The sequence below is a fragment of the Lepidochelys olivacea genome (assembly GCF_965140295.1).
Source record: "Lepidochelys olivacea isolate rLepOli2 genome assembly, chromosome: 2".
NCBI lineage: Eukaryota > Metazoa > Chordata > Testudines > Cheloniidae > Lepidochelys > Lepidochelys olivacea.
This window is the reverse complement of record NC_140412.1, coordinates 260,472,068-260,614,678: the sequence shown is the minus strand read 5'-3', so window position 1 is coordinate 260,614,678 and position 142,611 is coordinate 260,472,068. Positions and strand designations below refer to the sequence as shown.

At 41.4% G+C, this 142,611-nt stretch overlaps 1 protein-coding gene across 2 annotated transcripts; it reads right to left on the bottom strand.

Moving 5' to 3' along the window:
• Window positions 1-45,013: 45,013 nt before the first annotated feature.
• On the bottom strand, window positions 45,014-136,130 carry MINDY4 (MINDY lysine 48 deubiquitinase 4). Of its 2 annotated transcripts, none has more exons than XM_084618342.1 (18): window positions 135,932-136,130; window positions 132,722-132,841; window positions 130,889-131,109; window positions 124,049-124,307; window positions 122,450-122,910; window positions 98,471-98,529; window positions 97,865-97,974; window positions 95,901-96,017; window positions 94,130-94,218; window positions 85,772-85,873; window positions 85,053-85,116; window positions 82,521-82,586; window positions 82,182-82,249; window positions 71,360-71,423; window positions 68,500-68,661; window positions 56,537-56,717; window positions 53,417-53,489; window positions 45,014-47,047 (listed from the first exon to the last, which is right to left on the bottom strand). In XM_084618342.1, the coding sequence occupies exons 1-18, from the start codon at window positions 136,007-136,009 to the stop codon at window positions 46,999-47,001; spliced, it is 2,343 nt and encodes a 780-aa protein (XP_084474468.1). In that variant the 5' UTR covers window positions 136,010-136,130; the 3' UTR covers window positions 45,014-46,998. The 2 variants fall into 2 exon arrangements, with proteins under 2 accessions (XP_084474468.1, XP_084474469.1); XM_084618343.1 differs by having other exon boundaries at window positions 132,722-132,829.
• Window positions 136,131-142,611: the final 6,481 nt, after the last annotated feature.

Below are 142,611 nucleotides of genomic sequence, written 5' to 3'. Positions count from 1 at the left end.
CCTTAATTGGGGCTGGGCTAACAGGGGCCTGGCTCAGAACCTCCTGGCCAGCACCCTGATACACGCCTCCCCACTTAAGAACCGCAAGGTCCGGCCAACCTCGGCCCTTTCGCCTTCTACCCGGGGTGGGGGATCCTTCTGGCGAAAGCTCCCTGCTCCTGGCCGGGCAATCCCCAGTCACCTCTGCTGGTGTTTTCTCCATCCCCCTCCCACAGAGCATACACTGCTCAGGAAGTGGCTGCCCCCATAATTCCGCCTCAGCCCGCAGGTCGTCACACCAGTCACAGTTCGGCGGGCACCCCATCCCCTGCTCCTCCTGTACCTCTGGTCGGGAGTCAGAATTTATCCCACCATCTGGCGGGGCTTTCTGCGCCTCAGTTTCCCCTGCACTGCCCTGTGGGTTCGGGGTATCATCCATGGGGAGCGATGTTATGGGATGCTCCCCTGGACCCATCCCTTCTTCTGAAGGGCTCAGGCTGGCCAGCTCCCCCATATACCCTTCCCGAGGGTTCACCTGCTCTGGGCTTTGTTGTCTAGGAGTTTCTTCATTACCGACGGGACTTTGCCTGTCCCAGGATCCTCAGGCTTGGGATATTCGCCCCCGCTCTCGGAGCACCCCACCGCTTCCTTCCAGGTAGCAGGCCTCAGTCTCTGCCTAACGCCACTGGGTACGGTAGCCTCTCCAGCACCTCCACCCGCTTCCATCTGAAGCGGCCTCTCACTTCCAGGGGTACCTGAGCCACCGGGCAGGACTTCTTGTCCCCATGGATGCACCCAAGGGCTATCCTTGCCCCTGCGATGAGCCAGTGTGGCTTCACCAGTGCCTTCTGTACTAGTGTACAGCCTGATGTGATGTCTACCAGGCCCATGCGGGGTTTTCTCCCAACCCTCACGGGGATGGTGGACAGGTTCGGCCCCCGTTTTTGCCCCTCAATCTGAGTCCATCCACAAAATTCTGCCCATCCGCACTCCATATCCAGGCAGTCCCGTTTTGTGTGACCCGGTCTCCCACACTGCCAACAAGTTAGCCTGGCGGGCCTTTCGAGCGCACCTCAGGGGAGCCCTTCTTCTCTTGGCCTCTCCCGGAAAAAGGTTCTATCTGCCTCTTCCCCGGCTCCCTGCCCTGCCGTAGCCGGTCCTCCCTCGGCCTCAATGTACTCCTCCGTCAGTCTGACGGCCACTTTGACGGTGCCGGGCTGATGACGCCTCACCCACACGCGTATGGTCTCAGGGAAGCCCTGCAGTATTTGTTCGAGGACTAGAGGGTCCATGATTTCCCCTACAGTACGCGCCTCTGGCCTCAGCCAGCGGGTGGCCCAGTCCATCAGCCGCTGGGCATACGCCCAGGGCCACGCTGCCGCCGCCCACTGAGCCATCTGGAACCTCTGATGGTACCACTCGGCCGAAAGGCCCACCCGATCCAGAATGGAGGCTCTCACTGCCTCATGATTCTGGGCTTGTTCCTCGCTCAAGGCCATAAAGACCACTTGAGCCTCGCCCGTCAAATACGGAGCCAGATGGAGGGCCCATGTTGTCCTCTCCCATCCGGCGCACGTGGCTACCCACTCAAAGGTCCCCAGGAAGGCATCTGCTGGGCTCATTTTACATAGTCCCAAGACCGGCAGCCAGGCGCCCTCCCCTCCCACAGGACTCACCACGGGTTTCAGGAGCCGCTCCTATACGCCGGTCTGCTCCCAGATAAACTCCTGCAGGTTCCACTGTTGTTCAGCCTGCCAGGTCAGTAAGGCCTGTCTCTCAGCCTGGTGGGACTGCTGGAAACCTTGCAGGGCCTGCTGCATCTGTTCCTGCTGCTTTACCAGCCATTGTAGGATCTCCTCCATGTCCAGGTCACCAACCACATTTGCTGGCTTCCAATCCCAGACAAGCCCCCACGTGTAACAGAGCCCTTCGCTGCTCATGCCACAAATCAGTCAGAGATCACTTAGCATGCCAGCACCAGTGTCCTTTTATTCAGTGTCAGTTCCCACCTCCGTTTATATACAGTCCACTCCACGCAGCTCCCTGGGGGATGCTAGCTTCTTCAGGAGCCACAGGCTCCTCCCTTTCCAGTTTCCCACCTTAGCTTCCTTTCTGCCAGCTTTATATAGCCCCTGTCTGATAAGGCCAGCAGGTGTTTCTGCTGAAGCCCTTAGGCCAGCCATACCCAGCCAGCACCAATGAATACCCCTTAATGGGGGCTGGGCTAACAGGGGCCTGGCTCAGAACCTCCTAGCCAGCACCCTGTTACAGCTACCTCAGAGTGTCTAGTGAGAATGGTAGAGAGGTTCATTTTCTCTTACTCTTCCCTGACTCATGGAGCAAAGCAAAAGAAGCAGAAAGAGGCAAGCAGGGGGTGTAGTCAGTGTTGCTGCTTAGAACTATAACCACAGGATGAAGCTTGTACTAGTAGTAAAAAAAAAATAGTGAAAATCTAATGTACAGACGCTTTGTGCATGAGGGTTCTCTTTCCTCCTAGAAAGGAAGGTAGGTGATGCAGTTCTTGCTCCCACTTCAGCTATTAGAACCCGGGGCCAGATGGCACAAAGGTGCTAAGTAATAATCCTTCATCTTCATTGCGAGAGGGCTGCTGTGTTTTTCCCATTTCCATCCGTTGGTCCGGCCCCAGGGCTTCTGCATTCTTCTCTGTCGCTTTTATATAATACAAATGCCAGGTAATAAGTTCAAAAGGCTAGATGCTGGGTTAGTTCATCTCTCTGGTTTATTAGGCTAGCCCTGACTAACAAGGTTGTTTTAGCTTGGGGCAGCATGGAGGGAAAGGGAACATTATTTCTCACACCTTGTGCTTACTGCACTATTCAACAGCCAAGAGAAGCAGCCAGCAGGGCTCTCACTACACTATAAAAAAGAAAGACACAATTCCTCTTCCTTTTTTTTTAAGTACATGCTAATATGGCTTTGTGGAACAATAGTAAAACAGTAGCAAATTCCACATGTAATGGCAGCAGAGTTCTAAGGCCTGTGTTATGCAGGGGGCCAGACTAGATCATGTAATGGTCCCCTTTGGACTTAAAATTGATGACATATTATGAAATTTGAGTGACGTTCTTGAAATTCTTCAGATAAACTGAGCAAGGACCATCCTTCAATCACTTGCTCTGTCTCATGAGATCACTCACAAGGGGGTCCATTTTAACATGATAATTCCTGTAAATTAGACACCTTTGTGTTACCAATTAGGCTGAGACTCTTCCTTCATTTTATAGGAAATCAAACAGTCCATTCGTTTGCTGAAAATCTGGGCCTGATTTCAAATGATGGCCTACAGCTGAAGCCCTCCATATCCTGTCCCTAATCTCCATGGCCATCCGGACCCCTGAAGCATAAATATTTTAACTACATGAAGATAAAGTTCCATGCCACAGGGCTTCCTCTTCTTGCACATCAGTGATGTCTGTGATACTCCAACCAACCCATGTGGCAAAAAGAGAATCTGGGTTTTTTTCAGCATCTTTTCTTGAAAGTGAAGTGCAGCTGTATGGATTTCATTTTGTTAGCCCCCTCTGAGGCTGGAAACCATTGGCATCTCCTCTATCCTATAGTCTCTTTTCAGCACCAGTAGAGCTCCACTTTCACTGGCTAGGAGGAGGATCGTAAAAGATTCCAGGTCCTCAGAAGCGTGAAGCACCCTCTTATATTGGGTGTAAACTCAGTACCAATGTGTGAAAAGAAATAATTAGAAAGGACTGTTTTACACTTGAAAAGACTTCAAAAGCCTGTGGAAGTGAATTCAGCACAAATGAGAGGCTATCCGTTTATCTATCCTGCCCGTTGCTGAAGTATCTAAGTGCTCATGTGATGCGCTTTGTATGAAGGAAGTTATACCTGATGAAACCCTTTACTAAGCCCAGGGACGGTGGTATGCCCATGCTTTTTACTTGCGTGGGGGAGGGATAGTTCAGTCGTTTGAGTATTGGCTTGCTGAACCCAGGGTTGTGAGTTCAATTCTTGAGGGGGCCATTTAGGGATCTGGGCCAAAAACTGGGGATTAGTCCTGCTTTGAGCAGGGGGTTAGACTAGATGACCTCCTGAGGTCCCTTCTAACCCTGATATTCTATAAACATGTTTCAGATAATGCAATGATGAAAATATAAGAACCTCCTCCAGCCGGGTCAGCTCTGGAGGCTTCTTTCCTTACCACTCAGACTTGGAATGGAGTTTCTGTTATATTCTCTTTGTCTACTGGGCATTACCTTAGGAATGGCATCGAAGAGTCAAACACTCCATCACTGCCAAAGACTTTTAACTGTTTAACCAAAACAAGTGTTTTCTAGCCATAAGAGCAGGGGTTTTGGAGTCAGCATCAAGCAATCCAGCAACTTTAAATCAAATCAAACCCTCCATGTACAAGTTATTGTTTCTCAGCTCAGCAACCAAACCAGCCTTCCAAGCTCCCCTCACTCCAAAGCATTCAGGGTTCATATCACTAAGCAAATGGATCAGAACATTGTGACACACTGAAGGAATGGTTGTCTGTGGGGATGTAGATGACCCATCCATCAGAAGGGAGGAGGGATTTCCCCTGGCTGGTGAGACACAGAAAGCAGCTATGGAAGAACTGCTGGGGAAAGGTGAATCCAAATGAAAATAGACACTCTTAGCCCAGAGAGCAGAGATCACAACTCTCTAGAAGAAGAGTGTGGGGAAGGTCCCAATGCTGAGAGTGGGGATCACACAGTAACCCCAAGAAGGGAGATGGATTTTTTGCATCTGTACAGTTCGAGGGTTGGGAGACAGCTCAACAGAGGGCCAGCCAATATGCAGGATCTCCCTGAACCATTATCTCACCAGACCCTGTGGTGCCAGAATCCCAAATGTAGGATTAGATTGAGAACACAGGCAGAAAAGAACACTGGAGGAAAAGAAAAGCCAGTAACTGATTACATGCAAAGGTTCAGGAAGGAGATAAATGACACAATGAGTAATTAACAACCAACCTCAAACCCAGGCTGATTAAACCGAAGGCGTAGTATAGTAAAAATACTTGGAAACGCCTACCCATGGTGAAAGATTTGCTGTTACAGTTAAACCTTGTAATAAGGATTTTGATACTGATGTTAAACCCCGTGATAAGATACAGTGTGCACAATTTTTGGGAAGAGCCTTTGAGCATACTAGGAATGATAATTGGGAACACCTGGAATGATAAGAAACCTCATGATAATGCTGCTGCTCAGCTATTATCTGTAAACACACTTAAAGTTTGTCACTGCAGAGAAACCATAATAAACCTGGTTTGCTGTATGGAAGGGGAAACTGAGGCATACCGCCTCATGGCTTTGATGGCTGGATGCCAAAAGAACCCTAACACACATTGCATTTGAGTTAGTCAGTGACTAACTATCTTACAGTGAACTAAGGGGGGAGGTGAGACACACTGTACCTCAAAAGGGCACCCTGTAACCCCCATAGTCATCATTCACATATAGTTGTGATACCTCATACAAAGCATGCCGTGTAAGATATCATATGAAAGGTCATGATCTACTGAAACCCATTGTTCTGTCCAAATATGTATATCATTAGTATGTCTGAAGTTATGAAATTTTGCTGTATGGTTGTTACTGAAATATGCTGTAAGCTTGCTAGTGACATACAAAGGATCCCCGCCCAGGATGGTGTTCAACGACCATTGATCAGCAGGGGAGTTGTAACTGAGGGATTTAGAAGTCAGTGACAGCTGCCCAAGCACCACACAATGGGGCCTACTCAGCTCTATGACTCAGTTGCACAAGACCACACCAAGGGATTGGTCAGCACAGTGATTCAGCAAAGCCCACCAGGACATTTCTGGGCAAGTGTCTTCAGGGCACATGGACGAAGGATATAAAATAGGAAACAGAGGCAGCCTGCTTTTGCCTTTCTCCTCCCCCACCCACTCTGGAAGCTGCCGGAAGGCTGAGAATATGACAATTTCGCCGCAGGAGACTGGTCCAGGCGTAAGGGGAAGTCTGTGCATTAAGAACTGCAACATCCCGTGAGGTAAGATATTGCTGCTCTAAATACTGCTTAATGTAATAAGGTTTAAGATTTAGATTGTGTGTTTTTCTTTTATTTTCTTTGGTAACTTTCTCTGATCTTTTATGTCTACCACTTATAGTCACTTAAAAGCTATCTTTCTGTGGTTAATAAATCTGTTTTATGCTTTACCTAAAGCAGTGTATTTTGGTTGAAATGCTTGGGAAATCTCAGCTCAGTTACACAGGCTTGTGTATCTCCTCTCCACATAGAGGGAGGGATGGACTGGGTAATAAACTTACACTGGTCAGGCTTCTGATCAGGACAAGATGGTACAGCTCTAGGGTGTAAGATTGCGAAGCTGGTGGGAATTGGCTGGAACCTCTCTATTGTTGGTTTATGAGTGGGTGAGAGAAGCATTCATATAATTCAGCTGGGTGTGTCCCTGCCTGTGGATGTCTGTGTAAGTGCCGTACCTGCCAAAGGTTTGCAGAGTGTCACAGTACTACACTGTGAGAAGGAGCCCAGGTTGGTGGGACAGAGGGCTCAGCAGTATCCCAGTTCTAGGTTGCACCCCAGGGATCCCATCACAAACATAGACGCATTTCATAAGCACATACCAGGGCAGATCCTCGGCTGAGGTAAATTGTCATAGCTCTGTTGACTCCAATGGAGCTCATAGAATCATAGAAGATTAGGGTTGGAAGAGACCTCAGGAGGTCATCTAGTCCAACCCCCGATCAAAGCAGGACCAATCCCCAACTAAATCATCCCAGCCAAGGCTTTGTTAAGCCAGGCCTTAAAAACTTCTAAGGATGGAGATTCCACCACCTCCCTAGGTAACCCATTCCAGTGCTTCACCACCCTCCTAGTGAAATAGTGTTTCCTAATATCCAACCTAGACCTCCCCCACTGCAACTTGAGACCATTGCTTCTTGTTCTATCACCTGCCACCACTGAGAACAGCCGAGCTCCATCCTCTTTGGAACCCCCCTTCAGGTAGTTGAAGGCTGCTATCAAATCCCCCCTCACTCTTCTCTTCTGCAGACTAAATAACCGCAGTTCCCTCAGCCTCTCCTCATAAGTCATATGCCCCAGCCCCCTAATCATTTTCGTTGCCCTCCGCTGGACTCTCTCCAATTTGTCCACATCCTTTCTGTAGTGAGGGGACCAAAACTGGATACAGTACTCCAGATGTGGCCTCACCAGTGCCGAATAGAGAGGAATAATCACTTCCCTCAATCTGCTGGCAATGCTCCTACTAATACAGCCCAATATGCTGTTGGCCTTCTTGGCAACGAGGGCACACTGCTGACTCATATCCAGCTTCTCGTCCACTGTAATCCCCAGGTCCTTTTCTGCAATCATCCGGGACTTCCCCCGATTGCCATGAGTTTTCAAAGATAATGGTCAATTGCTCTGCAATCACATCAGCCAACTCCCTCAGCACCCTCAGATGCATTGCATCTGCCCCATAGACTTGTGCATGTCCAGCTTTTCTACATAGTCCTTAACTTGTTCTTTCACCACTGAGGGCTACTCACCTCCTCCCCATACTGTGCTGCCCAGTGCAGCAGTCTGGGAGCTGACCTTGTCTGTGAAGACCGAGGCAAAAAAAGCATTGAGTACTTCAGCTTTTTCCACATCATCTGTCACTAGGTTGCCTTCCCCATTCAGTAAGGGGCCCACACTTTCCCTGGCCTTCTTCTTGTTGCTAATATACCTGTAGAAACCCTTCTTGTTACCCTTCACATCTGTTGCTAGCTGCACTCCAGTTGTGCCTTGGCCTTCCTGATTACACCCCTGCATGCTCAAACAGTATTTTTATACTACTCCCTAGTCATCTGTCCAAGTTTCCACTTCTTGTAAGCTTCCTTTTTGTGTTTAAGCTCACCGAAGATTTCTCTGTTAAGCCAAGCTGGTCATCTGCCATATTTGCTATTCTTTCTGCACATTGGGATGCTTTGTTCCTGTGCCCTCAATAAGTCTTCTTTAAAATAAAGCCAGCTCTTCTGGATTCCTTTTCCCCTCATATTAACCTCCCAGGGGATCCTGCCCATCAGTTCCCTAAGCAGTCAAAGTCTGCTGTTCTGAAGTCCAGGGTCCGTATTCTGCTCTCCTTTCTTCCTTTTGTCAGGATACTGAACTCGACCATTTCATGGTCACTGCTGCGCAGGTTGCCACCCACTTCTACTTCCCCTACCAATTCTTCCCTGTTTGTGAGCGGCAGGTCAAGAGGAGCATGGCCCCTAGTTTTACTATTAGTTGTACTACATGGTCCCTAATTGTACATACCAGTGAGTTTCTTCTAAAATGTAAGTTATTGGCCGATGCTGGAATTCATACCAATATCAAAATTTAATTGATGCCACAAAATTAAGCCCTTGGTTTCCATTTTCCAGCGCAACTCTTGTGTGGTACTAGAATGTGGCAGCATTCTTTGAATCTCAGTTTGACATGGCAGATACATGGAGGAACACGGCCCCTAGTTGTACTAGGAAGTTGTCCCCAACACTCTCCAAAAACTTCCTGGATTGTCTGTGCACGGCTGTATTGCTCTCCCAGCAGATGTCAGGGTGATTGAAGTCCCCCATGAGTACCAAGGCCTGTGATCTGGAAACTTCTTTTAGTTGTCCGAAAAAAGCCTTGTCTACCTCCTCCTTCTGGTCTGGTGGTCTATAGCAGACGCCCACCACGACATCACCCTTGTTGCTCTCGCCTCTAAACGTAACCCAAAGACTCTCTACAGCAATGGTTCTCAAAGCCGGTCTGCCGCTTGTTCAGGGAAAGCCCCGGGCGGGCCAGGCCGGTTTGTTTACCTGCCGCGTCCACAGGTTCGGCCGATCGCGGCTCTCACTGGCCGCGATTCACCGCTCCAAGCCAATGTGGACTGCAGGAAGGGCGGCCAGCACATCCCTCGGCCCGCACCGCTTTCTGCAGCCCCCATGGACCTGGAGCGGCAAACCGGAGCCAGTGGGAGCCACGATCAGCCAAACCTGCAGATGCGGCAGGTAAACATACTGGCCCGGCCCACCAGGGGCTTTCCCTGAATAGGCGGCAGACCGGCTTTGAGAACCACTGCTCTACAGGCTTTTCTCCAGTTTCATTCTGTAGCTCTGAGTAATCATACTTCTCTCTTACATACAATGCAACTCCTCCACCTTTTCTCCACTGCCAGTCCTTCCTGAGTCACGACAACTTATGCCAGATGAGAATCTGCCCTATCATATTTTCACTGGGACCATTGGATGAGCACATCAGTAACAGGGACTGGAGTGTTTCCTTTATCCAAAAGAGATGCAATAAATGAAGATGGAAAACCTTTATTCCTCTTCAGACCCTTTCCATACATCTCACCAACAGCTGGCGAATGCTGCTGAGCAAAGGCCCACTGGACTGAAAGATTTGGGAAGGAGGAGCAAATGGCGGCATGTGAATGTGATGGCATTCAGAGGAGATGCTGATCTGGGAAATGTTGCAAAGATTCCTGGGAAAGGAGATGTATTTCAAAAGGAATCTACTACAAGGGGGTTAGAAGTATGGACAGGAAGAAACAACATGATGTTCAAGCTGAAAAAATGCCTGCCAAAACATAGCGGGGGAAATAACCCAACACACATATGAAAACGGGAAAGACGGACACTGAAAGCAGCGGTGCTGGAAGAAATGGCAGCAAGCAGCACTGATAATATGCTGGAACAAAAAGCCATGTGAGGCTTGTCTCAGAAGAGGGAGACGCTAGGCTCTCTCTGTGGGCCTGATCCTGCAAGCTGGGAGTCATAAGTTCACAACACTGCGCAGAAGGCATTCAGCACCGGCCAGGATCTAATCCTACATGAGTCTAGTGAGACAGTGCTTACAGCAAGGCTGTTTTGAAGAGGTGCTCTGCGGCAGTGCCCCAAGAAAGGGGACTGAGTTTTCCATTTCAGTGCCTTGGCTCTGCTGTGGGACTGGTGACACGAGAAATATATTGTTGCCCCCCCCCCCCCGCTAAGCTGCGCAGTTTGCACTCCTCTATACCAGGAAGATATTGACAAATGAGAAGCCATTCAGAACTCATATAAAAGATTTAAGACACTGATGGGACTTCATCTAATCAATCTGTCAGAGTTGCTGGATGCTCAGTGCTTTGGAGAATCAGCCCACTTATTTACATACGGAGGCAGGAGCCTAAGATTAGGTACCTACATTTCAAACAATGCTGACCCGGGTTCCCATCTCTAGTCAGCAAAAATGAATTGTAGAACATATGGGTTATTGTCCTGCAGGTCCTTATGTGAAAAGGCAAAGGGCAAAGACGTTGTGCTCCAGCAGAAGCTTCCACTCTGAATGGCAATAAACACCAAGGTCATCTCTGCGCTCTGAGTAGTTCAAGGCAATACAGGGATCAGGTGTGGACAGAGGACGGTCATGTCTGAGGAGGCATGCACTTAAGTGCAATCCTCACCTTACAAATGAGGCATTTAGCTGGGCATTCCCCACATAGATTTCATTTCACTGCTGCTATTAGGCAGGACTAACTTTGAAACTTCACAGGATCAATCTTTTTAATGCCGGATCAGGTTCACCTGTGCTCGCTTTCCAGCTTCTGTGTCTATGCACTACACTCTGCCCCAAGCTGCACAAGATCGATTCCTTCATGTTTCTCACCTGCAGTGTAAAAAAGGGAGCAATCTTCCATTGGCAGCGAGTTGAACTGGATGATCTAACAGGTCTGTTCCATCTCTAGAGCATGTGATTCTACAAAAGTCGCCATGCACCAAATTTCCCCCAGGTTCCTATTGGCCTGGATATTGGTCAGAATTGTGAGAACAAACACTGAACTCTTCCAGTAGTTCAAGCAATAGCTGGAGTGTCCCTGAGCAGGTTAGAATGGGAGATCACGTCAGACTCAATGAAACCAGCCCTCTTCTCAAATCACAGTTCTGACAGCCTTATTCATGTCTCCTCTCTGATTCATTGGTGGGGGATCCCCAGCGACTTTACCTAGTAAGTAATCTGATATGGATGCTAAGTGAAAAACTCTCCTTGGTTTACCAAAATACGGTGTCCACATCATCAGTCCCATCCCATGGCATGAAGGAGAAACCCAGGAGCAAAAAAGACAGCGGTGAGAAATAAAAACAGCATTTCTTATTTTGTCCAGGCTCTTTCTCAAATGGATCCAGCACTGCTTCTAGCAAACAACTGGTCTGTGGCATGTTCTACAGCTGTCCAAGGAGCAGCAGCAGCACGGCTGTTCATACAGGGGCGTGTGCAAGCTGGCACCCTCTTCAGTTTTCCTTGTGAATCATCTTCTGGCGTTTCAGTTCATTTCAGTACATGCATTAAAAAGAAACATTCCGAGACTGGAACAAATGTCAGAAGGGAGATGCCCTGATATAAGAAGCTATAATTACATACCAAACTGCTTCTGGATTCATCACTGTGAGGAAACTGCACAGAAGGTATATTTTTAAGCATTAACATATCATAAAATAGCAGCAATTTCCACAGAACGTGTGTTTCAGACCTGGCAATCCTGCAGGAAAGCTCAGACAAACCTGTCCAAAATTAGTTCTAGCTGTTAGTGAGCTGTGAGACGTAAAGATTTGGGGTGCTGACATCAGTGCCAATTTTTTTATGTGAAATAAATGCCTTCCCAGTGCTTAGCTCCAAGCTGCTAATGGGGAAGGACCTAGTCATCATTCAACATTGTCACTTGCCTCTAGAGGCCAGTCTAGCTCCTGTTAAAGCCAATGAAAAGTCTCCAGTTGGGTTCAAAAAGGGCTGGATGGGGCTCCAGGCCAGCACGGATTGGAATTGTTATTGAAGGAGCAGACATGAAGAGGGCTGGACCTCTGAGGCAGAAATACCTTATGGCCCATTAAAGAGAGAGAAGTTATTTTGCTCAGGTGCGGGGTCTATGTGCAGAAGAGCAAATAGGGCAAGACAAATGGGGATCCCAGAAACCCATCACAATAGCACCAGCTGCACTGGGCATAGGGTGCACTTCACCCTTCTCTAATGCTTCCTCTCCCTCTATACCACAGCCAAAGACTCTGCTTCGTGGTTGAGACCGCATCAGCCACAGCTCCTTCCAGAGCCTGTACAGCCTGGCCTCATGCATTTACCAGAAGGAGTTACTCCAGGCAGACAGAAAAGGAGGACTTGTGGCACCTTAGAGACTAACCAATTTATTAGAGCATAAGCTTTCGTGAGCTACAGCTCACTTAGAGGCATGATGCGCCTTTACCCCATCCCTGTTGGTGATGACAAAGTGCTTAATTTAGGGATGAGGAAATCTCACTTAAAGTTGCGCTAAATGACTTTGACCTAAATGTGGGTTCATACAGCAGTAGAAGATGGGGCGGGGTGGGTTTATACAGCATTTCAGGGTTAGAGATCTTTGAACAGTCTCAACCAGCATCCAGCAGCATAGATCCAAATTCAGTGCAGGTGCGAGCTGGTGAACTGACTTCAATGGGAGTTACACCCACTTCTGCCAAGGCTAGAGTTGGTCCATAAAGCCTAATGGTGCTGATGTGGAGCTATGTATGCCACAGTCCCCAGCGGCTGAACATGGTGTCTCCACTGTAGCCTGGACACACGTGGACCTGGGAAATTCTAGGTAATGAACCCAAATGGTGCTGCTGCCCCAAGACTTGGCAGTGTTGGCCCGGGTGCTATGTTTTATGGAGCCTTTTTGCAATGTTTGCACCAAGTTCCGAGTAATGTAAGAAATAAGTCAAAGCTCAGGGAAGACAGACGAACTTTTGCTGCACTATCGTGTGTGTGTGTGTGAGAGAGAGAGAGAGAGAGGCATGTGGTCAGCTCACACAGATGCAGCCACAAGATCAAACCGCACCCAGAAGCCTCTCAGATACACAGACCAAGACATGCTAAAGAAAACAAATCCCTTTTCATTCCACATCATTTCTGCAATTTCCTTTTAGCCAACTCATCCTGATCCAGTCTTCCCGAATGATCCAAAACAAGAGACAAAAGGAAAAAAAGCAGTGCCCAAAACACACAAAAAGGTGGGGATTCATTGCTCTAATGTGAATAACATTTGCTATCTGCTCACTTTCCAGAGTCATCATTTCTCATTCTATTTCCTTTTCATTGCATTTTTCATACAAAACGAACTGGCAGGCAACAAAAGAGCCGAACTATTAAAGATATTCTAGACACCGGGCTAGGCCATCATTAAGATTCTTCCATAACGGCACCACAACCACAGAAGGAGAGTTTACAAAGACCATTTAAGGCATCAGAGATTAAGTCCCAGTGCTTAGGACTGCACTTTCCAAGTCAGGGAATTCTCATCATGGCTAGACTAGTAATAGCTGGTAATAGCTACCACAGCTCCTAATGGATACCACCTAGTCCATTCATTGCTCTTAATCTACTCGTACAGTTCTCAACATTTGCTTAATCTCCCTAAAGGCTTGACGCTACATCACTGAAATCAATAATATTTTGCCATTCACTTCCATGGAACTAGGATCCAGCTGCTGCCACCATTTTTAAGCATTTAAATAACAGTAGGTCTGATTTTCAGAAGTGCTGACCACCAGCAGCTCCCACTGACAGCACTTCTGGTACTCTGGCTGTTGGCTGTGGATTTAGGAGCCTAACTTTAGGTTTGAAAAGTTAGGTGGTAATTGTTAGACGCAACCTAATTTCTATGGGAGAATGATCCTTAAACATAGAATGTTTTTTTCAGAAAAGGAATGTGGCTTATGCTCAGGAATTGGAGTCAAAAGCTTATCATTATTATTCGTAGTAAGCCTACACCCCAGTCAAGGATCATTGTGCGAGCGGCTGTACACACAGGTCACAAAGGACATTACAGTTCGTGTGCCAGAGAGGATGCAATCGGAGGACAAAACAGACAAATCAGGTGGGGAAGGGAAGATATAAATAACAAAATGAACAGTTTTGCAGAGACATGGAGATTCATACATTATTAGATTCCAAGGCCAGAAGGGACCATTGTTATCTTCTAATTTGAACTTCTGTGTAACAGACCAGAGAATTTCTGCAAAATAATTGCTAGAGCAGACCGGCTAGAAGAACATCCCATCTTGATTTTAAAAATTGTCAGTGAAGGAGAATCCACCGCAGCCCTGGGTAAATTGTTCCAATAGTCTATTACTCTCATTGTTAAAAGTGTGTGCCTTATTTCCAGTCTGAATTTAGCTAGCTTCAGCTTCAATTAGTTGGATCACGTCATATCTTTCGCTGCTAGTTCGAAGATCCCATTATTCAATACTATTTCCCTATGTACGTGTGACAAAGTGGGGATTTTCCCTTTTTATGTTATATGTGAGTCTCACTGTTTTGCATGAATGCTGTGTGTGTCTCAGTTTCCCTGAGTATTGCACCAATGTCTAGGTGGTGGGAATAAGGGGGTGTGACTTTTGCGGAGGTTGCCCCAACTGCCTGCACTGATGCTATAGCCTCCCCTTCGTAACCTGAGACACAGGAGGGGGATGCAGCCAGGTGACTCTTGGCCCAGGAAGGGAGACAAAGGCCAGAGGAGGCGCTACGGACAGGGCAGGGGCCATTCAGCTGGAAGCAAGTCAGTCTTGACTGTCTTGGGGCTGAGGGGGAAGACCAGAGCCCTGGCTCTGGGCTCCCTTCCCCACAAGATGGACTTGGCTGAAAGTCACTGATTTCTGTGCTAACAAGTTCTGTTCTATGCTGTGTTCCTGTCGACGAATAAACCTTCTGTTTATCGGCAGGCTGAGAGTCATGTCTAACTGTGGAGCTGGGGTGCAGACTCGCAGAGGGAAGCGCATGGTATGGAAGGGGATGCTGAATGCTCCGAGGTCAGACTCAGGAAGGTCAAAGCTGTGTAAGCTTCTTGCCCTGGAGACAGTATGCTCAGAGAGAGGAGGCATGCTCCCCCAGAGTCCTGACTGACTTTGTATGGAGTAGTTTCAGAGCATTGAAACTGTCGGGCTCAACGGGTAGTGATCAATGGCTCCATCTCTAGTTGGCAGCCAGTATCAAGTGGAGTACCCCAAGGGTCGGTCCTGGGGCCAGTTTTGTTCAATATCTTCATAAATGATCTGGAGGACAGTGTGGATTGCACTCTCAGCAAATTTGCGGATGATACTAAACTGGGAGGAGTGGTAGATACGCTGGAGGGGAGGGATAGGATACAGAAAGACCTAGACAAATTGGAGGATTGGGCCAAAAGAAATCTGATGAGGTTCAATAAGGATAAGTGCAGGGTCCTGCACTTAGGACGGAAGAACCCAATGCACAGCTACAGACTAGGGACCGAATGGCTAGGCAGCAGTTCTGTGGAAAAGGACCTAGGGGTGACAGTGGACGAGAAGCTGGATATGAGTCAGCAGTGTGCCCTTGTTGCCAAGAAGGCCAATGGCATTTTGGGATGTATAAGTAGGGGCATAGCGAGCAGATCGAGGGACGTGATCGTTCCCCTCTATTCGACATTGGTGAGGCCTCATCTGGAGTACTGTGTCCAGTTTTGGGCCCCACACTTCAAGAAGGATGTGGATAAATTGGAGAGAGTCCAGCGAAGGGCAACAAAAATGATTAGGGGACTGGAACACATGAGTTATGAGGAGAGGCTGAGGGAGCTGGGATTGTTTAGCCTGCAGAAGAGAAGAATGAGGGGGGATTTGATAGCTGCTTTCAACTACCTGAAAGGGGGTTTCCAAAGAGGATGGCTCTAGACTGTTCTCAATGGTAGCAGATGACAGAACGAGGAGTAATGGTCTCAAGTTGCAGTGGGGGAGGTTTAGATTGGATATTAGGAAAAACTTTTTCACTAAGAGGGTGGTGAAACACTGGAATGCGTTACCTAGGGAGATGGTAGAATCTCCTTCCTTAGAGGTTTTTAAGGTCAGGCTTGACAAAGCCCTGGCTGGGATGATTTAACTGGGAATTGGTCCTGCTTTGAGCAGGGGGTTGGACTAGATGACCTTCTGGGGTCCCTTCCAACCCTGATATTCTATGATTCTATGATTGACCCAGTGACTCTGTAACAGTAGCAAGTCACCAGGACCAGATGGCATTCACCCAAGTGTTCTGAAAGAACTCAAATGTGAAATTACAGAACTATTAACTAGGGTTTGTAACCTGTCCTTTAAATCAGCTACTGTACCCAATGACTGGAAGATAGCTAATGTAACACCAATATTTAAGAAGGACTCTAAAGGTGATCCTGGCAATTACGGGCTAACGTCAGTACTGGGCAAATTAGTTGAAACAATTGTAAAGAATAAAATTGTGAGACACATAGAAGAACATAAATTGTTGCACAAAACATGGTTTCTGTAAAGGGAGATCATGTCTAACTAATCTGTTAGAGTTCTTTGAGGGGGTCAACAAACATGTGGACAAGGGGGATCCAGTGGACACAGTGTACTTAGATTTCCAGAAAGCCTTTGACAAGGTCCCTCACTAAAGGCTCTTATGTAAATTAAGTTGCCATGGGATAAGAGGGAAGATCCTTTCATGGACTGAGAACTGGTTAAAAGACAGGGAACAAAGGGTAGGAATAAATGGAGAGGGGTAACTAGTGGTGTTCCCCAAGGGTCAGTCCTAGGATCAATACTATTCAACTTATTCAAAATGATCTGGAGAAAGGGGTAAACAGTGAGGTGGCAAAGTTTGCAGATGATACTAAATGGCTCAAGATAGTTAAGACCAAAGCAGACTGTGAAGAACTTCAAAAAGATCTCACAAAACTAAGTGATTGGGCAACAAAATGAAATTTAATGTGGATAAATGTACAGTAATGCACATTGGAAAAAATAACCCCAACGATACATACAATATGATGGGGGCTAATTTAGCTACAACTAATCATGAGAAAGATATTGGAGCCATCGTGGATAGTTCTCTGAAGACGTCTACGCAGTGTGCAGCAGCAGTCAAAAAAGCAAACGGGATGTTAGGAATCATTAAAAAAGAGATAGAGAATAGCATGGAGAATATCTTATTGCCCTTATATAAATCCATGGTACGCCTACTTCCTGAATACTGCATACAGATGTGGTCCCCTCATCTCAAAAAAGATATACTGGCATTAGAAAAGGTTCAGAAAAGGGCAACTAAAATGATTAGGGGTTTGGAATGGGTCCCATCTGAGGAGAGATTAAAGAGGCTAGGACTTTTCAGTTTGGAAAAGAGGAGACTAAGGGGGGATATGATCGAGGCATATAAAATCATGAGTAGTGTGGAGAAAGTGAATAAGGAAAAGTTATTTACTTGTTCCCACAATATAAGAACTAGGGGCCACCATATGAAATTAATTGGTAGCAGGTTTAAAACAAATAAAAGGAAGTTCTTCTTCACTCAGCACACAGTCAACCTGTGGAACTCCTTGCCTGAGGAGGTTGTGAAGGCTAGGGACTATAACAGGGTTTAAAAGAGAACTGGATAAATTCATAGAGGTTAAGTCCATTAATGGCTATTAGCCAGGATGGGTAAGGAATGGTGTCCCTAGCCTCTGTTTGTCAGAGGGTGGAGATGGATGGCAGGAGAGAGATCACTTGATCATTACCTGTTAAGTTCACTCCCTCTGGGGCACCTGGCATTGGCCACTGTTGACAGACAGGTTACTGGGCTGGATGGACCTTTGGTCTGACCCAGTATGGACGTTCTTCTGTTCTTACGTTCATGCTTCAACTTCCCTGCGCAACGGGGAAAATACTACTTAAAGTAATGTAGCAAAGATCCATTCATGCATGTCTGTAAAATGTTTGGAGAATCTTGGATGGATTGAAATAAGAATGTGCAAAATATTATTATTTTTAATAGTGCTCAGTATTTCCATCTGTGGATGAAAGGTGACTTTACCATCATCAAATGCCTTATTAAAGGCTGCATATATTCTAGCCACCCTGATTCTCTTGTTCACCAATTTTGGTAATTCTGCCAACAAAACCGTGTGGTCCAGGAAAGGATTGTGCTGGAAAACTGATGTGTGGTAGAGAATGTTTGCACTGCCATTGCCCAGACTGAGGGTGGAGCGAAGACTTACATTCACACCTGTGCTCTCAGTTCGGCCCTGCATTGCATTCACTTTGACAAGAGAATCCTGACCCTAAACCTCACATATGAAGGGCTCTAAACTTTGTGATTCCAGCTCATCTCTCTGTATGGTGGAGGGGGGCGGCAAACTGTACCTCTCCCCCCAGTATGGTCCTGACATCAGAGCACAAGTAAGCTTTGGAGCCTTCTGACTGTCCTTGACTACAATGACTATTCTAAGTCAAAGATACCTGTTCAACCTGGCTTTTTTGACAAATAAGTAAGATGCTTCTAAATGGCAAGATATAAGCAATTATACACTGCTGTTCGATTTGTTTGCTCTAAACATTTTATGGTTAGCATGTTAATACTGTAGCAAGGACTGTGGTTAAAGCATTTTTTACTTACGTAGATCAACATGTTGATGCAGACTTCTTTTTACTAAAATGTGTTGACATAATCACAACTGAATGCATGGCTTCCATCATACGGGGTTTACAGTTTTGTTCAATAGCTTTCAGCACTCCAATAATAAAAAGTTTCCCAGTGCCCCAACCAGGCTCAGTGCAAGCAGGAGTTCATCCTGTATCCATGTGTTTAACCAATGAGGGACATTCCTGAGATATCTCGCTATCCATGAGTCTTCCCAGCTGCTTGAAAACTCTTTGTGACATAATGTATACCTGTTGTATATGCCTTTCATATCCCCCCCTTGAAGGCTTGCATAAGAATGATAAGTTCCAAGCTTGCTGAAATCAAAGCCACTGTGCTGGTGACACAAAGCAAAGATACAGAATATTATTATACGGCATGCTGGCTGGGAACAAAGTGTTCCCCTTTCTGAAGCCAGGTTGACATTTTTACCGTGATTTAGGATCTCAGGGTGTAATTAGGATGGGAGATGAGTGTCCAGGACAGGGTCAAACAGCTGAAGGGGAGATGTCTTGGCCAGGGATCCCTCAGCCTGGATGCTCACTGCAAACAACTCTCATGCACATCCCAATAAGGTCAACACCCAGCACTTGATTTACAATGTGCTATATCAATGTTGTTGGTTTTTAATCTGCTGCATTGAAAGAGGAATTATTTTGGGGACTTTCCATGGCCTGTGTTGTACAGGAGATCAGACTTGATGAACAGAAGGGTCACTTCTGACCTTGGAATCTGTGAATTTGTGTGGGACAGCAGCAACGAAGGCAGGATTTGTTAAGTCTGTAAACTTACTGTTCTGTGCCACCCTCATAGTTTATATTCTTTGTGTTTTCCCTGCCACAGGGCTCAGAGGCTAGGGAGATTGAAGAATCACAACACACCGCTTTGGATCGCCTTAACAATGTTGTGAAATTTTATTCAGCAAAATAGTTTCCCAAGGAGCGCTAGAAATCAAAAGAGAAATCTAACTAGCTGTCAAAAACCATCAGACTTTTCCAGCAGCTTCCAGTATGGACTTTGTTTCCAGGCTAATTACATGAATGCGAGTGCAGAGTAGAACATTAATTGTAACAATGTATCCTCGTGTTCTCTCAGATACTTTTAGTCAATAAAAATACAGCAATTTACATGGATTGCCATTTATAGCATGTGCATTCAACCCCATATTTTCCATGCACAATACCCAATGCACATGGTCAAGCTGAGTTTGCACCCTACTGCCCATTTTACATACTTGCCTTGGGCATTTTGCCAGCAAAGAACAAAAAGTGCGTGAGCAAATTAGAAAAGTCAGCTCACATGGTTAAATGTTTAACTCTTTAGTTACTTGGACCACACTGCAAAACAAATATCTAACTGATAAGGAGGGGGATCATGGGCAATGCTTTTAGAGTAAGCCAATTTCTTCTTCCTTTAAGAGAGCTGCACAAACCAATTTACCAAATTACTTGAATGTAGGCCCAGATGGGATGGGAAACAATTCTATCTGAAACGTCCAGCACAGAGTCCCTGGTGGTGGTGGCATGTTTCTTTAGAGGCTTCCTACGCCATTCGCCCTCACGCAGTAGGAGAACACCAGCCAGAAGACTCACTCAACTCAGCCTTGTGTTTATAGAAACAACCCGCTCCCTTGTGACTGTTTCATCGTATGGAGCATAACTTTCCCAAACACCTCACAGGGCTAATTTTAAAAACACAAAAGCTTTTTAGAAAGCTTGGGTAGGGGAAATTTGTTGCAGAAGGAAAGAGATGGCAGAAATAGACTCCTTCCTTTTTCCTTTCTCTTGTTTGAGATAAGGAAACATCACACGCTAAAAGCAATTTAAAAACAACATGAAAGATGGATAAATATAGTCATGAGCATTCCATTGGGTGCAGAGTGCTTCAGCGATAGAGAATGAGGGTGACTCTTTGGCCATGGCAGTTTTTAAGAAAAGCCACAAAGTGGTCATTGTGGAAAAAGTAAAAGCAACACTTATATAGGACCAGGTTGTGAAGCCCCTACTCAGTGGAGGAAGGATGGCCCAATGGTTAGGGTATTAGACTAGGACTTAGAATCATAGAAGATTAGGGTTGGAAGAGACCTCAGGAGGTCATCTAGTGCAACCCCCTGCTCAAAGGAGGACCAACACTTGGACTTGGAGAGCTTGGGTTCACTTTCCTGCTCTACTGCAGACTTCCTATGGCACCTTGAGCAAGTGACTTACTCCCTTTGTGCCTAAGCTTTCTATCTGTGTAATGGGGATAATAGCACTGCCCCAGCCCACAGGTGTGTGACAAGGGTAAATACATTAAGGATTGTGAGGTGCTCAGGTAATGGGGGGCACATAAGTACCTACGAGAGAGAGAGTCTGATGAGGAGCTACTCAGGTGAATAGTCCCATGGGTGTCAATAGGTTAGTCATGTGAATGTGGTCTGTAGTCTCTTTTAGTTTCAAAACAGTTGATAGTCATTGGCTGTCTTATTCTCACAGCACCCCTAGGAAATCAGTCAGTGGGATAAGAGGGAAGGTTCTTTCATGGATCAGTAACTGGTTAAAAGATAGGAAACAAGGGATAGGAATAAATGGTCAGTTCTCAGAATGGAGAGCGGTAAATAGTGGTGTCCCTAAGGGTCTCCTGGGAACAACATATTCATATTCTGTACTGTTCAACATACTCATAAATGATCTGGGAAAAGGGGTAAGCAGTGAGGTGGCAAAATTTGCAGCTGATACAAAATACTCAAGATAGTTAAATCCAAAGCAGACTGTGAAGAATTACAAAGGAATCTTACAAAACTGGGAAACTGGGAAACAAAATGGCAGAGTAAATTCTCTATTGATAAATGCGAGGTAATGAACATTGGAAAACATAATCCCAACTATACATATAAAATAATAAGTACTTATCTGACCTCCATTATTACCTAAGCACCTCAGATAAAATTAGCTGTTACCACTCAAGAAAAAGGTCTTGGAGTCATTGTGGATAGTTCTCTGAAAACATCTACTCAATGTTCAGTGGCAGTCGAAAAGCTAACAAAATTTTGGGAATCATGAAGAAAAGGATAAATAATAAGACAGAAAATATCATATTGTCTTTGTATAAGTCCATGGTACACCCATATCTTGAATACTGCATGCAGATTTGGTCGCCCCATCTCAAAAAAGATATATTTCAGTTGGAAAAGGTGCAGAAAAGGGCAACAAAAATTGTTAGGGATATGGAGAGATTAATAAGACTGGGACTTTTCACCTTGGAAAAGAGACAACTAAGGGGGGATATGATGGAGGGCTATAAAATCATGACTGGTGCGGAGAAACTAAATAAGGAAGTGTTATTTACTCTTTCTCATAACACAAGAGCCAAGGGTCACCAAATGAAATTAATAGGCAGCAGGTTTAAAACCAACAAAAGGGAGTATTTCTTCACACAACACACAGTCAACCTGTGGAACTCTTTGCCAGAGGATGTTGTGAAGTCCAAGACTGTAACAGGCTTCAAAAAAGAACTAGATATATTCATGGAGGATAGGTCCATCAATGGCTATTAGCCAGGATGGGCAGGGATGGTGTCTCTAGCCTCTCTTTGCCAGAAGCTGGGAATGAGCGACAGGGCATGGATCACTTGATGATTACTTGTTCTGTCCATTCCCTCTGAAGTACCTGGCATTGGCCACTGTCAGAAGGCAGGATACTGGGCTAGATGGACCTTTGGTCTGACCCAGTATGCCCGTTCTTATGTTCATGTTATTATCCCCTTTTTACAGAGGGAGAAACTGTGACACAGAAAGGTTAAAGTGTGGGGCTCTGTTATGAAGAGCTAACGCATATAAATGGCATTGGAGGGTCCCTCATTGTTTTTCTCTCAATGACTCCCAGGTCAAACGGGCTCTGTTTTCATCTCACTGCCAGCCCTTTAAATGTGATGGCCACCCTCTTGGCCAACATACTGAGGATTTAACCAGGGACCTCCTGAGCTATGAGCATGAGCTGCTCCAGCTTGAGCAAAAGAACCAAGTGTCCTTAGCTGGGACTCTACTAGACATATACCATCAATAAACTGGGCACATCAGGAGATCTGTAACACACACTGTCCAGTGGGTTACCCAAATCAGCCTGGACCTGGACAGCAAAGTTGAGGTCTTCCCATCCATCCTGAGCATCATCACTAGTATTACAGGTTACACAAGCCAAGTTAGACCATCACTACCTCTGTGCAACACCACTGTTTTCCAGTTATGTCCTCTCTGCAATCCTGTAATAGTCAGTGGATTTGCACGGGTGACATTAATTGCAACTTAGTAAATAGTTGTGTTGATGGTGCACCGGAAGGAATAGAATCCAGTTCACCATTCCATAGCAGTTTTGGCTCCTGCAGAGCTAAGAGCAGTGAAAACCGCGCACACACATTTTACCACTAAAGTCAGTAGATACAACTTTGAAAGAACAACAATAACAATTCTGTTGAATAAAAAAATCTCATTTTTTTACATTCTTCTTCATCTTTCATCCTGGAGCATCTTTGCAGACATGGGCAACAGTATAGTATTGCCATTTATTCCTGTCCAGGCCTTGTTCCTCCAATAAGCCGAGCCTAGTCATGTCCCTACGTACAATGTCCTGCCATCCAGTCAGTGGTTGGTCTCTAGGTTGGACTGACCTTGGTTGTGTTTGCATTATTTTCTTTGGCATTCTATCATCCATTTATCTTTTGCAGTGTCCCCACCATTGCAATCTCTTCAACTGTAACCAATCCCACACCTTGATCTCACATCCTGCTCCTTCTACCCTCTTTATTTGTCTTAACAATCATTCCACTTTGCACCTGCTGTCCTTCAAAGAACTTTCACCTCTGCTGCCTCCAACCTTCTGATTAGTTTGGAAAAGAGGAGATTAAGGGGGAGACATGATAACAGTCTTCAAATATTTTAAAGGTTGTCATTCAAAAGGATGGAGAAAAATTGTCCTCTCTTGCCACAGAGGGCAGGACAGGAGGCAATGGGTTCAAACTACAGCATAGCTGATTTAGATTAAATTTCAGTAAAAAAAATTCCTAACTTAAGAACAGTAGGACAATGGAACAGACTGCCTAGGAAAATCATGGAATCTTCTTCACTGGAGGTTTCCAAAAAGAGGCTGGATAGCCCTCTGTCTTGGATGGTGTAGACACAACAAATGCTTCTTCTTGGCGAGGGTACACTAGATGACCCTTTGTGCCCCTTCTCACCCTATGATCCTATGTCTGTTTTGTTCAGTGCAGCTGCTTCCAGACCACAGAGTAATACTGTTAGTACATTGGTTTTAAAATTTTTAACTTTGGCACCAAACGTAATGTTTTTATCGGTTCATAATTTCAACAACTTCAGTGCAGCTCTTGAGGCTAAGGCATTTTAACATCATCACTACTCATAGATGAACCCTCAGGCCAAAATTCTCACACCTGGTTGAATAAATGTAGGTATCTATGTGCTTTGACACTTACTTAAATGGTCTGATTGTCAGCGAGCAAGAGGGGGGTGGTCATGCCCAATGGTTAGAGCAGGAGTCAGCACCCAAGGTCAGAGCCGGTGCCAGAGGCCGGACGCCAAAGCCAGAAATCAGAGCTGAGGGTCACAGACAATTTACCTGGAGTGAGGCAAGGCAGCCGTGAAGCACTGTTTTGAGCAGCTGGTGCACTGTTGCTGCCTCTGGGTTTAAGAGCCAGTCTGCTGTCTCTGATGACCAATCAGAGGCTGTAGCCAATCAGGCAGCCTACTACAGGTGCTCGTTTGGTTGCCTGGAGGCTGGCTTTGCTGGCCCTGCTTCCTGACATTGATCTTCCTAGGTGCTAAGCACCTATATCTCCCGCTGAGAGAACGCTTATGGGGCAGAGCTCCACACTCAAAGACACAGGACTGGGATGAACCCCAGGATGAAGGAAGGTTGTCCTTGGCTTTAGGCTCAGACTCCGGTGATCTGGATTCAGTCCTTGTCTCTGCCACAGACTCCTTGTGTGACCTTGGTTAATCACTTAATCGCTCTGTACCCTCTGTAAAGTCAAGTTCCCTTTCTCCCCCCTTTCGTCCAACTTTTCTATTTAGATTGTACGTGCTTCAAGGCAGGGACTATCAATTTAATATGATTGTGCAACACCTACCACAATGAAGCCCTGATCTCGGCTGCGGCCAGGAATTACCATAATGATAAGCTTGGGGAACTTTTCTGATGCTCTTTTTTGGCTTTGTTTCATTTTCTAGGTATGAACATTATCCACTGAGGAAAAACCCTTGCTTATCGCCTCTATGTTTTGTCCCTACTGAATCATTTCAGCGGCATCCATTCCCACAGCAGTCAGGTGAATAGCCCAGTTATTTTTCTCCAGCAGAGAAAATGAATACAATACGTTAGCCCAATGCTTGAAAAGGAAAATGTCGTTAGTGGCCCTGACTCTCCTGGCACAATATTGGAAGTGAAATTATATGCAGTGGTTTGACTGGCTGCAGTGCATTGCAGGAGCACGTGTGAAACATACAATTGTGACAGCAGCATCAGTCAACCTCTGCTGCCTCGCAGCTCAGGGAAAGAACTATTGGTACCCCAGGCACAAAGGAGAGATGTGAATTCCTATTTGCTGATTATTTTTTTAAAATGTAAACCGCTCATCAGAGTTAACCATGTTTGCGCCACACACAGTCTCCAGGAATAATAATTGTGCAGGTATTCTGAATGGAATGAGATGCATCTTCAAGGATCAAGAAGGGCAAACAGGTGATGACAGAAAGTTATTTTGTTTGATATGAGTGCATGAGGTCTTGGTATACACTTTACTGAGAGGAACCTAAAGAGTCTCGATCCTGCTGCCAATGAAGTTAAAGGGATTTTTGCTCCCAACATAATTGGAAACAGGATGCAGCCCAGAATATATTAATTAAAATACACTTTTATTCAAAAAAGGGTCATTAACAACCCTTTCACATATGTAGTATGGTGAGTGGAACTGGAGAAAGAGGTTCAAGTTTCAGGAGGGACCTAGTTGAGTACGACAAAAGGGGGCTCAGGAATGCAAGCAGAGGCCAATGTGGTTTTCCTCAAACTGTAGAGCTCAGCATGTAACAATGACCACTATGCATTCTTAATAAAGATCTCTTTCCTACACCTCTGCAAGGCTGCCTGCCACATCAATGATTACTAATGAAACAACTTGAACCCCTTTAACTTAAAGTGCCTTTTATAGACAAACCCACTTCTCTGCAGGACAAACCCAGATACCTGAGTCCCCAGATGTGGTCTGGTTTTGACAGACACCTGAGTCAGCTGGCTAAGAGTTGTGATCTTAAGTGATGGACTCGGGCATTTGTTCATAACAAAGTATTGAATGTGCCTTGGCAGCAGTTACAACACATTTAATTACAGAGCACTTGGGAGAGTCTTTGGTCATAGAAACGGTCTGTCTGAATGCTTGAATACGGAACTGGGCACAAGAGTTCTGTTGGGTTACATCTATATCTGAGTCTTTTAAACTGCCTTTTACTTTATCCACCTATTCCCCCCACCCCCCATTGTTTACTCTACTACATAAAGGAGTGGCCATCATAAACTCCTAGCATTTTGAAAACCTCCTAATAATACATTTATATATAAACAGATTCCAGCAATTATCCCCAGATTTTACCAACATGAATATAGTGAAAACGTAATAAACCCCACTGACAAAACCATCACTGGAGTCCCTCCCCAACCCATTCAAGAGTCTATATAAATAATATATTTATAAGCAGTATCATAAATTATACTGTTTGTGTGTTAACTGATTTTTCTCGAAAGAAGGAACATAACCTAGTTCTGGAGTCCAGACATTCCTGGTCTCTATTAGACTGGAACACAACATTTGATTCTCTTTTAAATCAGATATGAAATGACAGGGAACTTTATATTCCCAAGACATGCATTCAGACTGGGAGTTGTGGGGGGAGTGTATCTGCAAATATAGCAAGTAGAGGTGAACAAGCTACTTTTGATAAAACATAAATGTCACCTTTAACTTTTCTGAGGGTCAGAAAAAAATGGTTAACTTTTTTGATGTGTTTTTTTTTTTCATATTTACTGCCTTGCTACATCCTAGATTTGGCTAGGAGTGGAAGTGAATCTGCCAGAATTTAGTCAAAGGTGTTTTCCTTATGATAGTTCCAATTCAGCCAGCACCATGAATACAGCCCTTTTCTCTTTTGGTTTCATATAATATGCCAATCTCTCCAGTGAATGCGGACCAGAAAGCTCAAGCTAGAATTTTTTCTCATGAGTGTTCCAGACTGGCTTCCAGATGAAGGAGTTCAGATAAGTACACATGGATTTTTGCATAATTATCTGGATTGAACCTCTGAGAATGTGAGACTCGCCTATCATGAATAGTCAGACATTTCTTCCAGAAGAGATTAGTTACCAGAAGTTAACAGAGACTTTACAAGCCAGCAGTCTGCTACATCACTGCTACAAACCTGATCCACGAACTTTGCAATGATTGTATGAATATGACTTCCTTACCCATTTTAATTCACTCCTCTTCTTTTCTCTTATAAATAAAGCTTTAGATATTAGATACTAAAGGATTGGCAACAGCGTGATTATTTGGTAAGATCTGAATTATAGACCTGCCTATGTGGCTGATCTTTTGGGATTAGAAGGACCCTTTGTTTGATTAAATTGGTTTTAAATAACCACTCATCATAAAATCCAGTGTCTGGGTGGTGAAATGAGTGCTGGAATGTCTAAGGAGACTGCAGTTTGGACTTCTTGTTAACCAGTGCGGTGAGACGGAAGTTTACTTTTGTTTCTGACTTGGTATATCTGATGATAGAATAACCACCAGTTCTGGGGTGATTCTGCCTCATTTCTCAGCAGTTTGACCTGAATCTGGTATTCTCAGCTGTGACCCACTGAGGCATGGTGACACAGGGTCAGGATACCAGGGGGTCAGGGTCCAGAACAGGCCAAAGTGCAAACCAGGAGTGAGATTATCAGGAGATCAGGAACAATGGAAGCAATCGGAATCTAGTTGCATGTATAACTTCCTGTTCCTGTGCTTGGATTAAATAAGAGCTGGGAATCAGTCAGGACCCCCCCTGTTCCACCAGCTGGATCCCAGGATTTGAGTCCTCCGTCAGAGGTCAGCTTCTACGCTGGCAGCTGTTAGGAGGTTAATGGGTGGCAGCTCAGAAGTGCCTAGCCCCTAAATGTTTTCTAGATAAGGGGTTCTCAACCTTTTTCTGCATATAAGAGCCAGGGCCAGCGTTAGGGGGCAGCAAGCAGGGCAATTGTCCAGGCCCCATGCCACTGGGGGCCCTGTGAAGCTAAGTTGCTCAGGCTTTGGCTTCAGTCCAGGGTGGCAGGGCTTGGAGTTCTGGGTTTCAGCCCCAGGCGGTGGGGCTTCGGCTTTCTGCCCTGGGCCCCAGCAAGTCTAATGCCAGCCCTGCTTGGTGGACCCACTGAAACCAGCTCGTGGCTCACGAGGAGCCCCCGGATAACTGGTTGAGAACTACTGCTGTAGATCAGGTTTCAAGACAGGATGCCAACATATGTCCTGGGTTTGCTGTTTTATAGACTCTCACAGGGTTTTCTTTAGCCACAACTTCATGATTTGACCTACTGTTTACATTTTAAAATGTTAAGGAAATTTAAGTCAACATTTTCATACGTGTGTGTTTAATATGAGGTGCTGAAATCCATATTCAGGAAACTCATTATAGTCACTCAACACCTCTTAAAACCAAGTCATCAGTGTCCTACCCAGTGGGCTCTGGCATATTCTGATGTGGGTCTCCCTCAATCGCTCCTATTGCAGTTGTTCCACTTTAATTCAATAATTGAATAGTTAAATAATTACTGGGCCAGGGAGAAAGTGAGAATGACTCTACAGTCCAGTGGTTATAGCACATACCTGAGGAGGTGGCAATCCCTGCTTTCCTCATGAGGTAGAGGGGGACTCAAACCTGTGGTTTCCTACAGTATGGGTGAGTGCTCTAACCACTGGGGTAAAGGTTACAAAGAAGGTCTGCTGGTACACACATCCCCAGCTGTTTTGAGTGAACTGCCTTCCCCAGTTAGCAAATCACTCAGGGCTTAGGCGGGAAATGGGCATCCAGACACCCAGAGTGAGGCAGCCAGGCACGTGCACAGAGGTAGAAGCATAGGCATTTAGGGAAACTTTCCTGAAGAAATGTAGGCACTAAGGGAATGCAGGCACCAATAGGGTTAGGCAGTAGCCAAACAGGGGTTTTGTCAATCGCAGTTGTTCCTAAAAAAGGGACTTAGGTGCCTAAATACCTTTGTGAATCCCACCCTAATTCCATTAATTGCTAGCAGTAGCAGGCTCTTATCCTCTGTGTGGTCCAGGCTGGAGAGCGAGAGAACCCACTTTACTAGTGTATTAAAAATAAGGATTTCAGACTAAATGAACATATGCAAAATTTATCACTGATGGGTGAATGGGTGTAACCCAAGTTGATGTCAATGGATTTGCACCCATTTCACTGAGTGCTAAATTTTACCCTTCGTGTCTTTTGCAAACATTAATGTTTCTAGCAATGAAGGCAACATATACAGCGGGGGAGTTGTATCATTATGAAACCAGATCCAATCTCTTTGATTATCTTGATAGCTGTAAAATGCTGAACAGCCTTCAGAGTTGTTATTAATTTTCCTGGAAAACTGTCAGGTTCTAATGTGTTTTCTTCTGCCTCCAAAGCTCTCAGGCAAAAATGAATATGACCAGGAATTCTTTGTGCCTGGTTTATATTCTGTGCTTCTCACAGTTCATCCTAACACAGTACTATTACAGAATAGGCTGCGAGAAGCAGGTCATTCAAATAAAGCAGATGCAAAATTATGACTCTTGTTCCTTGGCTTCAAAATGCCAGAGAATTATCCAGTCCACCTGGATAAAAGGAACCAGGGTAGTCTATGAATTGCTCCCCTGGGAACTCTAACAGTGAGCAGTTATCTAATAATGACTCTCTCGGGTCTTGTTGTGTAGGAAAAGGTCCCACTTGTTCTGGCCTGTTCTAATTTTTCAACTGCTCAGCTTTGGTAATGGCCTTTTTGTCACTCCCCTATTTTCTTTTCAAACAGTGGGTTGATTGTTTTGGTTCCAGATTTCTCCATTTCTTTTCTTCTTTTGACTATGACCATTTGGTAAATAATTCTGTTGTTTCGTACTCTGTAGTTAGGACATGACTAATCACTTTCACAAAAAGAACCAGACTTCTTCTTGACAATCGCTTGCATCTGTCCAGGATTTCCCCGTCTCCAATAAAAACAGCAGGGACTCAATTACCAGTTTATTCACAAATCCAACAGTTTAAAAATGTATCCATCAAATGAACTTCAACTGTTGTTCAATAAACGGGACTGATTATGGAAGAAATTAACAGAACAGAATCAATTTTCTTATATTTTGGCTAAGAACCTCTACGCTCGTGGCAATATATCATACAGTGTGGTCTTAAAATATATATCGAAGGATCCAGATGTGATAGCTGTGATGATAGATACCAGCTCCACTTCCGTGGGTTTGATACAATAAGAATCCACTCCATAGGTCTGATTGTGAGGTTGGGGCCTCAGAGCGTAAGCTCTTTGGAGCAGAGAACATGGGACAAATTTGGAGGTAAACTTAAAGGGGTCTAAAGTGTCGTAATGTACACCTTCTTACAATCCTATCAGTATTAGACTCCCTTGGATTCACTTTGACCTGCTTAAGTGGAGTTATACTCACTTGGATTCATACATCTCAAAATGTAGCTTGCACCCCTCTATCCCTCTGTATTTGGCTCTGATTGTCCATCCTTACTGATCTCTAAATGCTCATTCTGTGTGGTGCCTAAATGCCATATAATGGGGGAAGTTCTTAAATGCAGAGTTTTATCAGTGATTCTAAATATCCAACAGTAAATTCTCCAGGTGAAATTCTGTCCCTATTGAAGTCGACGATAAAACTCTCATTTTATCAGGATTTCACTCAAGCCATATCATTAATAGTCTTTTGAACATATTTAAGGTGCTAGTTTTCTTCATTTCATGGTGCAATACAATTTCGTCTGGAAGCATATGGGAGATAACACAATCAGCAAGAATGGAAACTTACTGTATCTGAGCTGATATAAGTCTATAGTGCAAATACCAGTACTAGCTTAGATAATTTTTACAAGGCATGTTATTTACAGTAGGGACACATGGAATTCAAGTATGGTGCGCTGATCATAAAAATGCATATATTTCCCAATCTTGCAAAATCTACACAAACTCTCAGAAGTCTGGTTTTCCTGAACTTTTTGTGGGTGTAGATTAGACAGAAAAAAATGTATAACTTCTTTGATTTTGATGAGTCTGAGTCTTTTTAAAACTATTTTATGGAACAAAAGAAGAAATGAAATAATTCAATGGTGATAATGTGATTTGTGTTCACATTCTATTCTCCCTGAGTTTCATTTTGCTTCCCAGCTGTCATCTGTACTGCTGTCCTTACTATAAAAATTGTCTCTTTTTCACACTAAATGAAGACTGAGCAGATGGTTTTGGTTGTTTGACTTTGTAATTTTAAAAAACAAACACACTGTGAGTCGGATTCTCAAAAGTGCTCAGTGTTGGGAAGGGAAGTCAAGGGAAATGTTACCCTTGGTTTCAGTGTGAACAGAATTAGGCCACTACTGGGTGTGTTTGAAAATCACATCCTTTTCCAAAATGTTGAGGACATTTGATACATTACTGTGAAACTGTTTCTTTCTCTTTGTGCAGTAGCTCTGCAGTTGAGATCAGCACAGGCGCCCTAACTAGAGCCTCCTTAATATAAATGAGTTGAGGCTGCAGGGAGACCATTCTCCGGGCTGGAACGTTGGAACTTGCTACCTCCTTTGATGCACCAGACCCTCAGATTTGTTACAGTGAGGACACAGGCCATAGGACTGGAAAGGACCTCATGAATCAAATCCAGATCCCTGTTTGCTAATGCAGCCAACCCATTATATAATCCCATTCATGAATTTATTAAGCTCCATCTCAAAACTAGTGAACCTTCCAGACATCTTAAAAAAGATCATCATCTCTCCAGGGCTTTTAGGGATGGGATGGGTTAAAATTTAAAGGGGTTTATTATGTGTGTTTATTGTATTATTGGAACTGCTGGTGGGTAATTATTTATGGCACTCAGGTGGGATGTTTTAATTTCAGATTCCCTAGCATGTTTCCTTTCAAAGTGGGTTCAAAAGCAGCAGAACCTATTCAGTGTATATCAGGAATGCGTTAATAACACATCATGATGGAGTTTACCCTTTAGAGGGACACACTCCTAACACAGGGCCAGCACACACAGTCCCTGCTGGATAAAGAAGTGATTTAATAATTTGGGGGGTGGGAAATTTTAGGAGCATTCAAATTCCACATGCCTTGTTCACAAAGAGGGGAACTGGAATGAGGCTTAGTTTTATTTATTATGGTAGTAGTTCTCTTGGCACATTCCAGCGCTGCCATTGAAAGCAGAATAATGTCACCAGAGGCCGTTTCCTACACACTGCACTGGAAGTGCTCAAAAATCTCAGCTGGAAGGCAACTTATTGAGGCCTGAGATCATAATGTGTTTCTCCTGCCTAATTGACACTTGTCCCGATGCTGGAACAAGCAGTTACCAATGCTTTGTGGACACAGAACAGAAAGCAGAAAAAGTCTGCAAAGCAAGATTTGAATGTTGCCATTATTTTCCTGGGTAGGTTTATTATCTGTGCACAGGTATCATTGGCTGACCCTACATTAAAGCTTCAGAGCTGTCACAGCGGCTGCACGCAGGGCTTCCTCTTGAGAAGCCTTTGTCTTTCCAGCTATTTGTCCAATGCCGAGGAAAACATTAGCCAACAGCTAAGGACCTCGGGATGTCTGAGTAAGAAAAGAATATAGTCAGAACTATTCACATGCGGAAAGGTTGGCAAGAGACGTCCTTTGGATAAGAGACACAAGAAGAAAATTGTATAGGGCCAAAGGGTGCCACCTTGCACTAGCTTGCATTTGGGACAGTGTGGAGCCAGTCCACCCAGAGCATGATCCGTCCCCATGCTGTTTACAGGGGCTACAAAAGCAGCACTGTACTTCAAGTACTCTACAGGCTGGTGTGGAGGAAAGGGTGAGGCCATGGTTTGCTCTCCTCCCTGTAGTATATTGTGGTACCGTCTTTGTAAAATTAGTCAGAGGGCTTCCCCTTGTGAGGGGTCGCTCACAGGATGCAGGCAGAGTCAGGATCTGCTTGCTTGGAGTTTGTAGGAGCCATCTCAGCATGTATCCAACAAAGAGAATTGGGGTTTAAACTGTGTATTCCTGGTCTCAATGTGGGTTCCTGAAATGCAGAGACTGCAGCATAATCACAAGCAAGATACTCCCAGATGCCTGACTGTGGTAAAAAGCAAGACACTTCCTGCCCCCTTAGGGCATTGTGCATCCCAGGATGGGGAGAGGTAGAGACAAGGAGACCAAGGAGAGAGAGTCCAAGTGAGGACCAAGGGATGGTCCAGGGACTTAGCAGTAGGAATGGACAAGATGCTCTTGTCTTGTATAAGTAGCTGAGCATGCCCAGCATTAGGCTTTATTCCGACCAATGATCTAAGCTAATCAGCTGTGTAGTAAGGCATGACTCACCGGTACGGCGCCTCCTGTTGGTCATCCTGGGAATTAGCTCTCCAGCCTCCAGAGCACCCTCTGCAGGCCGGTGTACCACTTGCCTCAGGCCCCCGGGTCCATCCCGGACTCCATGCCCCTTCCTTCGGGGTTCTGCCCTCTGCAGTCCCCCTGCAGTCTCTGGGTCTCCCCACCCCACGGAACCGCCAACCCTCTATCCCCACCTCGCTTCAGTGGCTACTGCCAGTCATCATCTAGCCCCCTCTCTCTGGGGCAGACTGCAGTGTAATGGCCACTCATCATCAGCAAGGGGGTTTGGACCTGCTGCCTTTGCCTACCCCTGGGCTGCCCCTCTGCAACCCCAGTACTTTTCCCAGCCTTTAGTAAGGCCTGCAGCCTGGGGGTTTTCCAGCCTGGAGCTCCCCAGCTTCTCTGGCCTTTCCCCAGCCCTGCTCCACTCTAGGTACCCTGCTCAGCTCCCAGACAGCCAGGCCCGTCTCTCTCCACAGCTAGAGAGAGAGTACCTGAGCTCCTGGCTCATAGCCTTTTATATGGCCAGCTTCCCCATCAGCTGAGCCTTTGACTCCCCTGGGGCAGCCCTTTCCCTGGGCTGTTTTAACCCCGTCAGGGCTGGAGCGGGTGACCACCCCGCTACAAGCTGCATAACATGTGTGAAATGCAGAACGTGTCTCTTCCCCCGAATTTCACTCCCCATTCATGAATTTGCCCTGAGATGTTATCACTGGGAAGGCATGCTCCTTTGAAAGCGGGCCCAATCAGAGGATGAGTAGATGCTGCGATAAATACAATATGCTTCTGCAGCTACCCAAAGAGAGATTCGTTGAAAAATATAGCATTAGTCGCTTCATTGCTTGGACCACATAAGAATGTCTTTGATGCTGTTTACTCTGGTGCTTAGAGACAAATTAAGGCACAGAGAGGTTAAGCGATTTGCTGTGGGTCACAGATGGCATTAGTGTCAGAGCCACAATTAGAACTCAGGAGAGCCTGGTCCCGTCTCCTGTACTCAGAGCACTAAACAGTTGGGGTACACTGTAATCAGAGCTGTGATTGCAGCCCATGTAGATGTGCCTCAGCTAGGCTTTACTCTAGCTCGTTCAGTTACCGATAGTAGTGAAGCCGTAGCAGCCCTGGTTAGCACATGGGCTAGCTAGCTGAGTAATTACCCCGGCTCCCTGATAGGCTTGTACTCAAGTGGCGAGCCTGAGCTAGCTAAATTAAAACTAGCTGGAGTACGTCTACACAAGCTACAATGACCCCTCTGACTGCAGTGTTGTCTTACCCTTCGTTTCTCTAGAAAGCAGGTAACAGGACATGTTCATATGTGACAGACACAAAATTAAAAGAGAGAAAATACAAGCAAGATGTATATAGTTTAGGCCCAGCACCTTCCCCTGATGCATTAACACCCATGACTAGCATCAGGGCCGGCTCCAGGCACCAGCGAACCAAGCTGGTGCCTGGGGCGGCAAATGTAAAGGGGCGGCAGGACGTCGGGCTCTGGGGCAGCAATCCACCCTCGGCGGGGGCGGGAATTCAGCGGCCGCTCCGTCACAGTGCGTTTCGCGGTCGGCGGCAATTCGGCAACAGGGACGCAACTCTTGTTCGGTCGCCGGCGGCAATTCGGTGGCCGCACCATCACTCCGCCTCTGTGTTTGGCCACAAGGTTTTGTTTCTTGGGGTTTTTTTTACGCTGGGGGATGGCAAAAACGCTGGAGCCGGCCCTGACTAGCATCAAACAATATGACCAAGAATTTCAAAAATTGGGGAATTGTAATGATTATGCGTGCCTCAGTGTTTGGCCACAGGTTTCAGAGGGGTAATCATGTTAGTCTGTATCAGAAAAAACAACAAGGAGTTCTTGTGGCACCTTGGAGACTAACAAAAAATGTGTTAGTCTCTAAGGTGCCACAAGGACTCCTCATCATTTCTAGTGTTCGGTCAATTTATTTCTTAAGCTGCGCACCCAAAATCACTCAGCATTTGTTAAAATCTTGGTTGCTTTCTCCATCCTGGTTTTGTCTATCCACCTCTATTCTGGGTGCAAAATGTTACATTCAGCATACATACAGCCTTTGGTTTCAGATCCTTCCTTGGAAATCATGGTTAGTAGCTTTTTGCTCCACAACATCAACACCCTTTAATTTCAAAATCCTTAGCAACAAACTGCAAAGCCCAAACCTGAGTGAGTGAGGAATAAAGGTGATAAACAGCAGGAGGAAACATCGAAGCAGAAACCATGAAAAATACAAAACTAAAGGAGCTGTATAATTACAATAAGGTAACGGACAATTGTTTTGCTTAGGTGTTTGATCACAGGGCTCTATTCAGCCATGGCATAATGTCTATTGTCTTCAGTATCTATCTAGTTTGTAAGCTCTTTAGGGCAGGAACAATTTTTTTTTTAACTACATGTGTGTAGCTCACTAAAACCCTGATCTGTGACAGGGCTTTTACCTGCTGAAATACAAACACTGATAATAATCAGTAATAAAGGCCTAATGTAGACCCTTTCATTTTACCTTCATTTTGGACTAGATGTTTAAAACTAGAGATGAACACAAAAACATATGAGAAATGTGGTGCCATATTGACAACCTTATTGAAGAAAAATGTTCTAGCAATTTAGGAGGTACATGGCAGAAAGTGACAGCTCTGATCCAGGGAATTTGTCTGTACAGAGAGGATGGGAAGAGAACTTGATCATTATTCTTTAGGAAGCAGGAATTTAAGGGGTGACCTCATGAAGGTGCTGCATATCCAATTCCAATGGGATTAGAGACTGCACATCTCCATTTGAGTTTTTGGCACATGTAAGAATCTGGGATCCGGGCTGAAGGGTAAGAGGAATGAAATCCTGAATCCAGGAGTATTCACATGAATTCCATATAGGCCAGTAGCCTTCAACAAGAGCTGTGTGTTCATAGATTCCAAGGCCAGGAGGAACCATTCTGATCATCTAGTCCAGCCTCTATGATATAGGCCAGAAGTTCTCCAAAATAATTCCTTTTGAACTAGAGCAGATCTTTTAGAAAAAATCCAATCTTCTTTTAAAAATTGCCAGTGTTGGAGAATCGACCCACAGCCCTAGGTAAGTTGTTCCAGTGGTTAATTACACTCACTGTTAAAAATTCACACCTTATTTCCAGGCTAAATTTGTCTAGCTTCAACTTCCAGCCATTGCATTCTGTTATACCTTTGTCCACTAGTTTGAAGAGATTATTATCAACTATTTGTTCCCCATGTAGGAATTTATACACTGTGATGAAGTGATCCCTTAGCCTTCTCTTTGTTAAGCTAAATAGACTGAGTGCCTCTAGTCTATCATTATAAGGCATGTTTCCTAATATTTTAATCGTTCTCATGACTCTTCTCTGAACCTTCTCCAGTTTTTCAACATCCTTCTTGAATACTGGGCACCAGAACTTCACACAGTATTCCAGCAGTGGTCACGCCAGTGCCAAATACAGAGGTAAAAATACAGAGGCATTGGGTTTTACCTCTATACTCCTACTCCAGATTCCTGTTTATGCATTCCAGGATCACTTAAGCCCTTTTGGCCACAGTGTTGTACTGGGAGCTCATGTCTAGCTGATTTTCCATCATGATGCCTATGCAGGAGCAAGTCCCAGTTCTAGAGACTGAGAGCACAGACAGGTTAAAGCCAACAGCAGCTGTTGGGTATAGCAGCTAACAAAGTTCCTCCCTGGCAAAAACCCAGCTCTTCCTTTCTGTTTCAACAGTTAAAAAGTTTGTCCAAACCCTGTTGATCTCCTCCTTCTTTCTGGCCTCCCCTTCTGTCCATCTAAAAGGCAACAGCTAATATGATTCTACTCCCCTGTCAGTCTGAGCACATCACTTCCCCTCTGAAAATGGTTTCACTGGGTTCCCCTCACTCAATTTATGTCAAGTATAAACATCCAGGCACTGCAGATTTCTGCCCAACTTATGTGTCAGATCTAATTTCTTATTGTGTTCTCCTCCCCGTAGCCTCTTCCCTCCACTGGTGAAGCCAACTTCACTGCCCAATTACCTTCTCGCTCACTCCTGTCTCTAAGTCTTCTTGTGTGCTGCACCAATGCCCTCTCTTTACTCAGATCCCTCCTAAAGACTCTCTTTGGTTGCAAGGCTCACTAGCCCCATCAATGAAATGTCTTCTCTACCCCATTGTTTGATAAGAGGGGAAGATCAAATTGGTGGGGGAATTAACAATTATTAATAAATAATAATGCCCCTCTGCTGAGTCCAGGGCCTTGTAGGTTAGTTTCCCAGTGGAAGAGAAATCAGTGATGCAGAACCTGGGTATATTCTAAGTGTAACCTACTTGAGTTACACATATACACCTGTCCTGGAACAGAGGTGTTCACAAACAACATACAGGGCAATCCCATCTCTCAGGAATCTCAGCTAGCACCAATTCACAAGTATCAGGGAACAATTCTGTCTATCAAGGACTGAGCCCAATCAGAAACCAAGACAAAGCACAAATTCTCCTGCAGTTCACACAACTCCCTCTATGCAATACCTTGCTGTGGAGAATGTTAGGATATGTGTCACTTACCTATTATTCTAGGTATGAAGAATGTGGGAGGTGAAATATGTGGGTGGAAGTGAAATAATGGTTTGAAACCTACAGATTCTGTGAGGAAGCATTGGGTTTCTAGGAGCCTCCCAGAATGTCTGATTGAAAATCATCAGTGGGAAGAGGACTGTTGGAGGAGGGGGTGTGGACACTTGTCAGCTTGAGGCAATTGGGTTCAGACTGGATGAAATTGCCAATAAAGGTTTCTTCAGACTCCAGGGACTGGTCCATTAGGGTCCAGGTTGCTGAGTAGGTGGTGGTAAGACATGATAGGAGAGCATTGGACCCTGTGGCTTGTGAAAGAAAACCTGAACTGGGCATGAAATAAGACTTTTTGAGGCTTGAAAAAGGAAGTGGCTAGGATCAGTACCAGAATTCATTCGTAGGTTTTAATTGTAAATAACAAATTACAAATTACAAGTTCATTAATTCCATTTGGAGTAGAGCTGTGGTGACTGGGGATTTCTGCGGTGGCTTTTGAAGAATGCTTACCATACCTATCAGGGACCCCCACTGCTGGGAACAGGCTCCTCATAACATGGGATCAGAGGACTGGTGACCTGAGATAAGATTTCCAAATGAGAAGCTGGATGGTGATAGCCAGTAACTGAGACCGCGTAATAGAAAACCTGGGGTCGTGACACTTGCATAATGAAGGTTAAAAAAACCCCCAAAAACATAGCATGTCTTTCCAAGACTGAACATTTGCTTGCAAAATCAGACCTTAAAGAGAATGGCTTCCTGCACGTATCTGTTATTTTTACTTGCTATTACAAAATAAATACACTTTTATTCCGATGAATTTCTAGGCTCAAAGCAGTGGAGAATAATAACTTAGACAATCCAAACCCTATGGGGATTGTTAGGGATGTGTGCCATATCCTCAGTCGGTGTAAGTCAGTAAGTGGAGCCACACTGATTTACGCCAGCTGAGGATCTGCCCTCATGTTTTACCTTGGCCTTTCTTGCGTGCTCATTTAATGCAATCCAAGGCCACAAATTAAAATAAATAATAAAAAAAAGAACAATTCACAGCTGGTTACATTTGTGCTCACAACCTACGCCTGTCCGAACAGGAGTTAAGCAGGACAAAGCACAATGGACTTCCTTGCCTTTATTGCTTTCATTCACTTCATGTCATGCCAAGGAAGGTTGATTATAGGAAATTCTAATAATTAACTGTTGATGTTTTTAACTGCCGTTCCCAGGAGATTTAAAATAACCTGTAATGGTTGTTCTGTAGGATTGTCTTTCTGGAACAGTTGTAGATAATATATACCCTCCTCATGACTGTTTTTTGACGGACTGGACTTGATTTTGGTTTTGTTTGAAAGCAAAGAATGGTATTCCTTTAAACAACAGTCATCTGTTTCCTCCCTTCCCTTGTAAAACTTTCTGTTTGTATTAGGCACCTGCAGCAAATTTCCTTCTCAGAGTCCATGGAAGAAATACACTCGCTAAGTCACTGTAACCCTGAAGATATATGCTTTGCACAACATAATAAACCAGCAACTAAGGGGTTAAAATTAGTCTTGACATTTAGAACACAAGCGATTTAGAACACAGTGATTTCTTGTGTTCCTATTAATTTTATAGATCAAATGCACATAATATCAATTTTTTAAAAAACAACCACAAACAAATATAGCCAATTAATAGAATGTATGAATAGAGACATCTAGGATAAAAATGACAGACAGAGAGACAAAGAGACAGATAATCCTTTTATTAGCCAGGAAAAACAAAATTGTGTAAGGTCTTAATCTTCTAACTGAGCTACATATTTCCACACAGTGGAAACAGGCAGGCCTCAGTGGAATTATAGTGGGAACGAATTTGGCTTTAATTGTAGTAACCTCCTCATTTAACTTAGTTAATAGAACAAAGAGAGAAGCAAATGCAGGTGAAATGCCGTTTGTCACAGACTCAAAAAAAAGAGAGTGTTTATCATCGAGTCCATGTTTCACAATGTGCTGCATCTCTGGGATGAAACAATTTGTTCTAGTTTCACTGCCTGGTATGTAAGGTGGATTTTTTGTTTTTAACCCAAGATTCTTAAAAATCCTTTGCCATTGCATCTTTTTGCTCTCACCTATGGTGATACGTTTTTTATGGTCTAGCATTTGAACACCCTTCCCCCTGTCAAAACCCAGATGAATCATGTCAATAACAGTTCAATCCACGGCTCGGTTACTCCGATTTCCTCATTTGGGTTTACAACTTCTCTTTGAAAGTAACCTTGTGAAAAACCTAGCCACTCTCGGACAGATCATGCCCTGTACATCTGCACACGTGGACAGCTGGGACCACACTCCTCCCTACCAATAACCTAAAATGTTCCCTGTTCACTGCAGTATGTCATATCGATGGGACAAAATCCAGCGTCTGAAGAGCTTGGCTGTTAGCCACAACACTTACTAAACCAAATACATCTTAATGGAAAATCTGTTTGTCGAATATAGCTTTTTAACCTCGCACTCTTGGTGTACTGCACAAAGGAAAGACGAGTGGAATATGTTCTGCTGCACATTCTTTGCTAGTATTTCATTAACTAATAAATATTTGCTAAATACCAATGTGCTGAATTCCTGGCATATTTTTGCTGATGATTTGGATTTCCATGAAAAATGGATTCAAGATAATGATTAGGAAATAAACAGAACACACACATAAAAGAGAACTGCATCTTTGCTATATTAGTGGCCTTTGGGATTTTTACGCAGTCTTAGGGTGGTTAAACTCCCTCTGTGTCATCCTGCCTAGGACATGCCCCAAGACTCCCTCCACATCCCAACCTTGATAAACCTCCAGTTTCCTGATCTGAGCTATCTACCCTCATCACCAACCCAGTCCCACCACATTGGCAAATCTCCGAGCTGTCAAAAGCCTCCTGACTTCTTTTCATAAACCCCCTTGACTAACTCCTGAACTGACTGGGAGGTTTCTCGGGCTCATATATGGAAGGTGAATAAGGATATGGAAGACAGAGGTGGGAATGGCATACATACAAGGAGGATTCTACCACCCACCAAGATCCCTATTGATTTCACCAGTTATATGCATCTATCAACAACTGTACCATTCACAGAGTTTCCACAAGCAAGAGCGAAGCTAGTGCAGCAGGAAGCCACTTGAGCAGGTTGCTATATATAATATCCATTGCAGATGAGGTTTTCAGAAACAACTAATGATCATGGGTGCCTCAATTTTTGGATGCTCAACTTGAGACACCTTAAAGGCCCTTGATTTTCATAGGTGGGTGTTCAGCACTTTCCGAAATTCAAATCCCTTTGAGGTGCCTCAAGTGGGCACCAAAAGCATTGAAAATCATTGGTTGCTCTTGAAAATGTTGGCCTACACATAACTAGGTTCTGCTACATCAATGAACCGGATAACAATGTGGTGTGTTCATGGGCTACTTTGAGAGCTTAGGTGGTGTAAGGACATTCTGCAGGTCTTCTGCATAGTGCTGAATTCGACCGTTAATAACCAATACACTGCATACCCTTCATACCCAACTTTCATGAAGCATTACAGTTAAGCAAAACATATGAGTTATAATGTAGTGTTAGAATTAAAGATCATTGTGTCAAGTAAAATGAGGTTGGCAAATATATCTTGGAATCTTGGAATAGGTATCACTAAAGAACGACACATGCCATCTCTTACAGTTCTCTTTTTAATACAGCACTTGTTTCCGTGTTGATATAATTCATTTGGCAGCTCTTTGTTAACTTAGAACATCATTTAAATAAATTGTTTTCTACAATAGCTACAATCCCATTCCATGCTAGTTAAAATGACCAAAGAAAATATCTGAAGAGAAACCTTTTCACACCTCCCAGTTATAAATAAGGTTGCTAGAGAGAAAACAACTTCCTCAATTCAGAGCTCACAGTGGGGTTTATTATCTTCCAGCCAAAGAAAACAAATAAATAAAGAGTACTAATATATAGGAAGTCACTTTAATGGGAGCCTGCTGTGACTAGCTTCCACAGTTTACATAGCAAAGTGAACCAGACAGTGGGGCTAATTATTCTCTTGCTGTGGATTAACCTGTGTAGTTCTCAGACCTTACTAACATCAAACAAAAATAATAGCCACCAGTCATAACGGGGACTGGGATGCCTGCATCCCACTGAAAGTCAAGTAAGATTTAAGCACCTTAATTGCTTTGGCTTTTTTGAAAAGTATACATTTTGTTAGTTCAGAAATTAAGGCCAAGATTTGCTAAAGGGACTAGGGATTTTGGATGCCCAATTTGGGGGTTCCCAACCTGAGATATTTTATAGGGTCCCCCTTAATGGCTGCGTACCTGCCTCCTGAAAATCAGGCCTCCTTAAAGTGTCTCAGTTTGGTCAATCAAAACCTGAAGCACACTAGCTGCTTTTGAAAATGTTGGCCTAAGGCTGTATGATTTTACCAAGTTATATAGCTTCCCACTGCTTTCTACAGCGACCACCTCATGTCAGCTCAATTCCATTGAGCCCAGTATGTCATTTTAAAAAAATAGTTAATTTGAATGTCATGTTCATGGCCGATGCTGGTTTGACAACAAGTTGCCATTTTTGCATAGGACGGGGACAGCACAAATAACGTTAGGACAAGCTTCTCCATAGGTCCTGCCAGCGTACCTCAACCTGTTCCTAGATATGCCTGTCACCTTAGGGGTGGATCTACACTGGAAGAATTAATGCTCACATCACAGCAATAGAAACCAATGTTGTAGCTCCATTTGTACTAAACCACTAGCATAGACAGGACTCAAGCAATTTTACCAGGTTTTCAAGACATGAATGTAACACAAAGCAAGAGTCCTAGCAACACTAGCATTTACATTGCTACTAGCTCTAATGCAATAGCTGCACCATCAATGGAAGTTGCAGTCATTTTTCTAGTGTAGAAAGGCCTGCCTAGTGGTGAGAAAAAAATTTAGTATCCAGGCTAAAACTGTTAACAAGTGGCATCTTTTGTATTGTGGACACCTTTCTACTGGCAACAAGATAAAGGCCATCAAACTAATTTCATAGAGGACTCCAAATCACTCTGAGATGATAACAACTTTCATGGGTCAGCTAGTCCCATGAAATGTTCATTTTCAAATCTCTCCGTTTAATTTCCACTAACAAATTCATTATTCAAAAAGGGTGAGGGATCAAAGATGCTAATATTACGATTGGTTTGAAAGGTATATTTCCCACAAAGGTGACAAATTATATACAACAATTTACTCAATTTCTGATCAAATCCTCATCTGAGTATACAATATGTCACTTCTGTTGTCTACTAAGAGGTCTGTTTTCAGAAGAGGGTACATTTATTACACTATAGAAGGAATGAGCATGAAATTAAGATATACTGCAATTTATGAATATTACAGGTTTTAAATATTACAGGGGTTGCTGCTTTGTTAGTTTCAGGAAGTCACATTTGCAGGACAATGAAAACCAAAATGGGAAACAATCAAAAGGAAAATGTAGTTTAAAAAACAGAGTTTGCTGGAACAAGACGTGATTCTGCAGAGAATTGTGTTTCTATATTGCCACTGAACCCCTAGAGAAAACAAAGTCTGGGGGCCCTTTATGCTTGTCTGATCCAAAAAGAGATCTATACATTTGCAACCATCAGTGTTCACTTGTATTTTAAATGAAATAGAATCACTCAAGTGGGTTGATCATCAGGCCTGTGGATAGCGTGAACAGTGATAGTGTTGATGCTCTGTAATGTCAGGCAGAAGAATTAGATCTGAGTAAGGGTCCCAATACCTTGGTCTCAGGACCAAGATAAGCCCTCATCACCTTTGAGAGAAGGATTACCGAACATCTTTCATCAGTGATTCCTCTCACCTAGAGAGCTATCTCTGAGCTCTGAACATCAAACCCTTCAGTGCCCTTTAGTTAGGATGGTGGCTGTATTGTGAGCCCTGAAGGGGATGTAAGTATCTTAGCAATGTGCTGATTCTCAGGGCCCCAGCCAGGTCATGGAGAGCTATGCTGTAGGAGTGGAAGTTAATCGATATATACATACAGTGCTTTTGTGGAATTGTACTGAGCACATTTATTTCTGGCTTTCTGATATACAGGATTTGACTGTAACTTCTGTCTGGATGAAATGGAACTTGGATTTTATTCAGATAAAGAGATTTCAGATACACAGGGGACTTTTCAAAGCAAATGGTATGTGTGGGACGACATAACAATTATAGGTAACAGGTCTTCTTGGATCAGAGGTAGTTGGATCCATAGGATTCTGCGGTGATGAAAAACAACTTTCAGTGAAAATACTTGCCAGTCACAGAAGAGACTCAAAAGTCTTTACAGTCTGGTTTGGAGAAAGACTCAGACGTTCACATGCTTACCTAAACTCCCCATTTCCTCACTCCACTCCTCTACCTTCCTAGGCCTAACCAAAACATTCCCTCTTTCTCTGGTCCTATATTTCCTTTGTCTTAAGTCCCAACTTTCTGTCTCTTACACTCAGACGATTTCCTATATCTTCCTGACACTAAAAAGCTCCCTAAACGCCAACAGACCCTCTACCTTTGTTGATATTCCATATGGAAGATGTTCTTGGGATTGGCACTCTTTCTACAAGGGTCCAGCTAGGTGTTCTATTGACATCTTGCATGCACCTGGGTTTTTCCAGGCTAGAGGGCACACAAAGATATTTTCTCTCATTATATCTGACTCCAGGAATTCAATTTCCTTTGCTCTCCTATAGTACCTTCCAATTAGAATTCAAAAAATACCTTACAAACAGTAATTGATCAAGCCTCGCAACACACCTATGAGGTAGGTATTATTATCCCCATTTTGTAGATGAGGAAACCTAAGCACAGAGAGGTTAAGGGACTTGGCAAAGGTCATATATCTGTAGAAGAGCCAGGAATAGAAATCAGATCTGCCAGCTCCTGTTGATCTTTACTTTAATGGAAGGTTTGATCTCACAAGGTTTAAGTACAGTATCTGGCCTAGCTGACCTTGCCAGACTAGCAGAGACCCTGATGTGTGAAGGTAGAAGGCTTGCTGGGAACTGGAAGCAACAGAGGAGGAGGGTACATATCCAAAGACTTTTTAGGCTAAAAAAAGTTTCTGTTCAAGTTTGGTGTCCTGGCTCACATTCAGACAGGCTCATCAATCTATCCCTAGTGATAATTTCCCTCCGTGTATATATGTTTCTGTGTAGTTGGATGCTCTGCTATAACTTGTCTGAATATGTGCAGATGTAAAATTAAGTTTTAATCTGAAAATTCAGTCTGAAAAATTCTACTATTATTGATAGAAAAGTAGAAACTAAATATTAAATGATGACAAAGTGGACAACTGAAAAAAATGGATATTCCTAGGGTACCATTTTGAACATAAAAAACAGACATGAAAAATTCCTCATTAAAAGATATTTTATGATAGTTGCTCCCAAAGGCATAGGAATAAATTACAGATACACCACTTCTCTGTTGCCTTTCCATTAGTAAATAATATTGTTGGTTTGTTTCAAAGTTTTTGTTCCATTGTTCCTTTGATTGATCTGGCCCAGTTCTACACATTTCATTTGCAACATAACCCTCACACAGTTCATTCATGAACCCCTAGCTCTGGGTTTGGTAGCCTCTGGATTAATTGCAAGAATATGTTTTCACACATGCCTTTTATTTAACTGTCAGGCACATTACCTGTCACAGATATGTGCATCTTAAATGTAGAACATTATGGCTCCTCTGTTTTTTTACACTGCAAAGAGGCAAAGCATCTTAGACCTTGTCTACACACAAACATGATATGGCTTTAACTATGTCAGAATAGTTCATGTGGTACAACGCCCCTAGTGTGGATGCAGTTATACCAGTATAACAGTGCTTATAGTGGCATAGCTTATTCCAGCTACATCTACACTAGAACCGTTTACCTGTAAAGGAATGCCAGTATACTGTACAAGCAAAGTGCTCTGAGGCCTGGGCTACATTGAAAAGTTATATCTACATCGGTCTGTCAGGGGGTTGAAAAACCACACCCCCAATGGACCTAGCTATGCCGACATAATCCCCAGTGTAGACACAGTTATGTTGATGAAAGAGGGCTTCCACCAACATAGCTAACTGCTCAGGGAGGCGGTGTTCCTACACCAACAGAAAAACGTCTTCTGTCAGCATAGGCTGTATCTGCACCGTGTCTGGCGATGGTGGCATAGGTATGTTAGTAGCATAACTCAAGTCAACATAGCTTAGATCTACTTACCGCGGGGTCCACACTATGCTATGTCAATGGGCGACACTCTCCCGCTGACACGACTTCCACCGCTCCTTGAGGCGGAGTATGGAAATCGATGGGAGAGCGCTCTCCCATCGATTGAGCATGTCTTCACTAGACCCTCTAAATCAATGTTGCTGCATCAATTCCAGCAGCACCGATTTACCTCCAAAGTGAAGACAAGCCCATAGTCTCTGTACTGTAGTGATACCCCCTAGTGTGGATGCAGCTGTGCTAGCATAGCTGCACTCTGTCCCGATACAGTAAAACCACCCCCATGCGTGAAACAAGCTATATGAGTAAAAGCAAAGCTTTGCCAGGATTGCTGTATTCACTCTAGGGGCTTCTCCTGACACAGCTATGTTGGTCAGGGATTCCACCTCTTCATACCTCAGATTGACATAGCTATGGCTGCAGATGTTCATAATATAGACATAGCCTCCTGTATAGGAAGAGGAATAAATTCTACTGGTATAAATATCCTTATGTTGGTATAACTGGCTTCCACACTATGGCTTGTACCAATATAATATCAGTAAATATTATATCCCCACCTAGTTACACTAGTACAAAACCTGTGTGTAGATCAGGCCATACTGCAAGTGCCTACAGTGTTAATAACCAGTTCACTGGAAAGTGTGAAGTACAAAAACTAGTGAAAGAAGATAATTCTTTCTCTGGCAATGCTTCACATTTGTACCTTGGTTTCCTTGGGGTGAGGGAGGCTGTGAGGGGGAGGAAGGAAAACCCAGTATCAAAGAAATCTGGGTGCGGCCTGTTTAGTCTGATCTTTGGAGAAAACTTTGCAAGATGCAGAATGAATCCATCAATGGAACTCAAGTAGAAGTTGACAGCTTTACTGCTTTGTCCAAAAACTTATCTTGGCAGTGGAGGCTCTGTCTCCTTTCACACATTGTGCATAAAAGGAAGTGAAACAGTATTTACGGAAGTGATGTTTACATTATGGATGAAATATCTGAAGCGCAAGGTGAAATTCTTCCCGCCTGCATGCAGCATGTCACTCAGCTTCACCACAAATTGCAAGGGCAGCCAGGAGTTTCGCCCTTCTTCCTTACTGGTGAGAATAAGAACGTGCTGTTCTAGCAGGTTTCCTTCTATTTCAGTTCAGTCACAAGATGGGTTCTGTGCCATTCCAGTCAATAACTGCTCCTTGCCACCTAAGGACAAGAGAGATTGTTTTATTCTAATGGGTTAAGGTGCCAGTTGTGGTGATGCCCCTCCCTCCTAAAAAAATAGTGTAGGGTGTGTTTAATTGGGATGGACCCATTAATGTCAACCACACCCATTGTGAATTCAACAGGAATCCACCTCTCTGGAACCACTGCTTCAACTGGAACCCATTCGCACTCTGGATGGTACTCTCTGCAGAGGGGACCCCAAAACTGAATTGACCTGGAGACTGAGAGGTCTCTTATTAGGTTTCTGCCCTTAATATTCAAGGGTGAGACTTTCCAAGGCACTTGAGGAAGCTAGGTGTCCAACTCCCATTAGATTTCAATGGGATTTGGAGCTGCTCCCCGCTTAGACTCCTTTTCAAATCCCAGTTTAGAGCCTAAGTTCCAGGCTTCCTAATGTGTTTTCTGGGGATAATATTACTGATCTTATTTAAACTTTGTTAAGGTCAAGCATCAGATGAGAAATAAAGGGGGGACACACTTGAAAACTCCGTATCTTCCCCTTCCACTATAATCAGAGGCACACACTTAAAATCAAATAGTTGTTCCTATTATATACTGTCTTCTGCCTTAACGTCTCTCCCCACAAAAGATTTGACATATATTTCTTGTGGTCTCTTAGTGATCTCTATAAGGGTTAACCCTAAGCACCTACTACTGCTCTAAACTCTCAAATGCCACTAGGTAATTTGCACATTCCTAAATAGACGGGCCTCTGAATAGGCAATTTGTATTTGTGACCCTAAGCCTAGGAAAGTACATTTTGCTGCTGCTGCTAGTGTTTATTTCTTTCAAATGCTCAATAGACAAACGTCTACAGGAAAATTCTATATCTTCTCTTCTCTTCTCTGCCACTGCCCTGCCCTGGAAATAATGCTAAGATACATACTTAGGAGAACATTTTCAAATGGGCCTCTACATCTGTATTCATCAACATATTTATTCAGTAATTTGCAGTGGAAGCCAAAGTGTGATAGGCATTGTCAAACACAGAGAAAGAGACCGGGCTTGATCTAAAGCCCACTGAAGTCAATGGGAGTCTTGCCAATGACCTCACTGCGTTGAAGATCAGGCCCATGGAGAGTACAGCTGGGTATTTAGATGAAGCGTTACTTGAGCTACACATACAAACAGTTACTTGTACATGTAATATTTGCAAGCGCCTGTTTAGAAGCCTCTGAAAATGAGACACCTCTAGTCTAATACATTCCAACCACCAGTTACTTTGATCTGGCTTGAAGGTCTTGTGGACTTTCGAATTGGAATCACATTGGAATCACTGCAAAAAGTTCAGACGGTGATTCATAGATTCCAAGGTCAGAAGGGATCATTGTGATCATCTAGTCTGAACCGTATAACAGAGGCCATAGAACTTCCCCAAAATAATTCCTAGAGCAGAGCTTTTAGAAAAAGATCCCATCTTTATTTAAAAATTGTCAGTGATGAAGAATCTGCTATGACCCTTCGTAAATTGAAAAGGAGTACTTGTGGCACCTTAGCACCTGATAATGCTTGATTATCACTACAAAAGGTCGTCCCCCCTTCCCCCGCTCTCCTGCTGGTCATAGCTCACCTTAAGTGATCACTCTCATTACAGTGTGTATGGTAACACCTATTGTTTCATGTTCTGTGTGTATATAAATCTCCCCACTGTATTTTCCACTGAATGCATCCAATGAAGTGAGCTGTAGCTCACGAAAGCTTATGCTCAAATAAATTGGTTAGTCTCTAAGTCTCTAATTTATTCTCAAGTACTCCTTTTCTTTTTGCGAATACAGACTAACACGGCTGCTACTCTGAAACTTGGTAAATTGTTACTAGTTGTTAATAATTACCCTCACTGTTAAAAATTTACACTGGATAGTGTTATACCTCTCTCTGCTAGATGGAAGAGGCCATTATTAAATATTTGTTCCCCGTGTAGATACTTCTGGACTATAATCATATCACCCTTTAACTTTCTCTTTATTACGCTAAATAGATTGAACTCTTTGAGTCTGTCACTATAAGACAGGTTTTCTAATTCTTTAATCATTCTTGTGGCTCTTCTCTGAACCCTCTCCAATGTATCAACATCCTTCCTGATGTGACCAAAAAAGCAATAAAATGTGGCTAAGAAATATAACCCGCATCCTCTCCTGGCCTCTTTGGGAATGCTACAGAGCTCAGACACATCACCATTCATGCACACTCTGCCCACCACATCATCTTCCATCATCAGGAGCTGGTGGAATGATATGATACAACTGTCTGGATTGGCAAATGCAAAACCACACGGTAGAGAAAACACTCTAGTGAATGTGCTGTTATCAACTAAAGGATTGAGATACCATAGTTATAGCAGGCACCACTCTTCCTGTACACATTGAGACACATGTTAGTCATGTTACACTGATGATTTTTTTTGTCATTAAGTGTTTTGCAAAAACAAAAATAGAAAAAAATATTCTGTGGCAAAAATCAGGATGACTCCCATAACAACACTGATTTTCCTCACTGATTTACAAACCACTTCCCTTGAGCTATTTGTAGGCTGAAAAAAATCCCTTTGTTGTTCACCTCCCATAAAAGCCTGAGTTGAAGATGCTGGAATGTCAGTGTTTTTCTTTTCATGAACTCACACGAAGTGCTGAACTGTCAGGTGCTGGGCAAGTTCTTTCCTTATTGGCAGAACAGGTAGGGCATAGAGAGCGGCAGTTCGAGCTTTCCCCCCACGCAACCCTGCTGAAATATACCTCAACTCTACCCTGGCATTTTTGCTTCTGATTCAATTCTACTTTATCAGATTAACAATAAAAAGAAAATCTAATTCATGCCATTCACTTGAGGCCTCATCCAAAGCCCATTGAGGTTCATGGGAGTATTGTCATTGACTCCAAAGGAAGCTGCATTAAGCCCTTGCAGAGCATTCAGTCTAGAATAAAGTTCATAAAGCTGCTGCTGTGTTGATTATTTGGCTGTTGCATAATGTGTGAGTAATTTGGGGTGAAATGTACATTCAGTGCTGCCCTGCATATGGTACTTGGTACATCCCTGTTGTCCCAGTGGAGTGTGTCACTTCAAAGGACAACAGCAGTATTCTGCTACTGTATAGCCCGGAAACTGCAGAGGAAGGTAGAGGACGGGTTACTAAAATATATTGCCAAATTTAGATGATAAAGTAAGATCAAAGTTTTGCCTCCTCAGGCAGAGATGACAGATGTTATTTCCACCACTGAAGACAGAAAACAACTGAGGACGGGGACTATGATACAAGTGTGTTCTACTGAAGTCTGCACGGCATTGCCAAAACAAACCAAGGACGCACGTTCCAGGCATCTTTTGGTCAGAACCGAACTGTTTCCCCCAGATGTCTGGAACTGGGAGGCACAATGGAAGGGCAAGTGGTTGCTCTGACTCATTGGTTGGGAGTCTGCAGTTGGAAGCGACATCAGGTGGCAAAGTTTGGACTGTGTTGCCTCCTGCTGCAAATGCAAAGTGCACTTCTCCAACCTTGTCTTCTCAGAGCAACATGGACATTAAAACCTTCCCTCTCAAAAGAACAAACAAAAACCCTGCACTGCACACCCATTTCTCCCCCTAGGGGGAGGACGAGAGAAGAAACCAAAGTGACAGATGTTAGTCGAAACTGCTTTCTGTACTACTGGAAGGAGCTCAGTTACTGTGGTGATGGGCACGATGTAAGAACCTGTATAGAACAGAATAGCGGGAAAGAAAGGGGAAAATTGAGTTCTCTTGAAAATCCCAATCTAGGATTGGAGTCCTTGGCAAAACTTCTTGGTTCTGAGAATCTAGAGGGGCAAATAACAAACTTGCCCCAAATCTTGCAGCTATTCTTGCCTCCATAGTGAGAGTCTTATGGCAACAGGTATCAAGTAGGGACTAAGGATTGTTTTTGTTTAATACAAGGGGTTTTTTGAAGTATTTCCTCTGCTCTGCCTGTACCATATAAAGTATTTTTCCTTCTCTCTCTCTCTGCATGTATACTTCAGTGCCTGCTTTATAATAACCTTTGTTTCCGGAACATACTTAGCACATGGATTTTCAGTTACACATAAGAACACACAATATTTGTTTTTCATTTTCCCTCTGTGCCTTCTGGTGATTCTAAGGAACACAGTAATCAAATGGGGGTTGGGGGAAGGAGTGTAACATGACCACCCTCTAGACTTGCTACTCTTTGATTGGCTGCCTGCTGACAGTTCTCCAGTACAATGATTAGCAACTTATCAATAAGAGCACTAGACAGACAGACAGATCAATGAGACAACCTTTAGTCCTTAGAACTGATACATATAGATATGCTGAGAGTGGAATTCATTTTTAATTCCACCCTCTAAAAATTAATGCAGGGAAAAGTTAAAAAAAAAGCTGTGTAGAATTGTGTTGCAATATGGCAATCCGCAAAAGTCAGGAAACAAAGTGATTATAACAACAAATTTAACTTTGTCTGCATTGCCCATCCGGTGTATTCTTTGGGCATAGGTTTCATATTCTAAACTGTCATCTGTTAGGCTGTGTGTTTAGCCAGATCATGAGAATACCAAGCTGTGCTAATGTATCTGTTGTAATGTTATGTTGTGCCTTTTCTAACTTGTTGTGATGCTGACTGTGTAATATGAGCTTTGCATTGCAATGATGTTAGACAGTTAATGTCCCAGCTTGTTTTTTTAAAAGAAAACTGGGGGTGGGCGTGGAAGATGACAATAGGGAATTAAAAGATGTGGAGCTGTTTGTGTTGCTGATTTAACAAGTGCTACAGTCTTCACCTATGATGCACATATGTTTCTTGCTTCAGAGATACCCAGTTAAGGGATTTTCCAAGCTCTGCCAGTGGAGAGGATACATTTCTTTGTTTAGCTAGTTGCGCACATAATCCCCATCCCCCTCCATTGACACAATTGGGAATCTTCCCATCCACTTTAATGTATTAACTGGATTAAGCCCTTAAATAGCTGCACAACCATGACCACCACACTTATTTTTAAATACCAAAATCTGTCCTCTGATATGTGCATGAAATATCCATTGCAGTGGGAGTGGTGTCCATATTTGAGGGCAGAATTTGCCCTAAGAGCTTACCTAACAAAACAAAACCAATTTCTATTGTGCATGCTCAGTCCCATTTCTTCAAACAATCAGAACATTGTGTAAAAACATGGTCTTTTGCAATCTTGAGAAATCACATACTCCTCATAGACGCCTGTTAAAAAGCCAGGACTACAGTTTCAAATAGCAGTGGGGTTTTTTGTAGTTATCACAATAAAAGAAAGGGTGATCACAATTTTTTTTACTATGGAAATATTTGAGATTTTTTTTACCACCACCAGGGATAAAAAGGATTTTACTCAAACCTTCAATAAAAAAAAAATCAATCGATCAATAAAACACCATCAGGCTGACCCCAAGCATGGAATATTTTGGTTAAAAGGTTGAATGTTTCAGAGAGTTGTGAGCATGTGAAAAGAGAAAATTATAATAGAAACTGTTCTGTAGCCTTACCTATAATGGCCATCACCAGGATGACTTCTATACCATGAGTTGTTTGAGTTAATGCTATTATAACAGCATACCCCCTATATTTATGAGTATCCGTACACATACCTTATTCTGCCCCCGTGCTCATGTTTTATTTAAAGCATGCATGTTTATCTTACAAGTAGTGTTTGCTCTGTTAAGCTCACAGCATTGTCTGCCCTGTTACTGTTTTTTTCCCCATTCATGTCTAAATCCCATTCATATTACAGTTCCTTGTGCTTCCCTGTGCTTTGAATTTGGACATTTAAGAGGACAGGAAAAAAGGGCTTTTCTTCTCCTTTTCACTCCTTTTGGCAGAAGCTGGGAATGGGCGGCAGGGGTTGGATCACTTGATGATCACCTGTTCTGTTCATTCCCTCTGGGGCACCTGGCATTGGCCACTGTCAGAAGACAGGATGCTGAGCTAGATGGAACTTTGATCGGACCTAGTATGGCCATTCTTATGTTCATGCATTTTGTGCTCTTGTAACAAATTGCTTTCAGGGGCCCAATTTTGGTCCTATGGAAGTCAAGGAGAATTACTGTGACATGGTCAGCTCTTAGTGATTTACTGAAGGTTTCTTTAAGCACTAAATTGAACATCCCAGCCCATTAATGTGGTCATCATAACATCATACAGGAACAGAACCCTATTTCCGATATGTTCTGTTACCAACTCTGGCTCATTGAGGTCCTTTCTTTTTGTTAACCAACAACTCTTTACGACTAAGCTGAACATATTTATTTTATGGCAAGTCAAAACCTCATTTTGAGAAAAAAAGTTAGGGAACTGAAACTATCTGTGCTACAAAATTGTAGATGAGGGTTACTTACTTTGTCCTAATACAGTGCTCAAGTGGAGGAATAAGGTCATTTTCTTTATCTTCAGTGTAAGGCTGAACTGTATCTGCAGAGACATTTCAGATATTTATCATGACCATCATCATGTCTGGAAGTCAACATCATGGACCAGAGCCCCACTGTGTTAGGCACTGTACAAACACAGAACAAGAACATAGTTCCTGCCCCAAAGTGGTGACAATCTACGTGCTAAATCCTCTTTCCAAAACCTGCAAACAATATTGGCATGGAATGGCAGATCAAATATTATCATATAGAGCCGATTCCATTCAGGATGAGTCTGGTAATGTAATATGAGCAAAGGTGTAGTTTAAAGAAAAGTATGATAGTCTGAAAACCTCGTAAGTGGTACTTCTGTTATTTAAAAATGGTACCCTGCCATTCAGAACCACTTATGTTTTACCAATCATTTTTCCACAAAGCCTACAGTGGCACACACAAGACCTCTCTTCTTAAATATGGGACAAAACTCTTTTTAACGGGAAGTACAGCAATAAATATACATGCAATAGCTAATAGCCTCAATCAATTCCATTTCAATTAAGTCACTCAAACTATTTATTGTAACTTATGGCGGCTGCCTTGAAGTTGGGGGTGGTAAATGCACCTCTGGAGAAAATGCCACCTTCTAATAACTTCAACGACAGTTATATTTCCCCCAGCAATTTAGTAAATGACTATGCTCTTTAGAACCCCATTTTAAAGAGTACTGAGTTCAAAGGATGTTTGAATGGGGTAAGATACACAGATGGTCGTCATCTGTAATCATTATAAAGATCAGTGACATTTCTCCAGAAGTCCAAAAAACCTTTATTCTTTTCTGAAAGTTCTGTGTAAAATATATAATAAATATCCCCAAACCCATGGAGATTCTCTGAATGACTGACAAAGGCACATAGGTAAAACACGAGAGACATTTAAAGTTCTCATGGAGTGCATCGTTTCCTCCAAATAAATTAGCCTGTTTGCCTCCTATATTTGAGTAGGACTTTCTGTGTGGAAGAAGGCCCTTTTTGCCCTGTAAAGCAGAGTGAAGTTCTGCCACCCTGGATTTGCTCTATTTTTTGGAAAGAGATAACAGGTATCCTCTCTATCTTGCGGCAAATGGGTCCATATGAGTGAGCACCATAGATAAAATCTGCCCTTATGCAAACGGCTAGCATGAGACTGTACATCAGTTAAGTCCTACATAGATTATGTTCTGGTCCCCTACACAAGGGAAAATTTCACTCCGAATGAAGTTAATTCTGCTATCCACTTCTTCACTCTTTCTCTATTTTTGCAAAAGGCTTTACCAGGCTTTGATCCTGCCTTCTTGGTTACAAAGTACAGCTCTGGGTGAAGGTCATCATTTCAAGGAACACTACTTTTGCACATCTGGTCACAGAAAGCACAGCACCTAAGGACTCAGAAGACTCAGTTAAACTTTTTAGGAGATGTTAAAGAACCCCAACTTTTCTCTAGATCAAACAAAGTTTGTACTGAGCAGGATGGCTATCTCCAAAGACACACAACAAGCTCAGAGGAATCTTGGAGAGATTTTCTAGCCAGAATGGTGAAACTATTTGGCGTTAATGCAGTACTGCAAAATTCCAAAGATAAGAAAAGATTTAGTAGTACAAACTATTTATGGGTGTGATGCCTTAAATTTAAAACATACTTCTGAATCCAAGCCTAATTCCAGAGGAGAAATAAATTGGAGTGATAAGAGTTGGTTGAATGGTACAAAGAAACAATACACAAAATAATAATTAGCAATTTCTCATCCACAGATCTCAACGTGTGAGCAAGTATTATTATTCCTGTTCTACTGATGGATAAACTCAGACCAACAGAGGTGAAGTGACTTGCCCAAGTTGACACAGATGTTAGTAGCAGAGGTGTAAATAGAACCTAGGTCTCTACTGCTATGCTGACAAAGGACGTCCTTGCCACAAACTGAAACTCACCGCTGTTAGAAATAATTAATAAGTAAGGATTCTCCTTGACCATAGACAACTAATAAGACTGGCTTAAACCAAAAGGTATGTTGTTGCTCTTTAACAAAGCAAAACTGAAATGTTTTTTCTCAAACTTACAAAAACATTGGAAAAAATCACAGAAAAGGTCAGCCCAAGAGGCATACGTTTCAAAAAAAATTGGGGCATATGAAAAAAAAAATTAGTAGCTGTATGTAAGGATAGCAGGAGCTAGTTATAATAAATGTCCTCTCCTAGTGGCCCTTTGTACGATATATGTTAGTAAGTCTTCTCACTTCTGAAATAGACCACATATGGGTACCTGTTTATTTATGGAGATAACATACAACCATCATAATCATCCCAGTAGGGTGGGCTCTCGGTGAATTTGAGTAAGATGATACAAACTATGGTGCTGCTACAATTTCACTTACCAAAGACCAAATCTTGAAAGATTCTCCTGAGCCCCCACAACTCCTGACTGCAACTCTCAAGGGTTGGGCACATCAGCTCTGTTTAATGAGTGGCCAGATTGTCCATTTTACAACTAGCCATGACTAAAGGGCAGTGTGCAGATGTGCTGCCTCACGAGCAGTCCAAGGAAGGAATTGGACCGTATTAGCAGCAGCTTACTATATTCTCTGCACCAACTCAGCTGTCCCCGAAGGAGCATTAAGGTTCAAACTAAGGCTATAACCGTTCCCCACCCTCTCTGTCATTTCCAACCCATCCTGCAAGGGGAGGGGGAAATACTGAGACTGCGGGATCTACTCTGTCCCCTGCGCCTGCAGAGATGTGGAGCCTATCCAAAGTCACAACTGGTTTATGGCCCTGTGAGTCTGGACAGACCAGACCACAATCTAGCCCTTAGAAATCAGCTTTCTTTAAAGGTGTAGCAGCTTCTGGGAAACAGGGCACATTTTAAACTTTTAAACATTTAAGGACCCTTATCTTAACCTCAAAATTATCCTGCTGCAAACCACTATTTATTGTAACTCATAATGGAAACCTAGGAAGTGGGCACCAAACCTCTAATAGTTCGGCTAGATTTGGGTTATATTATCAGGACTCTTCTTTCAGGTATGATGCTGTTACTGTCACTGTGGAGGAAATGCAAAGGTTCTCCTATACATACCAACTGTTAACCGTATTTCCTCTTCCTGGTTGGCCAGGCCATCATAGTAATAGAGATCAAATCTCCGTTCCGTTTTCCAGTCACCTAGTAAGTCCTTTCTCAAGCAAAAAAGCACACTGAAATGGCTTTCACTGCATACGACCCAAATGGGATACCTAGGGGTCTTCAAATAGCAGCCAACCTGGAAGAAACAGAGATAGCATGAAAAACAAAACAGTTCATGGTGTACAATAATAAAAACAACAATAATTTTCACTTATGTATCGCCTTCAACATTAATTAATTAAGGCTCATAGTACACCTCTAAAGCCGGTACAGGTTATTTCCCCTATTTTTGCAGTTAGGTAATCTGAGGCACAATTAGGCTCAGTAACTTGCCCAAGGTTACACACAGATATGTTTTTCACTGCAACAAAGGTATGTTCTTATCTTGGGTTAATTAACAGGGGTTAAATTAGTAGTGAAGACACTGCAACTTGGCCTTTAACGCAGGTTAGCAGTTTGAGTTAAAGCCTACAGGGGAGCCTGGGGTTAAACTCAAGTTACTAACCTAAGTTAAAAGCCAATTTACTGTATCTTCACTGCTATTTCAACCTGAGTTAGCTAACCACAATTAAGAACACCCCTTTTTCACAGAGGGCAAAATCCTGGCCTGACTGAAGTCAGTGGCAGAACTCCCATTGGCGTCAATGGGCCCAGGATTCCATCCCTGGAATTCAGAAGTAAGGAGAATCCAGTTAGCTGCCGTAGCTACTAAACCACACTGAAAAGAGCAGAGTAATATGAAGATCATGATTTAGTTATTCCGAGGTGCCGTACAGACATATTGGAAGACTAAATCCCCGTTCTGAAGAGTTTACAATCTAATATAATCCCTGCATTTCAACACATTTTTTCATTGGCATTTCAAATTCAGGGGTTTGGGTTTTGTTTTGTTTTGAACGAGTCTAATAAAACAATAAAATCTTTTCACGTTGAACAACCTTTTCCATTGTTACTAAAACGGAAAGATTCTCAGAATCTCAGATGGAGTAAAATCAACACATTATTATTGGGCCGCCTTTGATGGACCTCAGTTCTTTCTTTTTAACCTTCAATTGTAAAGGCCTTATCATGCGCTTAAGTCACATGTGCAACTCCTGCTGACCTCATATGGAAGTTCTACTCTCAGACTAAAGGCACAACATAAGTATTCTTCGTGGGGGGAAAAAAGTGTACTTTACTTGAATAGCCATTATTTTTAAATCTCCCAACAGTTTGAAATATAAGTAAATACAGTATTATTGATATTTTTTGAATAATCACCTAATTTATCATCTAATCTAATCTAATCTATCTATCTATCTATCATAGGGTTTTATCCTGCTGCCCACCACTGTAGAATCTGACCACCTTCCACGTAAAATCAATAGCAATAGCAAAGTCCCTACTGGACTTCATAGAGACTCTGACACGTCTTCCTTTTTGGGGTAAAAACTCTTCTTGGGGTGCATGTTTTATATATATATTCTGGTGTTTACAACATACTGATAGGTAAATTATTTAGGCCATGCTCCTATATCCACTGAAGTCAATAAGAGATTTGAGATTTTCTTTTCCTGCCTTAATCTGTTCCATGATGAACACCATCCCCTTCCCTCCCCAAGTCCTGGGTTGCCCTTTTATGATGACACCCTCCTGAAATCAATGCAATGTCCGGAGGTATTGGTTCACAGTGAGCAACAGCAGATGTGTTCACTTACTGGGACCAGACTATCATGCAGCACATTTTACAGCAGGGAGCAAGTTCAGGATTTCAGCCCCTCTACTAACATGTAAATGGGTAAATATAGTAGCTAGATTGTTTAATGAATCAGGAACACCTTTCTTTTTTCTTCCTGTTGGGATTTTAGTTTTCAGCTATAAAGGATATTTAGTTATTTGCTATATTCCTGTAATTGAAATATGGCATCTTATCACAAAGCAGCTTTGTTTTTCCCATAGAACTGCTGACAGTTTTATCTTCCAGAAATTATTTAGGGAAACTAAAGACAAAAATAAAACTTCTATTTTAATAGAATAGCTTTTATTATTACTATAAGTATTTCTATTGAGGTAGTGCCTAGAGACCCCAATCCTATTGTGCTAGATGCTGTACAAATCTTAACTTTAGAACTGCTTAACATTAGAATAAACGAGGAGTACCTGTGGCACCTTCGAGACTAACAAATTTATTTGGGCATAAGCTTTCGTGGGCTAAAACCCACTTCATCAGATGCATGCACTGGAAAATACAGTAGGAAGATATATATACACAGAGAACATGAAAAAATGGGTGTTGCCATACCAACTGTAACGAGACTAATCAAATAAGGTGGGCTATTATCATCAGGAGAAAAAAAACTTTTGTAGTGATAATCAGGATGGTTCATTTCAAACAGTTGACAAGAAGGTGTGAGTAACAGCAGGGGAAAAATTAGCATGGGGAAATAATTTTTAATTTGTGTAATGACCCATCCACTCCCAGTCTTTATTCAAGCCTAATTTAATGGTGTCCAGTTTGCAAATTAATTCCAATTCTCCAGTTTCTCGTTGGAGTCTGTTTTTGAAGTTTTTTTGTTGCAGAATTGTGACTTTTAAGCCTGAAATTGAGTGACCAGGGAGGTTGAAGTGTTCTCCAACTGGTTTTTGAATGTTATAATTCTTGATGTTTGATTTGTGTCCATTTATTAGGTCCTATGATAGTGTCCCTTGAATACATATGTGGACAGAGTTGGCAATGGGCTTTGTTGCAAGGATAAGTTCCTGGGTTAGTGTTTTTGTTGTGTGGTGTGTGGTTGCTGGTATTTGCTTCAGGTTGGCGTGTCTGTAAACAAGGACTGGCCTGTCTCCCAAGGTCTGTGAGAGTGAGGGATCGTCCTTCAGGATAGGTTGTAGATCCTTGATGATGCATTGGAGAGGTTTTAGTTGGGGGCTGAAGGTGACGGCTAGTGGCGTTCTGTTACTTTCTTTGTTGGGCCTGTCCTAGAGTAGGTGACTTCTGGGTATTCTTCTGGCTCTGTCAATCTGTTTCTTCACTTCAGCAGGTGGGTATTGTAGTGAATAAACAGTGAAGAAAACAGTGAAGTGAAGAAACAGATTGACAGAGCCAGAAGAATAGCCAAAAGAAGTTTGGATATTTATATGGGTAATGAGAATATCCACAGTTACATTAGGGTGAATAAAAATATATGAAAAGGCTCTAAATCCTCATCCACTGACTAAAACAAAACCTTCCCTTGGGGCTGGTTTTCCATAATAATTGTCCTTTACGTGGCTTCTTGCAACTTTCCCTAAAGCTTCTGGTGTTGGCCACTGTCAGAGAAAGGATTTTGGACTACGCGGACTGCTGCTCTGGATCTGATCTGATCATTCCTTCGTTCCTTTGTTCCTGGGACTGAATAAAGAGGTCAGGAGAGAGTTCTAGCAGGTATATTTGCTACTGTGGACATTATGGTATATATTGTATACATAATGCTGCTTCCAATTCTCAGGCACATTGCCTATAGCCACCAATGTGAGCTAATCAGCAGAAAAAATACAGCATATGGTGTGTAGCCCATTCTATTATAAAAATCTCAACAAAATTCTCAGCATTGTGAATTATGCACTTTTGTTAAAAAGAAATGTATTTTGCATCTGAAATGTTATATAAATACAAAATCAAGCATCTTCCTGAAGCAGAGTTCCTTGTGATGTTAGGAAACAATTCTCTAGATCAATAAGTAACTGACTCATTACTTTGTTAATGTCTATATAACACATCCTTTTATTCAATAGTTTGGAGAGGGAGGGTTTGTAAATTCTTGGCTCAAAAGTACAGAAGAAATTTTGCAAAGTTAAAAGCTAAAAAAATAGAACATAAAAGGAATAACAATAAGAGAAGTACATAGATCCAAGATTTCAAAAGATTTCGAATAAGAGGGAAATTGATGAAAATATTTCACTTTACAAAGATGCTTATATTAGTATTCTTGTAAATCAAAGACAAATGTGAACAGTGACTTCCTTGTAATGCTGTCATCCCATAAATGGCTGCTAAAATAATGCCCAAAAGGCTTCAAACAATATGTGCTGATGTGAGATTAAGGAAATAGAAAAAGGTTTCCAACCAAAGTTCCACTCTAGCTCTTATTCACTCGAACAGTCCCACTGATGTCAATAGGGCTGCTCATGTGAGTAAGGCTTGCAGGACTGAGCCTCAGATATGTAAATTGCACAAAGAACTAAAAGCACATACTGCATTAACATAAGCGTTCCACTAGTGTTTAAAATACTGCATGCCAAATCCTCAGCTATTGTAAACAACAGAGCTACACCAATTACACTAGAGGAAGAGTTGGTCTTAACTGTATCATAAAGTAGTGTTATTCGTAGGACTGATAATCAAGGGCTTCAATGAAACAAATACTATCAGCTTTCCCCAAGATTTGAGACCAGAGACCAATAACACAGTGAGAAGGGTAATATGCTACACTAAAAGTGGAATTTTCACAAGTGCTCATTTGGTGGCCTAACTTGCTTCCATTGAAGTCAATGGTCAAACTTCAAATTTAGGCCAACATTGAGGGCTTTTAAAAATCCCACCCTGGGATTTCTGATGTAGTCACCTTCAAGAAGATAATGGCAGTCAAATATCCAACGTTTTCTGCAAGAGGAGATGAATGCTGTACCCATGCCTCTTGCTGGCCAAAGAAGCCAGTTGTTTGCCCAGCCTCACCCACTAGTAAGAAGAGCTTGCATATTTTCCTGATGTCTCACACTCAGGAGACTCATTCATCTTTGTCTGCTGAAATCACACTGATGCACATGCAGAATTCAGAGTATGTAAATAAAAACCCAAAGATTCCCTTCTCTCCTCTTGGTCTGCTGAAATCCTTTAGGCAGGCCTATTTACTTAGGCCATGTCTACATTTACCGGTAGATCAGCACTGCTGTGATTGATGCAGCAGTGTCGATTTAGCGGGTCTGGTGAAGACCCGCTAAGTCAATGACAGACCACTCTCCCGTCGACTCCGGTGATCCAACTCCCTGCAAAGAGTAAGGTAAGTCAGTGGGAGAGCATCTCCCATGACACAGTGCGGTGTAGACAGTGCAGTAAGTCGACTTAAGCTGCGTCCACTTCAGTTACATTACTCATGTAACTGAAGTAGCAAAACTTAGGTCGACTTACCACGGTAGTGTAAACCAACCCTAAGAGCTTGCAGAGAGATCTGGCTCTTGGACTTCTTAATATTTAACAATTGTCATTTTTGTTATGGGCCAGCCATATGCTTTGTACTTTACAGGAGACAAGTATGAAGAGAGTCCCCTCTTAAGGAGCCTATATTAGTATCACAAATTAATTAAATACTATAATGCATCAGTTTTAAAATATTTCATCACTTTTGACAGATGCTTATTAATCTATTGCAGGCAGAAAGGTGGGGGGAATATAGGGAGTTAGGTATCTTCTTATGCTGCATGTTTACAATCCTACAGAGACTTCCCTACCACGGTGCCCCTCCCTTACAAATCCCTTAAGTACCCTCATAAATTTCACTGAGGCAATTTTCATCTTTGGAAAATGTCAACCTTTCAGAAGAGAGCACCTGCAAAGAAAGACTCATTTCCAACTCTGTGGGTGGTCTTTTTAACCATCTGACTTAATTTCATACTTGCACAATGGCAAATTTAACTCTCCTCACCAACACTTACTGTGGCAGAATCATTTCCAATGTATCTGCCCTTGTGAAAGTTCCTGAATCTGCACATATTTTACCGTTCATAGCTTATCTTCTTATAGCACAGGACAACTGCATTCTTGCTAAGTTTTCTTCAGACACAATACATATGAGGCAAAGGTTTTTTTTCCTGTTTTTGGTGCTTTAGTAAGGCACACAGCTTGAGCAGATACAAATTAATGTTCTCATCATTCCTTGTAACGTTTATAATTCAGATGGGAAGAGGATGCAACATCAGAAAAAACAAGATGACTGAATGGCCATGGCTGATGTGGTTGTTCTTTTAGTTCCATCATATCTAGCATAGTTTTTAATTTTTCTGCTTGCTGTGTTTTACATTATTTAAATTTGAATTGTATTTATTTATAATATCAACCCTGCCATTTCCTGCCTTATTTTTGTTTGCCTGGGTACTGCAACATTTGTTACAGTGTTACACTTACAAGCTCCCCTCCTGCAAAGTCCCATCTTGCAAAGTTGAGTAGAGCTCGGGGGGGGGAAATATGGGTTTACTGGCAATTCTGAAAAAAAAAATTGTTTTAATTCTTTTGGGAAAAACAAAACGTTTTTTTTCAAAATCTCCAGTGAATTGAAAAAAAATCCTCTGTGTAGGAAAAAAAAAAGTTTTATTTTGACATTTCCAAAATATTTTGATTTTTTTCAGTTCAATTAAATCTATTCAGTGGACTCAATATGAATTTGCAAATAGTTTTGGGTCAACAAAACTGCATTTTTCAGCAAATATATTATTAAAATTTCACCCAGCAACACTGCTGAAGTCAATAGGATTCTATGTGGGTACAAAGGCCCAGCCATACAGATCACTGTCTGGGATCAAGGCAATAGTTTGCTAACTCATTAATGCCCCTTTTAAAAACTCCCCAATCCTACTGAACTCAGTGGGATTCACTTTCATAGAATCATAGGCAAGTAGGGCTGGAAAGAACCTCAAGAGGTCATCAAGTCCAGTCCCCTGTGCTAAGGCAGGACCAGTAAACCTAGACCATCCCTGACAGGTGGTTGTCCAACCTGTTCTTAAAAACCTCCCATGATGGGTATTCCACAACCTTCCTTGGAAGTCTATTGTAGAGTTTAACTGCTCTTGTAGTTAGAAACTTTTCTAATATCCAACCTAAATCTCTCTTGCTGAAGATTAAGCCCATTACTTTTTGTCCTGCCTGGATAAAATGGATGTAACGGTGTGATAGGACTCAACCCCCATCACCTGCAAGGCAAGGGGAAGAGTTCCTATTAGTCATGCTCTGCTCCTAGGGGGTGATTGACTAATTGCCTCCTGGCCAGACGAGGCAGAGCTATGCCTTATAAGTAGACTGAGGGAGCTCATATGGGAACAGACTGCGGAAGAGACACGTCTCTGGCAAACAGAAGTCCTGGGATAGGGTTTAGTAGACAAGAAGCAATGGAGAAAGGACATTACAGGAGCAGGTCAGGCTCCTACAGGGGAAGCCCTGAGGTAGGGCCAACAAGGAAACTATCATGAAGCCTGAGAGGGGCAGAAGGGCTTATCCCAGAAGGAGTTTTTGTGAGTTGCCTGGAGTGCCAAGCCAGAGAACATCTAGGTGGGAGATGGGAGAAGAGGCAGGCTGAGAAAGGCTATTGTAGGTGCAAGGGAGAGCCTGATATGGGGACACCAGAGACACAGACCCTGTGCAATGCTACGACCAGAGACAAGGGGGCATCCATGAGGGGTGGACGTGCTACTACAAACGGATATAATTAGCCGGTGCTTAAGTGTTTACAGGAAATTGCACATTGTCTGTTCTATTAACAAAGGTTTTGATTACAATGACATTTGCTGTCAGGCATTAATATTAAATGATGTGCCCACAACGTTAGTCTGAGGAGTCGATACTATAAAAGAAGATTCCCTTTTTACATTCCTTGGGACATCTACAGTATCACAGCCTCAGCACACTTATTCCACCTGCAATAAAACACTAGCTCACTCCCCCTGGGTAATACACTATTTAGTATACTTGCAATTATATGTTTTCCAGTTCCAGGTGGCATGAAGGGCAGAGCAGTTGTGGCCATTACAATGTAGCAGGTTTCAAGTAGATTAAAGAAAACAAAATTCAATTACAAATGTTTGGGAATATTGATAAATAGAAGAATATGCCAGCCCTGCCAGAAACAAAAACGTTTTAAACAGAGATCTTTGAGTTCAACTAGAAGTAGACAGTCATTAGTATAACAGAAGCAGTATGTAATTTATTAATATTATTATTTGTATTGTGGTAGCACCTAAGAGCTCTAGTCATGGACCAAGACCCCACTGTGCTAAGCGCTGGACAAACACAGAACAATATGGCACTGGACAGTTTTGATATAGAAGAAGAACTGTCTCACATGATGAAATAGGAAACAGATGAAAAGGTGAAAAATAATGGAGAGGAATGGAAAAAGATTTGGGTCCAATCCAAACCTCACTGAAATAAGTGACCAAACTCCCTTTGACTGCAGTGGGCTTTGAACAAGACCCTATATGCAGCCACAACATACAATTATTACCAATTATTATATCACTGGTGCCTTACACAGGTCAGATTAAAGAGATCTATAGCAAATGAAGTGATGGCTGTGGGTCAAATGCCATATGCAACTTGTGCTCAAAAAGGCATGCAGACATCATGGTGCTGAGTGAAGCCTGTCATCCAAGACAGACAGGTAATAATAATGAATTTCCACACCAGTTACAGGCTTCACCAATCATAATGTGCAAGTGGTAGATCCAAAGGCTGGTGATTGTAAGCTCTTTGGTTCTTCTCATCATGTGGATGCAGTGTTTAATTCAATGGGACCCCACCCTGACTGGGGCCTTTAGGTGCCACTGCAATGTAAATAATACATGTAAAAATAACAGTGGTGGTTTTGAGAACAGAGGTTGGTAGTGCAAAAGTTTAACATTTCATTTTCAAGAAGTCAAGATTTACTCGCAGTGACATCAGAGACAGTCCAATGCTACAGAAATTTGGGCTATATTTGACCAAACTCTTTCTGCTATAGATGCTTGCAAAATCTGTGAAAATCTCTAAAATCTAAGGTTTAAATAAAGAAATGCTGCAATCTTGTTGTTTTGTCTTTTCTTAAACAAGTCAGTGTTAATATCCCAACAGTAATGACCAACCCTATGAAAACAAATCCACGGATGAGATAGAAGACAAAAAGTTTTCTGTAAGGAAACACATTTCATTTCCAAGCTAGAAAGGGATTTGAATAAACAAGGAGTCAAGAACAAATTTTTTTAAATGATGGATACCTTAAGATGGAACACATATTTTTCTCCATAATGGAGCTCACCAGTAATTTATAGAGATATTACAGTGCCTTTGCAGAATCCATACATGAAGCAGAATCTCTACTGCGTGCTCATTACCGAACAATAAAAAGCCAAACTGATGGATAATAAAGCTTGCCCACCAGTTCCCGTTTTGCATGTACATATTTTCATGACTTGTTTCTTAGCTAAGATGGTTGGATATCTTTTTCCCCCAGATGAGTTGCTTCTAATACATTTAAGTGCAAGAGGCACCTGCAAAGCAGACAAAAGGTTATGGGAAGAGTGTTGCACAGGGCAGATAAACAGATGAAGTACCAGAAGACAGAGAATATGCAGTGAATTTGTGAGTTAATGTAAAGCAGATCTTGTTAGTGCACACAGTGTGCAGGTTGCGTCAAAGGGGTTGAAGCTAATATTTCCCATCAGTGGCATTTTAATGAATAAGCTGAGTTAACAGATAACTGTCATTGTCCCAGTTTTCTAAATCAAGAAATGAAGGTAGAAAAGTTTGCTAACATGCTCATTGCCACCACAGTGGGAACCATTGGCAGAACCAAGATTAGTTCTTGATTCCGAGTCCTCCTATCAGATCACATGGCACTTAACATGTTAGGAAAAAGTGGGAAGATGAGGAGCTAAGATGACCAAGTAGCTATGGGAAAAGGCAGTGAGAGTTAAAGACATGATAGTGTCTGGATCATGGCAGCGGAGGCTAACATTGAGTTTTTATGGTGTGCACTGTATTCAACTATAGAGTAGCTCTGTTGCTTTAGACTTTTCAAGATAGACTTGACAATGGGCACAATCCTACACTTGGGAGGTTGACTGGATATGACCTCAAAGTACTTTTCCATCCCTATGTTCTGATTCTGTGATTCACTATAAGTCTCATACATGAGCCTCTAACTGTTGAAAAAATTACTGTTCTTATCAATTTCTAGTTCCAGTTACCATCCTCATTGCCACACTGTAATTTTATGTAGAACCTATTTACTGAAATGCTGCTAAGAAGGAAACAGTCAATTCTAAAGACTTAGAGCCCAGTTCTGCTCTCAGCTACACCAAAGTAAATACAATGTAACCTCACCCACTTTCCCGGTGCTACTCTAGATTCACATCGGTGTAACTGAGAGTAGAACTTGGCCCTTAATTCTGAAACCATGACAATGAGTTCCAGGCCTGGTGACATGAGTCCACTGGAATCCGATTTTTGTTACATTCCCTCCAGTGTGTATTGTGTTGTACTCGAAAAACTCAAATGTACAGCAGTGACAGATGTTCCAAATAAAATATAAGAAAGTTTGCATCAGATGCTTGAATTAGTGTAGACCAAAAAAAAAATGAAATTATGTCTACTGGGGTTTCTGCAACTGAGTAAGAATAATTGACTTGGAAAATATATCGCTGATCATGATTCTAATTCTCAAGCAGCTGCATATTCATAGAAGGCGCCACATCCCTTAAGTTTAGTATCTGAAGAATAAGTTGAAGAGGTCAGGTTTTCAGATGTTTTGGGATTTGGTAATGTAGAATTTTTTGGGGAGAGTGGAGGAGTAGATGAGTTATCATCTATACTAACCTCACTTAATGTTATGCTACATACAACACATCTTCCACTCTGGAGCATGGAAAACATCTGTAAGAGGTGCTAATCTTTTTGAGGTTCAAGCCAAGGAAGTGATACATTCTTTATAATAATACTAAGGAAGGACTAGAAGCATGAACCAGATAAAGCACATGTTTTCCTTGCTTTGTTTTGAACAGTATTCATCAAATTTGGACATTAATATCATATTGGGATATTTTCTTGACTTTATTGTTTTAGTCCTGAATACTGTAGTAGTCTTTTTCCATTACAAAAACGAAACACTAGAATTTATCAGTGTTAAGAAAATCCCACTAACTTCAGCCATATGGGAAACATTTAAAGTCAGGATTTGTTTTCAGATACATTTATTTGCATTTGATCAGTTAAAACAAATTATTAGCTAATTACTTGATGGGTGTCTTTTCATAGATTCCTAAATTGAAAAGGCCAGAGGGAACATTGTGATCATCGAGTCTCATCCCCCCGTATAGCACAGGCCATAGAATTTCCAACACTATTCCAGAGTCAAGCCCAATAACTTCTGGTTGTGAAAGAACATATCTTTTAGAAAGACACCCAGTCATGATTTAATGACTTCAAGTGATGGATAATCCACTACAGCTGTACATAAATTGTTCCAGCAGTTAATTACTCTCACTGGGTTATTTTGGAAATTTCAATCTAATTTTGCATTTTCTTTCTAAATGAAACTAAAATATTATTTTCAAAATTAAAAGTTGAAAAGAAACATGTCCCTTTATGTTGCCAGATATTATCATTGTCTTTTATTAGTCTAGCAAAATGAAGACTAAGAAGGGATTTGATTCCTCTCTACAAATACATTAGGGAGGTAAACACAAAGGAGGGAAAGAGCTATTTAAGATCAACAACAATGTTGGCACAAGAACAAATGAGCATAGGCTGGTCAGGAATATTATTGGGCTGAAGGTTAGTGGTAGGTTTCTAACCATTAGTGGAGTGGGGTTCTCAAACAGCCTCCCAACAGGAGAAGTGGGGACAAATAACCTAAGTTCAAAACGGCGCTTGATAAGTTTAGATCTGTGATTATATGATGGTGCTGCTTGTAATAGCAGGGAACTGGACGCAGTGAACCAGGAGGTCCCTTCCAGTCCTATGTCCCTGTTATTATTAGTGGTAGTAGCAAAATTATATGGTGGCATCACCTAGAGGATTCATCCAGGCTGGCTCCCCAATGTGCAATCACACAGTAAGTGAAATATAATGTCTTACTGCAAGCATCCAGTCCATGTCAAGTTTCAGATTTGTAAATTGCTTCCTTTTTAAACTAAACTCAAAAGCAAATGGTACATACCTGGCAAACATCATAGTGCTCAAAGAGAGACAGCAAGCCGATATCACTGCGGTTAGTGATTCCTTTCAAAACTGTGATATTTCCATTTCCAGAATCCAGCTCTATTACATCATTGAACACGTTGGACACAGCTTTACCAGTCAGCAGCAAGTTCACAAGTTCCTGTTTATAATATAAAAAAAAGTCATCAACTATACATCTCGCCAGCTCACTAAGAATCAACACAACACATTGTGGTAACCACAGCTTTTACTGAAGTGGGGAGTTACCCTTATCTGGAATAAAGGCATTAGCTAAGCAGTGGGCTTTTCAAAGGATGTGCTTCAGGATTCCTACCCCAAAGTGCAATGAAGAAACATCAACTGGATTTAAAAGGCCAGCCAGATTAGGGCAGGAAAGCCAGTTTACATCCAATACAACCTTACATCCAATACTATTCTCAACCTTTCTAGGTTGGCACCCCTTATTCTAAGTCAATCATTTTTACTAGCCCTGACATGTTCTGTAACAGTAAGAGTAAAAAATGTATCAGCATAAATGCTAAGCCTATGTAATCGATGTGTGCGTGTTTTTCAAGAGGCTGACATACTTGAGCTTGAAGGGTGAGCAGATGCAGGGAGTGGGGGAGCATGATTTTCTTTGCTTTAGATTGTAATAAAATTTTCACTGGCTAAGGATACCCCCACCCCCAATTGACTTACATTACCTGTCCCCTTGAGGGGCTGCAACCCACTGGTTAAGAAACATTGCAATACCAGAAGACATTATCAAGATATGGTTAACTAGGAGTTGAGTAAACAAGTATTTTATAATATTTTCCTGACATTTCTGCATGTGTGTGGGCATACTTTTTCTATCAGATTAGATTTGCCAAAAGGTTTACTAACTTTTGTGAACCTGGACTCACTCAGAGATGGATTTACCTTCATGGAGGCAGGGACATGCAGTATCTATCTATATGGCCCGTATCACTGCTGCCTTTGAAAGCCAGTGTGAACCCCAGGCCTCTCACTGCAATGGTATTACCATTGAAGATCATGTTGGAGAACACTGCAAGCAGGTGGATCCACTGTGGAAGGACAGCTTTAAAATACAATAAAGGTCTCAGAAAATTGTGACTGTGGAAGGGGATTGAGCCATTAGGGGTTTGACCTGAGCTGTGCTTTGATGGTTTGGGCTTCTTGGAACCTGAATCCCAAAGCACATCTCAAAGGGTGAAATGCCATGTGTATCTAAGCCAAAGAACATGTTCCTCCCATGCCCTGTGAATTGAAAGAGACAAAACTCATAAAGCCATTGGGTGGCTTTCCATGGAGAGCATTTAATCCATTCACATTGAAATTCAAAATCAGGCAGGGTAGATTCCTAACATTGTTTCATAAAGAAAGGCCAAGAAATGAGTGCTATATGGATGTGTTCATTTTCTAGGGACAGAGAAGAGAACAAGTCTTGCTTGTACAAAACAGCCTTCCATGTTGTAACAATGTATTAAATTCACCCAGTACAACTCTGAAACACCCTCCTCTGCCACTTACGTACAATAATCAGTGGTGGGCTTAGTCATGGCCTGTACCACCACTTACGGACTATACACTACATCTGCCAGAGTCTGCTCATGCTGTTCCTTCTAATATTACTGTTGGCCAGTCCATGGAGTCAGAGTGGTGTGTGAGTATAAAGCCGATGGAACTGAACGGGACACCACGCACATCTCACTTTGGATAAGGTCTCCACAAAACACGCTGACACTAATGGCACATGGCAATACACAGAAGCGAATTATGCCACACAAAGGAATTGGCTGAGCATTAATACACAATATTGTGAGGGTCCACAGAGAAAAAACAAAATATGAAGATAATTTTGAGGAAAAAAGTTTCAAGTTGCCATAGCTCGAAGGCAGAAAGAATTAAGCTCTTGCCAGTTTAGACTTGATTTATGATATCAATAACAAATTTACATATTTATAGCCAGTTTTTATTCCAAAGGATCCCAGGAGCTTTATAGACTTGCACGGATGTACAAACTACAGCAAGGGAGCTCTTAGTCCACCAGGGAAGTATAGCCCCCTCTTACAAGAAGCACCAAAGATGTTTAACACACACAGCAACACCGCACAACAGGTTTGGGAAAGGAAGTGAATGGTGCCTTTTTCCTGCAGCAATAATTTAGGTACTGTAGACAGAATGTCTTGAGTTTAAGTTTCACCAGGGCAATAAGATTACAACTACTTCTTTATGAGGACATGCCAATTTAATGATTACAGATTTTCAGGACCTCAATTTTATTTCTCATTGGAAGACAGGAACTCCACCAGCCCTGCAGCCTTAGTTCAATACTAAATCGGAAGGAAGAACAGTAATTTCTGAACAACAAACACTGCTTCCTGCATCATTGATGCTTACATGGCGGCTCAGTGGTATTTGTTAGGTCCCCCTGATCCAAGAACCCAGCAACTGAGCATCCAGTTCATTAAATGGGGATGGGAGAAAGATGCACCAGAAACCCAACTCAGGTATCGATCAAAAGCCCACTGACTACAGCAAGCTTTGGATTAGGTCCCAACTGAGCTTGCAAAAATAAAAAAATTAGAAAAACAAAGAAAAATTAGAAAAATGGAAATAATAAAAAATTTTGTTTCAGGCAGGTAAGGAGAAGATTCACAAAGCGAGAGGCTCTCAGAACAAAGAAGAGAAAACGAAAGTCTTATAAAAGAAAAAAGGAGGAAGACACTTAAAAAAAGGGAAAAACACATGAGGAACCTGAAGTCAAGAGTGTTGTTTCTTCATGGAGTATAGTTCATATCATGTTGGCTTTTTGCACATGCTGTCTTTAACACTCACCCACCTCCCTTACTTACTTGTGTACAGTAGCCATGGGTGCCAATCAGTTGGTTAGTGAGCACATCAAAATCATTGCGCACCCTGAAAAAGGTTTGGGAAAGTTTAATCATAATTTCACAGGATTTAACATTTCTAAGGCTTGGAAAGTTGCTAACATGGCTCAGTTTTTGGATTTGTTTTGGGTACATTTCTCTAAGAAAAAATATGCTTGTTTATGTAGTTACCTAAAACCTGCTGAAGACATAGCAGACATAGCAAGTTGTTTTAAAAGAAATTAGCAATTAAGTGGTAAACTGTAGCAGTAAAGAGAAAGGGAAGCTGTTTTCAACAATAGTTAAAGCTACAAAACTCACAGCTCCTAGAGCGTTTTGCTTAAATAACTATTGAGCAAAAAAAGAGTGTTAGAAGAAGATACGCAAGCATTCTTCATATATATGCATGACTTCCAAGGATGATTGTTTTAGGACATACTTGATTTTGTATTTTATGTAATGTTTCAGATATGAAATATAGATATTACTAACAAAGGTGCCTCCACCAGGTTAGTCTGTCTTTGATCTCTAGGGAAATTCTCATTGCTATCAATGGGATGTGTCCATTAACTGCAGACAATTCTGTATATGTACTATACATAGTAGAATCTACCATACACAACATGGAAGAACAATATGCAAAGTAAAAACCCTATTCTGAGGTCCTTTATTCTTAGAAACAACAGAATCATCATAGTGCTTCGTGCCACTGGTCCAGCTACTCCAGTACTCTGTCTCAGATAGTGGTCAGCATCAGATAATTCAGAAGAAGATTCAAGAAACATCCTAGTAGACATTATGGAATACTCTCCCCAAAGAGGAAGGTTTTTTTCCTAAATCCCATCAGTTAGTGGTTGGATTATGCCCTGAGACATGAGGGTTTATATCCATTATAATTCTCATGTAATTGTGAATATTCTTATACCTATAAATGTCTGATCCTTTTCTGAATGCAATCAATCAACTGGACCCTATGACAATTTTATGGCAATAAATTCCATGTGCTGGCCTAAAAAGTATTTCTTCTTTCAGTTTTAAATGTGCCAATTCCAGTTACATTGGTTCCCCTTATTCTCGTATTAGTAAAAAGATAAAGGGCTTATCTGACTGACTTTCTCTATATATTTCATTGTTTTATATACCTGTTGCATGTTACCTCTTATGTGTCTCCTCTCTAAGCTGAACAATTCTAATCTTTTCACTCTCTCCTGATATGTAAGCCTTTCCATACATCTAACAATTTTTGTTGCTTGTCTTTGGACCCCTTCAATTTCAGCTTTAAAAAATACATATAGCTGTATAATATGTCTGTGATAATGGAAAAGGTATTATGGTGCACTTGGTGTGGTTAAAATAGGATTTAACTTGACATTTCATCCAAAACACGAACTTAACACTTATTTTCAGTTCAAAAATTTGGTTCTAAGAATAAAAAAGTTGGGGCAACTCTGCAGTTCCTGGTTACGTCCCAAATATTGTAGAGATATGTTTCTTGTGGTATTACTTGTAGTGCCAAATGCAGGATGTATTGTAAATCTTTTAAGATTTCCAGCCTGCTTTCAGGACTGAAGAGGTCCTTAGAATCACTATATCTGAACTGAACCTGCTGAGGTTCACATGTGCACTACTTCATGTGTATAAATGAGAAGGGCAATCCAAGAGCCAGTTCCAGTGATGTCTAAGTGCCTTACTAGCTAATAATATTTGTGCTGAATCAAAAGGGCTAAGAAGAATCCATGAACACTGTGTATGTGGTGTGGAAAAGTCTTGTATAAAGAGATCACAACCTTTCAAGGCATGGATGGAACGATAATAATCTTTGGAATTTGGCCACTTATTAGTTTTAGAAACAGTTGCATCTTGAAAATGCCATAGCCTTGTCCGAAATGAGCGGACTATACAATATACGTCAGCTAGGGGCAATGGGACATACAAGCAGGACAATGGAAGGAAGTTCTAATTGCCTCTTTAGGTGCAAACAATATGGGACTTTAGAGGTGTATCTCAGATTTTCAAGAAGAAACATGTGCATTTCAAATCATTTCTGCTAGGGAGGAAACAACCACCAAACATATAGCTATAAGATTTACAACGATTATAAATCATACTGTCACTACAGTTCCCCATTCCCAAGAAGTTAGCATGCAAGCCAGAGTGTTTATTTACAGTACAATAAGAGGTGTGGTATTTGACAGGCCTAGCACACTTTAGGCACTGTATAGACTGAAAATAAATACAGGTAACGACATTGCATTGTATATTTTTGTCAGCTTGCAATGCAGTACGTTGAAGACATGCAGCTTGTGAAAGGGTCATTAATTTTGATGTCCTGGTAATAAATTGTCTAAAGAACCTTAATAAATAAATTATTGTTATTAATAATACCACTTCAATAGCATTTTCCATCTGTCAGTCCTGGTTTATGCTTCTGCCTAAATCAATGTAAGTTACGTCACTCAGGGGTGTGAAAAAATCACCCCCGTGAGCGACGTAGCTTATCTCAACCTAACACAGTGTCTACACCATGCTTTGTCGATGGAAGATGCTCTCCCGCCAATTTAGCTTCAACCTCTCGGGGAGGTGGAGTACTGAAGTCAATGGAAGAGGGCTCTCCCATCGACTTATCGCATCTTCACCAGACCCGCTAAATCAATGCCAATGAATCAATCACAGCAGCACCAATTTATCAGGCCGGTGTAGACAAGCCCTAAGTCTTCAAGCACTCTACAGTGGTGAGTATCTTTATCCTTAAGTTAAAGATGGGGAAACTGAGGGACTACGAATTTTGTCCAATGGTACACAGTGAGTCAGTGGTTCAGCTGGGTATAAAATCCCAGTCTCCTGGCTCTATTCCCTAGGTCAGGAGGGTCTCAAGTCAATGAAAAGATGCTGCTCAAGTACAAGGCCATTAAAAAGGGGGATTGCCTTCTTTCATTACCCTATAGGGCTCTTGTGCATCTTCAGGGTGTGACATTATCAATATTTTCCTCTGTTACGATAGCATGGAAGTATTTCTGTGGAGTGGGAGAAAATATTTTGATTGGAGGCTGAAAACATGGAATCAAGTTAGTTATGGGATTTGGGTCATAAGCAATGGTCTGTAAAGAAAATGATCCAGTTAGATACCAAGGATCTGATTCAGGAAAGCGCTTAAGAACGTCCTTAAAGTTAAGTTCATTCTTAAGTGCTGCCCTGAATGGGCACCTATTTGCATAAAGCCATAATGATAGCTTTGGACTTCCAGATTGTTCTCAAAGGTCTTACAGATGAACTATTATTACTAGATGTGTTTTCTATTTTCAGCTTGCACTGTATTTACGGGAAACACATTTGCTCCATTTGGAACCCAAATGCTGATGTTAAAACTCCCTTCCCTATACCCAATTATTTGTAGCCATCTCTATCATCACATATTATTCTTTTAAAATATTTTTTTGGCGATGGTAAGTTCCCAGTGTAATTCTTTTGCTTTGTATCAGTTTGTCCCTTCATGACAAAAATACCACAGTGGAGCCCTTCTATAGTTATAAAACAATCCAGTGGCCCGCATGCACTTTTCTGATGCTTTCCAACACTGTCTCAGAAGGCTGCTGTTAGAGGCAGGACTGGTTCAGATACACATTACAGAATATCATCCTGACATACAATTAATCTCATTTTGCCTGGGCTCAACCACATTATTATATATTAACCTTGAGTCCTATTGGAATTATAAGCACTACAGTGCCATTAATCTCAAAGAGCTATACAAACTGTATGGGTAAGAGCCTCCGCTGATATAAATTCTCATTGCTCCATTGACAACGCTCCTTTGAAATCAATGGAGCGAATACAATTTACATCAGCTTACTATCAGCCCCAAAACTTTGTATCCATTCACCTACTTCGATCTGTCCCTCTTATTAAACCTATCAGTACATTGCAGCCACTCCTGATTTAGAAATTACAAACAAATTACACAAGAGTTTAGGAAAAGTAAAGAAAAAAAACCCCATATTTAACTGAAACTGTAGTGAGAATGGGGATTTCTAGTGAGCGGTATCCAGGTTCTATCCAATTTTTAAGAATGCACACATAGAAGTTCAAAAAATGTAAAGAAACAAAAATACTTGAATACTGAACACGACGGTTTGAAATACTTAATCAGATGGACATCAGATGTGTGACACTCATGTTAAAAAAACAATGCTCTATAATGGTTTATGTTCTCAATCTGTTGATTCAAAAACCTGCAAGCTCCAAGGAAAATCCATGCCCTGTCTTTAATGGAAAACAGCTGAGAATTGCACATTAAATCCAAAAACCAGGCATACATTTAATACTGGGGGAAACGCTGACATAGCAAAACAAGCATAAAACTGGTTACTGTTCATTATTTATCTTAGATTTTCCTTCAGTTTGCTAGCTATAAAAAAAAAAAAGTGTGTGTTTAAGTTAATGTCAGTTCCTTAATCCTGAGGTGAAGCTGTAATAGTAAATTGATGACATCACACCCATTTTCATGGCAACACTGTTATATTAACAAACACACAATTAGGAGTCCACTACAGAAATAGAATTGACGCTAAGAAGGAGAAAAACTCCTCTTTGAATGTAAAGATCTCAAATAAGTATAAAGGAGATATGAGGAATGACAGGGCAGATTAATGGCTTTTTGTATTAATGGTCTATTTTTTTCCACATTTGCACAGTATGAAAGTCCTTTTACAAAGGTAACAGATGTTTAAAAAAGGGCAGAAAAAACCCGATGTTTAAAAACTGTGAAGGTTGTGATGTGACTCAATAAAAGCAAGGACACAGTGTTGTTCTTAACTCACTGTTTTTTCTTGTTTGGGTCCCAGCTCAGCAAATACATGTTTAACTTTAAGCATGTGAGTAGTTCCATTAACAAGACAGTCAGTTTTAATACATTCTGTATTCTGATTTAATACAACTTACTCCATGTAGGTACTTCAAATCCAGGCAGCTTCAACTCAGCCCTTCATTTTACCAAAGTATGTTGATTGTTTTCTGTATTTACCATGTCAAGCTCTTCTGTATCAAAGCCTGCCACAGTAAACAAAGATACTAAACCAAGACCGACCTATTTGTCCACATTGATGTTGATACTTAAGCTTAGCAAATATAACTGATCAAAGCTTGAGGGGAGGGAAAATCAGCTGAAACTTTGGTAAATTTGAGAGCGTTTTCCACTCTGTTCTGTTTCATAAAAGCCCAAGGTTTCATTTTCCACATATTCTGAGTTAGTTGTTGTTGCTTTGTTCTTTTTTTTTTTAATGGAACTTTTTGCCACCAGAACGAGAAGCACAAGCGGAGTCGATGAAAGAGCATCAGCTGTCGACTTACCGCAGTGAAAACTCCGCGGTAAGTAGATCTAAGTACGTCAACTTCAGCTACGCTATTCACGTAGCTGAAGTTGCATACCTTGGATCGACCCCATGTGGTAGTGTAGGCAATCCCTGAACTGAGAGAGTTAACAAGTGGAGTAGCATGAATGTCACTTTTGTGGTTATTTTATATTTAATCATTTATCACACATATCAGTGAATATATTGCTCCAGAGCCAGCGATCTCTTCGTTTTAGCTGCAGATTGCTCAAGCAAAAGACTTTTCCCACCGTGTTTCCTAGGCTAGAGTCTCTGTCTTTACTAGGCTTAGGCACTGACACAATCAAATGTGGTACCACACCTGAGGAAGGTCTAAGCCTTTCCTTTGGTACCAACAAGAGGGACCAAGGAACCACAGACATCTCTGGCATGCTCCACACCGAGGCTGATGAACTCAGTGCTCTCTCTGTGTGAAATGAGTCCAGTGGTGCCTGAAGTGCTGCCTCCCAGAGTAGCCCCTTGAGCCTGACCACTCTGTCCTTTGAGTGAGGTTCAAACCATTTGTAGATGTGACATCTGTCGCTGGTGTGGGATTTTCCCACACACCAGGCATGGGTCACTGCCTGGCATGGATTTAGCACAAGTGTGGCAGGACGTATACCCTGGTGAACATGGCATCGTTTTGGCACCCAGCCCTGTACTAAAGAATCAAAAATGTAGTCCAAAAGACCTAAGACTAAATCTATCAGTAAAAAAACTAGCTAAAACTAACTTATCTTAACTAACTAATTCCTAACGCAAAGGAGTGAGGGAAACACTTGTGATAAGTAGTCTAAGATCACTCCAACAACCATCGCTGGCAGTAAGAAGGAACTGAAGGAATCAATGGGCAGCTCCATCCTCTTATACCAGTGCACAGCCGCGTAAGGCAATAGAGGGAGCTTGAGCTGACCTGATGGGTACCACTGAGGGAAAAAGTTCTCAAATAACTGTGCACGAGGCTAACACACACATACAGCATAATGGACATGTGTGAGCACTTGAAGAAGAACTGCATAAGTCAATTCAAGAAGGAGCTGGACACATTTGTGGAAGAGAAAAGACTACAAAGATGCAATTACTAGAGATTGGGTGTCGCAATAAGGAGATACAGGTTGACTCACATTTTGCTGGGTTTATAATAAGTCACCTTTAATGACCTACACAGCCTCCTCTTGACCCCTAACTTTTTGGTGGTTTTTCAGAGATCAAATGACTATTTTCTTCATTCATAAGAAACACTTTTTAAAAAGTTAAAAAGGTTCAAATAAGCACTGCTGTGTGCACAAATCTAGTTGCAGTGAGCTACTATTAAGCAGTGAAATGCCCATGGTCCACGCTGGCCAAATAAGTTCCTGAAGTTTGTGAGTAATACACTGACGGTGTGTGTGATGTAGCCAATATTATATTTAGTCTTGAGGGGATGACAAGCTAGCTTCAAAGTGGTAATGCACTGTGCTTGCATACAGGAATCTGAGATAACATATTCAATTGGTCAACTGGGCCTCGGTTTGGCAATAGGTTATAGAACAGATGGTCTCATGTATAACAAAGGAGGGAGAGAGGCCAAGAAGATTTTATGTTGCTACAATGGGGGCTCACCGCAGGACCATTCTGGTGGGATGCAGGACTTTAAAGTAGGCTTCTGAATGGATGGATCAGTGCCAGAAAGGTCCTAATAGAGCAACAGAGTGTGCCTAACATTGCCTGGATGAGTAAGATGTTTGAGGAGGAAGTCTGAAGAAATGTGACAGCGTCTAATGTAAGACTGCAATTATTTCTGATTTTTTCACCACTAGCAGTAAAAATGCAGTTACAATTGTTACCAACTAGCATTGCTTCCCAAACCAGAGGCAACAACAAATCATGAGGAACTCACTTAGGAATTCTCTCTTGCCTCTTTCCATTTGTTATCAGTTCCGCAGCTGAGGGTTATGTGAGCATGCTGTATGAAGAAATCATACGCAAAATACAGAGAGCAGCATGAAAGCGCAACCCTTCACCTTTGTTACTTGTGTAGATCTATTTAAAAAATGCCCATGATCTTACTGACTTACAATGACTGCTGGATAGAGCTGGTCAAAAATTGGAATTTCTGTCCTGCAGGAAATTCCGTAATTTGTTTTCATCCTGAATTGTGGTGAAAAGTCAAAACTTTGAAATTTTTGGTGGAACAGAAAGTTCCAAAATTTTTATTTCTGAGTGATTTTATGAACTGAATTCAAACATTTTATTTAATTTGGTTTGACACTCACCTATGTAACTCTGAGCTGAGCAAAGCCTCATGGGAGTTGTAGTTCGAATGCCCTGTGCCCTCATTCTCTACCATGGGCTGGGCTCTTGCATCGGTTCAACCAGAGGAGAGACTGTAGTGCGGTCTCGGAGATCAGTAGTCCAGCCAAGGACTGTAGCCTATAGAGAAGTGTGGACTGAGGCACCCAAACTACACCTTCCATGAGGCATTGTGACCACTCAGACAGTTTAATAGCAAACTGACCTGAAATGAAATATTTGAATTCAGTTAGAGGAACCAAAATATTTTGATTTGGGCTGACATGAGCTGAAACAAAATATTTTGTTTTGATTTTCTCAATGCACAATTGAAAAATGTTGGCAAAACTGAAATTTTTGCATGGAAAGTTTTTATTTTGTGGAAATTCATTTTCTGTGGAAAAAAAATATTGTAACAGAAAATTCCCAATCAGCTCTACTGCTGGATTTGATCCCTTTAAGTATAACCAGAGCCGTCCCCAGGGCAACCGCTCTGGGCTCCGCTCTTTGGGGGGCCCCGCACTTCGACATCACGGTGTCAGATGGGGTGAAGACAGCAGCTGTCTGCCCTGAGCAGTGAGAAGATCAGGCAGAGGCAGCCAGTGAGCAGGAGACACCGTGGTGTGTCTGGCCCTTCCTCCCTCCAGACAGCTGGGCTCCCCCATGGCACCAGCACACAGATGTTGTGCTGGCAGATGGGTGCTGCGCACGCAGCTCCCCTGCCCCGCATGCCCACCCTAGTCCCGCCATTATTTGAATGCGGAGGCCAGGGAGTGTGGGGATCCCAGCCCAGGCTGGGCAGGAGGCAACACTGTCATCCAGCAGACAGGCACACCCGACCACTTTGCGCCAGATAAGCCTCCTCGGCCCACGCCCCGTGGAGCAGCTGCAGCCCCATTGCCCCCACCAGCGTGCCCCTTGCCCCATCTAGCGCCCCCGGGGGAGAGTCAGTACATCCCCTGCCCCAAGGGGTCCCATACAGGCTGATTTGTCCCAGGCCCCGCAACCCCCTAGGGATGGCCCTGAATATAACAGTTCTCCCTGGCCTTTGAATTCTCACCCAGAACTATGTCAGTTGTGTAAATAACAACCATTCACTACGTCTGTGTACGAGCCACGAAATGGCACATATTTCTGAATGATATGAGTAGTAAGGTCATATCTCCTGTTATTTTTCAAATCCTAACTGATGATTATGACATCTCCACTCATCTGTCATTGAAATATACATAAGAAGGTTTAGTTTTCTATTTAAAGGCTGTGCAGAGGTTTGAGTACACATTTCACTGTCTTTAGTGATAAATTCCTGTTTCTTATAAACAAAGGATCTGTTTGGGTCCTATTTACCTCATTCAGGGCCAGGAAAGCAGCACAGTTTCTGAAAGTTATCCAGTGGCATGGTGCTAGATCTGGCTTTTAAGAGAGCTGGGTTTTGTACCAGCACTGCAACTGTGGATCAGATTTATAAATATATTTAGACACCTGAAAATGCAGATCAGTGCCAAGTGGGATTTTTCAAAAGTGTCTAGGCATCTAACTCCCACTGAAATCAATTACAGATAAGTAGACATGGCATAATCCTTCTGTTAGGATTTCAAAAATAACAGGAGCTCTAACCTCACTGCTTGTATCTTTAAGAAATAGGTACTAGTTAATGGCTGATTCATGGACTGAAATCAATGGGAGTTAGGCATTTACATGCCTATGAAAAACCCACTTGGCACCTAAATATCTTTTAAAATCTCATGCCTGTGTGGCCTAAAAAAAGCCACCACATCTCTTTGGGCCTCAGTCCCCCAGCCAATAAGATGAAGATAATGCTAATATATTATATTATAAAATATATTATAATATAATATATTATATTATAAAATACAGATACTGTATTGCTATTATTAAACCAACCGCTTGGGTGTCAGCTCTGCATAAGGGCAAAGGAAACGTAGTGCAATGTTAATGTTAAGTCAACTAAAAAAACCTGTGAACCCTGGAACAAAACTCAGTGGATTAGCAATTGAATATATATATATATATTATATATATAACTCAGTTCCAAATTGTGATTTGTTTTCAACACAATATAGGGGTCAGAGGAAGAAAATCCTAACTGCAGCAAAGCACTTTGATAACCCTAATGCATAATCTTATGTAAACACAAATGATTTCTTCATGAGAGTTATTGTTGAGAGATGGTATACAATGAATGATGGAAAAGGAGTACTTGTGGCACCTTAGAGACTAACCAATTTATTTGAGCATGAGCTTTCGTGAGCTACAGCTCACTTCATGTATTGACACTTCTCTTTCACTTGGGGATGAATCTTAAAGGCTTTTGCAGGGTGTGCTTTGACATTGTGATATAGAGTTTACTGATTAGTCATGAGACAGATGGCAGTGAACTCTATTAAGTGCAAATAAACATCTCACCCATTGTCCCACATGCTGGTGACCCTCAATTTAAAACAGGCTATCTTAAAGAATGCTTCTAAATTAGAGCCAGCATGTCTATTACACTAACCAACTGACTCACTTAGTGATCACTGCTTCCTGAGTGACATCTGACCATATAAAACGGAATCACCATCCAAAACTGAAATGAAGTAAAACTGCTCAGGCTATCAGAAATTCTGCCAGAATTGGAGAGCCCGGAATAAAAAAGGTCTGTTATTTTGTTTGTATTTGTTATGTGGCAGAGAGACACTAGAGTAGACTAACCCAATTAGCACAGTACATGTCACCTGCTGGCTGGATTTCTTGTGTGGACATTCTGTACCTCACTGCAGATCTCACACAAACCGGGCTCCATGTGGTCCAAAGGACTGGGCTCAGCATCTTTCTACTAGAACACTTTCCACAGTGGACACCCGTAAAAACTCACCAGCTATAGATTAGGAGCCTGATCTAAAACTAACAGAAAGCCTCTTACTGATTTATTGAGCTTCTGATAAGCCAAACATAGGAATCAATCAATATCAGCAGTATTCCCTGTATTTGTAAGAAACAACACCTAGAATGCTGAAAATGCTGAACTAGTATTATTTAGTGGGCCAAGGGACTGTCTGTGGAAACTAGAAAGATTTAGAAGGGTGACCACTCCCTGCCTGTGTTACACCTTTCACATGGCTAAGGCAACTCTGAAGTTTAGGAAACAGGAATATAAAAATACTCACAGGTCGATAGATCTTGTAAAGATAACCGACAGGGTAAGAAGAATGCACCCAAATGGACCAGTTTCAAACTGAAAAAAAAAAAGTTCCACTGTGTTTACATTTGTTTGTTCATTGAACATGCTTTTCAGCCCTAGCATAAGGATGCACCTCCAATTGGGGTCAATAAAGACCCACTCCCATTTACATTATGGTCTGAATTTGGTCCTTTATCTTTTTCAAAAATGGACGCATCAGTGTCATACCCAAAATGTTGTTTATACAGTTTTCTACAAAACGTTAAATACTGAAAAAATAACAGCTGAACAATGACAAGTTTAATTTCCTCTCCATGCATCATACCTGATGAATATTCTGCTGAAGAAAAATGGTCAGATCTTCATATTTTGTGATGCTATGTAGTATTAGCTGTAACAAAATGTAAAATAATGTAATTAAAATAGATAACAATAAGCTGGTATAAATCAAGCCTGAATTATTTAATCAAGATTTAACCAAAATCTGTATGTTTGGCCAGATCCTCAGCTGGTGTAAATTGGATCACATCCATTTTGAAGCCCATGATGTTCACAACTCTCACTTTTTTCAGCAATGTTACTAAAATGAGAGAGACAACACTGGTAAGGTAGTATCTGGTCAAGTATTATCTTACGTACTTTGCCATGCTCATATCCTGGGACCAAGACGGCTACAACAACACTTACCAAAATAACATACTTTAAATCCTATTTTAGCTATAAAATTCATATATTCTGAGAGCTCTTTTAAAATGTTAGTTCCTGATATGTGAAATTTATTGCATGGAAGTTCATTATTAATTTAAGAATGATCTGTGGGTGGAAGGGCGATTCCTGGAGCCAGCTTCTGAATACCAAATCACTGGTGATTTTTAAGAGCAGGTTAGACAAACACCTGTCAGGGATGGTCTAGATCAGTGGTTCCCAAACTTGTTCCACCGCTGGTGCAGGGCCGGGCCGGTTTGTTTACCTGCCGCGTCCGCAGGTTTGGCGGATCGCGGCTCCCAGTGGCCACGGTTCACTGCTCCAGGCCAATGGGAGTTGCTGGAAGCGGCAGCCAGTATGTCCCTCGGCCCGCACCACTTCCAGCAGCTCCCATTGGCCTGGAGCAGTGAACCGCGGCCACTGGGAGCCGCAATCAGCCAAACCTGCAGACGCGGCAGGTAAACAAACTGGCCCGGCCCGCCAGGGGCTTTCCCTGTACAAGCAGAGAACAAGTTTGGGAACCACTGGTCTAGATAATACTTAGTCCTGTCATGAATGCAGGGGACTGGGCTAGATGACCTCTCAAGGTCCCTTCCAGTCCTACTGTCACGGTTCCTCCCCCACTCTGAACTCTAGGGTACAGATGTGGGGACCTGCATGAAAAACCTCCTAAGCTTATCTTTACCAGCTTAGGTCAAAACTTCCCCAAGGTACAAAATATTACCCCCGTTATCCTTGGACTGGCCACTACCACCACCAAACTAATACTGGTTACTGGGGAAGAGCTGTTTGGATGCATCCTTCCCCCCAAAATACTTCCCAAAACCTTGCACCCCACTTCCTGGACAAGGTTTGGTAAAAAGCCTCACCAATTTGTATAGGTGACCACAGACCCAAACCCTTGGATCTGCGAACAATGAAAAAGCATTCAGTGTTTTACAAGAAGACTTTTAATAAAAAATAGAAGTAAATGGAAATAAAGAAATCCCCCCTGTAAAATCAGGATGGTAGATATCTTACAGGGTAATTAGATTCAAAAACATAGAGAACCCCTCTAGGCAAAACCTTAAGTTACAAAAAAAGATACACAGACAGAAATAGTTATTCTATTCAGCACAATTCTTTTCTCAGCCATTTAAAGAAATCATAATCTAACACATACCTAGCTAGATTACTTACTAAAAGTTCTAAGACTCCATTCCTGTTCTGTCCCTGGCCAAGACGACTACAGACAGACACAGACCCTTTGTTTCTCTCCCTCCTCCCAGCTTTTGAAAGTATCTTGTCTCCTCATTGGTCATTTTGGTCAGGTGCCAGCGAGGTTACCTTTAGCTTCTTAACCCTTTACAGGTGAGAGGAGCTTTCCCCTGGCCAGGAGGGATTTCAAAGGGGTTTACCCTTCCCTTTATATTTATGACACCTACAGTGTCTGTTATTTAAACAGTATCTGTTCTTTATCACTGATTTACACCCCTTGATTTTGAGGGGAGTAATAGTCTTGAGGCCAAATCATGGGACTCAGGGTCAGGAGAGATGGTTATATTTCTGGCTTTGTCATGGGCTTCGTGTGTGATTGTGAGAAAGCTCTTCTTCCCATTCTGTCTCAGTTTTTGGGGATAAAAATATTTCCCTAATTCATGGAGGTATTATTTGTAAGGCTTAATGCATTATTGCTTTATTAAAACAATTCCATCTTCAGATGGAAAAAAATGCGTAAGTGGAAAGAATTTAGTTTACAATTAATTATTTATTAATCAGAAAAACAAAGGGCGAGGAATACTGTAGGAAGGACAAGAAGGGAAAATCAGGGTTTCTTTCTCTGACAGTGTTGTGAACAGCTATGGAAGGATCCATTTCCAGATCTCTTCTACTAGAGGGGAAACTGCTATTACTTGGGGCCTGGGAGAGGAGAGGGAATGAAAGGAAAGGAAAAAGGAGGATGTCGGAAAGCCCAATTCCCATTGAAGGGTGAGGTAGTTTGGGAGCCAATTATGTCACTTCCTCTTTGATTCTCCTCTGACAAGTAAATTAGAGTAATTACAGTGGTGTCAGTAGAGTTAAACCTTGGTGAGCCAGGGGAGAATCAGGCCCATTACACTATATATGTGAAGTTACAAAATATATTACAGGAAGATTACATATGAAACCTTACTGTTTCAAAGATTCCATCTGCTTTGTATTTTCCTGCTGGAGTGAACTGCTGCCTTCCTGAAGACCTAAAGAGGAGAATTAAATGAAACAGCAATTCATTTTAGAAGAATCAACAACACAACAAAGAGAAATCCATGGGCTGTAATGAATTGGAAGACTAAACAAAAAAAAAGTGACGTTAAATAAAAGACCTTTGGCTTTTTTAATACTACTTTATCTGAGCTCTGATTGCCTTTAGATTTGTTTGCAACTGATCAGTTCATGTTTCTGTATCTAGAAAGAAAAAAGGTATAGATGGAAGAACTTACTGAATTTTTTCATTGCAACAAAATAGAAGAACAATAATATCATAACAAAAGTAGAACAGACATTCAAAGTCTCTTCTGAGTTACCCACTGTAGTTGAAAAACATTTAAAAATATAATTACAATAGTCAGTGAGCTGCTTTCGGAAAGTTCTACTTCCAGATTAATAGGAAGGAATTCTCATAAAAAACCGTCCCATTGAATGGGGCCAGGAATTCACCCTGAGATTTCTCTGACTATTAGGACAGGTAACTCCAGCGAGCATGTGCCCATTAGCAATAAACCCTTTCAGACTAAACGGATACATACTGACCTTCGAACATAGTGATAGCTACTTAGGAGTATAAACAGAAACAGTCATTTTATACACACATGAGAGTCTTACATGATAATTAAAAATGCTCCTCCCACTTACAGTGCAACCACAGCTTTTTCACTGCCCCCTGCACGCCATAAAATATCTGCAATAGCCAGGGTGAGGCATTTGGTCCTATGAGCGTCTGAAGGCTGCAGACACCTGTTGTTTTTGGATATATGAGAAACAAGGAAAAAATCACAGTGAGACAGCCCTGTAAAAGTGAACATCTCTTTCAGTGGGCACAGGTTCACAGCAGGTGTGATATGTACAAAGGCCCAGATCCTCAAATGTATTTAGGCACCTAAATCCCATTGAAGTCAAAGGGAGTTATGTACTTAAATACCTTTGAGAATCTGAGACTAAATGACTAAAATCAATGAGTAGAGTTGCCTCACGCAGGACATTCTCTTTGCACTGCTAGAACATGCCTAGTACACTATGCATGATACACACTAACTTCTTTAATTCTGGAGGTTTAACTTTAAAGGGCAGTCTCTGGTTTTTTACGATTCACTTACGAGGAAAGATTCACATACATTAGCATGTGGAGCCTGGTGAAGCAATGACTGGGTGGAGGGATCATGATAAAGGATGTCAAGTAATGAGGCAGAGAATTACTTAGCATAATATAAAAGCTTATAACTAGGAATAAAGTGGCAAAAATCAAGACAGCCAATTTAGGCTGGATAGTGGGAAATACTTTTAGACAGTGAGATCTACAGTAATAGGCTATGGATTAAACTTCTAGGGGGAGCAGTACAAACTCCATCAGTAGGCACATTTAAAATTATCTCAAAATACAAGTAACTGTCCCTTGGGGACTAATCTTGCACTGGCAGGAAGTTTGACCAGGTGTCTTTATATATCTTTTCCATCTCTACATTCTATGATATGATTGTTTTATATGCTGAATATGCTTTATAGTCAAAAAAGGCCTTCACATTTCATTTCAGTCCTAACTCTGAATGATTTAGCTTTTGTTGGCTTGACGCCTAAGCCTGAAAATCCTTATCTACTAATTGACTTTATTTACAATGTCATTTGCTGTAAATAAAATACATTGCATTTGTGCAGCACCTTTCACCAAAGGATCTCTAAGCTCTTTACAAAAATTATTTGCTAAGTCTCACAATACCCCTTAAGATAGGTAAGCAATATTATTCCAGTTTTACAGATGAATTGGACCACTGGAAAAAGGCGAATATAATGCCCAACTTTAAGAAAGGGAAGACGGAGAATCCAGGGAACTACAGACCGGTCAGCCTCACCTCAGTTCCTTGAAAAATCATGGAGCACGTCCTCAAGGAATCCATTTTGAAGCAGTTGGAGGAGAGGAAGGTGATCAGGAACAGTCAACATGGATTCACCAAGGGCAATTCATGCCTGACCAACCTGATTGCCTTCTATGATGAGATAACTGGCTCTGTGGATATGGGGAAAGCGGTGAATGATATGCCTTGACTTTAGCAAAGCTTTTGATATGGTCTCCCACAGTATTCTTGCCAGCAAGTTAAAAAAGTATGGGCTGGATGAATGGACTATGAGGGGACTAGAAAGTTGGCTAGATCATTGGGCTCAACGGGTAGTGATCAATGGCTCCATGTCTAGTTGGCAGCCGCTATCAGTGGAGTGCCCCAGGGGTTGGTCTTGGGGCCGGTTTTGTTCAACATCTTCATTAATGATCTGGATGATGGGAAGGATTGCACCCTCAGCAAGTTTGCAGATGACACTAAGCTGGGGGAGAGGAAGATACGCTGGAGGGTAGGGATAGGGTCCAGAGTGACCTAGACAAATTGGAGGATTGGGCTAAAAGAAATTTGATGAGGTTCAACAAGGACAAGTGCAGTGTCCTGCACATAGAGCGGAAGAATCCCATGCACTGCTACAAGCTGGGGACCGACTGGCTAAGCAGCAGTTCTGCAGAAAAGGACCTGAGGATTACAGTGGATGAGAAGCTGGATATGAGTCAACATGTGCCCTTATTGCCAAGAAGGCTAATGGCATATTGGGTTGCATTAGTAGGAGCACTGCCAGCAGATTGAGGGAAGTGATTATTCCCCTCTATTCGGCACTGGTGAGGCCAAATCTGGAGTATTGCATCCAGTTTTGGGGCCCCCACTACAGAAAGGATGTGGACAAATTGGAGAGAGTCCAGCAGAGGGCAACTAAATGATTAGGGGGCTGGGGCACATGAGTTATAGGAACTGGTCCTATTTAGTCTGCAGAAAAGAAGAGTGAGGGGGGATTTGATAGCAACTACCTGAAGGGGGGTTCCAAAGAGGATGGAGCTCAGCTGTTCTCAGTGGTGGCAGATGACAGAACAAGGAGCAATGGTCTCAAGTTGCAGTGTGGGAGGTCTAGGTTGGATATTAGACAAAACTATTTCACTAGGAGGGAGGTGAAGCACTGGAATGGGTTACCTAGGGAGGTGGTGGAATCTCCATCCTTAGAAGTTTTTAAGGCCCTGCTTGACAAAACTCTGGTGGGGATGATTTAGTTGGGGTTGGTCCTGCTTTGATCAGGGGGTTAGACTAGATGACCTCCCGAGGTTTCTTCCAACCCTGATATTCTATGATTCTAATTAAACTGAGGCACAGAGAGGTTAAGTGATTATAGGACCAAAAGTTGTAAATTAAGAAACTGGCAGACCTCTGAATAGAACCTAGGGGTCCTGACTCCTAGCCCCTTGCTCTAACTACTAGATAATACACCCTCCCAAATGGGAAGTTTGGAGTCTTTCTCCACTGGTTTTAACGGTGCCCTCTTTGAGCTTTAGACAATATCAGTCTTAGAGCACTGCCAGCCTGAGAGATGAGGTAAAAAAAAACATTTGCAGCACTTGAATTAAAAGATCTAATAATTCAAAACATTAAACATCAACCAATAAAAATTAAAAAACAGATTTTTAAGTTCTATGTCTGCCTGGAATATAATGTTTAGTGAGAAAACTCTTCCCTCTCTGAGGACGTGGGGCATTTGAACTAATAGATGAGAGAACTCAGGTTAAAAAAAATGTGCCCATAGCCCTTTCACATGTTCTTGTAGCCTAGCTGAGTTGTTCAGGTATTTGTGGGCAGTGCCAAAATTATATTCAGTGGATGGAGGAGGTAAAGGAACAATAAGAAAATCCATTATTTTATTCATGTAGCTAGAAGAAATCTGAAGCCTAGTGCTTGATGTGAAGCAGTCAACACCTTGAAAAGGCAGGTACGCTAGAAAAAGATGTTTATTTACACAGTTCAACCATGGAGACTCCTGTCCTTTTCTGATCAAGAATCAGCTTCCACTCTATGCAGACACATCTGAAGAAAAATATGCCTCTCTCATGAATAAAACAACCCATCTCGCTATTCAAGTTTTACATGCCTGAAGGCCTTTTTTGTTTCTGCCCATAAAGATAAAGCGCTTGCCTGTTAACCAGAATTCTTTTGGGAATTTCTTCATACTTCGTCAGTCCTTCTCATACACAAAATAGGGGAAAATAAAATCTTTTAGAATGACGAGGATGAGAAAAACGAGGAGAGGAGAACAATTTCCAGATAAACAGGGCTGGGAGAAGCCACTTTAAAGCAAAAAATCTATCTTAGGTACTTATATGGCTGCCACCACCCTAATATCTGAGCCCCTCATAACCATCCTGTAAGTTAGGGAAGTGCTATTATTCCCATTTTACAAATGGGGAATTGAGAGACAGTGAAACAAAGGACCAGATATTCAAGAGTATGTAGGTGCCCAAAGATGCAGTAGATGCCTAGTAGGATTTTCAAAAGTGCCTAAGGAGGTTTGGCACCTAATTCCCATTGATTTAATTGATGGACTTAGGCATCTAACCTGCTTAGGCACTTTTGAAAATCCCATTAGGCACCGAAAAACTATTAAAAATCTAGCTGTGACTTCCCTAAAGAAGTCTGAAGAGCTGGGAATTCAACCCTCATCTCCTAAGAACAAGGACAGCATCCTAACCGCTGAATCTTTCTTGCTCTCCTTTTTGTAAACTACCAAATATCAGACTCCATTTTTCCATTAAACATGGAACCCCAAGCCTCTTAAATGTTCTGGGCCACATTTAGCCCCAGAAAAAGAAGGAAGATTTCCCATTGATCTCCAAGATGAAATTAGGTTCCTGGTCCTCATGGTCAGAAAATGATCCTTTACTGACTCCAAAGGAGATGCCTATGCAATAAACTCTAAAACTGAATTTAAGCCTCATGGTGGTGTCAGATATCTACAATATGAACAAAGGTTAGAAACTGTCTTCAAAAATATACCATCATATCTGAAAGACAATAGACTGTTACATATTTCTTAATGCTCCTTTAGCCAGTGCTTGAGCCACCCCGAGTTGATTTCTTAGTTGACCTATATGTCAGATGTCATCAATTTGCAATGTGTTAATAATTTCCCTCTCCATTGAAACTAATTTTTGTTCTCACTGCATTGAGAAAGAAATGATTTCTGTTATATTTCCCTCATATTCTCTAATACGATGAACCAAACATAGTCCCTTCTAAAATTCAGGAAATTTCCTGTCTCCTTGTCCAAACTGGAGCATGGCACCACAATGTAAAACATGGTCGATCACTGTGTATTTTAATAAGTCTGTTCTGAACGAGAGGCTAGCTGGTGGAGCTACGGACAGATATGCTCTTCTGGAAGAACTGAGAAAAAATGAAGAAACAAAATAACAAAAATTGTGGAACTAACATGATTTTACACCCTGTTTGTTTGGAACTCTCTCCCAGAAGTGGTCTGCCAGAATCATTCACTGGCTGCCTTGGATGATTCAAATCACATGCCCTGCAAGAGACTCATCCCTGAGGGTTTTAGGGGCCTCTCCCCGGTTCTCTTGGTTTACTGTGTCTCATGTCTTTCCATCCCCATTCTGTCAGTGAGGAATCAGTCCTTTTCACCTGGTAAGGTGGCTTCCTCATGATTATGGGGTTGATTCTTGTGCCAGGGATCCCTACCTTTGAAAGCAGGGTTACTTTAGTTTGGATAGGTTGGGAGAGTTGGTTCTTTATTTGATTTTAATGTTTTACATTCTTTTTTCTATGACACTGACTGTCTCTAACTGTAATCAGAGGTGTGAATGCAGTTCGTGCAGGTATACGCACGCTAACTTTAATCTAGGTTGCACGGCTAAAAAAGAGCAGTGAAGATGCAGTGACACGAGACTCAGCACAGGCCTACCTGGTACCCTGGGTATTTGTATTCCTAGTCTGTACTGGGGTCCATGGTGCCTCATCGCCCACTGCTATTTTTAGCTGCACTAGATAAATCAAAGTGAGGTTGGGTATAGCTACATGTGTTGTAATCACGCTGCCAACTCCAGCATACACATATCCTTAAAGACATATTAATCGGTACCTCATAAACATTAGAAATAAGGGCCACCTCTGACAATACATGTATACATACAAGAATTTGCTACCCCAGCAATAGCTGTCTCTGCCTTATCATCTCCAGTTAGAATTCCCTTTTTCCTAGTAAAGCTACCAAACAGCCTATTTCGAAACCCACATTTGCATGGTGCACTCTCCGTTATGAAATTTAATGAAAGGATGAACCAGGGAAGCTGTGCCCAAGAGCTTGATAATATCCCTCAATAAAATGAGGCTTACATTTAAAAATCTATTCAACTGAGTTTAAAATAGGCTACCGTGTATACTGCGTGTGTGTGTGTGTATTCACAGTATATGTTTGCCTAAGTAACCTAGATTAGGGATTTGAGATAGCTGTCAGATAGTGAAGTGGTTTTTATCAGAAAAAGACAAATTGAAATATATATATATATATTCAAACAGAATATTCTTTATCTAAAGACAAATCAAAATAATATTTTCCATTAAAGTGTAATATTTTCAAATGACAAAACAATTAAAATGCCTTAACTGATATCATATCATTAGAGCACTAATTTCACACTAGTGTCATAAAGAGATTACTGAGAAAAGTGAAGTTAAACAAACAAAGATTGTGGTTAAAAAGAATGTTTTAAAAGGTCAGCACCAGGCTCATCTCTGATTCTTCCCTCTGCTGGACATTTCTTTCAAGCACCCCACCAGCTTTGAATCTGATGCCTAAATATTATACATAAGAACATAAAAATGGCCATACGGGTCAGACCAAAGATCCATCCAGCCCCGTATCCTGTGTACCAACAGTGGCCAATGCCAGGTGCCCCAGAGGGAGTGAACCTAACAGGTAATGATCAAGTGATCTCTCTCCTGCCATCCATCTCCACCCTCTGACAAACAGAGGCTAGGGACACCATTCCTTACCCATCCTGGCTAATAGCCATTAATGGACTTAACCTCCATGAATTTATCCAGTTCTCTTTTAAACCCTTTTATAGTCCTAGCCTTCACAACCTCCTCAGACAAGGAGTTCCACAGGTTGACTGTGCGCTGTGTGAAGAAGAACTTCCTTTTCTTTGTTTTAAACCTGCTGCCATTTAATTTCATATGGTGGCCCCTAGTTCTTATACTGTGGGAACAAGTAATTAACTTTTCCTTATTCACTTTCTCCGCACCACTCATGATTTTATAGACCTCGATCATATCCAAGTACAATGCCAGGTATAGTACAACAGACAGATTAGCAAGTGTGGGGCTTCTCGTGCTGGCAATATTCTAAAGAGCGATGACCTCTCAAGTTCCAGATATTACTGTTATGTTACTATCTACTCAAGAATGATGGGACTGAACCATTATCTGCTAAATGCTGATTCTTGTGGAGCTCTTTTTGAGCTGATGCTGTGGAGGTGAGTGCAGTATAAGAATCTAAATATAATAAGATAGGGATCACAAACATCATTTGACATTTGGGAACGTACCAATGTAATTTTTGCATGTTCAACATTTTTTTGTTTAGTTGAGAAACAGAGAGAGAGAGAATTTTAGTCCCATCCAACGTATAAGGCTCAGCCTGTTTTCGAGAGGGTATAAAATACAATGGGGTAGCTCCCAAACCTCAACTTTTTTTTCCTTCACAGCTGTGGGAGTGAAGGTGAGGAACTAATAATTGATTTGCAGATTTACACCAGTGTGACAATGGGCAGAATTTGGCCTCTGGTATTTTCATTTTGGGCCTATGTTGAGATTAGTTGGCTAGCAGTGCTGACTTATGCCCATCTATGCACTAATGGTGTCTTTAGGACAGATGAGGAATAAAATAAGATCCAAAAATAGATTTTTAATTTTAGACTAACATATAATTTGAACCCAGGTCTCCAGCAATTAGAGACATGTGCAATCACTGTTTCACTTTGAGGACATACCCCCTGAGATTTAGGAGTGGAGATCCAGAATTGTTCACAGAACAGTTTAACTGCTAATTCTCTCCCATTTTATGTCAAATCATAATTTTGGCCCTTGAAACACTCAAAATTGTATATTACATCACCAAGAATCACTGCAGAAAATCTTAACAGATATCACATAGTTTCCACAAGAATCTGCATATATTGGTGCAGATTCTCTTTCTCATGTAAAAAGTCCTTTGTCCCATTACACAATTCCGGCAAGGAAAGGGAATTTTAAAGTGGAAGTAAATTACACTTACACTCACTTTAAGTGTACATGGCCATTTACAAGGCCAGAGTGAAGTCCTAATGGGGCCAGAATTTCTGTCCACAAGTAGAGAAAGGGGCTAAGAGACCATTTTTAACGGTGTTTAGGCACCTAAAGATGCAGACAGGCACTAAAGCCTTTTCAAAAGTGTCTAGGTGCAGAAATCCCATCGAAATTAATGGGAATTAGGTGTCCATGTGCTTATGAAAATCCCACTAGGATAAAATCCCACAGTGAATAAGATTTGTCTCTTTAGCACAGACAGAAATGCTGCGTTCACTGAGTTTATTAGAACGTAGCAAGTAATTTTCCCTTGATGCTATGAATATCCTGTAACTTTTCTGTAAAGTAATTAAAAGACATACACAGTTTTTAAACCCCATTAGGGACTTTAGCTGTGTAAAATTAGAAAGGAAAAGAGCTGGTATGACTAACTTTTTGCAAGTTCATTGGGATTTTATATTGCCATGAAAGACCCCATGCATAGCATGGTCTTACAATACATGATTGCATTCTCTTTGAAATCATTGCTTCACCATGGGACTCCGCAGGTTCAGTAACTGATGCTGGCCATAATTCAGGGTTTCTTTTTTTAGAACGGTTCTTGGTTAATCACAAAAAACTAGTATGTTAATGAAAAGCTAGCCTTTAAAATCCACTGTTTAAAGGCAACTTCTATTAGCCTTAAGAAGAACAAGTAAAGCAGTTGGCACTTTCTCTCTTCTGGATACAAATGCAAGGGCAAGAGGGCCAAGCTTAGAAAGGTTTTTTTCTGGCCACACTAAGATAAAGTTTTAGTTTAATTTAGAATGGAAAATATTTCTTGTGTCAGCTGTTGACTCACCGCACATCGCTATTTCTGTTACTGTCTCCAAAGAGAAGTTGTTGCAGGACACAGGCTTGAACTGCGGCCAATACTCCACATGGGCCTCCCTAAAGCGAATAATACACTGGATGAACAAAACAACTAGCACTGTTTGATGCTGGTGAGAACTTTTCACAACCCTTATGTTTTCATTCAAGTTTAAAGCCATCCTTTGATCTATCTGTTTTGCTTACTGAATTTGCAGCATTTTGCTGCTTTTTGAAGCCACTGAAAAGTCAGCATTACTAATTGAGGTTCTGTTTCCTCTGTGTTTTGTCTGAAAGTCCCTAGAACATACCGTACAGACATCTTTGAAGCCAAGGACAGGAGTTTTATCTACTCCACCATCAAGCAAAAATATTCCTCCTAATGCCCCTTGAACATGCACCTTGTCTGAAGATGAAAAAAAACCCGAAGGTCTATATTCCTACTGGGTGAAATTAACCCCTAGGCAGAGCCAGCCCCCCCCCCCACCATCAATTCATGAATTAAATCCCATACAAACTCTCAAAATAGGGTTTCAGTGGTGCATATGTCTAGTGTGGGCCCTCTACACAGGGAAGAATTTCACCCACAGAGAGTAACAGGGAGAGAGAGAAGTTGTGTGCTAAATGGGCTTGATTCAGACACTGTTATGGGAAGATGAAAAGCCCCTCTCTCTGCATATGTTACTGTTCTCAAGTCCAGGTTCATACTTAAATATATGAGCCAACCCTTTATAACCTTGTGCATTAATGTGATCTGCCATCTTAGACCATTATCAAACACAGGTCAGCCACAACACTGTTTAAAGAATATAAAAGGCTTCAATCTACTCTTCTGCCAAAGTCCTAGAGAGGCATGGCCCATCACAAGCTCACATTTTAAACTGCATCCAGTTATGCAATTTTTATCTAGTTAGCAACTTCATTTTGTTGCTTATTATTGGTATGTGCAACGCCATGCACAATGGGGCCCCATGCCCCAAATGAGGCCCTTAGGTGCTACCACAATATAAATAATAGATAATAAATGCATTTAATCCAGAACAAATATACAGCAGAGAAACTTAACTTTTTCTTCACTCTCTCAATAAATCATTTAAATAACTAATGAGTGAATCTTTGGAAAACTGACTTGCGGAAAACATCAGGGTTTATTTCAGTCTGTCAAGGAAAGCTCCCAATATTAAAAGTTTACATGAAACACAGCAATTGTTTAATATCACTCAGAACTACTACAGTTTAACAACTGAAGTGAAACAGAGAAACTAACACTGTAAAGCATCACTATACAACCAGTTAAGTGAAGTCAAGTTAGGAAGTGAAGAGAAAAATACAGTATCCATTTGAAATTTACAAATGTAACAAGAATTCCAGGGTTTACTCCCCTTCTCTTGGTCTCCATAGGAACTTTAATGGCCAAAGATGTTCTAGACCTCAAGGTGATGGCACCTCTTGTAGCAGAGTGTTTCCTAAAGCAATGGTTCAGGATTGACTTAAAGGAATAAATGTCACCTACTGATTCCCCATACTTCCTGGTGCACCCTGAGTTTTCTTCTGAAGTTTTCCATCTAGCCCAACTTTCCTTACAAGATTTAGCTATTTTGAAGATTTCTGAAGTAAAATTCCATTCATTAACCAGTGATGAAAAAGAAAAAGGAATATCTTTTAACAAGGATGGCTTCTTTTATTAAGGTAACACACAACTTCTGGAAACTTTAGGTTAAAGGTAAAGATCATTGAGCTTTTAAGGAAGTCATTTACTGTACCTTTTTTTGCACGATGCCATATTTTAGCTGTGGTATACTATTAAATGTAAAGTTCTGTATTTTCCATTCTTCACTGAAGCAACAAAGGCTTGAGCCAAACAAAAGATTTTTTATTTCCTACAAAAAAAAAAGAAAAAGGGTAAAAAGCTCTCATTTTAAAAACAAATCCAATAGGTATATTTTCTTTCCATAATTTATAAGAATGGAGGCATGTGGCAGGATAATTACTAACTCTATATAACCACCCTTTTAATTTTTGTTTTATAAATACTGTAAATAGCAGGGCAATTCCACTGAAAAGGAGTCATTTTTTCCTTTTCCTGCAATGTTCCTTCAACACATAATGCTATGTGTTGCTCAGCATTATGAGCTTTTTTCTGTAGATCATTGGATAAACGGTGCTTCTTGAAATGTTCACAGAAGACAGCCTCAAACTTAACTACGAGAGGAATAATATGTACTACTGGTTAAAAAAAAAGATTATCGCTATGGTCTTCTATTGAAGAGTTTTCAATTTCCCACATCCCAATAAAAGATATCATCCAATGGGATAAAATATAAGCTGTGAAAGAAGTACCTTAGCTGGCACATTATGTAGAATAGACAATCTGTTTCACCTACCAAAGGTGGTGGTCTGAGACCGATGTTGTTCAAAATTTTGAATAACACTTGTCTTGGGACATGTAACAAACTGTCAAATTCAGATACTAGCCCCAACCAAATTTGGACTGTTGACCCCAATCAGGAGCAGCTTCACTGAAGTCAATGAATGAATGCATCTGATGAAGTGAGCTGTAGCTCACGAAAGCTTATGCTCAAATAAATTGGTTAGTCTCTAAGGTGCCACAAGTACTCCTTTTCTTTATGCTAGTGTAAATGGATGTAAGTAAGAATCAGACTCCTTCAGTGTTTGGATACTTATTCAGACTGCTTTGGTCTAGAAATCAGGTTGGGAATCGTTCTCATGAGATTTGTAGTGCTTTTTAGCTCTGGCTGAGTGGGAAGTACAGTACTATAAGAATAGCCCTTCACATGGTTTTTAGATACTTCTGCTTCTGCCCAAAATAAAAGAGATAAAGATGCATGAGAAAATGGAGGGAGCACTAGGGAATAAAATGAATCAAATTACTCTAAACCTCATGAAAGGTTTGGTTTGGAGGATAGGTAAACACGTAAATTTGTTTCTGTTAGAGAGAGAGAGATGAAGGTACAGAATAACTCTTATTTTATTCAAACCAGTTTGTCTGCAACTAGTGATAACCCAGGTGTGCTAATGAGCAAGTCTACATTTTTCCACTCATAAACATACAATACCAACACACCAAGGGCCTGATTTACCTTGAACTAAAGTCAATCAATTGGGAGTCTTTCCACTGACTTCAGTGACATTGGATTAGGCCCCGAGTGAAATGGGGAAAATAAATTCTTATTTTGTACTTGTTTGTGAGGTTTCTCAGCTGCAAACATATTCTATGAAATAATAACAATACATTGCACCTGTATAGTGCACTTCATCCAAGGATCTTGAAGCACTCTACAAAAAATAACTGATGGATGAAGCCTTACAATATAACTGTGAGGAAGGAAAATACAATTATTACCATTTTACAAATACATAAAATGAAGGATGGAGGAGTGTGAGTTGCCCAAGGTCACATAGAAGTTAGTGGAATATCAATAAGAGACCCCAGTAGTCCTCCTTCCCCATTCTAGCCCCCCCGCTTAAAATACCACTTTTGAAATAACTGATTAAAAATTAGAACAAGTCAAAGAAGCACAGTTGACTGGAACCATTAATAAAGGAATGTAAAAATACAATTTTAATGATTATTAGGATTTACTGGATTATGAATCTCAGATGCACTAAATGTAAAAAACAAAACCTATTGTAGCTTTGGCTTACTCAATAAAAATAACAGGTTTTAATGCATCATTTTGTGTTTATCATCATACATGTGTCTTACTTTTGCTAGGGAAATATCAATTGCCTTTGATACTATTTCAAGTGTATACAGCGTTGAAAGTTCTGGGATCCTACTAACTTCCCCAATGGTTGCTTCATCATCGAAATCAACTGAAAGAGAAGAAACCTTGTAATATGCAGAATGTTGTCTGGTAAACCAAATTCTGCCCTCCAATACCACCAGGTAACCCACTGCTAGTGGTTGATCATAATGACAGATGCAACTTTAATACCTCTGATCTTTAAAAAGTTACGAGTACGGTGCCACTCTGAAAAGTAATGATACAAATTAGATCATGAGAGCCACTGTTTCTTATGCCCCAATAATTTACTATTAAATTTGTTCAAAGGTCAATTAAATGAAAGCGGTTTATTTGTTTGTTTAAATTTCCTAAGTGCTAGTTGCACTTTTTTGGCCTGGCATCTAAAAGTTAAACTGGGATTGAAGCAAGCACACAATGTTATCTAGGAAATTAAAACACAACTGTCTGTACCCTGAATCAACTAAGACTTGATCAAAAACAGACCATTATGCACATTGCTGTTAAGTTTTATTTGCTGTGAAAAATATGAGAGACAGACCAAAGCGAAGCATGACATGACATACCTAGTTCTAGGACATTTTTCATCTGGTCACTTTTATTGGATATGGATGATGGAGTCTTTCTAAATTAAAATGAATTAAAGAACAAATTACCAAAGGTTCACATTTAATGAAAAAGCAATATAGAAGATTAAGTTAAACAATGTATAAACCACCATACCTTATTAGGGCAAAATCAAATTTTTCACAGAAGTATATGGCATTCTATATAGTATATAGACAATCACTAAAGCCAGAATAGCAGTCTGCACATTGCAACATAATGCAATCAGTTTGTATCACTAAATGTAACTCCCCTGTGGATCAGATCCTGCAAGTTCATATGCATGGGCAGGACTCTACACCCTCATGGAGTCTCAACTGACGTCTGTGGTGTTCTGCATGAGTACAATCTTTGGGTGCCCACAACTCGGCTTGCAGGATTGGGACCCATGGAGTGAAATTCACTCCTGCATGAGGCCTATGGACCACTTAAATCCAACTTAAATCCTTAAAATAAAATTTCAGTGGGATATAAATTGTGCTGGCTCACATACTGGCCTTATTTGTGTCATCAACAAGTTAAATGTTTATAGAAATAAGTAAATGATGATCAAAGCTAATTTTTTCAAACTTGGCTGTGAAGTTAGACTCCTAAATATCAGTCGGATTCTCAGAGGTAGCACAGGCTTGTTGCTCCCACTGAAATTCACACCAAAGGGAATACAGTCCAAGGAAAAGTTTCCTACTGTCGCTGTTAAAGAGGATTATTTTTTTTCAAAATAATAACACTGAACCATTTTTCATCCATCTTTTGTTTGGAAAACTGTGTTGCAAATGACAGTCCTTTCAAAAACTGTATGGAATCACTTCCTCAGAAACACTCTTTCTATGCACATTATTATTATGGCAACAGTTGCAGCCATATCACATATTTTCCATTAACTTAATTTCCTTTTTTCACTATGTGAAAGAAGATGAATGAAAGCAGAACACACATGCACACCACACTCAGGACTTTTCCAGTCTGAAAACCTTCTGGCACCTTTTTCCTTTACAAGCCTTTCTAGAACTTAAAAGTAGGAACTACCATGCTGTTTTTCTTCACAAAAGCATTAAGGGATTGATTCAACTAAATCTGGCAGCACGCACAGAGTCACAACAGACACTCTACAGCAGGAAATGAATCACCCATATTACTAGTAAGTCAAAGTAAAATAATTAATGTTCATGAGATCAGTCCTGAGATCTAAGTATGTGGGTTGAGAGCAAATATGCATAGCAACATACTAAAAGATTCTGAGCTACAGTGGAAAATAGCAGTACTTTTTACTACAGTGTATTTTAAAATACAGTTAGTAGTAGTGGTGGTATTTATTATGCATTAGAAGTGATAATCATGGACCAGAACCCCACTGTGCTGGGTGCTCTATAGAAACAGAACAAAACCACAGACCCTGTCCCAGTGAGATTACAATCAAAGGATAAGATGAGAGACCTCAGATGGATGCAGAGGGACAGGGGAGCACAAGGAAACAATGAAACAGTATTGGTCAGCATGATGGGCAACGGTCTCAGCACACCAGCGGACTAACCACTGTCAAGTAAATTACAGTACATTCTAACAGATCTTACTAATATTGGTTTCCATCATTCTTTTCAGTTTATTTTTTTCTGCGTTACTTGCTAATATTTTCATACTTACTGGTCAGGTGGAGGGTCCCAATAAAATCAGTGTTTACGCACAGAATGTGTTTCAACGGAATACTGAAGTCACTGAACCACGCTTACAGCAATAACATGCTTTTTTATTTTTATTTCTGAGATTGCAACTATTCCACCTGGCTTCCTAGCAAGAATGTTTTTCCTTCCAAGGTCAAGCCCTTTGGGTCCAGTCTTACACATACAGTACCTCTGAAAGCTGAGATCACAATACAGATAGGGTTTGGATATAAAGGAAAGTTACAAAAAGTGTCATTTGGTGTACTTTTTGGTGAGCAAGTCATTGTTCCTATCTACATCAGCATTGTTTACACTTAAAAGAGTGTGTGTGTGTCACCAAAATAAGCCACTCAACCCCGTTTACATTACATTGCACTTCACCATGTGCCAGGTCGAAGATTTGATCATGAATTGAGCCACAAAGGTGACAGGATATATTACAGAGATTACAGACTAGGATTATTGGAGATGATGACTGCCAAATGCTGCCAATGGCAGTCTGAAATGGAAGGATAGGGTTTACTGGTCATGTTCTATCCCCCTTTAGAAGGAGCCTATCATGCATTCTTGCATCAGCATTTACATTCTGTCTCTCTCTATATATAGTTTTTATGGGCTCTACAACCATAGTATCTGTGCTCCACACAAACATTAATAAATGTATCCTCTTTAAAGTATTCTAAAGGTATGGAAGTATTATTATCCCTATTTTTATAGATGGGAAACTAAAACACAGAAGAGTTAAGTGACTTGCCCAAGGCCACACAAGGTGTGTGTGGCAGAACTAGAAATTGAACCCAGATCTCCATCCATGGTCTTAACTACAAGACCATCCTTCCATCTGGGCTCTTGTAATGTGCCCAATCACCTTAGTATCTGACTGCCTTTTGAAACAGAAAGGACTAGAAACAGGTTAAATTAATATTCTGACTCTTTCCTCTCCCAAACTCCTCTTCTCCCAAAAAATCCCCAACCTGAAAGCAATTGCAAATGAAAAAATACATAGACCCACCACTGAAAGAACTGAAAGAAAGTCTAAATGGATGATCTCAGAGAACTTCCAAGGCGTATATCACTGGGGAAAGCACCAAAAGCACAGATCCACGTAGGATGTTTTCCTGCACAGAAGGGTATTTTTGCAGGTGGAGATTATTTGTGAGCTCCCTTCTTAAGTTACTTGAAACTTCGTCAGAACTTTTACTGTTATTTCCACTTCAACAGATGGCCACTATTCCAGGAACATTTATTGTGCATATAATATCATACAATTAAAGCGCTTTGCAAGGAGGAAGTCATCCGTCATGTCAGAAAAATGAGGCAGGAAGAAAATATGTATTATAAATATACCATACTGTACTTTCTCCAAATATTTGAACATTCCTATCTCATCTCCATGCATAGAAAACGTTGTTTACATAGGATAACCAAACTCAGAGAAAGTTCTTCCCTCTGCACAATAAGGCATGTGTCCTCTATGGTTTCCTATTTATATTAACCTATGCTGGAGGTCAAAGAAACAAACGTGCTTATAAAATAAGCAATGATCACCAGCTAGTTCAGAATAACTAACTGTGTTGGAAAACCATAGTTTCCTTGTCAATTTAACGCATTCTGCAGCTCTTGCACGGTACTTACATCTTGCCTCTGAAATAACGTAGAGATTCAGAAGAATTCCTACAGGTTCTGAAACAATCCTAGGGTTGTATACTGTTCTGTTGCTGTACACACAGTACAATAGAAGTATACAGCCCTCATTCCATTCTTGTGATACTGGAGACTGGAGCCCATAGAGCTAGCTTGCCTTTATTATATTCACTGCCTTGCCGTCATTATATTTAGCTGTTTTCGTTATATTCAGCTATAACGCAAGAAACTTAAAAAGAACAAGAGTACTTGTGGCACCTTAGAGACTAACAAATTTATTTGAGCATAAGCTTTCGTGGGCTAAAGCCCACTTCATCGGATGCATAGAATGGAACATATAGTAAGAAGATATCTATATACATACATACAATACCCTGTAAAACATTAGATGAAATGTAAGTTAGCGTAAGTGTTGTTAAATAGGCCATAACCCATGGCATAGATCAACTGTTACCTTTAGATTTTAGGAACTAGGGAGACCTTGCTCAATAGTAGGAAGTAGAATGTTCTAGTAAGTGCCACCACAAGGAACATAGAAGTAATAACCCAACATCTGCTTAAGCAAGGGGTGATGGGTATGATCATGAGTTGACATGGTAGTACATGTAGCAATATACTAACCGATGAAGTGAGCTGTAGCTCACGAAAGCTCATGCTCAAATAAATTGGTTAGTCTCTAAGGTGCCACAAGTACTCCTTTTCTTTCAGCATTAGTAGGATGAGAAAATACAAATAAGGAAAAGGGGAGAACCTCTTACTGAGTATGCATTAGATATAGTGGTGTCAGCGCAATATATCATAAAAGTCGCATCCCAGCCTGACGGGGTAGAAGAGAGAGAGAAATGTGGCCCTTGGAAGGAACCAGAATGATGGCCACTCGTGATGAGGAGGAAGGTGATGATGATGAGGAAGATAACGGCTAACATTTCAGGTCATCCTGCAAGGCATGGTGTGAGTATATGGATGTGTAGAGGTACATTCTATAGTCTCTTTATCTACCTTATTGAGTTAGAGTGCTTGTGACCTTGCTAAAAGTATTAATAAAATATTTGGAAATACAGAAGAGTTCCCATAGTGTGAGTGTTGCAACTGTGCACATTGGGGTTCCCAACTATCTAGTAATTTTATAAAACTGGGTCTGATCTTGGGACAAGAACCTGTCACCCCTCAAAGGGATAACTGGAAATTCTTAAGTAATCAATACAGTTATATATTCAATATTATATTATTACATTGGGCTAGAAGACGTTCCAGAGGACTGGGAAAAAACTAATGTATTTTGTGCCAATATTTTTAAAAGGTAAACGGGATGACCCATGTATATATAGGCTGGTGAGAGTGACATTGATTCTGGGAAAAATCATGGAAAGACTTATACAGGATGCAATCAGTAAAGAGCTAAAGGGTGGCAGCATAATTAATGCCAGTCAATATGGTTTTATGGAAAACAAGTCTGTTCAGATAAACTCAATATAGTTTTTTTATGAAATTGCAAGTTTTGGTGACAATGATAACTCTGTTAACATAATATACTTCTGAAAATCATCGGATTGAGTATAGCGTGAAATTCTGATTCAAAATTAGCACCATACAAAATCATCATAGCACATGTTAAATTGATTAAAACAGGCTAACTGATAAATCTCAAAAGTAATTGTAAATGGGGAGTCATCATCTAATGGGGCATTTCTAGTGGTATACCACAGGGATCTGTTCTTGATCCAACGTAAAGCAATATCGTTATCAATGATTTAGAAGAAAACTAAATAACTGTTGGCAAAGTTTTCAGATGACACAAAAATTGGAGAAGTGGTAAATAATGATGACAGGTCAGTTCTATTGAGCAATATGGATTGCACGGTATGCCAGGCTTTCTTGAATAACGTGCTTTAATGCAGATAACTAATTACAATTTGTAACAATAGCATTTTATCAACCAGGCAAGGTACTAACAAGCTTCAACAGGACTTTATTTTCAAAGTGGAAACCTCTTTACCAAGCTGCTGCTGCACCCTCTGTCTCTCTCCCAGCCTCTCAACTCCTCCCCCCTCCTTCCTGTCTCCTGTCCTTTCAGACTCTCAACAGCCAGTGCTCCCAATTCTAATAATTACAAGCAGCGTCTAAACACCACATTCCCTCCCCTCTTAAGAAACTTTTCCAATTAAAATAAACATTATTGTTCTAGCCACAGGAACAAATATGAAACAAGACACTATACTGTTGGCAGAAATATTACACTGAAAACACTGTAGATACTATATAACATAGTCTCTAGTCCAGACAGGTGGTCATCTGGGTCTGACAGGCCGTCTCTCAAGCCCCGGTTCCAGTGCAATGTCTTGTTGTGTTGGTACTACGGTGAAATCATCCAATGCAGACTGGGTGTTGGCATAATCTCCTCTTGGTGCATAGGCAGGTGCAAGATAAGAAGCATTCAATACCCGCCCATCAGAAAATCGATAGGCGTAAGGTCCCTTCTTCTCTATGATTTTAAGAGGAGCTGTGAATTTATGATCCCCTTTGTGTAAAATTCCAAGTTTTCATATTTTAACGAAGGAACCACACTCAAACTTTGGTTCCTTAGCACACCGCCGCTTGTCTGTGAAAGCTTTAGATTTTGCTTGGTTCTGTTCAACTGTTTTTCTCACATCATCCTCGTTTAGGGCATTAGGTTGTGCCTTTAACAATCCAGCAATATTCAGTTTAGTATTCATCTGTTTCCCATGCAGTAACTCTGCGGGCGATCTTTGCATTGTGGCATGTCATGTAGCCCAGTATGCTTGCAACAACTCAGTAGTGAAGGGTATCCACAATTGCTCTTCCAGTTTAGCCGTTTGCAAACTCTCTTTCAAACGTCTGTTAAACCATTCGATTTCCCCATTGGCTTGAGGGTAATATAGGGATGACCTTCTGTGTAAAATGTTCCTCTCTGCTAGAAAAGTTTCAAACTCCAGGGAAGTAAATTGACTACCATTATCTGAAACCAGTTCTTTGGGGTTACCTTCCCTGCTAAAAACTGAAGAGAGGAACTTAATTACTGTAGCAGAAGAGATTTGCCATGTAAACACTACCTCAGGCCATTTACTGAAATAGTCTATTAAAGTGATGGCATAACGACAGTCAATTGGAGCAGTATCAAAGGGTCCTACAATGTCAATCACCACTTTTTCCCATGCAGATTCAGGAAGAGGAACAGGCTGTAATGGAGGGGTACATGTCACTGCTGTCTTATCATGCATTTGGCAAGTGACACCGGATTTTATAAGTGCTTCAGTTTGAGAGTCCATCCCTGGCCACCAATACAGATCCCGTAGTCTTTGTTTGGTTCGGACAATTCCTTGATGAGTATTGTGTGCCAGGTGTATGAGTTTTGACTGTAATTCTTCTGGCACAAGGAGCCGGTGTGTACCTCGTAGCACACAGCCATCAAACAAAGAAAGTTCATCCCAAACTCTAAAATAAGGCAGCAAAACTGGGTCAAGGTTTTTAGGGTGACTGGGCCATCTCTTTGTCAGAAATTCCCATAGTTTTTGTTGAATTGGACACGCTGAACAAGCAGCTTGAAATTGTTCTCTTGTAACTGCAGTAAGAGTGCTTGTAATAAGCTCAACCACTACATCCTCATCCTCCGGTGGACCATCTGGTGAAGGCAAAGGCAGGCAAGAAAGGCAATCAGTGACCACATTTTGGTTTTCAGGCTTATATTCCAGTTCATAATTGAAAGAGAGCAGTCTTGCAGACCATCGAGCAATACGGTATCCTGCTCTTCCCAGTCCTTTCGTGGTGAGCAACATCGTCAAAGGGCTGTGGTCTGTGCGCAACTTGAACTTGCGGCCCCACAGGTAAGTTTGTCATTTTTTCAGTAGCCCAGACACGAGCAAGTGTTTCTTTTTCGACTGTAGAATATTTTCTCTCAGCATTACTTAGTATCCTTGAAGTCCTCTCTGTGTTGTCCTCATGCAGTTGTGTGAGAACAACCCCAAGTCCATAGTCAGAAGCATCAGTAGTTACAATTGTGGGCAATGCAGGACTGAATAGTGCAAGTACTGGACTATGTACAATCAAGTCTTTCACCGTTTCAAAACTAGTTTGTGCATCCGTTGTCCACACTAAGGTTGAACTTCTCCATAGTAATTCCTGTAACGGTTCAATGACAGAAACATAATTGGGAATGAATTTTGCATACCAGGAGGTAAGACCCAAGAAAGAATGTAAGGTTTGAAAATCTGGAGGATGAGCATTTGAAATTGCCAGGATATGATCTGGATCAGGTTTTAGTCCAATCTGTGAAATTGTATGCCCCAGAAAGGAGAGTTCCATTTGTCTACATTTGCATTTGGACCTATTGAGCTGGAGGCTTGCTGTGCCGATGCAGTTTAGTGCAGACTGCAGGTTATTGTCATGCTCCTCAGAAGTATTTCCAAACGTGATAATATCATCCAGATAGCACTGAACTCCATGATGATTCTTCAGAATCAGTGACATCATTTTTTGAAAGGCACTTGGGGCAGATGCGAGACTGTATGGAACACGTTTAAAACGAAATAGTCCCTCGTGTAATAAATGCTGTGAGGTCTCTGCTATCTTCATGCAACATAACCTGGTGGTATGCGCTCTGCAAATCAAGAGTAAAAGACATCTTTGCTCCACGGAGTTCTGCAAATACTTCTTCTATGTGAGGAAGAGGATGGCTGTCAATCACAATAGCTTTATTTGGCTCTCTTAAGTCCACACAAAGGTGAATGCCTCCACCCTTCTTCTGTGTCACTACTATAGGTGAAACCCATTCCGAGGAGTTGATCTCTTCAATAATGTCCTTTTGAACAAGTTTTCTGAGTTCCTCTGAAACAGCTTCCCTGACTGAAAATGGTAAGCGCCGTAACTTCTGTCGTACAGGCATCGCATTATTCCGCATTTTAACTTTATGCAGAAACCCATAAGCACAGCCGAGTTTCTCCTCAACCTGGTGTTGGGTCCCAGCTGAAACTGGTGTGCGTACCACAAGAGTGCTTTGCTGAGGAAGATCAATTTGTCCATTAACTACCCTGAGATTTAAATCTCTGCCAAGGATAGGAGTGCCTTTGTGGACAACGTAGAACTCTGCAGTTACACAGCAATCACCAAAAGTAACTATTACTGGCAGGCAACCATTTACTGGAATATGGTTTTTCAAATAGCACACCAAGTGAAGTTTGGGTTCAGTAAGAGGTACATCTTTAAAGTAACGCAGATAGATGGAATCAGGTAGTACAGATACTGCTGAGCCAGTGTCCAGCATTAGCTGAATAGACTGTGGTTTGCCTGAGGGTATGGCGGAAACATTTACAGTGCACTTTACCTGTTCTGGAATATGTGCAGTAGTGATTTTGTCCACGCTCAGCACAGTAACATCTGGTATTGTAACTGCATGGACCTGTTGATTGAACTGGCTACTATGACATACTTTGGCAAAATGTCCAATCTTTTTGCAATGATTGCACTGAGCTACTTTTGCCGGAAATCCTGTGTAGCTTGCAAGGTGTTGTGGGGATCAACAGCGAAAGCATGCTTTTACCGTATTTTGAATTTGCTGATTCAGTAGTTTTTCATTAGTTTTCCTCTTGCAATTGTGTGTCTGCAGTGGTAGTGAACTTTTCTGCAAAGGAGTCACAGCCTGGACTGTGCCTCTTGTAACCATGCTCATTATTTTGGCTTCAGCTGTAGCTGACTCAATCTGAGAAGCAATGGTTATTGCTTTTTCTATTGTAAGTTGTGGTTCTACAAGTAAGCATTCTCTTCCATGAAGCATGGTTGTTTTCTCAATGAGCTGGTCTCTAATCATCTCATCTGCCATATTCCCAAAATCACAAATTACAATCAGACTCCTCAGGGAAGCAATATACTGCATTATAGTTTCCCCTGGTTTCTGCTCACGCTGGCGAAATCTGTAGCGATTAGCTATTTCATTCACTTTTGGCACAAAAAAATTCTTTATTATCATCTGCAAGGGGAAAAGTGTGAAATATAAGCTGCCCTTCTGCTCCAAGGCAGTGGATTAGCAGAGAACACTTTCTTACTTCAGAAATCTCTGTAGCACTGATTGCAAGCAGATAAGTCTCAAACATATGGATCCAGGTAGTAAAAGCAATTGGAGGCTCACCTGGGCTTTGCAGAAAGGGTGCAGGTGGGTTCAGAGGCAGAAGACTCATCCTCGTCGCCAAAATGTTGTATCAACCAGGCAAGGTACTAATAAGCTTCAACAGGACTTTATTTTCAAAGTGGAAACCTCTTTACCAAGCTGCTGCTGCACCCTCTGTTCTCTCTCCCAGCCTCTCAACTCCTCCCCCTTCTTCCTGTTTCCTGTCCTTTCAGACTCCCAACAGCCAATGCTCCCAATTCTAATAATTACAAGCAACATCTAAACACCACAAATAGTACAATAAATAACTACAGTTATCACTGGATATGGACAAGGAGCTAACATGCTGAAGGTGCAGTTCAGTTATAGATTCTACTCCTAATAAAGAATTCCAAATTAAAACTTCCACACTGGAACTCCCTCGCATCCCAACACCACATATAGTAGCCTGAGCTGCAATGCTCACACTGCTGCTTTTAGCAAGCCGATTGAGCCCTGCTAGCACAAGCCTGTCTACCTAGGCTAGGAAGCTTGCTTCCAGTTGCCGTGCAGACATATCCTAAGACACTCAAACAATGGCGGTAGCGACCAACAGAAGAGCTAAGGGAGGTAAACTGCTTTACATTAAATAAAGGCACATTCAAGATACTGTCCATTGTACATGTGGCAATGACAACCCTAAATAATGGGTTCCCAGCATTTAACAGTCACATGAGTCTTCTCAGTGTGGGCGGTTTAAGAACTCTCTCCTTTGCTTGTCTAGGAGAAAGTAGCCACTCCTTCAGTTTTTGACCTTCATTTGTTTTTAAGGATGTGGAAAGTGTCTGGCCTGACATTTCCTGTGAGAAACCTTAGGACTTTCAACACTCCCAGACAATCTAACCTAACAGTTTCTAGCCAAATGAAGTCTCTTCCTGAAAAGTAATGTCCAACCTGAAATAGGAACATGAAGAGAGCTTACACTGAATACCGAATTCAGAGTAGCAGCAGTGTTAGTCTGTATTCGCAAAAAGAAAAGGAGTACTTGTGGCACCTTAGAGACTAACCAATTTATTTGAGCATAAGCTTTCGTGTGCTACAGCTCACTTCTTCGGATGCATTCAGTAGAAAATACAGTGGGGAGATTTATATACACACTGAACATGAAAAAATGGGTGTTATCATACACACTGTAAGGAGAGTGATCACTTAAGATGAGCTATTACCAGCAGGAGAGCAGGGGGGGCAGGGGGGGAGAAAACCTTTTGTAGTGATAATCAAGGTGGGCCATTTCCAGCAGTTAACAAGAATGTCTGAAGAACCGTGGGGGGTGGGGGGGTAAAATAAACATGGGGAAATAGTTTTACTTTGTGTAATGACCCACCCACTCCCAGTCTCTATTCAAGCCTAAGTTAATTGTATCCAGTTTGCAAATTAATTCCAATTCAGCAGTCTCTCGTTGGAGTCTGTTTCTGAAGACTTTTTGTTGAAGAATTGTCACTTTTAGGTCTCTAATCAAGTGACCAGAGAGATTGAAGTGTTCTCCAACTGGTTTTTGAATGTTATAATTCTTGACATCTGATTTGTGTCCATTTATTCTTTTACGTAGAGACTGTCCAGTTTGACCAATGTACATGGTAGAGGGGCATTGCTGGCACATGATGGCATATATCACATTGGTAGATGTGCAGGTGAACAAGCCTCTGATAGTGTGGCTGATGTGATTAGGCCCTATGAGGGTGTCCCCTGAATAGATATGTGGGCACAGTTGGCAACGGGCTTTGTTGCAAGGATAGGTTCCTGGGTTAGTGGTTCTGTTGTGTGCTGTGTGGTTGCTGGTGAGTATTTGCTTCAGGTTGGGGGGCTGTCTGTAGGCAAGGACTGGCCTGTCTCCCAAGATCTGTGAGAGTGATGGGTCGTCCTTCAGGATAGGTTGTAGATCCTTGATGATGCGTTGGACAGGTTTTAGTTGGGGCTGAAGGTGATGGCTAGAGGCATTCTGTTATTTTCTTTGTTGGGGCTGTCCTGTAGTAGGTGACTTCTGGGTCCTCTTCTGGCTCTGTCAATCTGTTTCTTCTCTTCAGCAGGTGGGTATTGTAGTTGTAAGAATGCTTGATAGAGATCTTGTAGGTGTTTGTCTCTGTCTGAGGGGTTGGAGCAAATGCGGTTGTATCGCAGAGCTTGGCTGTAGACGATGGATCGTGTGGTGTGGTCAGGGTGAAAGCTGGAGGCATGTAGGTAGGAATAGCAGTCCGTAGGTTTCTGGTATAGGGTGGTGTTTATGTGACCATCGTTTATTAGCACTGTAGTGTCCAGGAAGTGTATCTCTTGTGTGGACTGGACCAGGCTGAGGTTGATGGTGGGATGGAAATTGTTGAAATCATGGTGGAATTCCTCAAGGGCTTCTTTTCCATGGGTCCAGATGATGAAGATGTCATCAATATAGCGCAAGTAGAGTAGGGGCGTTAGGGGACGAGAGCTGAGGAAGCGTTGTTCTAAGTCAGCCATAAAAATGTTGGCATACTGTGGGGCCATGCGGATACGCTCTCTTATCTCCATTTGTTATGATAAAAACCAAACAAAGATGATAGCTGATTGGTGAGAACAGGCACTGTAGAGATAGCCTTTACCTCCTGTTAAAGTAATCAAAAGGGGTGTAAGGCTTTGGGAGAACACACTCTTTGAGCTACTGCCATACATGGAATTGTTCTTGTGGGACAGTGATTTCTTGCACTAATTCTCCTTCCTAATGTGTTACACCTGATGTTCCCAAGCAGACATACTGAAAAGGAAACGTGTAAAGCCCTAAGTGCATAAATTAATGTGTACCGCCTTTCTGCTTTACATACAGTATGCTTTAGAGATACCATGTTTCCAGTGCTCTGATTAAGAAAGTTGTCTTGTTCACTGACTGCATTTTAGGCCATGCGATTGTCCTCTTCCAGTCTGATATGCTTTCCAAAAATAAAATATAATGAAGAAGCAATTAATCATTTCCAATAATTGCACACAGCCTCTTCCTATGAAGTTTTGGGAAAATATTGAAAGGGCAGATGGCAACATGCACAAATGTTGTGTTGACATATCTGGTGCCATAAATCCACTGGCACCAAAGGGCCACAATAGATTACTAATCTTTCTTTGAGCTTTTCTTACCAGTCCAGACTTTCCATTATGAAAGGTGCAATGCAATTTGAAATAGCTGAAGGTTTTCTCCCGTCGTTTATTTCCCATTTTAATTTGAAAAAAATCAAGTGCAATATTAATATGGGCTATTTAAATCCATAACTCCTAAATTGACCTGATCTTGTTTGACAGCAGTTCACTTTGCTGCCAGTTAAGAGAGTCAAGTGCAGACTTATTCCCAGGCTCAAGGCTGAGTGTACTGTAGAGGTGATATGTTTAGTCTCTGTGAAGAGGTGCTGACTGTCCTATTCTTACAGTGCTTCCTGTCTGCGGAGTCACACAGCAGCATTGACGTCAGCTGCGGATCAAGCCACATGCCTACTCTCATGGCAAAGGGTACAGCATGGGGCCACACAGACAAGCTGGGTTGGGAATTCAGAGAGGATAGAAAGGAAGCATGTGCAAGTAATTACATTAATTGCAATGCTTTAATGTTGAACGCCGAACCCAGACTAAACTGACCTTTTCTATAAATGCAACCATTGTAAAGCTCATCCTCTCCTGCCTATTATGGGAACAATTAAACATATTTTTGAAACATCAAACAAACCTATCATACGCTGGTGTGGCCCTACGGCCTAATCCAATGCTCAATGAAGCCAACTGGATTTCTGTGGGATCTGGATTAGACCCCACTACACAGTCATCCAAATCAGGCCACACCCTCTCAGAGCATAGTTTGAGACCCATCAGTCATTACTCAGCAGCTTGTAGGATAATGGCATTAATGCTTGCTAATTAGCAGGTTTAGTTATTTTAGATAAAACAGTCCGAGCTGATAAATTAAGTTACATATTTAACAAGAGAGCATTACAGCACACTGGGTAAACAACACATTTAAAAATATTTATTATGCTTAGAAAAACTACTTATCCACAGGGTTGCCTGACAGAAAGGATTGGAGCCATTCATAACTCTTGGGTAAACGATATGCATTATATAACCTTCCTGGAAAGACATTTATTGTTTTTAACAAGGAAATTAAATTAAATTTTAAAAATGTACCATTAAATCTGGACCATTGATCAATGAAATCTAGGAAATCAAAAGTTAAAGATGAAACCTTATCCTTTACTGAAGCCAGTATGATTCCCCCGTCTTCCTTAAAGACAATATATGTTAAAGGAGCAGCCATTTTAACTCTGAGGGCCTGATTCACCCGGCTTTTATACCAGTTGTACTCTGATGCATCTCTGCTGATTTCCATGGAGCTACCAGCATTAAATGGAGTTAACAGAGTGATGAATCAAGCTCTGAATATACTAGGATTTGTCAATATCACAAATCTTTGTAAAATCATGACTTTCTCCATCCCGGAATATTTTTGTCTCTTCCTTGCTGTTAACTAATTACATATAATGTCAAGAAACATCCTCATGCGGCAACCCAAGTTCTAATGCCCCCCTTCACAAAAGACTCTTCTTAAAGCACAAATTGGAAAACAGATGGGCAGAAAAGTTGAGTGGAAAAGTTATTTTAAATAGATAATAAACAGTTGAATCCAGCTGCAGGTCTTTGTGACATTTAACTTGTTTTATAAATATTGTTACTAGATGTCAGCATAACAATAATATCATAGATGCAAAACTAAAATGAGAAAGCTCCACAAGAGTTCAGTAATGTTAGGAGTCCAACACCTTTCTCCTTGACCTGCTCACCCGTACCCTGCCTCAGAAGTAATTAATGATGTCTTAATAACATCACATCAGCACTGATTTTTTTCTATCCCATGGGCCAAATCCTGTAGTCCACCACCAGAAAAAATTCTCATGGAATTCAATGGGAGTTTTGCCTGGTGAAGGATGACAGGGTTTGGCTCTACGCTGAAAGTGGATGTCTGCAGATGTTTATTTTATTCTATCTGGAGGAACTTCTTTGGCTCAGATGCTCCACTTTCCTATTCTGATAAAAGTTTATGAACACTAAAAACCAAGTTACGATGCTGATAAGCACTTTTCCTTTGCAGTCAGCTATTACATTTTTCCTAGGCTGCTGAAAAGTCATTTCAGTGTGATATGCTGAGTACTGTCTGAAAGCCATCCACATCTGTTACTCCAAGTGGAATAGCTCTGTTCTGGATTTGACAATTCTCTCTCCTACTTAACAAAAATGAGCTGTGAAAAATAAGAAGACATTTATCTGAAAAACCAAGAAGTATTTTCTTTTTGATACTACTGTCATTCAGATTAGGGAGAGTATTAGGAAGACTTTGGGTAAATGGCTTGATTCTGATTTCACCTACACCAGTATAAATTAGGAGTAACCTTCCTGAAGATAATGGAGTTACACCATTGTAAACCTGGGAGAAGAGAAGATCTGGCCCAGAGTATACCATATGAACACATTTTAGAACAAGAATTTCTTATTTCACTGAAGTTCTGAAATAAAGTGCTTTGTGTATTTGCTATTATTTTCCTTTTAGACAAGGAGAGAATGCAGTTAAAATTCAAGTGCAATATTGACTGTATCCAGATGTACACTTCCATTGAAACCGGTATTTATTATGTTAGATCAACACAATTATTTTGACGCCAGCTTTAAACTGGGAGGAATCCCCAGAAATGGAAGGATTCCTTCTTTCCCCAAGAGCATAAAGGCTTCGCCATTTCCAGCAAAGCTGAAAATAAATGGAAGGAAGTTAGCACCGTCAAGATTCATAACGAGTTAGTCTAGCGGAATGTACAGTACACCTTCACTAGAATGCTTTTCATAGCCCCATAGCCCTTAATTGCCCACTCGAACCAAGGATACAACTGTTCCAGCTCCAACGTAACAGACTTCCTCCAGGTTATTTCTCATTTAGCACAAGGGACAAACTGTGTGTGTGTGTGTGCGTGCGGTTCATCAGTCCTTCAGAAATGAATATCCATCTTCTGTGCTTATATTTTAATGTATGCCAGCACAGACGGCTTGTGGGTGGGAAGCATGCAACAGTTTACCAGGAGGAAAAAAAAAACACTGAGATCTCAGGCAGTTCTAAACTAATTAAGCATAGAGAATTGACAAGCATAGGCTTGAGTCCTCCTGTAGGCAATTAAGCTGTTTTACTCCAGTTTTAAAACTCGTTTAAAGCAAAAACGCTGATTATTCAAAGGGCCAAGTCACTGTTTTTGTTGATAATTTTTATTTTTGCTGGTTTCAGATAACTGGAGAAATACTAAGAAATAACATTTGTATTTTAAAACTGGTCACCTTGATTTTTCTACTGAGTTTCTTAGAGGGCAAGAGGTATATTTGTTTGCTTCCAGTGGTCTTCTATCTAGAGCTGGTCAACAACTTTTGGTCATTTTTTTTTTAAAGCCGATTTGTTGCTATTGAAAATGTTAGTGAAACAAGAGTCAACAAATCTCCCAACTCAAATAAATATTGAGAAAAAATGTTTCAAATTTGTCAAGATATTTAATTGCAACATTTTCAAAATGAAAAATTCCAGTTTTCCAATCCAAATAGTTTCAAAATGTAAGCTAATTTGACTAAAAAGGGTAAAAAACCACAACAAAATTGAAACAAAATATTTCACAATTATAGAAATGAAATGTTTTGATTGACCTGAAATGAAAAAAAAGTTTTTCCAGTTCATGAATATTTAGAGATTTTGACATTTTGTCTAGATTAAAGATGGGAAAATATTTCAAACTCTTGAATATATTTGTGGGACAGCAAAGCCCTTTCCTACCCAGCTTTGCTCCTATTCCAAAAAAAGTGTCTTCAGGTTGTTGGGTTTTTTTCTATACTTTTTACTGAAATGTATACATAGGGAAAATCCTCTCTTAGCCAAGAATTTTTCATCATCTCTAAGAAAGAACTGTCAGTAGCGTCCACCTTCATTAATCTTAGTTAAGGTGAGAGTGAGAAAGCGAGCAATGATTCAGAAGACAAAACAAAGTGATTCAGACTCACAGCCAAGAGTCGCATGTAGAAATGCGGTATTGCAAAGCATAGAGAAAGTGCCTGTACTCACCAAGGCATAGGAATGCAGAACTATTGTACCACAATAGATTCATCTAACCCCGTATCCTACATCTAACACTGGCTCATAAAGAATGGTTCAGAGGAAGACACTCAGGAAAGGTTATGTTTGCATCACTGTCCAAAACTGAAATTAATAATACATGAGCTTGCAATGCAATGTAGTGGCAAGCGACACCAATGTGATATTTCACCACATACTAAGAAATATAACATCAACAGAAAGATTTTTAATCTCCATGTGGCACTGGTGAGTCATGCCTAGAATACTGTACCATTATGGGAGCCCCGAGTACTAGAAAGAAATAGGAAGGAAATCAAAGAAGAGCAGCAAAAGACAAAAATTCAGGGGTTGGAGGGTTAGAATTATGAGCAAATATTAAAATCATTATATATAAACTTTAGTCAAATGATGACTAATGGAATAAGATAACTGCCTACAAGTACTTAAAAGGGGTAAACAAAAAGCAGGGATAGGAATGACCAGGACGGTAAAAGCAGCTATAACTACAAATAATGGGACAGAATTAAGCAAAAGAAAATTTAGGCTGAATATAAGGGCGAAAATCCTAAAACTAAGATCTATTGGACTTTGGAATAGATTCCCAAGGGAAGTGGAGGGAGTTCTGCCACTTGAGCCATTTAAAGACTGAACTGGACAAAACCCTGGAAAATGTGCTGTAGCAAATATATATATATAGCACTAAATAATACACTGTAGAACAAAGTGACCTAAAAAGGTCTTTTCCATCTCTAATTTCAGTGACTCTGTGAAATATGACTAATGTTCCAATGAAGGCATTAGTATCTATGGCAATTCACTACGCTCGGCCTGTTTGTGTTTGGATGCGTAGCACAGCTTGGAAAGAATTCATGACTGAATAATGAGTCTTTGCCGTGATATTTTTGGACCAATTAAAACGTTCCCATCTGGGGAATTTTGGTTGAAAGGCTATGCATTGCCATATAGGAAAAGAAATTCTGGCAGTGGACTCATTTGGCACTTACTCCCCAGCTAGTGCAGATGGAGCACATCACGAAGCTGCTAAGGTTTTGGTTGGAAGAAGAAGGCTGACGCCAAGCCACATGCTCATAAAACAGTCCCTACTCTTCAAATTACCCAGCTACCTTGGCAGAGTCTTGAAAGGAAATCCCAGCTCACATTCCATTCCTAGCCAAGACTGCAGGCAGTAAAGAGGACAGTATAGACGGAGTAATTAGACGTACAGAAGAGGTAGGGATGACTAGTGTTCACAATGAAAGAATGAGTAAAAACTCAATTAAGTGCCTCATTCCTGATCCTGTATTATAAATCCCTTCCTTTGGACAATGGGATCTTCTGAGATATTATAGCCTGATCTCATAGATTCATAGATACTAATGTCAGAAGGGACCATTATGATCATCTCTTTGTTTGGTCTCCTGGTTCTCCATGTAATTCCAGTCTTAAGTTTTGTCATGCTTCCTATGCTGTTGAGATTTTAGTCTCTACTCTGTTTTCTTGGGGAATTGGTTTTTTTCAGCTCCATATGTCATGGCAGGCAGAACACAGATGTCAAAACTGCCAGAATATGATACCGTTTGATGGGCCAGATCTTCTTACCCAGCTGTGGGTAAACAGAGGTCCTGAAAACATCAGAACTGTTGCAGTTACACAGAGAGTCTACCCTCAGAGATGCCATGAAGCTGCATGGACTCCATTTGCATTAATATAGAAAGAAATTTAGGGGTGGGTGCAAGGATGCTGGATCAGCAAATACAAGGATCCACCTGCCAACTCATATCCCTCATCCTTTCAATGAGGAGATTGGGGACACATCAGACTAGAAGTCTACTATCATCTTAAAGCTGCATTGACAGGAGTAGGATGACTCTGTAGGTGGGCAAAAGCTGCCATGGAATGCCCTCAATTCTATATGAGGTATAGACAAGCAATAGAATTAATTTGATCCATGTTAGACATTCCTCTTACCTATTTAATTTTTCCCATTCACAGTGATCATATATTCTGTTCCATGATTGATCCTCATTCCTTATTCTGCATGCTCAGTTCACTGATAATAGAATTCTTACCCTTACGGGTTCAGCATCAATGACAATACATCAGAGGGGCAGGACATTTTTTTGTTATCTTTTTGCACTGCATTCCCATTCAAGACTCTGCTCAGCTAGGAGCTTAGAAGGTTTGGTGAGGTCTTTGTTAGCTTATAGCCTCATATCTGAATATGCTCTTTCAGACGTGAACTTGTTGAACTTATAGTGTGATTATGGTCTGAAAAGTCACTGTCACACTTAACATGTTTGATCCTTGTGCCTCTCTTTGTGCTGTACATTTATTTTTAAAAAAAATATTTTTATTCCTGCTAGAGCCAAAACAGCTGAAGAAGACGGAGCTGCATTGCACATCACTAACATTATTTTCAAGTACCATAAATTCAAATGAAAGGATAATGAGGATAGAAAGGGATAGCTGAAGACTGATGCGCATTACTGGTGATGAACATAGAAAGGGTAAGGAAAAAACAGCTTGATTTTGAGATTTTATATTGACTGGTGTTGAAAGTTTGAAAAATCATTTTTGACTTGTTAAATTGAGCAATGTTGATATGAAGTCATGCCAAGGTGTCATATTTACAGCCTGTTCCCAAGATCTAAGTCTTGAGGAACACAGAGAAAACAACACCTTTGTTCCTCTCATTTGCACTCTTTAGTTTTGTATAGAAGCACTAAGACACCACAGTGATAGGCAGTATGTAAGATAGATATTTTTCCATCTCTAACTTCTGTGACTAAAGGGATGTTTTAAAAGTTATTACATGGCAGTAGACACAGTATATCTACAAGGGGATGCATGGTAAGTCAAAAGTGTATTGAAAAATAGAGAGGTCTCCATTAAGAAGTCAACATTTTACCACAATTACCAGTGGTAGTGTAGTAAATGTAGTTAAATGTTGACTTTTTAATGGTGGATGTTTGGAATCTTTGTGAGACCTATAAAATGGACAATATCTGTTAAGGTAAATAAATCAGATATTAATCCACAGATCCCTAATGGTGTCCTTTAAATAAACTGATAAATGCCACAAGCTACATCCATACTCTTTGTTTCTAATTGATTTTCCTAAATGCAGTCAGCTATTTTATGAAAAACTACTTAATAAGAAATAATAGCAACTAAGTTTGCTTTTCTAAGAATATTTGGAGAATATTTTTATTACTACAGCTGATCATTTTTGGAAGTATTCCATTCATAGTCAGTTCATCATTCCTCTTATATGTAAATCTAAAATGGCTGAGCATTTAATTTTGGTTGTAAGAGAAATCCAAATGTCTTCTCAGTTTGTCTACCTGGCTAAAATGTGCCTATAAAAATAAGATTCTAATCCTGAAGTTCTTATTCAGAACAAACTCCCAACAAAGCTAATGCAATGTTGGCCTCAGTACTTACTGTTGAATGTAAAGGACTGGTTTTGCATTTATATTTTTAATACTGTACTATATATATATATATATATATATATATATATTATTAGTCTAAACTAGTCAATAGAGCACTAGACTGGGATTTAAGATACCTGGGTTCTATTCCCAGCAGCGGCGGATTTAGCCTCTGGGCCAATTGGTCATGTGCTCAGGGGCCCCAGCCAATTGGGTGCCCCCGACCCCAACCCACTCTGCCCGCTTGGCACTCCTACCAGGGAGCAGGGGAAGCCCCCAAGCCCTGACCAGCAGGAGTGCTGGGCACGTGGGGTAGGGCAAGCCCCCGCGCCCCGACCTTGCTCCCCATCAGGAGCACCGGGCGGGAGAAGCCCCTGCGCCCTGACCAAGCTCCTCAGCAGAAGTGCCAGGAGGGGAGGCGGGATGGGGCAAACACTTCCGCCTTGACCTCGTTTCCCCAGCAGAAGCGCCAGGTGGGGGGGACTGCAGGTGAAAGGGGTGGGGAGGGGCCCCCATTTGCTCTGGCCCAGGGCCCCACAAACCCCTAATCCGCCTCTGATTCCCAGCTTTGCCATGGGCCTGCTTGGTGACCTTGGGAAAGTCACATCACCTCTTTGTGTTCAGTTTCTCCAACTGAAAAGGGAAAATGATATTGATCTCCTTTGTCATTGCTTTGAAATCTCCTGATGAAAAGCATAAGAGATCAGTATTATTATTATCATTATTAAACTGAAGTTAGTTAACAGATAGCCTCCTGTGCCCCCCAATTCTTGCCTTGTCTAAGACTAATTAATGATATAATGACTCACAAAACAGCAAACACAGCATGGTGTTCATCTTTCTCTTTTACTTAAGTGTGGGAGCCCAAATATTGAGGAATCCATATTTCTTCAGTAGATTTTTATAAACAGTTATTTTTGTCTGCTCTGTCAGCAGCCATTATTCATTGATATTCAGATAGTCCTTTGATGTAGCACTGTGGTTTTGCCTTCTTTTTTTGCCAAGTGCATATATAGACAAAAGGTGCCTGGGGTGGTGAATAACAATAGGAACCTTTGAAAATGGCTAGCCAGAAAAAGGAAAAGAAAACAGGAATGAAAAATAAGACTGGAATGTCTTTACTTTGCTAAGGGAAAAAAAGAAAAAGGTTACAAAACCCTGCGGGTGAACCAGCTGCAATCAGTCCTAAACTAAATCTCAAATATTAATCGAGAAGGGTCAAAATCTGTCCTTGTTAACACTGAAGTCAATGGAACTACATGGGAGTTACAGAGAGTGAACTTTGGATCCCAATAAATAGCGACTGTTATACTCTCTGAGACAGATCCTGCAAAGTTATTATTATTTATTATTTGTACTATTCCAGCACCTATGAGCCCTACTCATGGACCAGGACCCAGTCATGCTAGGCACTGTACAAACAGGGAACAAAAAAGACAATCCCTACCTAAAAAAGTTTACAACTGAAGTGCTAAACAATCTGCCCAAATCTGGCAAAGCATTTAAGCATATGATTAACTTTAAGCACAGGAGCAGACCCCTGACTTCAAAGAGAATACTCATGTGCTCACAGTACTTCCACACTTTGCTGGGTTTGGCCAGAGTTCTCAGCACCGGGCAGCAGCCTGAGAGCCCTATGTCAGCAAGGTCTTAGGATACTAATACCAATGCAATGATTAGACAGACTGTTTATGAAACAGCTCCCTCCACTGTTCTTTCTGAAATCTGCTCATTCCATCAGAGGAATCAAAGCTGTTTTAGCTCAGTGACATACATACATTGTGCAGGATTGTGCATGGGGAGTCAATTCCTTTCAGCACAGCTACTGCTTTTCGTCTCTGTCCCACAGGTGCTGATTTAGCATGGTAGGTGCTGCGAGGCCCAGCAGCAGCTGCATGGAGGTATTACAAACGATTTGTTTGAACAAAACCTCCTGCTCGGTTTGAGCCAGCCCTGTGCTACAATGCAAAGCGGTGATAAATAATCTGCTATACTCCTGTTATTTCATCAGTATTGGGAACATACTCACTCTTTTCACCCTGTATTCCCTAAAACAATTCTTTCTGGTAGTGCAGAATACTTATTTTTTCTTACTCGTGACATAATGGCTTTTTTTGGCCATCTACTGTAAACCTCTTGGGATGCTGGGACCTTGAAGACGGTGTTCTGACAGGTTGTTCAGCAATCCGTATCACTCAGATGAAGCCTGCTAACATGAACAAATAACGGTGTCATGCAGGTGAAGGAAGAGGAAAGGGGAGGAAATCCAACAGCCTCTGCAAATGTGTTTTGGCTCCCAGGAAGAGAAAAGTGCCACGCTGGTCTCCATGCAGCTTAAGTCAGTCCCTTGCTCGCTGCTTCCTCCAGTCCACTGAAAAGGAAGGTGGAGGGACCTAACATACTATCATGGATGTTAACAGTGCCCCATACTCATTAGGTTGCAGAATTTAAATACAGAAACCAAATAAACCAAAAGAGAGAATTTAAGTTTGCAGTTTGGAATAGTGATCAGGTCATCCTCAGTGTTTTGGTTTTAAACCTACTCTTTTAATAACCAGTATTACATTCAGTCTAAGATTTTCAAACCAGGTGCCTAATGCTACTCTTCTATACCCCCAATAAGGCACCTACCCAAGTCTCCTCATTTTAAGAGGTGCTGACCACCCTCAATTTCTATTGACTGAATATTGCAATTCAGGCCACTTATTTATGCACTTATTCTATTGCAATTCAGGCCACTTATTTATGCACCTAATTATAGACTGCTATAATCAATGGGCCAATGAAGACGGAGACCAAAATTAGAAACTTTTAGCCAAGTTCATTCTAACTTCAGGCAAGATAACTCTTAAAGACAACCTGTCCTAGCATCACTTGAAAGGGAAAAAACAACACTATCTCCAGCCTTTTCCTCTTCTGCTGCTCAGATATAAAGCATCCTAATATGTTCAGAAATCAGCCTGCTTAAACCTGATGCACTATAGCCCTGCATTATTCCAAGGCCTAATCAAGATCACAGCCCCATTCAGACAATGTGTATTTACTTCACATTAGCGCCCTGAAGCATGGATCAGCATCAAGGTCCCAATGTGCTACGAGCTGTACAAAGCTCCTATGTATAAAATACCTCAGATCCTGCACTGAAGAGTTTATAATCCATGTGAAGGTAGTGACATATAAGGGTGGAAGGAGAGGGAAAGCCATCAATATGTTTTTGGGGTTAAGGAAGCTCTCTCTCTCCCTCTTAGAGACTTGAAGATCACCTTCTATATTCCCTCATTTTACATGAGGACACGGAGACCATATTCTCATACTTCTCAGATGCAACAGGACTCAGTTCATAAAAACACAAGAGCAGCCATACTGAGTCAGACCAATGGTCCATCTAGCCCAGTATCCTGTCTTCCAATGGCAGCCAGTGCCAGATGTTTCACAGGGAATGAACAGAACAGGGCAATTATCAAGTGACCCATCCCCTGTTGTCCAGTCCGGCACCTGGCAAACAGAGGCTAACAGCCATTGATGGACCTGTCCTCCATGAACTTACCTAATTCTTTTTTGAACCCAGCTATACTTTTGGTCTTCACAACATCCCATGGCAACGAGTTCCACAGGTTGACTGTGCATTGTGTGAAGAAATACTTCCTTTTGTTTGTTTTAAATCTGCTGCCTATTAATTTCATTGGGTGAGCCCTGGTTCTTAGGTTATGTGAAGAGATGTATCATACTTTCTTATTCACCATCTTAACACAATCCAAAGCTCATCAGTGCTAGTTCTTAATGCATAAGAGGTGTCTTTCTTGAGCACCTCCTTTTGTGCCTCTGAGCTAAATGAAAATCATATGTAGGCTTCCTGCACAAATCAATATTAGTTAACTACAACACTTCCTGAACTCTTCAGTGCAGTAGTTTTACAGATATTCTTCAAAGATACCCAACAGTCTTACCTGCGTCCTGATAACCGATTCTCATTGTTTTTGGGAGATCTTTCTCTCTTCTCTCTTTCAGTTTCTGAATGTCTGTGAAGAACATTTAATTTGATGGTTTTTTCACTGGTGTCTATATCAGAGCTTGCCATTGGTTTCCCTTCTTCAACCTTGGTTCTTTCTCTTTCCGATAAGAGTTTGGCAAGTGGATCAGCTGTGTCTTTGGGCGTATGTCTTAGCTTCTCACTGACTGAACTTGTGTATGAGTTTGATGAAATCTTTGATGAAAATTCCATATCTACTTTCAGAGCACTGGCATTGTGTGATGAAAGGTAACTCACGGACTCTGTGGAAGTTCCTTTAATCTCTTGAAAATCACTAGTTGGCATCTCTGAAGATTTTTTCTGATGATCTTCCCCTTTGAATTGCATTGTGCTATTTATGCCAGAGGATCGTTTCAGAAGCCTCCTTTTTACTAAATCCTAGAATAAGTTGTAAATAAAGAAAATACCAGATTCAATGTTCAGCCTTTTTAAACAAACACACAAGAAAGCAGAAGCCCCTATTAGTCTAACTACTGGGATATGCAGTTTATTCTGTTATTAGGGATGGGGGAGAGCCTGTTTGGATAATAACAGTAAGAACTGACTTGCATCTTCAACCAAAATTTGGCCAATATCAAGCCAGAACTATATGGTAAGTCACTTGGGGTGGGGTCCACCTGGCCCATGATTAGTGCTACTTGGTGCTACAACATAATAAATAAATAAATAATAAGGATCAACTTTTTTGGTGTCTTAATTGTTGTGCATTTTCAGGCACTCCTTCTTGTCATCCAGGATCAGAAATGAAATAGCTCACAAAAGCTTGTTGTTGAGGTTTTACCCAGCTCAGATGAAACCAGGAAGTACAGGAAAGTATCCAGTCCTATTTCCAGACCAAAGTGGTTTAGACAAGTTCAGATACACACACAAACTTTTACGTGCATCTGAGAAATTACTCAAACTGATCGTGTGAGTTTTTCCATTGCTAATGATCATAGGTCCAACTTTACACTCTTTACTCAGGCAAAACTCCCATTGACATAAAAAAACAGAATAGGGAGAAAAACCAAAAACATGAATCTTGGTGCTGGTTTTCAAGAATACTCACTGAAACAGTAAAGTACAAAACACATGAGAATGTTAGTTGAAGTTTAATTGCTGGAACCAAGAACTGTTTTTGATTTAGGCTGGGGTTTCCAAAGAAATTCATTGGGATTTGAGTGCCTAACTCCCTTAGGTACCCTTGAAAATTCCAGTCTTAAAGAAATAAAAGGTAATGAGAATGGAAAATAAACAATAACTATACATGGTGTAATCAAAGATCAGAGAGTTGTATAGGTTAGTTATTATACAATGTGATGATTGCTGATGGTTCTAAATCATCTAAAAGATTTCCTTAAATTACTAACTATAGTTGCTTCCTTAAATTACTGCTCTACTACAAACTGTAAATATAGTAATTTAACATACAAAAACAATCTGCATGTTATATTTAAATGTCTTTACTAGCAAATATAATGTAGAAATCTATAACTCTAACCCTCTATTTAATCTCTCTAGAAGTACAGGAAAGCACCTCTTGTGAACTTGCAGTGGGTCCAGCCATCATTCCTCTGACAATGAGACTAGACCTGGACTTTTGCTTCTCTCTCATTGTGGTCTTCATCTCCTCAGAAGTTTCTGTTATTTTCAAATCATCTCTGCTATTTTTTAACTTTTTATCTCCTTCAGAGGATGAGCCACTATTGGGTTCTACCACAGTCTTGGATTTCTCTCTTTTATGTTGATGTCTCTTCGATGGAATGACTTTATCTCGTGGAACATCAATGTCATATCTACAAGGGAAGAAAGGTATTTAAAATGAAATTATACACAAATACTATCAATAAAAAATTACAATAATAACGTGGTTGAGTTACTTGTGAATTATCTAGCAATTATATATGACTATGATAGCTTATCACTTAAAATGTCTACATACAGCTCTTCAGTTTTTAATCCTGCACTTTTTCTGGAATGAATTATAAATTAAATAAATCATTATTTTAATTTTATGATATCTTAATGTGCTACATACCATATCCTAATGGAGAAAGTATGTATAAAATCCTAAATAGCTTTTAAACCATTAGCTGTCTTCAGTGAGAATTAATTTATTATTATTTCTTATTTGTAATTAGGGTTGTCGATTAATCATAGTTAACTCATGCAATTAACTCAAAAAAATTAATCATGATTAATCAATTTTAATCGCACTGTTAAACAGTAGAATACAAATTGAAATGTATTAAATATTTTTGGATGTTTTTCTACATTTTAAAATATATTGATTTCAATTACAACACAGAATACAAAGTGTACAGTGCTCACTTTATATTATTATTTTTATTACAGATATTTGTACTTTAAAAATGATAAACAAAAGAAACAGTATTTTTCAATTCACCTCATACAAGTACTGAAGTGCGATTTCTTTATCGTGAAAGTGCAACTTACAAATGTAGATTCTTTTTGTTATATAACTGCAACTCAAAAACAAAACAGTGTAAAACTTTAGAGCCTACAAATCCACTCAGTCCTACTTCTTGTTCAGACAATTCTGAGACAAACTAGTTTATTTACATTTGCAGGAGATAATGCTGCCCGCTTCTTATTTACAATATCACCTGAAAGTGAGAACAGGCATTTGCATGGCACTTTAGTAGCCAGCATTGCAAGGTATTTACGTGCCAGATATGCTAAATATTCTTATGCCCCTTCTTGCTTCAGCCTCCATTCCAGAGGATATGCTTCCATGCTGATGATGCTTGTTAAAAAACTTATGCATTAATTACTTAATGACTGAACACCTTGAGGGAGAATTGTGTATCTCCTGCTGTTTACCCACATTCTCTGCCATATATTTCAAGTTATAGCAGTCTTGGATGATGACCCAGCACATGTTGTTTGTTAAAGAACACTTTCACTGCAAATTTGACAAAATGCAAAGAAGGTACCAATGTGAGATTTCTAAAGATAGCTACAGCACTCAAACCAAGGTTTATGAATCTTAAGTGCCTTCCAAAATCTGAGCGGGACAAGGTGTGATGCATGCTTTCAAGAGTCTTAAAAGAGCAACACTCTGATGTGGAAACTACAGAACCGAACCACCAAAAAAGAAAATCAACCTTCTGGAGCTGGTATCTAACTCAGATGATGAAAATGAGCATGCGTTGGTCTGCACTGCTTTGGATCGTTATCAAGCAGAACTCATCATCAGCATGGATGCATGTCCTCTGGAATGGTGGTTGAAGCATGAAGAGATATATGAATCTTTAGTGCTGAATACAACAGTGCCATGTGAATGCCTGTTCTCACTTTTAGGTGACATTGTAAACAAGAAGAGGGCAGCATTATCTCCTGCAAATGTAAACAAACTTGTTTGAGTGATTGGCTGAACAAGAAGTAGGACTAAGTGGACTTGTAGGCTCTAAAGTTTTACATTGATTGTTTTTGAATGCAGGTTTTTTTGTACATAATTCTACATTCATAAGTTCAACTTTCATGATAAAGAGATGGCTCTACAGTGCAATGGAAAAATACTATTTCTTTTGTTTTTTTTACAGTGCAAATATTTGGAATAAAAATAAATATAAAGTGAGCACTGTACACTTTGTATTCTGTGTTGAGTAACTGAAATCAATATATTTGAAAATGTAGGAGAACATCCACAAATATTTACATAGATGGTTTTCTATTATTGTTTAACAGCGTGATTAATCGTCCCTGCCCCAAAGAGCTTGCAATCTAAGTATAAAACAAGACAGATATAGCCAGAGGGGGGAATACCAGGAAACAATGAGGCAAAATTGGTCAGCATGATGGACAGGGGTCGCAGCAAACCAGCAGCCTAACCATTGCCATTCCTTCAAAGCTTGCCAAGAGTCTCTCATTTGGAATGAGACTCACTGATTTTGGATTAAAGTTAAGGATGTTTTTAAAGTATTTCATTCTTATGATTTACATTTTGTAATGTGTTTCTGTGAGGCTTAGATTTTTGTGTCTTGCTAATATTACATTGCCAAAAGTTCTGACTCCTTATTTAAACATAGGATGTGCAAGAATACTATATGGCTCTCATCCTGCAATGACTTATGCAGGTGCTTATCTTTATGTATGAGTAGCCACATTGAATTCAATGGGGATTGCACTCAAATTGTAAAGTCACCCATGTACGTAAGTCTTTGCAGGATTAGGCCTTAGTCTAGTATCTGGTTGATAGGTGAAATTCTGGCAAAACTCCTATTGACTTCAGTGGGGCCAGAATTTCACCCTCTGACTTTAGCCAGTTCCAGATGATTCACAGGAAGGTATAAAACCCCATAAAGCATCTATGGTAGGGGCTCTCAAACTTCATTGCACTGTGACCCCCTTCTGATAAAAATTATTACATGATCCCAGGAGTGGGGACCGAAGCCTGAGCCTACCCGAGCCCTGCTGCCCCAGGTGGGGGGGGGGGCAAAGCCAAAGGGCTTCAGCCCTGGGTGGGGGTGGGAGGTCTGTAACCTGAGCCCTGCCACCCTGGGGTGAAGCCGAAGCCTGAGCCCTGCCACCCAGGGCTTGAAGCCCTTGGGCTTCAGCTTTAGCCCCAGGCCCCAGCAAGTCTAATGGCAGCCCTGGCGACCCCATTAAAACAGTGTCACGATGCACTTTGGGGTCCCGACCCACAGTTTGAGAACCTCTGATCTACAGTATTGTGCAACCCAAATGGTATATCATGGGGGGATTGTACTTCCTGACTATAGTTGGTGAGCAATTTATGCCCTGATGCATGAGTATTAGTACCAATATAATTTGTATCCCAGCTAATGTAACTGCAGAGGCTAAAACATTAAGTGGTTAGCATGTTCATATAAATATCTAACCTTTTAAACCTTTTTTTCTAATTAACTATTTTCATCATTAGGATCCTTCAGCAGCAAGTTCCATGAAGTTAAAAAATATGTTGTGTTATAAAATATACCTTTTAAATAGTTAAACAGTTGCTTTTAAAAGCAACCAAAATATTGCGCAATAGGGAAGGGCACAGTATACAGAAAGGATACATGGAAGTTCTAGAGGTGCTAGGGACAATGACTTGTGAATCAGGGCCATGAAACTCTTGGCTGGCAAAGGGCACAGTGGGCCTGATTTAAAAGGTATTTAGGCACCTAATAATGCAGATAAGTACCTAGTGGGATTTTCAAAAGCGCCAAGGCACTGAAGCTCCATGGGTGCCTACGTGCTTTTGAAAATCCCATTCGGCATCTATCTGCAACTTTAGGTACCTAACTACCTCTAAAAATCTGGCCCATGTGTGAAATGCTGGGGCTGTTTTTAAGAGTTTGTCAAAGCCTCTCTAAAGGCTGTGAAGAGGTAAACGTATCTATAAGAGATGGTTATTAGATAATCACTCAAGGAACCAGCGCTTGGCACAGAAAATCTAATTCTCATTCTGTGCCGTCTCACTTTTTTTTTTTTTTTTTTTTTTAATTTTCAGGGAGGCTGAAATGAGGACTCATCTCAGGCACTGGCGTTTTACACTGTAATTGCACCATTTCTCCTCTGGCTGCTGCGGGCTGACTTGGTTACGGGGGTCACTGGAGGTAGCATACTCCAGCCACACTCCTTCGTGCCTGGACATTCTGTGGGGAGTGGACGGGCTTAGCATAGCCAGGTGGGCAGTCCTGCAAGCCATTTCTTGTTACGGCAGCTTTGCAGCCCCTCTGTGTTGCCAGAGCATGGGCCAATATGCATCCCACTGTCCCCACTGACAGAGATCTGCAGCCCCATTGGTATTAAAGATGGGATGGAGAAATCCCCATCTTTATTCACATCCCGTCCAAGGCCACTCAAAGGTAGGAATGAGATCAACATACAAATGGGCTGAATCTCAGCTGGTGTAAATTGGCACAGCTCCATTGCAGTCAATAGAGCTACACTGATTTATACCACCTGAGCACAAACCCACAATGTATGCCTCTATGGCACACCCACTCAATTTACTTTCTTCCATTCCCACATGCATCCACGCTCAGCATCGCCAACCCCAAGCATGCAAGAATCATGAGTCAGGCAATCCAAAAAAACCCCACAAGCCTGACAAAACAAAAACACAAAAACAAACCATCATTATTTTTTAAGTGAATACATTGTGTTATTTTTTCTTTGCCTTCTGGTTTCTGAGCTTTCAGAGTACACTGGGGTCATGTCATCAAGCTTATCTCTGCACCCACAGTGGCTAGAAGTGTAATCTTTCTGTAAAGAAAGCTAAGTGTCTCAGGTAATCACTTGACTCCTGGAGCTGGGGCTTTTTTAAAAAAAGCACCACCTCCTGTGAGAGTTGGCAACTCACCTTTCTCAAGCTACCTTTGGAGCAACAGAGAAGGGGGGGGTGAGACCAGGCATGTCAGTGGGGTCACCCCTCCCCTGGCTGCACCCTGAAACCCCACCATATGCTACTGGGGAGGGGAGAGACGAACGTGGGTGTGCCTCTTTAAAAACAGCTGGGCACTCCTCCCTGCCCTCCTCCGCCAGGGAAACACTGCGCAAGCCCAGCGGCTTTGGAGGGTGAGGGTCATAGAGTCCCACCGAGACACAGAAAGAGAGTGAACCTGCGCCATCACACTTCCTGCCAGTCGGGGCCGCCCTGCGTCCGGAGCGGAGAGCTCGCTGGTCAATCAGTCCTGCCTCCTTGCGCGCGTGCGCGCGCGCGCGGCGGGGGTGGGAGAGAACGGTCGCCTGCTTCATTGCGCCTGCGCGACGGAGGTGTTGCACGAGAGCGGAGCGCGCAGGTTTCAGACGCGCCCGCAGGGCTCGAGCTCCCTGGCTGCCCCCGCTGGCGGGCAAGCCCGCCTGTGGGGGAGGGGAGCTCGCGCCGCCTTGTTTCAAACTGTCTCACTGGGGGCGGGGGAAGGGGCGGGGGAGATGCGGTGGACGCGTTTGCTTTCAACATCTCCCTCCCTCACACTGCTGCAGACCTGCCATGTCTGTAGGGCTCTTCCCTCGTTTGGGGTGAGGCGTCATCGCTGGCTGAGAGGCAGCTGGGCAACATGCTTAAAAATCCAGTTTGTTCAGCCTGCCCGCGCATTGACCCTGTTAAAGGAACCAAGAGTAAAGCACGGGCAGCTACAGAGGACTTGAAAGCCATGGGAGCGAGGGGCCAAGCATGGTTCAGATTGCCAGAGGCTCTGGGCCTTCAATTGATCTAGCCCAGGGGTTCTCAAAGTGGGGGTTGGGGACCCCTCAGGGGTTGCAAGGTTATTACTGGGTGGTCACAAGCTGTCAGCCTCCACCCCAAACCCTGCTTTGCCTCCAGCATTTATAATGGTGTTAAATATATAAAAAAGTGTTTTTACTATATAAGGGGGGTCCACACTCAGAGGCTTGTTAACGTGAAAGGGGTCACCAGTACAAAAGTTTCAGAACCACTGCTCTAGCAAATAGAAGAACCTGCTTCTAAAACTGTTCAGTTGAAGCATAGTATCTAGCATAAACTAAACATAAACATCTGAACAACAAAGGGACATTAATATTGAAAAGTAAGTCATAGAAAGGATTTGTACAAGCTCCACACTGCAGGATATACAGTTGGGTAGAAATGGGCTTAAAATACTTGGAAGTTGTTAAGTTAGTGGGGATGAAACAAATACTATCATGCCTTTTTTTATGGTTCTGATCCTATGTACTCTATTTCTAGTTACAGAAAAGAGAATTTATTGCCTAGAGATTTATCACTACTTCAAGCAGTGGTGGGCAACCTGTGGCCCATCGGGGTAATCTAATTGTGGGCCATGAGACATTTTGCTGACTGACTGTCCGCAAGCACGGCCCCCTGTAGCTCCCAGTGGCCAGGAACGGCAAACTGTAGTCACTGGGAGCTGCAGGCACAGCCCCCCCCCGCAGCTCCCAGTGGCTCGGAACAGCGAACCGTGGTCACTGGGAGCTGCGGGGGGCCGTGCCTGCGGACAGTCAACGTCAGAAAAATGTCTCACGGCATGCTATCAGATTACCTTGATGGACTGGCCGCAGGTTGCCCACCACTCATTTAAAGGCATGCATTCATACTGAACTTTCTCAAACATCTGGTATAATAGCTCAGAACCCCTTGTACAGCAGAATGAAGATGTAGGCTAGAGAGATTGTCAAACACCAAGTATGATAGCAGAGGGCACCCTAAGACAAATCTCAAGGAGCACATAATTAAGAGGATGGTCTCAATTTAGAATATATTTACCTATATTGATCATAGTACCCCTTTTAATAGTGTGGCAAGTTAAAGGCACCTAAGAAAAGGTGACAAAACTGAATGTAAAAACTGAAACCTCTTTATATTTGTAATTTTGAATGTAGGGATTAGACTGCATACATACTTACATAAAGTAAAATGGAACTATACCTGTAAACTTCAGTTTTACTTGCATCAGACACAGTTGTTCTGCCATGCATGTCTTCATCTGAGTAGTCATTAACTAGTGATGTTTCTATACACCTAGACTGTGAGCTCTTAGCTTGTGGAACTGAAGCTACAGGACTTGTGATGCATCTGGTGGTCCCAAAATGTTCAAGAAAATAATTGGTGATAACTTCAAGAATTGTTTTCAGTGGATTCTCCTTTGCCTGGAGAGGAGGAGGAGGGAATACGTTGCTTCACAACTATTGAAAGTCTCCAGTTAACTTTAGTTAAAACAGAAGATTGAGAAACATTTTAGTTTTACAGTGCAGCAATTTAAACCGGCTCATGGTCTTTTAGGATGCACTGAGGGGTTTTGCACATATAAAGTCATGTTAGTTCATAAATGGTATGATTCAGGAAAATATTAAGGAATGTTGAGTAGTCAGAGATCCAGTTTATTTTACACCTTAAAGATTCTTAAAGAGTCAGAAGATTAAAACAGAATAGGCAGACAGTGAAACAAAACATTCCTTCTCCAGTCCTTTTTTCTTGGCTTCATATTTAAAAATATTTCTTAATACAATATCCAAAGAAATTACTAAAGTGATATGTTTATTCCAGTAAGAAACTACTCCTTGGGAAACTGACCATAGGGGATTGAACTAACTAGAATATTATACATGCAATAATAACTCAAACTTCTGATTTCTGTTCTGTTTTTCTGGCAAAAAAAATCTTTAGTTCTGCAGCTAGCATTAGCTATCCAATTAGATATAAGTAAATGTAATCATGCATGTTGAACTACATTTCTCAAATGTTGGTTTTAAAAGAAAGTCAGAAATATTGGGTGTCAACCACTTCTGTGTAAACGTAACAAGGAAAAGGTACTGAACAAAACATATGTCCTTCGAAACCAGTAAAAAACTACACTGTGTAACCGTACAAAGCTGAGCATTAAAAGTAAAACCAAACCTAACATAATTATGGTTATACCAGGATAATTGCCACTCATTTTACATAGTATATATTGTTCGAAAGTATCCTAAACCAATTTACATGTATACCATTTAATGTTTCCAGCAACATCTGTAGTTGAACAAGGCTACCACATACAGAAGCACAATACAGTATTTTGGGACAAGTGAAGTAGCTGAACATGATATACCCATAAAAATGCAGGAGAAACTTGGGTAGGTAAAATTACCTGAACTGAAATATAGTTAGGACAGCAGTGCTAACACACCTACTCTTACCGAAAAATAAATAAAAATGTATTCTCTACAATGCCCATAAGTGGCAAAGGCTTAGTTTTACAAAATGTTTTGAAAGCATGATCTGATAACAGTGCCTGTAAAACCAGGCAATGTTGCATTCTTGTTCAATTCTCACTCAAGATGATGCTTACTATCCATTCTGTCTGGGTTAGATTCTGGTGTACAAAAAACTTCATTTGGAAAATGGGTACACTAAAAGTGAATAATCTCTGATGGAAAATTAACTGCTCCCTACTCTAAATAACGTTTATGTAGACTGAAGTTGTAATAAGAGTTAGTGTTCCATCTCCAGCCCTTAACCTTGTGCTATGCAACTTACACAACCTCATTATCTCAGCCCCTCCTTAAAGTCAAAATGTAGATCAGGTCTATTCTTTACAACCAGTAATGGGAAATGACACGTAGTAAGTCCAGCTAAAAGCTCTTTGCACTTTAAAGTAACCCCATAATGATGATTCTTGTCTGACCAGTTTTTTTAAGATTGCTTTTAACATGTAATAACATACAACTGTTGGTGATGCTGACTTCTGGCACTTAAGTACAAAAGTGAAAATTCCCTTACCTTGTTTTCTTTGTACAAAGATTGTAGATGCAAAACATTTCGCAGTTCATTTCTATTGTTGATGCTAAGTGCAGTACGTGGAAATTCTCTGTCCATAATGGCACTTGTCTTTTTTAAACCCTCAAGGGAAGAAATGTCAATTTTAGACATACCGCAGGAAACTGTACAACTTTAAAGTTTACAACATCTTTATTCAATAGGTCATACCTAATTTGAAGCTTGCTATAATTGCTACAGCACATACAGCAGTGGTGCTTAAACTTCCTACTATTGTCTTAGATAATTTAACTATTGCTATATTATCTAAACTTCTTTTATAACTAATCAAGGGAAGACTGCAAGCACAATGGTTACATTATCCAAGGTGATGCTTAAAACATGGCTACAGTACTTTTACGTCAGGAATAAAATCTATATGCTTACAATATATAAAAAATCAATAAAGCTTGGTTATGAAATATGTACACCAGTGGCTTGACTTTTTCATAGGTGCTGAACTTCAGAATCTCATTAATATCTGATGGGGCAGCCAATATTACCAGTGAAAACTGGGCCTGTTGTGAATATAAAGTCCCAGAATAATTAGGCAGCAGTTGAAAATCTTTAAGAGGATGCTATGAGTTTATAACATGTATCTGAAACAGTAGCTTATGTTTTTATAGTCTAAACACTTCCACTGATTAGGTCTCGTTATATTTGTAGAAAACAAAGCTGTATTGTATGTTCAAAGGTCAATCAGGCATGCATGACATCTGATAATGGCTGTCTGGAAGGCCTCGTATTCTTCCTGTGTTGCACAAGCTGTTGGGTATTTTCAGAAAGTATTTGACCATTAATAAATAATAACTTGAATCTGCTTTGTAATGTATTATCTTTTGTCGAACATAAAATGTTGGGCTTGATCTGAAGAGACCTTAAAGCAGGCTAAAAACCAATCCAAAATTTCAAAATGTATACTTCTACAGTACTCTTGTGGTTTTCTCCAGTTAAGAGAACCAAAGCACCACTTTTAGTTATATGAAGTCTCTTTCTAAACTACTTAGTGAACTTATGAATCAGGTTGAGTTGAAAGATTACACAAAAATGATTAAGAGCAGTCCCAGGACAAGATTCAAATATTAGCTCTACACCTGAATATCTTATAAAATCTCTACTTTAGAAAGACTCCATACAAAGTTGCCCTGAAATGCTAGGTTTGGAGAAGAATCCCAATTTTAGTGTAAACAATGGGAAGACTTCAGAGTGGTAGCCATGTTAATCTGTATTAACAAAAACAACCAGGAGTCCTTGTGGCACCTTAGAGACTAACACATTTATTTGGGCATAAACTTTCGTGGGCTAGAACCCATGAATGGGAAGGTTGAAGCTAAATCCAGCAAAACAAATTACTTTGCTCTCATGAGACATGAAATTCCTACTTGATAGTTACGCTGAGAGACTGCTTTAAGGAGTTAAGGTGGCTGGCTTCAGTCACAAAGATGTGTGGCAAAACTGCTAGTGAATGATTCTCTGCTGCAGACACCGTGCTTCTGAGCTATGAAATAGCGCCATAGAAAGTCACATGAACACACAAAAAGCACTATGGCAGAAATGAAATAAAAGCAGCCTCTTTTCAATTGTAGTGTGTCCCTTGCTTAATGGCAGAATAAATTCCAGGAGCTGAATCTGGCACAAGTGCTAGGTTTTGGATATGAAGGACCTTGAAGCAAGTCTTGTATTTGCCCATTCTGCCATCATCCCACTGCTCAGTTTAAACTGATAATTTTGATAGTGGTTCGCTATGTGTTCTATGTACATGTCTAATCTAAAAAGCAATGCAATATTTTTACCGGAACATCTTGGTACAATGTCATCCTGGCAGATAACTTCTGTTGTACTTTGAAACAAAGAGTTGGTAGCATAAGACAAATAGAGAATTAAAACTTGTTTTAAACTAATTCCCATGGATGGCAACAGCATCTGGATCCTGGAATCCTAACTATCTCAACCCATATACTAAAATTATAGCTCTAATAGGCTGGGGTGCAGATGGAGAATATTATGAGGTGAAGAGTGGATAGTACAAAGATGTATGAATGTGGGGCTTTCTATAATCCCTACCAACTAGGGCCTTAACTCTGAGAAGGCTGAGAGGAGACATGATAACAGTTGTCAAGTACATAAAAGGTTGTTACAAGGAGAAGGAAAAAAAAATGTTCTTAACCACTGAGGATAAGATGAGAAGCAACGGGCTTAAATTGCAGCAAGGGAGGTTTAGGTTGGACATTAGAAAAACTTCCTAACTGTCCGGGTAGTTAAGCACTGGAATAAATTGCCTAGGGAGGTTGTGGAATCTCCATCACTGGAGATTTTTAAGAGCAGGTTAGACAAACACCTGTCAGGGATGGATAATAGTCCTGCCACGAGTGCTGGAGGCTGGAGTAGATGACCTCTCGAGGTCCCCTCCAGTCCTATCATTCTATGATTCTGAAAATGGATTTTTGTTTTATTTCTGACCCTAAGTTTGGTATGAGCAGCAAGAACATTATTTAGAGTGGATGATAATGCCTTACATGGAGTAGCTTTTTTAAATGGGGCTTCCAGAAAAACTAGTTTTTCAATTAACCCTTATCAGGATTTCAGTTTTCCCTTTAATATCTGAAACTTTCCAGAGGGATCTGCATGAATGTTTGAAAATTAAATAAATTTAGAATGGGATTTTTTTACAACCATGAAATCAGTCCCCTATGTGTAATTCATGATTGTACTGTTTCTCTGTATTCCCCTGTTCCCCACATCCATTCCGACTGCTTGATCTCTATTAGGTTTGGAAAACTTAATATTTAGACAGTATCAGAATGGACACTTCCCAGTAGCCCCCAGAAATATTCCATAACCTTTTTAAAGTGTTGATGGGGGCATTTTCAACAAAACAGATTTTTATTTCCAAAGTCATGTTTCTTAAGCTAGATAAAACCCAACTTCCGTATTCAGAAGTGTTACTGTTAAAGAAATGCCTTATGGGAAATGTAGTCTACTGTTTTTATTCTAATAGCTTGTTACAGTGTAAATACAAGCACCCAAAAACTGGAAAAAGTCTTTCCTCTCCCTTTCCCTCCCCTCTCCAAGCATCCCTTAATCTCTTTCATTGGCGGGGTGTGTGTGTGTGTTCATGTGTTGTTTTGCTAGGGTCTCTCATGCATTGACTGAAGCAAAATGAGACAAAATTACCTTTCTGCTGAGAAATTCTCTAACCAAAGATGCAGCCACTTCTTCCACAAAAGAGTTATCCATTTTATTCCAAAACATACAGGGTTGTTCTTTACTTGATCAAAGTTGGTCATTAAAATTTGCTGACTTCCTAGCTCTTCCGTACAGCCATTAACCACTGCATTCCTGAAGCAGACAGCTCAAATTGCAGCCTGCAGTACCCTCCTCTGTTGCGTTGTCATGGATTTGTTGCCATGGAGACTGTGTGTCATCAGAGATGGCCAGAGAACTCCTCCCCTCTGTGAGAAAGTAGATTTTTCATGCAACTGAAAAGAGCTCTTGTGTTAACATTTAGCATGCAACTAGTGTGCATAATATTTCTGTTAAAGTTCAATATATTGTAAACATCAGATTCCAAGAAAACCATTCTCAACTTGAGATCATAATACTCAAATCTCAGTTTACCCAAGATTTTCTAAATTATTTACTAACATATTTAATGAAAATTTGCCTGTTCATTTTAGTGAGCACTTTTCTAGATCCACATTTAAATGTCAACATTGGCATTAGAGTTTAGAGGTAAGCTTACTATGTATGACAATATGAAGCTATTAAAGTTCTTGGAGGCATCCTAAAGGAACAATATCATAGATACCAAGGCCAGAAGGCATGGCTGTGTTCATGTAGTCTGATCTTTTGTATAAAATAGGCCATAAGTCTTCCCCAAAATAATTCTTAGAGTCTAAATTTTAGAAAAAAACATTCAATCTTGATTTAATAATTGTCAGTGATGGGTAATCCCCCATGGTTCTTGGTAAATTGTTCCAGTGGTTAATTACCATTATTGGCAAAAATCTATGGCTTACTTGCAGGCTGAATGTATCTAGCTTCATTTCCAGCCATTGGAATAACTGTGCTTGACTGAAGGGCCCAGTATCAAATATTTGTTCCCCATGTAGATACTTAGACTGTAATCAAATTACCCTCTTAGCTTCTCTTTTTAAACTAAATAGATCGATATCTGAGTCTCTCATGTGGCATATTTTCTAATCCTTTGATCATTCTCATGCCTCTTCTCTGAACCCTCTCCAGTTTCTCAACATCCTTCTCGAATTGTGGGCACCAGAACTACTCACAGTAGTGTGGCAGCAGTCCCACCAGTGCCAAATACAGAGTAGAGAGATTGTTTGCAATCATATTGTAGCAGCATATGATTCACTTTTCAAACACCAGCAACTAGTAAGATAATATGAAAGCTGAATTTTTCTACCTTGGCAGCTTCTGTTGAGGTGGGAGCATTTAGCAGTGGAAATACCCTTGTAAGACCTTAGTAAAACATGAACACTATATGTAGGCTGTTATACATTTTCTATTACAAATTCTGAGATGAGTTTAAGGGAGTCAAATACAACATTTTTTCATAGTTCATTGTAGAAAAAATGCATAATAAAACATGCATTAAGATGAATTTCAGAGTATCACAATGAAATCAAGGTTGGCGTGCCACATTTTGCTGTCTCATGCAAGCCAAAAAACAACTTCCATTTCACTTTTCTGTTAAGGTACCTTTACTTGATGTGCTGCACATTATAATTGTCTATGTACAGAGGGCCTCTTCCCTAAACAGATGGATACTCTAGATCAGTGGTTCTCAACCAGAGATACGTGTACCTCTAGGGGTATGCAGAGGTCTTCCAAGGGGTTCATCAACTCATCTAGATATTTGCCTAGTTTTACAAAAGGCTACATAAAAAAGCACTAGCGAAGTTGGTACAAACTAAAATTTCATACAGACAATGACTTTATACTGCTCTAACTACGATATCTATATACACTAAAAACTATGTTTAAAACAACAACAAAGAATTAGAGTCCAAAAACCACGGGGAAGACTTGCTGAAGCAAGAGGGGTCATAAGAACAGCCATACTGTGTCAGACCAAAGATCTATCTAGCCCAGTATCCTGTCTTCTGACACTTGGCCAACGCCAGGTGCCCCAGAGGGAATGAACAGAACAGGTAATCATCAAGTGATCCGTCCTCTGTCGCCCATTCCCAGCTTCTGGCAAACAGGCTAGGGACACCATCCCTGCCCATCCTGGCTAATAGCCATTGATGGACCTGCCCTCCATGAACTTATCTAATTCTGTTTCGAACCCCGTTATAATCTTGGCCTTCACATCCTCCTCCAGCAGGGAGTTCCACAGGTTGACTCTGCATTGTGTGAAAAGAATACTGTACTTCCTTTTGTTTGTTTTAAACCTGCTGTCTATTAATTTCATTTGGTGACCCCTAGTTTTTGTTATGAGCAGGAGTAAATAACACTTCCTTATTTACTTTCTTCATACCAGTCATGATTTTATAGACCTCTATCATATCCCCCCCTTAGTCGTCTCTTTTCCAAGCTGAAAAGTCCCACTTTTATTAATTGCTCCTCAAATGGAAGCCGTTCCATACCCCTAATCATTTTTGTAGCCCTTTTCTGAACCTTTTCCAATTCCAACCTTTTCCAGCATCCATCACGGGCAGTAAGAAGAAACTGACAGGGTTCATGGCCATTGGTGTCCCTTATACTGGTGCATGAGCGTGCGGCTCCGGAGGGCACTATTGCCATCCCAGAAGATACCACTGAGGGAAAAATCTCCAGTAATGGTGCATGTGGCATGCACACACCTAATGTGGAATGGATGAGTAAGCACTCAAAGAAGAATCATCCTTACCCTGTCCTGTTGTATCTTTCTTACTGCCTTGTGGATCAATGGAAAAGCATGTATCAAAACTCTTCCGAAGTGCAAAAAGAAAGGAAGGGTCTGATAGGGATACTAACACCGCCCACTCTGGAACAGAAGAGGCAACACTTCTTGTTGGACCTCATTGTGAACAGGACCACAAATGGTTGACCCCAGCTGCAGGAGTTGGTCTGAACCAGCCTGTCCTTTAAGGACCATGTATGCATCTGAGTGCTGTTTCTCCTGAAATGATCTGCAAGTACATTGTTTTCCTCTGCCAAATCAAATATAGGGCCACAGGCTAACCATTGTGACAAATACAGCAGTCCCAGATACTTAGTGCCTCTGCATACAGGAGAGCATAGTGAGCCACCAGACTGCTTGCTGATGTAATTGTCTATCACTACCTGACTCCATACTGCTTTTGAAGTAGGTCCTATAATCCTGAACATGGGCATTTGCAAAGCTGATATGTTGGGGAGGAGTCTGCAGAAACCAGAGGAGAAGATGGGAGTAGACCTTGTCCTCCAGGAGTCCGTCTAGTAGCTATTTCCTTCTCCCTTGGCCCCTGCCTTCCTCATCTCCTGATTGAGAGAGTAGTAGACTTCTCCTTTGTTAGCTTTATTGATGTTTTTTTCCTGGAGCTCAGTGGAAGAAAACACTCTATTTCTATGATCATAATCAGGAGGTTGCAGCTCTTTGTGCTTCTCTAAGTGGACCTGATGCAGAGCTGAAACACTAATTGGGGCTATTTAAAAGAGTGGGTCCATCGGGCATGGTGTCTTGTTACGATTTTTAGCTGCCAACTTCTCAGAGACAAAACATCATTATCTCCAGCTTCTCTACCACCTTCTGGAAAAGCTCCCAAACTGGATCAGTATTTCTGTGGCTGCCTTCCTCCAGAGAGATGCAATGTGGTGTTGGGGACTGAGACAGAGGGGCTGCCACTAGTGGTTATGAGGTAATAGTTCTCAACCTATTTACTATTGTGGGCCACATATGCAGCTTACTGTGTTATGTGGGCCACATCCACACAATATATATACTACCTGTACATCGATTTTAAAAAACGAGGTTTTATTCAAATCAGCACAGTACCTTTCATTTCAACATTGGCAAATGTCTACCACCGTCATTTTAAATTAGCAAAATAAGTCAAAACATTAATTGTTAACGTTAATTAATTTACTGCAAGGGTGGCATATAGCATGGTGTATTGCCACCTTGATTTCTGTGCTGCTACTGGCAGCATGGCTGGGCTGAGCACCTGGAGAGTGCGGCTGCAAAGATGGGGAGTCCTGCCTGATATGGGGCACCCTCACATCTGGTGTGGGCACCCAATCCCCCACCCAGGGAATGCTCCCCATCACCCTACCCCCCTGGGATTGTCCCCCCAATGTCCAGACCCCCCCCCAACACGTGTCTGGTTGCTCCCCAGGTAGGGTGGGCAGTACAGCTCAAAGCTATGTTCCTGATGCACTCTTGCCCCTGCCCAAAGTTGCTCAGTGGACACTTCCTGAAGTCAGACCCCTGCCTGTGGAGCCTGGCTGCCATGAGACGCTCCCCGAGGCACTCCCTGCAATACTCTTTTTATTAATATAACTAAATAATTTCTACTACACTATATATAACCTAAATGTAAATGTCAGACATAATTCCACATTGCAAGTTTGGGCAATCTGAACTGCAATGATGCACAGTTCAAATGATACTACATAGATACAATCCGCTATAGGTGGCCAGTTTGTAACAGCTCTGACAGCAGTGCTGACTTGGTACTTTAAGGTTCATATAGGAAAATTGCAATGAATAAACTTTCATTCACACACACACATAATACTACGACTACTACGCTATGCTACGCTGTATAGTGTAATTTAATAGCAAGCTTACTTCCTCCGTTCGTTATTTGTCTCGCTGCCGTAGATGTTACGGGTGGAGCTGGTGCTGTTATGGCGCTGTGGCTGCTACGGCTGCTGGTGACGCGGCGGCTGCGGTGGGTGCTCTCTTCAGCAGTGTTCTCCTCAGGGTTCTAAACCGTCACTCTCCCCTCAGAACCCCTGAAGGTCGTCTCTCGCTCTCCATCCTTCCAGCAGCTCTTCTGCCTGCTCAGTCAGCTGTCCGGTCTCTCTCTCAGCTACCTCATTTGACTGCCTGATACACTGTTCTATCAGCAGCGAGACCTTTACTGAGCACGCTCCAAGATCTGACCCTTCAGTCTCACGTTTTACTTTTAGCCTATTTTTGCTTGGTGTGTGCGCCCCGCAGTTTCAATAACCTCCAGTAACCTTTAGCTTCTACTCTGTAGCCTTTAGTGACCCATATTTTCAGCTATGGGTCCTTAAGTAACCTTTTGGTCTGTGGCAATCTTTAGTTGTTTACCATTTTAACTTTCAGCTGGGCCACGCTAAGCCCAGAGATGCTTCGTGGCCGTACTTTCTTCTACTTGTAGCAATCATGTGCTCCACAACTTCCAATTAGTATACAGCCTTCAATTTTTCAAATGTGAAATGACACTTGCTTACTTTAAAACGGAAGCTAGGGACCTAAGTTGGAGTTCATGGAATTTTTCCAGTATTCGGGGAAGGGGGGCAGGCTGAACACTCTGGCTGATGCTGCTGGGCCCAATCCTGCAGGTGGGCTGAGCACCCTCTGTTCAACTGACGCTGCCCCCAGCTTTGTGCCCTGGGTTCCTGCCCTGCTCGCCCCGCCCTAGTTACAGCCCTGGCAGAGGTCTTGTTTCTGGGGGAGGAGATCATGTGGTTCCATGTGACTTAATTAGGTTCCTGTGGGCCTGGAGGAGATGAAACATCTGGAGATGACGATATTACCCATGCTATAGTAGATGGCTTAAGCAGGGATTATCAAGATACAGGGTTCACAAAACCTTGTGTGCTATACATATGGTACTGTACACGTGTGTCCAGAATGAGCTGGTCCCTTAGTCACAAATGGTACATTTTGGCAATATTTATATGTGAAGACTTGATGTCCATGACTTATTTTTATTGCAATTCAGTGGGGGTAGTTGAGAGATTGATTACCTGTTTGGAGAGGAGTATCATAGCCTGTGACTTCAGTTGTTACCCAGATATTTCCACAGAGCTTCATCTCTTAGGACTGGCACTGTATCTTGAAAAGGCTGGGAAATACCATGACTCTGGACGGCCATACAGTGATGTGTAACCCTTGTGCCAGATGTCATTAGCAGTAGTAAGGGGAGGCAGGTTCAACTGTTCCCTAGAGGTTCCATTAAAAAAATCTTGAAGTCCTCATCTAGAACTGCAATCCCATTTCTGGCTCTAAGAAATTAAAACATTAACCCTTATGGCCGCCTTTAATGGCACTTATCTCCCAAATTATATTGGAGGTACACAAAACCCAACTATAAATGGCCAGCTCCCCAAATGTCTGGCTCTCAGCAGAAATCACATCTGTGCTTCACCTGCAAATTCAGTCAAACCTGACCTCATGTGAACACAAGGCCTCCCTGATCTGGGGACTTCATGTGGCCTGATGCTCAGCTCAGTTCTCAAGTCAGCTCTCATTCTGAGGGCTGCTACTGCTCCCATCTGGTTGGTTTGGGTTCCATGCTGCCTCTTATTAAATGGTGCTTCAAAGGGCATCTCTGTTCACCCAAAATAGTATTTCAAAAGGTATTCAATCCTCTTGACCACCTTGGAGCAGGCTACCCAAACTGGGCCCAATGCCTTTGAGATTAGGGTGGGCCACTGTCCACTGGTTAACCCCCATATGTTCTCATACTTTCTCTTTCTTCCGTATAACTTCAATCACACAGCTAATGTATCACCATTCATACGTGTGGCACATAGGGTGATTCCAGATTGTACATATGTGACCACTTTATGGGACTGTTGACGTAATGTGCTAATGTATAAATGTCATCAGGTTGAAAGTCCATCAGTTTTACCCCATGGGAGAACCAAAGAGCAGCATATGCAAATAACCTTGG

Coding starts and splice junctions, on each gene's coding strand:
- MINDY4 (XM_084618342.1), bottom strand. CDS start 136,009: ATGTTTTGGAATAAAATGGATAACTCTTTTGTGGAAGAAGTGGCTGCA. Junction 82,250..82,520: donor TTCAGCAGAATATTCATCAG/GTATGATGCATG, acceptor TTTTTTTTTCAG/TTTGAAACTGGTCCATTTGG. Junction 56,718..68,499: donor AGCACTATGATGTTTGCCAG/GTATGTACCATT, acceptor TGTTTCTTCCAG/GTTGGCTGCTATTTGAAGAC.